At 49.1% G+C, this 141,813-nt stretch overlaps 3 protein-coding genes, 1 long non-coding RNA gene and 1 pseudogene across 14 annotated transcripts; 2 read left to right on the top strand and 3 right to left on the bottom strand.

The window, feature by feature from the left end:
- Window positions 1-44,561: 44,561 nt before the first annotated feature.
- LOC110545053 (cytochrome c, somatic-like) lies at window positions 44,562-45,056 on the bottom strand (annotated as a pseudogene).
- A 6,702-nt stretch (window positions 45,057-51,758) lies between these two features.
- On the top strand, window positions 51,759-71,553 carry Nup50 (nucleoporin 50). 5 transcript variants are annotated; one of them, XM_021630861.2, is made up of 9 exons: window positions 51,759-51,895; window positions 54,307-54,384; window positions 55,284-55,362; window positions 57,288-57,371; window positions 60,259-60,445; window positions 61,554-62,213; window positions 65,167-65,248; window positions 66,869-66,987; window positions 68,219-71,553. In XM_021630861.2, exons 3-9 carry the CDS (start codon window positions 55,294-55,296, stop codon window positions 68,419-68,421), a joined length of 1,404 nt encoding a protein of 467 aa, XP_021486536.1. In that variant the 5' UTR covers window positions 51,759-51,895; window positions 54,307-54,384; window positions 55,284-55,293; the 3' UTR covers window positions 68,422-71,553. The 5 variants fall into 5 exon arrangements, with proteins under 5 accessions (XP_021486536.1, XP_021486534.1, XP_060244882.1 ...); XM_021630862.2 differs by lacking the exons at window positions 51,759-51,895; window positions 54,307-54,384 and adding exons at window positions 51,954-52,050; window positions 52,710-52,811; XM_060388898.1 differs by lacking the exon at window positions 51,759-51,895 and adding an exon at window positions 51,972-52,050.
- Window positions 71,554-72,483: 930 nt separating this feature from the next.
- Kiaa0930 (KIAA0930 ortholog) lies at window positions 72,484-111,293 on the bottom strand. 2 transcript variants are annotated; one of them, XM_021630863.2, is made up of 10 exons: window positions 110,909-111,293; window positions 89,052-89,203; window positions 84,905-85,027; window positions 84,751-84,828; window positions 84,468-84,569; window positions 82,956-83,096; window positions 82,137-82,331; window positions 79,478-79,640; window positions 78,349-78,507; window positions 72,484-78,016 (listed from the first exon to the last, which is right to left on the bottom strand). In XM_021630863.2, exons 1-10 carry the CDS (start codon window positions 111,111-111,113, stop codon window positions 77,976-77,978), a joined length of 1,359 nt encoding a protein of 452 aa, XP_021486538.1. In that variant the 5' UTR covers window positions 111,114-111,293; the 3' UTR covers window positions 72,484-77,975. The 2 variants fall into 2 exon arrangements, with proteins under 2 accessions (XP_021486538.1, XP_060244883.1); XM_060388900.1 differs by lacking the exon at window positions 110,909-111,293 and adding an exon at window positions 89,283-89,436.
- Window positions 111,294-111,406: 113 nt separating this feature from the next.
- On the top strand, window positions 111,407-141,075 carry Upk3a (uroplakin 3A). Of its 6 annotated transcripts, none has more exons than XM_060388902.1 (6): window positions 111,426-112,113; window positions 135,565-135,720; window positions 136,636-136,915; window positions 137,753-137,835; window positions 139,461-139,593; window positions 140,753-141,075. In XM_060388902.1, exons 2-6 carry the CDS (start codon window positions 135,654-135,656, stop codon window positions 140,907-140,909), a joined length of 720 nt encoding a protein of 239 aa, XP_060244885.1. In that variant the 5' UTR covers window positions 111,426-112,113; window positions 135,565-135,653; the 3' UTR covers window positions 140,910-141,075. The 6 variants fall into 6 exon arrangements, 3 of the variants coding, with proteins under 3 accessions (XP_060244885.1, XP_060244884.1, XP_021486546.1); XM_060388901.1 differs by lacking the exon at window positions 111,426-112,113 and adding an exon at window positions 134,621-134,751; XM_021630871.2 differs by lacking the exon at window positions 111,426-112,113 and adding an exon at window positions 134,685-134,842.
- On the bottom strand, window positions 115,159-117,293 carry LOC132655994 (uncharacterized). Its single transcript, XR_009593949.1, has 2 exons — window positions 117,013-117,293; window positions 115,159-116,814 (listed from the first exon to the last, which is right to left on the bottom strand). It is a non-coding gene; the product is annotated as an uncharacterized LOC132655994 (long non-coding RNA).
- Window positions 141,076-141,813: the final 738 nt, after the last annotated feature.

The following is a 141,813-nucleotide window of genomic DNA, read 5'->3' as shown; positions in this document are numbered from 1 at the left end:
CTTTAGAGCATGAAGTGTGTGGCCACTTCTCACAGACTCACAAAGGCCGGAAGGTGAGACCCAAACAAGAGTCGAGGAGTGAGGTTTGAACATGTGCAGTGCTGAGCAGTTTTTAATTGCTAGGTGACTGGCTCGCTTCTCCATTAGCCTCCTCTGAAACCACTCGTAACTCTGGGCTGCAGCATCAGCCCCCAAACCAAACACTTCCTTTTTGATAACTTTCACTGGTTGTGTGTTCTGTCATTGCAATAGAAAAATAGCTAAGACAGGCACACAAGGAAAGAATAAATGAATAAATAAATATATGTTAAAAATAAGAGGTTAAAGTAATTGAGGAAGACACCAACATACATGAATACACATACATGTACACACACACACACACACACACACACACACGAGGAAGGTGTGGATGCAGGGGATTCTTATAGATGGAATTGTATCTTTTAAGATGAACATGAGAATAAGGCTTTAGGGACCAGGGGTGCAACTGTATGTTGTACAGTGCCAGCTTGAGTGCCAAGTTGACAAGGGGTGGACTTGGAATTGCTTATTTTGTCAACTTGACTGGTGTCTGTAAAACTGCTTCCAGAGAGGTTTAACCGAGGAGGGAAGACCCAGCCTAAATCATGGTGTCCAAGAAGGAATGGAAAGCGAAACAGAAGCATCCAACTGAGCACCAGCATTCATCTATCTGTGCTTCCTGGCTGTGGATCCAATGTGAGCAACTGCCCTGCACTCCCTCCACCGTGCCTATTCCACCATGAAGGGCCAATCCCTTGAACCCACGAGCCAAAGAAATCCTCCTTCCCTAAGTTGATTTTGTCTTGTCAGGCACTTGTTCCCACAGTGAGAAAGTAACTAATACAGAGCTAGACCCTTGGAGTTGGAAGAGATTTGCATGGTCACATTGCCCATTCTCTCACTTTATGGTTGAGAAAGGATGGTCTGGAGAACTTGGGATATCCCTTAGGCAATGAGTGGCAGGAGGAATTTGACCTCAGCTCACTCTTTTCTCCATATATAAAGAGCAATGATCTACCGCCACCTTCTGCCCCCAAGACAGACATAATTCTCTTCTTGGCTGAGTTCAAACTTCACTTGAAAAACCTCCACAGAAGTTTCCAAGTAGCCACCACAAACTAGTCAAGATGGATTGCACTCCATCACCTCACTTTCATTCACATGCCACCTCTGGAGGTTGGGACACACAGGGAGCCTGTGTGACTTGGCACATGAGACTTCAGGGGAAAACCAGCCGGGGCAGATTCTGCACCAACGAGCAGGAAGGCTATCTCTGGAATACCAACACCCTCCAGGAACAGGCTTTTACAATATTTAGATTTTTCTATGCATCGTAAGAAAGAGGCTGTTTACAGTAACTAACCCAGAAGCTACTTTTGTGTTTGTCTCATGGGGGAAGCTACACCTGTGAATAAAGTCTACTGTTTGATGTTAACCCCAACCATTGCATTAACTTCATGCTCACGTAGGACACCAGAAGTGGAAAGCCGCGGCCCCCAATGATCCGTCTCTAGAATCTCCATGCTCCCAGGATTTCTCTTTCCTCCCCTAGCAACACATTTCTTCAAAGCTCTACCCTCATTTTTCACTCCTGACAGTTACAGGCTACAGGACAGGATGGTCCCAGAAAAGAAGACTCACCTTGAATGTGGGAGGCACCATCCCAGGGCCTGGGGTCCTGGACTGAGAAAGGGGGGAAGAAGGAAGCCAGCTGAGCATGGCATTTCCCTTGTTGTGGCCCTCTGTGACCTGAGGAGTCCCAGCCACAGTCCCTGCTGTGTAAACTCTTCCTAGCTGTGACGGACTCAACCCTTTCAAACAGTGAGTCAAAATGAAATTCTTCCTTTTGTCAGGTATCTGGTCATAGCAAAGAAAAAAAGTAACTGATATAGGGTATTCATATTAATATAGGCTTGCAAACATCAGCCAAAAAAATCTGTGTGTGTGTGTGTGTGTGTGTGTGTGAGAGAGAGAGAGAGAGAGAGAGAGAGAGAGAGAACTGAATCTAGGGTTTAACATCTGCTAGACAAGTGCTCTACCACTGAGCTACAACTGCAATCCCTAACACCCTTTGAAGGTTCCTAAAATTTTGAGATAGTTTCTCACTAAATTGCTCAGGCCAGCCTTAAACTCCTTCATAGTTCCAGGGCACAGTTATCACAGTGAGGAAGTCAACGCTGCAGGTCCGTGAGGCAGCTGGTCACGTTGCCGCCACAGTCAGAAAACAGAGAGATGAATGCCAGGGTTTGAGTCACTTCATCGTTTTTCTATAGTCCGAGACCCCAGCCCACGGAATGGTGCCACCCTCTGTTAAGGTGGCTCTCCCCACTTCAGTTAACCTGACCAGGTAATGCCTTACTGGCATGCACAGAGGCTAGCCTAGCCTAAATGAACCCTCCTACTTGTATCTGAGGCTGCTCTACCTGGTGGTGACAACTTTAACCATCACAACCATTTCTTCAGGCCCAGACACTGGGCCCTGGGACTCTGGCCTGGGAGTGGAGCTGAGCTTGGGTGTGGCTTCTGGGTTCTTGGCGTTGGAGACTGTAGGCCTGGCCCATGCAGACCTGGGCCCAAACAGTTCCTTCCCACAAGGTGGTCTAACCTGGGCAAGTAGCTTACCCTTCCCAGCTCAGAAGCACATCTGTAGACCTAAGTTATATGGGCCACAGGCTGAAGATGTAGAGAGAGTTAATGAATGGTTAGGTCTGCTTCCCTTTGGGCAAAAGGGGCCACTGAACTCCAGGTTTGATGCTGCACTCACTTCTGGCTGCCCTGAAGGAGAGAGCTGATCCCTGAGATGGAGCAAAGTCAGCTGAAGGCCTGTGTACTTGTCATGGGTTGAGTATTAAGTGTCCCATGTGTGTTGAATGTGTGTTGGATGCATGGCTCCAACCAGTGGCTCTACTGTGGAAGGCGATGGACTCCAGGAGGGGAGTCCTAGCCAGAGCAAGGAGGGCACTGAAGAAAGGCCTTTGACAGTTACACCTACCCTAGTCCTTTCCTCACTCTCTGCTTCCTCTCCTCTGTGAGGTGAATAACCTCCACACACACCCGGCCACCATGATGCCCTGCCGCCATGATGCCCTGTTTCATGACAAGCCCAGAATGGGCAGATGCAAGGGTTGTGCACTGAACCCTCAGAAAAATGAGGAGCAGGAGTATTTGGTCTCGGTGACATCACTGGTGGACTCCAGATTGCCCAGACTTCACAGGCACATGTGAGGACATCGCCATGACTGTGAGAGAGTCCCCACCTGTGTCCCTACCTGCTCTCCCCTGTGTCCAGAGCCACATCTCCAACCTTCCAGGGTCAGATGACAGCCGGGACAGGACCCTGCTCTGGCCCTATGCCCAGCACTCTTCCCACTCCACCAAGAAGAAAAGAAAGTTCTGGAAATTCAGTTCTCCCATCGACACTCATGAATGTCCCAGAAGGCAGTGAGGCTGGAACCTCCTGGGTCACCCCAGGAAACCCAGGCTGCTCAGTGGTGTCCATGCCCTCAGTCCAGAGTCCCCACACAGGCAATGCTGACCTCGGCGATGTTTCCAGTGTATCCTCTCCCTTGCATAGACCCCTGTCAACCTAGCAACCTTCTCCTTCCAAGGACCTAGAAAGCAGAACTCTGTGGTCTGCCAGGGAGGCCCATTTCCATTGGGAACCACAAGGACACATCCTCCTCTCTCTGCAGTCCCCTGTAGCCTGGGAAGCCACCAGGCCAGGGGTCTGTTGAAGAGGGTGTTGTAACAATTCCCTCCCTAGGAGGATTTAAACAATGTCAATCCCCTTCTCGTAAGGTCTCATCGATGAAGAAAGCACAACCCCCACCCAGGTTCGCCCTGGGGAACCAGTGAGCTTATCGGACTGAGAGCAAGGGTGAGAGGCAGCTGGCCCAAAGCAGCCATACTGGCCATCACCCCTCATGTATCACATAACCCTAGCCCTAACCCTAAAGCCATTTCCCTGCTACCCTCTGAAACTACCCTCACCTTGTGGTCCAGGCTCAGTGGACACAGTCTCCTGCGGAGCCACTGGAATCCTGGCAAGCAGAGCTGGAGCCGAACTTAGGTCAAATCCGAGAAGCTGTGTGGCCTTAAGGAAGCTACTTAGCCTCTCCGTGGTCTGGATCTCTGTCGTCTTGGAACACTATCTCTTACGACGCACAGATCTGGCAGGAAGCCAACACTAAAGCGCCATCACATGCCTTGTGGTACTAACTAAACAGCCACTGCAGTCACAACAGTAATCCTACGGTGAAGGTGAAAGGGAGGGGTGTTTTTAAAGTTCAAAGCTATTTATGGAAAGCCAGGTACTATTCAGGCCACCAGTGTCTGCCGGAGAGAGTGGCTTGCCCTTCACAGGGTGATCCATGGCGATTATCAATTTTTGGAAGGAGGCTCAGTTCTCAGACTGCTAAACCACGAGTCTTAATCAGCCACCATGTTCTTCTGTTCTGAATGCATCCCTGGGCATGCAGGGGTGGGGCTGACTGCAAAGGGAAGGAGATAGCAGAGGATCCCTTCAGGCGGAGGATAAAGGGGAACTATATATGGAAAAGGAGGCGAGACAGAACCATTTCATTTGAGAGATGGGAGCCTCGGATCCGTCAACAAAGTCCCTCTTATCCCTTCATCCTGTCACCCACGGTGGCCCAAAACCACTGTGGTCAAAACCACTGTGAAACGCAGTTGGTGCTTCTATCTCCAGCCAGCTACAGCCCCAGAAACAATGTTCATTTGGCACTGGAACTGCAAGGAGAGCCGATGACCTGAGATCCAACTGCACAGAGCCTGTCGCTGACAGGAGCCATGAGCTCTTCCTGAGGACCTGACGTAATAGGGTCTCCGCCTGTGTCATCCCTGTGGTAGTTACTTCTGTCAAGTAAGTTGTCAAGCCGGCGCACACCTGTAATCTCAGCACTCAGGGAGGCAGAGACAGGCAGATCACTGTGAGGCCAGCCTGATCTACAAAGTGAGTCAGGACAGACAAGACTACACAGAGAAATCCTGTCTCAAAAAAAAAAAAAAAAAAAGAATGTCAGTGAGGTGTTGCCTAGATCAAGTTACCCTGGAGATGTGTTTGTGGGAGTGATCTTGATCCCTAAATGAGAGCAGCACCAGGCATGGGCTTAGGTCCTGAATTGCTTAAGAGTAGAAAACATGGCTGAGCATTAAGCACGTGTGCATTCATTCTCTTTGCTTTTGAATGTGAATGTAACTACCTATTTCACATACCGCAGTGATGGATTGTGACCTGGAGTTGCTTGAGCATTTGGTCACAGCAACAGAAATGGAACCAGGGCATGCTGTCATGGGCAGCTCCTGCTTTCTTTCAGGGCTCAGCTGGGAAGGCTTCTCTTCTAGTTCAGGCTTTGAGGGTGGTGAGCTCACATGGTGCACATAGCCGGGCCTGTGTGCTCTAGTCGCTGTGCACTTGGCTGCCGAACTGGCTGGCTTTGTGTGTCAGCTTGACACAAGTTAGAGTCGTTAGATAGGAAGGAGAAAATGCCTCCATGAGATGCAGCCCTAAGGCATTTTCTCAGTTAGTGATCAGTGGGGGAGGGCCCAGCCCATGGTGGGTGGTGCCATCCTTGGGCTGGTGGTCCTGGGTTCTATAAGAAAGCGAGCTGAGCAAACCACAAGGAGCAAGCCAGTAGGCAGCATTCCTCCATGGCCTGTGCATCTGTCCTTTCCTCCAGGTTTCTGCCCTGTTTGAGTTCTGTCCTGACATTGTTTAGTGATGAACAGAGATATGAAAGTATAAGCCAAATAAACCCTTTTCCTCCCCAACTTGCTTTCATGGCGTTTCACCACAGCAATAATGGCCCTAAGACAGTTGCTATATGGCATAGGGAAAGTGCCTCAAACTTTCTGTGACTCCGTTTCTTCGTTGTTATGTGGGGATCATCATAATAGGGTCCTCCATCTCTGGGAGACTGTAAATAGGGTAACTGACAGTGAGTGCTGTGGGGGCGACATCCCCAGCCAGTGTCAGCCTCCCACACCTACTTGTGTCCCCAAAGCTGTTCCCAAACAGGAACACGTTGAGGAAAAGGAACTTCACTTATGGCTACTGAAAGACACAGGGAACATATAAAATGCACAAAAGTGAGGGTAAACTGAGGCATGTGTAGGAAGTTCAACTGTCCCACTGGAGACTCAGATGAGTCTGGAGAAAGCCTCACAGAAACATGTAAGCACAAACTGCTCAATGACAACGACCAACACCAGAAGACAGTATATCTCTCTGGTGTCTGCAGCTCCTCCGTGGAGCCGTTCAGGATCCAGAGCTCAGAGATGCTCTGAATAAACAGGCTCATGGGTGACTGGGCTCTGTGCGGTGAGGGTCTTGATACCTGTAAGGTGCTTTCTCCCTTCCTTGGTTCTGGGTACAGCCTGGGGCATTAGTTAGTGGCAGCAACTGAGCAAAGAGCAGGAACTGCAGGAACTGGGGGGACTGCAGGAGGGAAACTTGAGTGTTGGGCTACAAGGCCTAGCTCTACCAGCCACCATCCAAGTGTGCCCTGGGTGTCCATTACTCCGATGCCCAAAAAAGTGACTGTTACCCAGCCTCCTCCTGGGGAGAAGACTCAGGTGCAGCAAGAATTGGCTCTTAAGGCTGATAGAGTCTTGGTACCTTGTGAGGTCACCTGAGAGGTTGATGTCTGGCAAATGGAATAGGGGACTCTGCTCATGGCTCAACCATCATTGCCATGGTACATATGTTATCTGGTAGTCCTGTGAGGGCAGCTGTGACATACAGCCCTGCTTAGAATGACTAGAAGTCTGGCATGCTCCCCACCTACCCCAAGATACTAGCTCCCACAGCCCCTGTAGAAGTCTTTGAGCATCAGGCTGTGCCATCAATATAATGCAATCTATGCAGGTTTTGCAGAAAGTGAGCATGTGCCTGATGGAGAAGGTTGAGTGCAGTGTTATGGGCAAACCTGGCTCTGCACAGGAATCTGATGAACCACTATAGGAAGATTGTCAGGGGAGAGCCCTACACCTTCATCAAAGCCACCTTACAGGTGTATGCATGGGGGTGAGGGATAGAGACCTTCCCAGCCTATCCCCAGACTGACCTGATGGGATATCTAACCAATCTCAAAGTCCAGTTCATTGTAATGGCAAACTCTCCACCCTCCAGGCAGAGATGGTCTCTGTGGTGGTTTGAAAGAAAATGGCCCCCCATAGGCTCATAGGGAGGAGCACCTGATGGAGATGTGGCCTTGTTGAAGGAAGTATGTCACTGGAGGTGGTCTTTGAGGTCTCAGATGCTCAAGCCAGGCCCACCGTGGCTCACAGTCTCCTCCTGCTGCCTGCAGATCCAGACATAGGACTCACAACTACCTCTCCAGCATTGTATCTCTGCCTGCATGCTACCATGCCTCTTGCAGTGATGATAATAGGCTAAACCTCTTGTTTTCCTTTGTAAGAGTTGCCGAGGTCGTGCTGTCTCTGCACATCAATAAAATCCTAGAACAGTGCCCATGGTTCAAATTCTAGCTGCACTTGGTTACAAAGTGGCTTGATCTCACTGGGCTTCAGTCACTCATGTACAAAGTAAGGTGATGCTGGTGTTCCCCACATGGCATTTTTTTTTCCCTCAGGGTGAAATAATATGAAAATCCTAGAACAGTGCTGGTGCCTGTTAAATACATGGTGCAGCTCTGTGGCTCTGTTATAAGCAATAGCAATGTCGTGATAAAGGAGGAGAATCGATGTGCATGTTATGAACGTTTGGGTTTGGGGGCGGGGGGGCAGTCAGATAGCCGAACACTTCAGATGGAGTATGTACTGTCCTGTATTTTCTAGAACCAATTTCATCTTGCTTAGACGCTTCCATTTTCAGGCCGCGGCAACAGCAAAGCATTTAAATTTCCAATTAAGCTGGTACAGGCTTCCCCGGTTGTGAGCTGTGTGGCTTGACGTAGTTGTCTTGTGTAACAGCTCTTCAGTCCTAAACTGAGGTTTGCTCTCAGGCTGTCCGCTGGTTGAGAGACCCCGTTGTCCTTCCTTGAAGCTCCTGTACCTCAGGCAAGGGGTGGGATGGCCTTGCTGTCCCCAAGCATTCAATCTTCTTCCAGGGACAATCCACTAGGCTTTGTCGCCAAGAGCCAGGCTGTCACCTCCACTGAAGACCTTTGTCCTACTGCCTTTCTGGTGACATCTCCTGGCAGCTAAGGTCTCTCTGACTCCAGGGTCCTGACCACCTACACAGCTACTCAGGCCCTGTGATTCAGACCTGGAGTAGGGTGAGGCCCTTGTACCAACATCTGGATCTCCACTTGTGAGACACGTGGACCGTGCCACCAGGGAAACTGGCATGAAACTGGCAAGATGGAGCGTGTTCAAACTGCAGGGATTTCAAACCTGAGGTTGGCAGGAGTAAGGACCGCTCCCTCCCTGTTCTGAGCCTGCCTGCCCTGGTGGACTTAGGCTGGTAACCCCCAACTCTCAAGGTAGTCACAGGTAGTCTTACACACACACACACACACACACACACACACACACACACACACAGGTAGCTGGCACTTGGATGCAAACAGAGCATCACCAGCATCGCAGCCACAGCCAATAAAATCCATTCACCCCCAAACCCCTCAGCACTCCCCAAAGTTCATATAGTCCTTGTTCACCATGGAATAAAGGACATAAGCCACTCCGCTAATAAACACACATAAGCTATTTCACTAGATATCACCTAAGACGATGTTTCACTGAGAAACTGTTGTTTCTCTGAGCTAAGAGAGCTGTAATGCTAACATCCCCCACTCCTGCACTCCCAGCTGGACCAGGAGCCTGCAGACCCTCCCCGTTCTGGACTCTGATTCATTCTTCCCGGCTGGGTGCGCAGCGGTGCCCCTACACCCCAGGGGTGGAGCGGAACTCAGAACCACATCCACTGTTCCAGAAACATCCCTCCACCCTTACCGTAGAGAATGTCTCCCAGGCCTCTCTGCAAGCCTCTGGATTGTCACACCCTACATACCCCGTGGAGGAGCTGGTCTCTAAACAGACAGCAGGCATTCCTAGCTCTACACTCCGAATCTCAGATCCAACCCTCTGGAAACCAACCCTCTGTGCTGGAAACTGGGTCAGCAGACCCTGTGCTGGGCAGCTCTGTGGGGAGTGGTAGATGAGCCCCAGAGCTTGGATGCCGAGTGGGGAGGGCACCAACATCTGGCTGGCAGTCTGTCCCCGTGTCACTCTGCCTAGCAGCTCTGGTAAGAATCTGAAATGTTTCCTTAACACAAAACAGACCCCCAACACCTCCCTGCCATGTTCCATACTGAAAAGAAATGAAACTGTTGTTTCGAGACAGGGTCTCACCATGTGACTCTAGCCATCCCGGACCTCATTATGTAGACCAGGCTAGCCCCAAACTCACAAGAGATCTGCCTGCTTCTGCCTCCCGAGTGCTGGGGCTGAAGGTGCGCTCAACACCACGCCTGGCTTGAAACTGGGCAATTCCCAATTCCCAGGGATCTGTCGCCTTCACTCTAATGCAAATATAATAAAATTAAATAAACCTTAAAAAAAAAAAAAAAGAGTTGCCGTGGTTGTGGTGCCTATTCATGGCAATAGAACACTAACGAAGACACCAGGGGAACTTCTAGCAGAAACTTGCAGGGAACCCACTCAGCCAGTGGCCAGTGGCCAGTGGAGAGCAGAGCAGAGGTAGAGGATGAAGGCATGCTCCTGCAGAGACACACGGAGAGCAAGCTACTGCAGCTTCCCCGGCTGCTTTGCTCCAGGCTTACAGGGACCTTGGTGTTTGGTATGTGGCCCTTAGAAAAGCCCAGCCTTTCCCCCCTGAAGCTCAGGGGTAAAGGATGAGGCAGCGGGAAAAGGCTCACTGCTCTGCATAGGGGAACTATAGGCAGCTGTAGTTGGTAGAATATGATTTTGTAAACATGGAACGGGGGGGCCCAGACTCTAGTGATGGCCCCTGGCCTCCAGGGTACTGGAGGGCAGGGTACTGGGAGGGGGCTTCCTGGTTAATGGGGGTCTCAGGTATGAGGACTGAGAGGAACCCTGTTGTAGAACTGTTTCCCCATGTTCATAGGTATCTCTGGAGAAAGACCGCTTCACCTGACTGAGAAGGGCAAATTACCCTGATAGGTGCCCATGTCTCCGTGTACAAAGATAACGCTGGCAGAAGCCTGGGCCTCTGGCATCCTGAAGAAGTCACCTGGAGTGCTGTCCCCAGGGAAACTCAGACAAGAAGAGGCGAACACCGAGGAAGACGCACGTGCAGTCCCGGAAGCTGAGGGGAAGGTGGTATTTATAGGACTGAGAAATAAACTGGTTTTTATACCAGAGAAGAAACACACAGATCAGAACGAGCGCCTCTGAAGCAGGCCTACGTATGGCGCTCCAAAAATAACACCAGGAAGCAAAGAGACCCAAATCTCCTTGGAGGAAAACTGGCTCGCACACGTGAAGCAGCCATCGAGGTGGTCCTTTCTTCACGCGGAGGAGATGTGTGCATCGTAAGGTAATTTTAAAGAAGCCACAGCACACACCTTTCTTTAGACCCAGCACTCAGGAGGCAGAGGCAAGTGAATCTCTGTTAGTTCCAGGCCAGCCTGGTCTACATAGCGAGTTTCAGGCCAGCTCATACAACGTAGAGCAACTAGCAAGCAAAGAAGCCTTACTTTTTCACTGCTAAGGTGATGTTTTGGGGGATGTGGGAGTTTCAAGACAGGGCTTTTCTGTGTGGCCCTGGAACTCACTCTGTAGAACAGGCTGGCCTTGAATTCAGAGATCTGCCTGCCTTTGCCTCCCTCATGCTGGGATTAAAGGAGTGTGACACCACCACTGGGCCTGTGAGGTTTTGTTGTTGTTATTTATTTTTTATTTATGGATGTTTGGATTTGGGTGCATGGTGTGTGTGTGTGTGTGTGTGTGTGTGTGTGTGTGTGTGTGTGTGTGTGTTGGGGCTCTGTGACACAATCCTCCAGTTTAGGAATTCCAGGACTCCACTTCTGGCCTCCGGCCCGGGTGAAACAGCAGGTTCCACAGCCCACCTTCCCACCCCACTCGTAAAAGCCTTTTTAAATACCATGCTTTGTGCTCTAAAGACACTGACGTATTTAAACAGAAGATATGAATCATGGCAGCGTTCTATAAGTAGCACCCTGCTGTTGACAGACCGGTCCTACACCCCAGTCTCACTGCCATATCCTGGCTCCGGCACCTGTAGCCTTCAGTGCTGGTTCTTCATTCACTTGGCAGGTCTCAGGACTCTTGTCCCCAAGGATCTGGGGGTGGGCAGTATCCATAGAGGAGCCCTGCACACCCTAGCTGACTCCAGGATGCACATTGTGAGGTTCAAGTTCAGTGAGAGACCATGCCTAAAAACATAAGTAAGGTAGAGAACACTAGCGGAAGACCCCCAGTGATGACCTCCAACTGCACAGGCATACACACATAAACCTCCAGGTGTGAATGCTCTAACGCCAGATGGTGATTCTGCCTGTGTCCCTGCATTTGTCCACCCAAGGAGTTCCCACAGAGCATGAAACCATCTGACTTCCTGGCAACATGGTTCCTGGGATATCCATCTCCATCATGAGTACATTTAGACCATTTCTTTTCTTTTCTCTTATTTTCTTCTGAGACAAGTTTTCTCTGTGCAGCCTCAGCCGTCCTAACTCACTTTGTAGACCAGGTTGGCCTCAAACTCGCAGAGATCAGCCTGTCTCTGCCTCCCCAGGTGCTGGGACTAGAGTTGTGTGCCACGGCACCTGGCTTAGACCTTTTCTTAGTTGCTTCAACACATGCCCACTTGGGCCTAAGGTTCCAGAAGCCTGTGGCTCTGTGAGTTATGGATAGTAGTGAGTAAGCACCTACACACCATTCTCATTGCTAACAGGAGACATCTGTCTGGGAGGATCCAGGACCTCGGAAACCTGAGCGTCAACCACTGAACTCAACCCTCCAGAGAATCATGTGTACAAGAATAGTACAGTCACTGCTGTTGGGATTCACTGCTGTTGGACAGTTATTTCTATTCATCCTGGTAGTGGAGGCAATGGCATAGCAAAGAAACAGCTCCACCCAAGTCCAGCCTGGGGAAGCAAGGACTTTACTGGGACAACTTATAACAACCATGCTGTGGTGGTGCACACCTTTAACCCCAGCCCTCGGGGTGGGGGGTGGGGGTGGGGGGTGGGTAGGAGCAGGCAGATCTCTGAGTTTGAGGCCAGCCTGGTCTACAGAGAAAGTTCCCAAGATGGCCAGGGCTACAAACAAACACAAAGCAACAAAAACACTCCCGGAAGTATGAGTGAGGAGTTACTTGCAGGAGTCGGGAAGCTGGAGCAGCTGGAGCACCATAATGCTCATCTCAGTGTGGAACTCATAAAGCTGCATCCTTGGAGCTCCCTGCCCAGCAGGAAGACAGCTACACGACTGGAGACAGTCCTTGTCACAGGCCTTTACAGTTTCAGGGAGGGGCCTGGCAAGCTTGGTGAGCTTCCATAGTCATTTACATTTCCTGTGAGTTTCAGGAGCATTCTGTTTCCCTCAGGAGAAACCATTTCCACCAGAAGGGACGGTTGCAGGATAGTCTGCTATCCTGTCAATGGATGCCAAGGCCAGGTGAGTTTCTGTGTGGGTACAGGGAGGTAGTGATTTCTCGCTTCCCATACACTGGACAAGACCCAGACAAGAAAGGTCAGGAAAGTGTCATGGCTAGTTTTATATCAGCTTGACACAAGCTAGAGTCACTGGAGAAGAGGGAGCCTCAGTTGAGAAAATGCCTCCATAAGATTAGGCTCTATGCAAGCCTATAGGGCATCTTATTAATTATTGGCGGATGGAGGATGGCTCAGACCATTTTGTGGGTGGTGCCATCCCTGAACTGGTTGCCCTGGGTTCCATAAGAAAGCAGGCTGAGCAATCCATGGGGAACAAGCCAATAAGCTACATCCTTCCATGGCCTCTGCTTCAGCTCCTGCCTCTAGGTTCCTGCCCTGTTTAAGTTCCTGTCTTAACTTCTTCCAGTGAAGAACAGTGACATGGAAGAAAAAGGCAAATAAACCCTTCCCTCCCCAATTTGCTTTGGTGATGGCATTTCATCACAGCAATAGTTACTCAGACTAAGACAGAAAGTCAGCAGATCCTGTCCACTTAGCTGACAGACAAAATTTCTCATTCACCCTGGAATACAGCATCCTGGACTGCCACGGTTTTCCCCCCAGCAACTAGGAATGGAACTGTGGCGGATTTCAAGTAACAGGATATAGCTTACTACTAGCTAACATGTCACCAGAGTGACGGCAGGTTTTGTCACCCTAGCCAGGGGGAACTAGTTAGCCTTACACCATGGAAACCCAAACTAGGACCCACTTGTTAGTGTCTTATATACCAATGTCCTTTTAGATATCATCTTTGAGGGAAACTTAAGACATGGAATGTCCTAAGGCAGTGAATATCAACCTGATACAACCCTTTAATACAGTTCCTCATGTTGTGTGACCCCCAACCATAAAATTATTCAGTTATAACTGTCATTTTGCTATTGTTATGAATCGTAATGTAAATGTCTGATACGCAGGGTATCTGATATGTGACCCCCAAAGGATCACGACCCACAGGTTGAGAACCACTGGCAAACGTACTCAGTGTCTCCAGGCTATATGTTGTCCCTGCATTTTGTCATTCTATACAGAGTCTCTGTGGTACATCTCCCTGTCCCCATGGCGTCCCCCACAGCCCATCCTCCTTCCGGCAGCCCTTCGTTTCATCTTGTTGCTCTGTGTTTTCTGGCAGCCCGTTCTCCTGTCTACTCGGTATCCTAATGCCATCTGCCTGTCCACAGAGTCTCTCTGCCACATCCTCTTCCTCTTGGCAGTGCTATGGCTGCAAGTTCTGAAGCTTTTCTGACCAACATGTCTGTAGCAGGCCCCTCCTCACTGAGCTGCTCTGCCCTGGTGACCTACTTCATTCCTTTTCAGAACTTGTTCTCGTCTGACATCCACCCCTTGAGTTTCTTACGTGGGCATCATCCAACTTCCTGCCCCAAACTCTCCAACACCAGGGTCTACAATGCCTCCTGCATTGTACTTCCTGATTGGTACTTGCTGAGCATATGCTGATGAACAGTGGGTGTCTTTGTGTCACAGATGACAAACCCAGAGCAGTTCAGTGACACATCCAGTCCCGTCCACCGCGACCAGGTGTGTGGCAGGGGAGTCCCTGCGTGGAGGCCCTGAGAGGTCACTGGGTGACGTTGTGAATGTGAAGCCTGGATTGCACTGGAGAGCCCAAGATGTTAGAGGTGGCAAAGCTTTAGGGTATCTGCCAAAGACAGCTGAATAAAATGTGTGGCGCCAGCCCAAAAGAGAGAAGTGTGCTGCAGTCAGTGAAGCCAGAAGAGTAAAGCTGTCTAAGACCTTTGGCATGAAGCTACTGCTGCCTTTCAGTCTTGCTTTGGTCCAATACTTCCTCACTATACTGCAATTCCTTTCTTTTGGAATGGTAAGGTGTATTCTGTGCCGTTTTATGTTGAAAGTATGTAATCACTCTTTGATTTTACAGGATTACTTACAATTAAGAGATTGCTTGAAGTCTCAAAAGAGACATTGGACCATATGTATTATGACGTGGCTGATAGCCAATGGTATCCAGGGAGTGGTATGCGGTAATTTAAATGAGAATGGTCCACACATGTTTGTGTGTTTGAACACTTGGTTCTCAGTCAGTGGAACTGTTTGGGAAGGACTGGGAGGTGTGGCCCTGAGGAGGAGGCGTCACAGGGGGGTGGGCTCTGAAGCATCAAAAGCCCATACCTTTCCCAGAGTGCTCTCCCTGCCTTGGGCTTGTGAATCAAGATGCAAGCTCTCTGCTGTTCCTGCCACCGCTATGCCTTTGCTCTGCCATCCTGGACTCCAGACCTCTGAAATCATAAGCCCAAGTAAATTATTTCCTTTATAATTTATCTTGATGGTAGTGTTTTATTACAACAATAGGAAAGTAACTAAGATGGCTCCTGAGATGAAAATAGTGTTTGTGGAAATGTTTGGTTTGCTCAGTGCCAAGTGGAGTCGGAAACCATCATGTAAATTCTGTTTTGATGGCCAGCTGGCCAGGCTAAAGATTCTGGAGACCTGGGACCCCTGAGCTCATCAGCTCCCCTCCCTGAAAATCTTTAAAAGCTTCCATAGCAAGCGTGCTAATGGGGATGTTAGAGATTTGTTGCTTTTAAATGTTTATTTTTGTTATTTTATTTCAGCCTAGATGTATGTATGCGTACGTGCAGGCATGCACTTATCAGTGTAGTGGCCTTCAAAGTCCAGAAATGGCCATCAGGTCCCTCAGAGTTAGCGTTACAGGTGGTTATAAATTGTCCAATGTGGGTTCTGAGAATTGAACCCAGTCAGTTCCCCTGGAAGAGCAGCAAACACTCTTAACCAGCCCTGGAAGTTATTGCTTTTAATCTACCATAACTGAGGATTACAGGCTTGTGAACTCAGGTCCAGATGAATAGATTAGGGCCTGAAGTTCCCCTTTTAGTTATGGACACAAATCTTAGCGCTTAGTGTTTCTGTGCATATATTTTGAATGTTCAAGGCTCCATTTTTCTAATCTTAAGAATGTTGTAGATGGTTCAGATAGATTCTATAACATCTTTTAAGACTGTCACTCAGCTGACATGAACTGATTGGCCTGCCCTTTGATCACCTTACCCTGATGGGGGAGCAGCCTTACCAGGCCACAGAGGAAGACAATGCAGCCACTCCTGATGAGACCTGCTAGGCTAGGGTCAGAAGGAAGGGGAAGAAGACCTCCCCTATCAGTAGACTTGGGGAGGGGCATGGGTGGAGAAGAGAGAAGGAAGGTGGGATTGGGAAAGGAGGAGGAGGGACGGGTTTATGGGGGCATACAAATGTAATTAATAAAAATTAAAATAAAAATATTTTAAAAAAGACTGTCACTCAGGATTTGTCTCCATCACGAACCCCATGTTTATCTTTCTTTCGTTTGGAAGATGTCATGGCTCTGTCTTTGTGGGGCTCTGCACGGGGACTTGTCGCTTTCTTCTGAAGGTAGAAGAGTGGAGAGGAACCAGCCCTTGGTGATGGGAGGGCTTTCTGCTGGTTTCCAGCTGCCCACAGTGACTAAGAATGATGCGTGAAAATAGCAGCTGAAAATGTCACCGCCCACCTCCCAAACTTTCCAAGAAAGAGAAACACTGGCCCAGGCAATGCGGCCTGTGAGCAAAATGAAACAGCAGCTGCTTGCCTGAGGCTGGAGACAAGGCTTCCATTGAAAGCGATATGGCTCGAGACTGTGCTTGTTTGTCCACTCTTGCGTGGCACTCTTCCTAGGAGATGTGAGCAAACCTCTACTCCCCAAAGCCCAGGCAACACCAAAGTCCAACCTGGTGAATGAATGAATTTTTTAGTGTTACTTACAAGAATATTAGTGTGGAGTTAACTTGCAGGCACAGAAAGGCATTTGAGTGTGCCAAAGCCCACCCCAGCATGGGCCACAGCTCACACAAAGATGGAAACATACTGTATAACCAGCAGGAGACGCAGCAGGTCGGAGTGTCTGTAATTAGTCTGAGCATCTTCCAGACAGCTCAGCCGATGGAGCCCCCTCAGCAGGCCTTACGGCTTATGCAAGCTTGAAGAAGATGGGACCTAGTGAATCTGGTCAGTTTCAGGGAATTCCTGAAGCTTTTGGGTTGTTTATTTTCTGAGTTCAAGGAGCTTCCTTGTAGGATGGAGTGTTTCCCCCTTCCCTTAAAACACCAATTCTCAACCTGTGGGTCACAACCCCTTAATGGCTGCATATTAGATATCTGCACCTCAGATAGTTACATTATGATTCATAATTATCAAAATTACATAAGTATCAAAATTGCAGTTATGAAGTAGCAACAAAATAATTTTATGATTGTGGGTCACCACAACATGAGGAGTGGTATTAAAGGGTCAGAGAACTACCACTGGGGTAGACTGTGAAGACACCATTAGAACAGAAGGATGGACCAAAGGGACACTGGATAAGAGGACAGGTTATGAGGACACCATGGAGACAGGAAGATGGACCACAGAGACACTGTAGGAGGAAGAAACTTTCATGAGAAATGAGGCCTAACCAACTTGTTGTGGAAATGGGTTTTGGCCAGGCAACTAAGTGTGGTGCTCCCCCACTCTTCTGAGGCACAACAGGAAGCAACCCGGGCTGGTGTTTGTCCACCAGACATGCATGTCTGAAGAGAATAGCAGAGGTCATCCCTAAGAAACTCTTCTAGTTGGATTTGAGTGTGCCATCCTTTGAGCTGCTGGTTGTGTCCCAGTCTGAGGACACACGATATTTATGCTCAGGACGAGGGGCCTTGCAGAGCTGGAAGGGAGCTTTCCTAAGACAGAGCAGTCACTCCTGAGGAGTCCCTTCCTGGTGCTGTTTGTCAGGACAGTTGATAATGCAGGACCCCTGCAAAGGTAAGAGGGGCCAGCCTGAGGTCTCCATAGACAGCAGTTAAGTCAGTTGGAAGCCTGGTACTCAGATTCTCTTAATACCAAGAGAGGAGGAGACTCAGCTGAGAGGCTTGCTTTGCAACAAAGAAGGGGGTGGGAGATCAGGTCTTGGTAAATTAGACTCACATGTCCCTTAACAGGGGGGAACCCATTCTGAGGAACACAGAGCCAGGCAGTTGGTATCACAGTGTATACACACACAAACTAAGACAGCTGTGTCAGTGGTGGCGTAGTCTCTGAGGCCTCCGTCACAAGTGATCACTATACAACCCTGGGCATGACTGTGAATGACAGTCATGGACCAGGAATTCGGGGGTGTTCTCTCATCTGGATGAGTCCCCAAGTCCCTGCAAGACTTCTTACACTCAGGGACAGACGAGCCATAGTTTGTCTGAGCTGGGGCCAAATTGAAGACCTGTGAATGGCTCAGCCACAAGGGTGCAAGGTCAATTTTCCAAAAGACTTTCACTTCTTCACTATTTTTCTACCTACTGTCTAGACGTCTTTGTCATCTGTGAATGCAGCACTGTCTGACGACGCGTATTAAAAACATATCCCTGGCCTGCAGCGTGGCTCAGTGACAGAGCCCTGACCTAGCATGTATGAAGCTTTATGAAGCTCTGGTTTTGACCCCCAGTGCTGAAATATGAATCTTGTTAATAAGTTCTTCCTGTGTATGTGTGGATACAAAGGGCAGAGATCAATCTTGGGTGTTGTTCATCAAACCATCTACCTTGCTGTTTTTGAGACAGGGTCTCTCCCTGAACCTAGAGCTTACCAGATAGGCCAGGCTGACTTGGGCCAGTGAGCCGTGAGCTGCCTGACTCTGCTTCCGCAGCACTACATGTCAAAGTGCATGCCACCACACTGGTGTGCAGGCTGGTTTCGTCAACTTGACATGTCATAGACTTGTGGGAAGAGAGTCCCGATGTGAAGGGCTAACCAACTTGTGGAAATAGGTTTTGGCCAGGCAACTAAGGGAACAGTCCGGTGCCCCAGGCCTGTCTCCACGGAGGCAGCAGGGGTGGTTGGAGAGAGACAGAGCTGAGGCACATGCTGGAGACACCTCAGGACAGTGAGTGTTATTCCCTGGGCCGCAGTGTTTATGAAACTGAAGCTAAGTGAGCTGAGACTGTAAAGCCACAGTACTCATGCATGGGAACACAGGCAAAATACAGAATTTCCAGTAAATAATAATCACAGGGAAACATCAAATGGGTTGGTCTGTGTATGTCTCAAATATCCCATGGGATACACATATGCAAAAAAAAAAATTCAGTGTGTGTAAGAAATTCAAATTTAGTGCCAGGCCTACTCTAAAGACAGAGGCAGGCAGATCCCTCAGTTCAAGGCCAGCCTGATCTACGAGAGAGTTCCAGGACAGCCAGGGTTATGGAGAGAAATCCTGTCTCAGAAAAGAAGCAGAAACAGAAACAGAAGACAAAAAGAAACAAAAGAAAGAAGAAGAAAAAGGAGAAGAAATTCAAATTTAACTAAACATCCTCTGTGTATGTGTGTGTGTGCATGTGTGTGTGTGTGTGTGTGTGTGTGTGTGTGTGTGTGCATGTGGTCAGGTACATATGAGTACATGTACATGTGTGTATGTGCATTTAGATGACAGAGGATAACCTCTGCCCATTCTTCATGATGGCAACCATCTTGTTCTTTGAAACTGGCCTGGCATCACTGGTGTAGCTAGGTTGGCTGTCCAGCAAGCACCAAGGGTCCTCCTGTACTGAGATTACAAGCATGAAACTCCATACCTGCCTTTTCCACATGGGTTGTGAAGACTGCATGTCAAATGCTCATGCTTGGAAGGCAAACACTTTCCTGACTGGGCCACCTCCCCAGCCGGCCCTGTGTCTTTTCTAACAGGTCCACCTACTGTGCTGAATAGGACCTGACCGAATAGGACCCTGAAAGGTCCCATCTCTAAATACAGTCACAGTCAGAGGTCAGAGCTTCAGTGTGCATTAAAAAAAAGATTTATTTTAATGTTTATGTGTATACATCCTGGTAGGTACGTGCACATGAATGCAAGTACCCGAGATGGTCAAATTCATATCCCTGAAGATGGAGGTGCAGGAGTTGTGAGCCATCTGATGTGGGTGCTGGGAGCTGACCCTGGTTCTTTCCTCTGCAAGTGTAACAAGTGCTCACTGACTGCTGTGCTATCTCTCCAGCTCTTTCAACATGCCATTGGGGGAGACACAATTCCATCAAAAACACTTAAAATGAGCCGGGTGCAGTGGTGCACACTTATAACCCCAGCACTTGTGGAGGCAGAGACAGGCAGATCTCTGTGAGTTCAAGGCCAGCCTGGTCTACAAAGCAAGTCCAGGAGAGCCAAGGCTTCACAGAGAAACACTGTCTTGAAAAACCAAAAACCAAAAGAGAGAGAGAGAGAGAGAGAGAAAAAAACAACCAACAATACTTTAAATGGCATTTTATGCAATATATATGTTGCTATCTTTTTTTTTTTTTTTTTCAAATGAAAGAGAGTAGCAGGACTTGGTGGCCCATTCCCATCATTCCAGCACTTGGGAGACTTGAGCAGGAGGACTGCCTTGAATTGAAGGCCAACTTGGGTTACACAGTAAGTACCAGGCCTGCCAGGACTACAAAGCAAAATTCTATCTAAAAAAAAAAAAAAAGACAATGGGGCTGGAGTGATAGCTCAGTCATTAAGAGTGCTTGTTGCTCTTTCAAAGGACCAGAACCTACACTGTGGCTCATAAGTGTCTCTAGATTCACTTGCAGGGGGTCGGACACCTTATTCTTGCCTCCACGGGCACCAGGAATGCATGTGGTGTCCGTATACTGTGCAGGCAAAACCCCCATACACATAAAATAAACATAAACAAAACCCACAGCAAGCATATTATCTGTTTTATAAGTCCGCACCTAAGAAGCGCCATTGAAAAGCGGGTTTGACTGGGAAGGTGCCATCAACCCACCGTGGCGAACACAGCGTGGTTGCCAGTTGCTGGATGGCAGCCAACATTATCTCTCACTGTAACTGGATTAGCTCCGTTAAAAGTGTTTTTAAAAATTAATCATAGAAATCTATTTGTACCCAGGGCACTGCAGTCTCATGGGCACAGAATTCTCATATGTTAATATAATCAGTGCCTATTAGACTCTGTGATACTAAGAGGAACAAATAGCCCTTAGATTTCTCCCTCAGATCTTCACACGTTGGCTTCTAGGTACTTTAACTCTCCTCCGAGGACTTCGTCGTCCGCATTAACCTGCATACCTCAGCGGAAAGACTTCTCAGGTTTCTGTTTATTGTGGGGTGTGGTGGGCATGGCCCTCGTAGACATGCAGTCTAAGGCAGTCTCATGGTCTCATTTCCAGCTGAGGAAATGCTCTCAGAGCTAAAGCAACTCCACTGGGGCTTCCACCGGGCCATGCTGGGCTGACACGGAGAATAGGAGTCCGTCCCCACCTCACAGAAATCTCAAGCCTGGTGATGGAGACTGCAACTGGAAAGGATGCCTTGTTTGCCCCTGTTGTGGAGACAATTAAGATGTGGAGATGGCATCCAACTATGATGAAGGTGCGTGACCACAAGAGAACATGTATGCACACATATGTACACACGCGCACACACACAGTATAGTCCTAAATTAATTCGAAGAATATTGAGGGTAGGCCAGACAGACGGCCCACCATTACCAGTGACAGGATTCTCCACTTTAGACAATGCTCAGCTTCTGAGGTAAATCTTGACAACTTGACTGGCTTGAAAGACACCCAGGTTAGTAAGGTGGAGCTCTGGCTTCATCCCTGAGGGCCTTTTTGACCTCATCCCTGGTTTAATCCATCAATGGGTTCAAAATCTGAATGGACCATGGGGAGGTGATGGAACCGTGGAAGGTGGAGGAAGTAGGTCTCTGGGTGGGGTGAGGGGGTCACTGCAAACGGTACACCTCCACCCTAGCCCATCCCCGTGGCTCCTCTTTGCTCCCTGGCTGCCGTAAGGTGAGCAGCCCTGCTCCTCCACACAGTCCCACCTCCACAAAATTCTGCCTCACCTCACGGACAAAGCAACAAAGGGGCCATTCTTTAAAAGCTCTGAAGCAGGGAGCCACAATAAGCCCTTCCTCCTTTTAAACGGCTTTTCTCGGGTATTTGTCACACACGAAGTCTGGCTGACAATTACCTGTACCACTATCCCTGAGTACAGTGTTATTCTTACCAGCGCCACACTGGCAAATCACCCGAGAGTCCATCAACAGGCAGACGGGTAAGGAAATAATGGTGTCTGCACACTGGGATGACGTATGGGTCACAATGCTGAGGGAAATATGACAGGCTCAGAGTCAAGCTGGTATGACTTGGTTCATTAAGTCATACTAGCTATTCTAGAAAACTCCAGCAAATGGAGGTGGCAGAAATGGTAGAAAGCAGCCTAGAAAAGAGGGCCTGAGAGGAGTAGGAGAAGCCAGGAAGTTGGGGTGTCCTGTTGCAGTATGAAGCAGGCTCATAGGCTGGGTCGCCAGCCGAAACTCACCAGGTTGAAAGATGTGAGCGGGGGGCCGTGCACTGCACGCCACACCTCAGCTAAGTAATCCCAAACCAAGAGCCAGCTGCAGCGGCACACACCTGTAATCCCAGCATAGAGCTAAGGCAGGGAGGCCTAGAGTTTGAGGACAGCCTTGGCCACACAGCAAGATGCCGTCTCAAGCAAATACAAGTTTAAAATGGAAGGGCAATAGGAGAGGAAATAGGACAACAGAATGAGGTCTGTGTGTGTGCGCATGTGTGTGAGTGTGTTTTCACTCTCACAGAGGCTGGAGCTACATGCTGGTATCTCGCCCAATCACCCCCCATCCTGTGTGCTAAGTCAGGACTTCTCATGTCAAACCAGAGCCAGCCAGCCATCCTGTCTCCAGCTCCCAGGGGCTGGATTCCAGGTGGCCCACCACCCCTGCCCAGCATTTGTGTGGGTTCTGGGGATCTGAACTCTCATCCTCATGCTTGTGTGGCAAGTACTTTACCTGCGGAGCCACCTGCTCAGCCCAAAGCAATAGCTTTACAAAACAACTGAGTGGAAGTACAAAGAGTGTATTTTAAAGCCGCCTGTTTAGTATCTCTAACTGGATTTTTTTTTTTTTTTTTTTTTTTTTTTTTTAAGGAAGAAAGAATTATCTGAGGATGGGCTTGTGGCTGAGCCTGACAGATGGCAGGTGAGAGGTCTTTCCAGATAAAAGGGGCAGGAGAGATTGTCAGGAACTCAGTGTTCTATATGAAGGGGCTTGTCTGTTAGAATTGGGAAGGGGGCTCTCTGTGGAGATCAGTGAGTTCAGTGCACCCCTGTACTGTGAGAAGTTAGGTGCTGAATGTTTGTGTCACCCCTAAAATTCGTGCTGAGATTATAATCCCCAGTGTAACCACACTTGGGGATTTGGGTCCTTCCAGGGATATTTGTGATTAAATTATATTATATTGGTGGAACGTGGGATTGGTGTCATTTTTAAGAAACCTGGAGGGCAGAATGTCACAGTCTACATGCCAGGAAGAGAGACCTCCCAGGAGCCTGGCCCTGTGACACCTTGACCTTTGATTTTACAGGGAGAGAAATGGAGGTGGAGGGGACTCAAATGGCTTGTTTATGGACCTGAGATTCACATCCAGGGTTTTTCGGCACCCTCCCCAATGTTCTAACATGATGACTCCCCCAGAACCATTTCTGCTCTTACCCAGACTACAGAGGTTTGCCTAGGAGAGGCATTTGAAATCCAAAACCCTTGCCAAGTTGGAAGGTCACAATACCCAAGACAGGGACGCTGTAAAGCTACCCCATCGCAATTGGCCGGAGCACTCTTTCCTAGTCCAAAAGAGTGGAGAGCTTCCTCTTGGAGGAAATCCAAACTGCTCTCCAGCGCCACCTAGTGATCTGGAGGCATGCAGCTAGGTCCTTGGGAAGGACAAACATGGCCAGAGCCAGCTCCAGGGCTTAGCAATAAATAGCCCTGGAAGTGGCAGGGAGAGTGTCCTCAAATATGAGGCTCTACAGAGAGAGATGAGATACAGGCCGTAGGGTTGTGGCCAGGGACAGTAGGTATTTACATGAAAATTGAGCATTTCACTGAGAAGGAAAAAGGTAAGTCCCCGCGTGTATAACAACACTAGTCACAATAGCCAACGATGGAATCTAACCAACGTGAATTCCTGCTAGATGGTAGTAAACATCTGTGGCCATCCATATAAGGGAGTGGTGCTTGGCTTAAACGGGGAGGGGATTATGACAATATCCATATGTATTTCACTTGTATAAAATACGTAGCTCTGAGGTGAGGCTCAGTGGTAGAACATTTGCCTAGCATGGTGAGCCCCTAGGGTCAATTCCTAGCATTGCAAAAAAGTTGTTTTTGTTTTTGTTTTTAACTGACAAGTATAGCTGGTCTTACTTACTTTGTGGGCTCTTTTTTTTCCCCGCCTTCTATCTCCCCAACCCTGGTTTCACCCCCCCCCATCACTAGATAGGAGACAAAGAAGAATAGAGGGGGAATGAGCAATAGAGATCGCTGAATCTGTTTTTTTCTTCTTGTTTCATCTTTGCTTGTAGCTGGTCTTTGCTACTTTGTGGGTTCTTCTTTTTCCCACCTTTTAACCCCCTGGTTTCACTCCTTATCACTAGATAGGAGAGAAAGGAGGATAGAGTGGAGAGAGAGAAAGGGAGATATCTCTGAATCTAAATTTTTCTTGTCTCTTTTTTGATCACTACCACTAACAAGCCACAACCAACCCCCCTGCCCCCACAACAACCAACAATACCCACCATGCCTAGCAGGACTCTAGATTTATATACCCCCTGAATTTTTCCCAGAATTCCAAATGTCATACAATCACAGAAACTACCTGCAGCTGGCAAAACCATGCCCCTGCTAGAGCACGAGGCAAATCATAATCAGCTGCTGCAGACAGCCTGAAGCAATCCTCCATCCCTACACTTGGGATTAAAAAGAAAAACAACAAGATTCTTATAATAACATTTCTGTGTTTTCAAAGAAACCAAGATTTTAGAATCCTCACTACAGACAGTCACATAAATGAGCACTGAGGTTTGCCAAGGTAGAAAGACAGATCAGGAGGCAGTGATTCCAGCAAGTGGGACAAGAGGTGGAGTCAGGGAAGAGGGCTATTGTTTAAACAAACAGTAGGGCTTTTTCTGGCAAAGTGATATCCAGCAAGGAGCCCTGGGCATGAGGGTCAGCTACCACGGAGGCTGCTGAGAACCCCCAAGCTCACCCCACATCTAGATCACACCATGCACTCCATGCCCATGTGGCCTGGGGGTAGCCCTCACCAGAGCCTGCACGCACATTTTCCATTCAGAGTCTCCATAACTGTGAGATAGACAAACTGCTCTTCTTTGTAAGTCAGCCTGCCTCAGGTATTTCAGTACAGTCATGGGTACTGGCTGACCACATACGTAATCCAGAGGCCAGGAACGATCACGCCAGCCTGAGTCTTCTCTGGATGGAAACACGGAACCCAGCCTGGCTGTTGAGAAGCTTATAAACTTGACAAACTGACCCAGACAGCACTGAACAACTTCCTCACTGGCTAAGGGTGTCTGATTTGAACCTTGACAAAAGGGAAATTATGGTAGTGGACTGAAACTGACAAAATGTGCTTAGGCTCATGAGCTCACAGTAATAATTAAAGGAAGGTATATGATCGCCTCTGAGACATGAAAGGGTTTCATAGCGGGTGGTACAAAGCCTGTTGACCATCATCACCATCACCAACAAAGCTGTCGGTGACAACATTCAACTCTGTCACCGGTAAGGAAAGAGGGACAAGGGAGAAGCATCGTTTACCAAACAGCACTGTCAAGTTGACCTCTGGCTCTGTGCTGGATGGCATTCACAGTGTGGTGCACACTGACCCGGCCTGCTGTTCCTCGGGGCATTACAAAAAGTTTGCCGAGAGTCGGGGCTGGATGCCAGCCACACAGACGGCTGTGAGCAGAGATGGGGAAGAGGACTCAGTGATATTTACAAGCCCATTAAGTGCAGAAGTGGTTAAGGGCTGGAGTTCCAGTAAACTGCCTGCCAATTTTCATCCTGCTGGGTTCTGTGCAAGGCTGAGCCCTCCCCTTCTCACCTCCTCCACTCCCTCCCTTCCCAAGCCCTGGACAGACTGCTGCGGTCTTAATGACTCTGGAGAGCTATTATGAGCTGCCAGGTGAAAAAAGAAATTATTATCTTTACGAAGTGGCGCGTGTGATTTTTCACTACTGACGGCGAGAATCATTTTGGTCACTGACTGCATAATCTGTGTGCGTTAAACTTCTCTAAGCATGGATTTACATAATGGAGGAAAATAGCCTCCCAGGACCACTCTGCCCCATGGAGTAAATCCAAGTGCTTAAAAAAAAAAAAAAAAAAAAAGGCTGGGTATGGAGCAAAGCCAATGCCCAGGGCCCCCCTGATTGCTGCCGGGGAGACACAGAATTCAGAGACCGTCTTCACTCATTCTGTGATGACACAGTATAAAGAAATACAAGAGGATGGCCAGCCCAGGAGGCATGAATCTGCCTCTCCTGCCACATCAGACTGGCAGTCTGGGCCCATAAAGGCAGGGACTAGCGGAGCCAACCCTGGCTCTCAATACTTGTTGGTGCAGCCACGAGTTCATGGTTTTCAAGAAAAGCGGTTGGAGTGTCAAACAGTAGGTGGGCTGTTTGACAGTGTTTTAGGATCCACTTGGCTCCTTTCCCTGTCATCTCCCAATTCCCTGGGTGGAAGTCCATCCGCACAGAGCTGCACTCCGCTCCAGGGGCCACCTTGGCCTGCCTTGAGGCAGACACTGGTGGGGTCCCTCACCGGCTTCCCGATCGCGATCACTGAGACATCGGCTCAGGCTATGCAGACAGTCTGAGCAAAGCCAGGCAGAAAGGAAGAAAGATGCCGGCTGCTGGTGTGACTGGAGACAGGACAACACTCGCAGTGTCTCTCCTAATTCTTCTCGGGTTTTCTGCAATGAGCACACAAAATGATATAATCATCATAACAACAACAACAACAACAGTAATAGTAATAACACCAGATTTCAAGAAGCAAATTCTGAGGCTGCAATGACCTCATTTATTCCAGGAGGAAGACTCAGGTTCCGGCACATCAAAAGCAGCTCATATCAAGTGGGAGACAGAGAATGAGCATGGTGGCACGTGCCTTTAATCCCAGCACTCAGGAGGCAAAGGCAGGCAGATAGCTGAGTGCAAGGCCAGACCCATCTACAGAGTGAGTTTTAGGGCAGCCGGGGCTACACAGAGAAACCCTGTGTCAAAAGGGGGGGGGCATGACAGAGCCAGGGCTTTTATCTTTTTTTTCCCTGATATTTATTTATTTTGTGACAATTTCCAGGAGCTGGTTCTCTCTTTCCACCACGCAGGTTCCAGGAATCACTCAGGTCATCATCCATCTTGACCACAAAAACCAAACACCACACATTATTAAAACATGCAACAATGGAGCCTCAGGGAGAGAGTCCAGCAGTGAAGTCTTTGCCTTACAAACATGAGAACATGAGTTAGTTCTACCCTCATAAAACACACACACACACACACACACCAGTCATGTGTAGTGTTTTGTTTTCTTTTTTTTATCCCAGCACTGGGAGGTAGAGTCACAAAGATTCCTGGGGTTCTGGGGCCAGTCAGCCTCACCTACTTGGTGAGTTGCAGGTCAGCAAGACCCTGTCCACTATCTGTGAAACAATACCTGAGGGTGTTCTCTGACCTCCACATGGACTCACACACATGCTCATGGACCCTCACCCATACTTACACCCTTTACAAAAACATGCGTGCACACACACACACACACAAAAAAAAATGTACAGGAGAAAAGACACAGTTAGGAATCAGAGAGTCAGGCTGGAGAGATGGCCAGTGATTAAGAGCACTGTCTGCTCTTCCAGAGGTCCTGAGTTCAATCCTAGTAACCACATGGTGGTTCACAACCATCTATACTGGGGTCTGATGCCCTCTTCTGGTGTGCAGATGTAATGCAGTTAAAGCATTCATATACATAAAAATAAATAAATCTTTAAACAACAACAAAAAGCTGTTAAAAAAAATAATAATCAGAGAGTCTTTGGATCCCTGCCAAGCCACCTGCTGATGTGGACTCTTCTAAGTCCTTACCTGCAAGCAAAATTCGGCCCAGGCTCCAGCATTCATCACCTGTTTCCTTCCCGGCCCAGTCCCTTTTCTTTACATTGGCTGCTGCTACTTGTCCTATCTCCCACTCTGTGCACCCCTGCTTGGATGAACCTGTCTCTCCCAGGTCTAGCTGGGCTCAGAAGCAGCTAAACTGGAGTAGGGACAAAAAGCCTGAAAGGGGAGGGAGATATAAGGGCTGATACATTTGTGGCTTCCTAGGGAGAGCTTGTCTGAAGATGAAGCCAGCGGAATGAAAGCCGAGCAGAGAGATTGAAAGGAGGCCATCCTGGGGTGTCACCAGAGCCTGAGCTCTGAGCTTATCCCACTCATCCTTTGCACACCTTTCAAACTTCCCTTTCTCCCTCATGGGAGTGTGAGAAACACGAGGAGCCATAAGCAGGGGCAGCCAACAAGTGGCTTTCGATCCCAGGGTCCACATGGGACTAAATGTTTGAGTCAACATTTGAAAATCTGGATTTCTTCTCAAACAGTTCCCATGGGAACAATACAGACAATCTGGTGACAGGAATCCTGAGTCCTTCACAGTGCAGTCAGGGACCTGCAAAGAAATGGTCTCCCTCTCTTTCAGCTCCGTCTCCAGCACCATGTCCGTCTACATGCTTCCCACCATGACAAGACAACAATGGACTAAGCCTTTGAAACTGCAAGCCAGTTCCAATTAAATTTTTTCCTTTATAAGAGTCGCCATGGTCACGATGTCTCTTCTCAGCAATAAAACCTTAACCAACACACACACACACACCCCATAGTAACACACACCATAACAGGTCTCCTACACATATATACTCATACACACACACCCATTCATATAGACACACAGACACACACACGCACAGACTCACATCTAGGTAGATTCACATGCACATTCATATACTCAAACACATGTGGACACATACATATACATACACACAAGTACACACACGTATGCACAACCTTCCTAGTTCTACCTGGAGGCCTCCTATGAATCTGTACTGTGCTGTTTTAATATTTAAAACTCCCTCCCCTCTCACCCCATCTCTAAAAAGAGATGACTGCACCATTCAACAGCTGAGTTTCCCTGCCCCTCTGACCCAGGCTTCTTCATGTCCTGCCACAGAGTGGGCTACCCTGGGAAGGACACAGCCTTAGTGAGACTCTCTGAAAGGACACACCGAGAGGGCCACCGCCAGTCACTCTCCAGTCACTCTCCCTGCCGCCCCTTTGTCAGTCTCTCATGGGGAACTGCAACTTAAGTTTCCTTCCCTTAAAATGTGTTAAAATGTAGCTGCTGTGGGTGCTGGCTGGCCACGGACCACAGATGGTGCTTCCAAGCTTTGATGGCATGGTCTAATTCTGTCTCAGTACCCTCAGGCAGGTGCTGGGATGGTCTATGGTGGAAGGAAGAGAACAGTGATGCCTTGGCCCCTTTCCCTTCAAAGGCCACTAGACACTCCACTGACAAACCCCTTCCTCTGGCTTCCCCCCCCCTTCCAGCCCCAGGGAAGAGAACTGGCAACACACCTTGCTTTCCTCAGAAGTGATTAGAGCAAAAGGTACTATCTGGGGGGAAGGTGACGAGGAGGGGAAAGACAGAGTATCTCAGGCTCTTCCCTGGAGACGTAATTAGTCTATCTCGGCAATCGCTCATTTTTAACTCTGTCATAATTTTCGTCAGCAGGTTAAGCTGCTGAGAGAGAAGTAACAGTATTAATTAGTATGCAGATTCATCAAGCCATAAGAGTTGGGAAGACACCGGGTTGGGAGTAAAAGCTGCCTCCCACCCCAGGGTGGTGGGTATGGTGGCTAGATTTGAGGGGAGGTCGGTCTTCGGTCCTCTCAGGCCCCGTGAAAGCAAGGCACACTGGACAGTGCAGGGTCAGCTTCCTCTGAGTCACAGAGATGCCAGCTTGGCCGCAAGTCTTGAGACCTGTTATCAGGAGCACCTTGTCCTGCCTGGCTCTGTTTCTTTCTATCATTGTTAAATGCATACTGATATTTAATTGTCACTGAAATGTTTTTTAAAAATTATTATATTTGTTGAGAGAGAGAGAGAACATCAGGATTGGCTGCAAGCACCTTTACCCACTAAGCCATCTCTCCAGACCTAAAAAAAAACATTCTTGCTGAGAATATAAACTACAGCGTGAAAGCCACAGCCCCCAACCTCCCCACCCCTATCCAGTCTAAAACCAACTCTCCCCTGCCACTTACCTCCAGACAGAGTTTCTCTGTGCAACATTGGATATCCTGGACTCAATTTGTTGTTCAAGCAGGCTGCTTGAACTCACAGAGATCTACCTGCCTCTGCCTCTGAGTGCTGGGATTAATGACATGGCCTGCAATGCCCAGGTCTAAGTTAAGAACAATTCGATGCCTACTTAATTAATTCAATGCCTACTTAAACACCGTTCATGCTTTCAGGGACATACATTTCCTATAGAAGATTCGATTACCAGTCCAGTAAGTGGGAACCTGTATGTGGCAAGTTTCAGACCAGATGGAGGCTATAGGAGAAACAGGAACAAGAGGATAGAGAGTCCCCTTGGAAACAACCTCAGAGCCACCACCGAGGCTCTGGAACCCTTTAGTGGCTTGCCAGGTGTGATGGAGTTGATGGACATGAACTGATTTGCTCACCTACTTGGACTCTCCTAAAAGTTACTATTTTGCCTCCTGGTTTTCAGCAAACCCTTTGTGATCGCCTAGGGCCGTAGTGTCAGCTGGGGAAAAGATAGTCTTTTCCAGCAGGCGGTGTCTTGGGTGATTAGGTATTCAGTATGTGCTAGCTGCACACACTGTCACTGTGAATAAGGCATGGAGTTACCTCCTGTGTGCAGAGGGGAGGGACTGAAGGGTGGAAAGGAAAGAGGGCAGAAGGAACAATAAAGGTCCAGCCCTGATGACCCATGCTTGGGGTGGGGTGGCAAGAGCCTTAGCTAATGAGTAATTACAGTACAGCAGTGAGCAATGGGAGGGTGGAGACAGGTGGATTCCAGGACCTCACTGGCTAGTCAGTCTAGCCAAAAGGGCAAGCTTCAGGTCACCCAGAGATGCTCTGTTTTGCCTTGTTTTTAAATAAGGTGTAGAATGATAGAAGACATTTAATGTTGACCTCTGACCTCAGGTATATACACACACGTATAACATACACATACATACACATACAGGTATGCATGCACATGTGCGTGCACTTGAGGGGGGGCAAAAACTGTGGCTACACATAGAATGGCAGTGGGAAAATTTGTAAAAGACAAAAACTATACTGGAGGTTGCCATAGCTGAGGAAAAGAGGGGCCATGGGCTATTGTCTGATGGATAATAATTTGTGCTAAAAGTCACCAGAAGGTTCTGGAAATGGATAGCGGTAAGGGTAGCATGACACCACGAATGTGCTTAATGCCACTGAGTTGCATACTAAGAACTAGCACTTAAAGATGTCATCAGGACAGAGAGGCCAGCTCTTTCCACAAGACCAATGTCACTCTGAAACTAAAACCAGACAAAGGCAACCCAAGAAAACTACCACCCCGCATCGCCTCTGAATGCTGCGCAGAAGTCCTCAGCAAAATGCTAGCAGACCATCCAGAAACCCATAAGGAGGCATTCACACCGTGACCAAGTGGATTTGTCCTGGAACCCACAGGGATTCTTATCCCGGGGATGGAAATTTGGCTTAGCATCCAAAAACCAATTACGATACGCCACAGTAATAGGATAAAGGGCAAAACCCCACAAGATCACCACAGCAAGAAAAGGCACTTGGTAACTGTAAAAAGCCTTTCACAAAAGCACTTGGCAAATCAGAAGTGGAAGGGAGTGTCCTCAGCTGGAGAGAGATGGTCTCTCAGTGAAAAGCTGCCTGTCCTGCGCCTCACCACAGAAAGCTGAACCCCTTTCAGATCAGGAACAAGACAGGGGTGTCTGGCCCAGACACACCTAAACTCAGCATGTCACTGGAGGATCCAGGCACAGTGCTGAGATGACAAGAGATATGATGCACCTGGACTCCACAGAGGACTCAAGCCTGTGAGCAGAAAACACTAGGAAACTGACAGCTGTGGGGAATAGCAAGCAGATTTAGCAGAGTACCCGGATGCGAGGTTAGAATCAAGTTCAACTGGGTTTCTCCAGTGAGGTTTTGAAACTGGGATAAAGGAGATAATTCTCCTGGCTACCAGAATCGGATACAGCGTTTAGGAAAAGTAAGGAGCTGTACACCAAAAACTATAAGAGATTGTTCACAAAAATTAAAGACCCAAAGCCATGTTGTGTGGTGCATTCCTTTAATCCCAGCATTTAGGAGGCAGAGGCAGGTGGGTCTCTGAGTTTGAGGCCAGCCTGAACTACATACCAAATTCCAGACCAGCTAGTACTATATAATAAAATGCTGTCTCAAAAAAAAAAAAAAGCCAGAAAAGAATGAAAAGAGAAAAGTGAAAAACAAACAAACAAAAACCCAAACAAATGAAGAGTTATCCATGTTGGAAATTTTATTGTTTCAATGACAATAATCCCCGGTTACTTTTTGGGTTTTTTTTTTTTTTTTGGTGGGGTTCGGGGAGAAGAGGGAGCTTTTGTTGAAACTGACAAGCTGATCCTAAAATTTGTAAGAAAACATGAAAAAGAACAAACTCAGGGGACCTCATTTCCTGATTCCAAATTGTAGTGTAAACTCCAGTACCAAGACAGTGTGGTCTCAGCTATGAATAAACATCCGGAGAATAGAGCTGATTGTCAAGAAGCAAAGCTTCATGGGCGTGACCAGTGATTTCGCAAAGGATGCAAAGATTATGCAGCAGAAAGAGAAAAGTCTTTCTGACAATTGGTGTTGGACTAAATATTCACAAACAAAAAGAATGATGATGGAGCAAGAGATGGCTCCGTTCAGAAAGCGCCGCCTAATAAACAGGAAGGCCTCAGTTTGGATCCCCAACACCCCCACAAAAAGCCAGGATTGATGGTACTTATCTGTAATTCCCGGCCTCGCCAATCAGCTAGCCTCCGGCCTCCGCAAGCATGTACACACATGCACATATCCAAATAAGCATGTTCACAGGTATATGCTCCCAGAATGATCGTTTCTATTCGTTGATTGATTTTTTACTGATCGATTGAAACAAGGTCTCTCTAGTCAGCCCTGACTATCCTGAGGTCACCAAGAACAACAGTGGGCCTGGCAGAAGGAACTCAGCCCCAGGGCTGAGGCTGTGAGTGACGGGAATGAGTGAAAGTGACTGGACTACTGCTCCATGGGAGAGTTCGAGGAATGGAGAGGATGATTAGTGAGTGGCTGCTGCATTATTAAATGTGATTTGGGGTGTCTAAAGTTCAGCTGAGTGGTTCTCCTCCTTGTCTCCCTTGGAGATCTCCCACGAAGCTCAGACAGTACCAGGTGATGAAGCACCCACAATGGCTTTACTCACGTGTGCCTGATGCCTCGGTCGGATGGGTGGGACTGCTTGCTTATGTGACCCGTTCTCCCTTCTCTCCTTCTTCCTCTCCCCCAACTCCACTCTCCCCTTTCCGCCTCTCCCTCTTATGGATGAATAATATTTTCTTTTCATGTGGTATCTCCATCAGGGTAGCTGGACCTCTTGCAGGGGATATCAGGGCTCCCCAAATGCACAGACACGCCCCTTTTAAGACTTAGACAGAATACTGTATAAATAAACAAACAAATAAATAAATAAAATATTTTTTAAAACCCACTAGACTGGAAGCCATGGTGTATATGCAGAGGACCTGGTACAGACTGTTGCAGGCCCTACACACGCTGTCTCAGTCTCTGTGAATTCATAGAACCTCTGATCGTGCTAATTTAGAGGGCCTTGTTTTCTTGGTGTCCTCTGTTCCCTTCTGTGGGGTTCTCTGAGGCCTGAGGGGAGGGATTTGATGGAGACATCCCACTTAAGGCTGAGTGTTCCAAGCTCTCTTATTGTCTGCAAAACACTGGCTACGGGTCTCTGTATTTGTTCCCATCATCTGCACGAAAAAGCTTCTCTGATGATGGCGAAGCAAGGCACTAATCTACACTGAGTGTAGCAGAATGCCATTACGAATACAAGAACGGTAGTATTTGGTTTTACCCTAGGTCCCTGGGTCTCTGGTTTCTGGTTATCCACCTAGTGTCGGGTATGGGTTCCATCTCGTGGAGTGGGCCTTAAGTCAAATCAGATATTGGTTGGTTATTTCCACAAGTTCTGTGCCACCACTGCCCTGGCGTATCTTGCAGGCAGGACACCATCATAGAACAAAGGGTCTGTGGCTGGGCTTGGTGCTTATGCTTCTCTTTTGGTAGCATGTAAGTACCTTTCTGTTACCATAGACAGTGGAATGTAGGGGTGAAAGCTCCCTGTAGGTACCAGCTCCACGTCTCCATGTCCAATGAGCTGTGTAGGGCATCGAGGAAGAAGCTGTCTTTAAAAGTTACTGTGTTATAAAAGCCTTTACCCTACCTAGAAAATAAACAATACGTTGTCATAAACTGTGTGTGTGCTTGTGGGAAGCTGGGAGATGGCCCCCGTGTGTAAGTACGCTTGTTCTATGAGCACGAGGAAGGACCTGATTTGGAATTCTCAGAACCCCTGTAAAAATACAGATGTGATCACAAAAGCATGAAGCCTCAGCCGTGGAGTGTGGAGAAAGGAAGATCCCAAGAGTTTGATGAACACCAGCCTTGTGGGTTAAAAAAAAATGGTAAGTTTCCAGTTCAGTCAGGGACGGACCCTGTCTCAGAGTAATAAGGTAAAGAGCCGTAGCTATATGGTATCTCACTCTGGCCGACCAGATACACGCACAGATTACAGATGTGTGTGCTCTTCGGGAACATTATGTTTCTAAGTTCTGATGGCACTCTACCTTTGGTTCACTAAACAAAAATCTTGGGGTTAGAACACCATCATCAGAGGGTTTAGCAGGTCAAAATTTCAGGATATATACATAGGAGGCTTTTTAAAAAATGTTTTTATGTGTTTGCCTATGTGTATGCATGTGTACCACAAACATGAAATGCCTGTAGAGGCCAGAAAAGAATACTGGATCCCCCCTGGAACTGGGGTTACAGCCGGTTGTCAGTCTTCTCGTGGGTGCTGAGAACTGAAGCCACATGCTCTGGATGAATAGCCCGCACTGACCCTCTGTACACCAATGTACATTTCAATGTACACCAATGAAATGCCTATGTATAAATGGGCTTAATAAAACCATGAGTTCTCATCCACAGTTGACATTCCATGACCACAGACTTCCTGCCTTAGTTTTGGTATAAATCCACCTCCAGGCAGAACCCTAAAAATGATGATAAAATGAAAGGTCATCAGTGGGTCCTATAATGATGTGAGTGACGTTCAAGGGCAGAAGCACTTAGGAGAGGTAATAATGCAGGTGGCAGTTACGTGTGTCAGATCTGGCACGTGTGGCCTTTCAGGTAGATGACAAAACGGCCTCCTAGAGTATCTTCCCTTGTCGCTCTCCTTAGGCTTCTTGAAGTACTGCACAACTGTCCTACGCTTGGTCCCTGGGACCAAACTAAGATGCTTCCTGCCCTTCAAGATAAAGGAAACTGCATTATTCAAGATGTACTCTAGAATTCTAAAATAATGAAACACGTACGGCTTGCAGAGAAGAGCAAGGAGTTTCTATAAATGTGAGAGCCAAGAGTGTGGGGCCACTTCCTGTGTTAGTCATTTTTCTGCTGCTGTGGTAAAACATGATGACCAAAGCAACTTACAGACGGGAGAGTTAATTTGTGGACTTACAGGTCCAGAGGGATGAGAATCCATCACTATCACGGTAGGAAAGTGTGGGCATGGCAGCGGGAGCGGCAAGCTGAGAGCTCACATCTTAAATCTCGAGCAGGAAGCAGGGCCAACTAGGAACAGCCTGTGGCTTCTAAAACCCCAAAGCCAGTGATCTACTTCAGGCAAGGCTGTACCTCCTAAGCCAGTCCAAATAGCACCAATAACAGGAGACTTAAGCATTCAAACGCCTGAGTCTCTGGAGGACATCTCATTCGAACTGCCAAAATCCAACCAAGACACCCAGGCAGTGCTACAGTAGCAAATGTTTAACAAGTGGCTCTCTCAATAAAGTCCAGGTTTGTGATGCCTGCCAATGACTGGGGTGTGAACACTCCCATGATTACGGATTCAAGCTGAGAGCTTGAGGTAGTTGAGTGGAGAGTGGAAGAGAGGAGCACACAGCTAGTTCTGCCATGAGGGCACACTCTGGTCTTAGCAGGGGCGTGGGACAAGGATGTGACGTGTAATTATGTAAGCTTAAACCAAAGTAAACACATCTTATCCTCACTGAAGGACTGCTGTGCGGACTAAAGGAATGGTGATCATAGGAAACAAAGAGGAAAGAATAAGAGCTGAACTGGCAGTGTCTATCTGGGCAACTGTCCAGGAAGAGGGTGCCCTACCTCGGGACACAAGCTGCAACCCTCAGAGATATGGCCCACGCATCACAGCGGCTGCACGAGATTAGAAATAGAACTCTACTGACACAGTGAGATTCCCTGCTCGCCAGGCATCTTTCTGAGCAGAACTGGCTTTCTCCTGAAGAGTTATTGTCTGTCCGGGGGGGGGGGGGGGGGGGAGGGGAGGCCAGGCTCTACTAACCAACAGTTCACTGAACAGGCTGTTTCTCATTTACTTTTATCTGACAACTGTCATTCACAAACATATTCTCATCTACTCTTTTGTCATGCTGTGGGTGCTTTGGTGGCAGAACACTCCAGGCTTCTCTGTATTTTGAGACTATGTGGGCTCTGGGCAGCTCCTCCCTCTGCTTCCAGACCCCATGAAAATCAGCCGATACCTGGAGGGGTTAGCAAAGACCGGCTGCCCGGTCAGCCTTCTGTGCTTCCAAACAGGTGTTCTTTCCTCCCCCATCAGCTTTGGGGACTGTTCTAAGGTGGTGGGTCTGACACAAGGCGCCTTTGAGAATACCTTTCCGCACCAAAGATTTTTGTATGTCCTAGCCGAGTTCAAATGACACCCTGTATGGTTTTCTCAGTGTAGAAAGAACTGCTTCCATAAAGTCAGCTGCACAACCTCCATTCCTCCACTGAGCAAGTGAGGAAAAGAAAACTGCCATGGTGTGCACTCTTCTTTCAGCCCCTGGATATTTTCTGCGAATAGCCATGAAGAGCAGAGGAGGGGCTGAGGAAGCCTAGCAACGGGACCTACCCTCAAAGTTAAAGTCCAGACATTGGGTGACCTTTGCCCTCTCAACACTTACCTGCCTGAGACTGGACTCTGCTCTGTGTCAGTGCTGCCACCTGCCATAGGCATTAGTGCTTGCTGGGAGCCAGAGGGCAGGTTAATTAGCCTCAGCACCACACATTCAGGTGACTTCAACCATGCAGACACCAGGAGGGGCAGACAGACTGATAGCTGGGGATTGAAAGCATAGCAGCTTTAGAAAAGACCATCATTGGATCAGCAGTAGAGAACAGCTTTGCCAGCGTCCTCACCGCCAGCTCTGCTGGTGGAGACTGCTGTGCGTATGAAGGTCTTGGACTGGAAGGCAAAGATAAGAAGGCATCGTAATTCTGGGACCCTAAAAGACAGCGTATAAGAACCCATTTTTAAACACCCTGGCACACTCAGCAATCACACAGCCCTCTTTCTTAAAATCCTAGGTCCTGACAAAGGTGATACGTAGCAGTAAATGACCCCCAAAGTGAAGGAATCACATCTTAGGCTGGGAGTAGCATTTGTCTGTGGGTATAAACATAAGTATCAGGAAGGCAGCTTGACATAATGAAATTTAGCTAAACAACAGTTGTAAGACCTAAGTCTTACAACTAAGACCTCCTCAGCTCTGAGGTTTGGCCTAGGTTTACAACCAACAATTCATTCACTGAGCAGGCTGTTTCTTGTTTACTTTTAGCTGACAACTGTCATTCACAAACATATAGAAATTAGTAATGCCCTGAGGGGAGAGCTACCTCTCTGCTTCTTTCCCCACCCACTAGAGATACAGTTGTTAGGAAACTGGACCCTCCCCCTAGGGAAGGACACCTGGTCATGGTCAATGGTCTGGGAACTTTCTTATAGCCAATCAATTCAAAATGTAGCATCTTGACCAATAGATGCTTTCCAGGCAGGAATTGCCCCTGCTTTGAGCATGCTGGGATGGACCAGAATCTATATATCACCCAACTAACCTGGGCGCAGCGTGCTCAGCTCCCACCGCTTCGGCGGTGGGGCTGTGTGGGCCCAAGCTGCAGCTTGTAATTTACAATAAAAAGACCCTCATGTGTTTTGCAACAGAGTCGATTCCTGTAGATCTTTTGGGGGCTCTCGAACTGGGTATAACAACCACACACTGCCACACACCACATTTTCTCTTTCTGGGTTCTCATATTTATATCCTCAGAGTCCTAGACCACGCCCCTCTCCATGCTGCTGTGCTGCATGAGGTGAAAGAATCAGACTAACTTTGTAACCTATGTTTCTTTTAATTGCCTTATAACTTATATTTGCAAGTTTTAGGCCCGTGTTAATTAAAGCCTCTTAGTGCTTCTCCAGAGAACCGAGGAATGTAAAAGTTCCTGACATTAGCCATCTGTGAGGGCAGAGATAAGGAAGAGAACAAGCAGAGATCTCTACTAAATGGAGAAAAAATCACCGGCTGGCGCCGGTGAGATGGGCTTTGTTTGGAAACTGGGCCAAATGGCCCCAATCCTTCTCCTGACCTTTGATCCAAAGCCTGTAACCCCCACTCCTCAGAACAGACATGGGATGAGTTAATCACCCCCCCACATTTAACTGTGGATGGCAGGAAATTCCAAACTGACTTGAAGATCAGATATTTACAACAGGGCTGACTGGACCTAAGGGTGACCAGAACTAACCAATTATTTTAAAAGTTAGACACTTCATCCAATCCTAACTTGCCAAGATTCCCGCCTTGTGTCTTTTAAAAACCTAAGCTCTTTGTCTCCCGGTGCCACTCCTAGCTGACCAGCAGGGGTGACCCCATTGTACAATGGTTAAAAAGAGTCTCTTGCGTTTTTGCATCGATGGATGATTAGTTTCCTGGGTTCTCTTCATACCTTCTTATATTTAGGCTCTTGCTGGGCCTAACAGAGGCAGGCATGGAGCTGTTACCAGCTGTGAAAGGCCGCACACCCTGCATGAGGCGATTATCAGCTGTGGACAAACTAAAGCCCAACTGAAATGCAACACTTGGGATTATTAAAAAGAAACATATTTACATAACATAAACTGACTTTACAAAGAAACCAAGACTTTCATTACACCTGTCTCTGCCACGTCTTTCACCAACACCAGGGTTACAGACATGCACAGCTTTTATGTGAGTGCTGGGAATTAGAACTCAGGTCTTCAAGCTTATGGGGCAAACACTCTATTGACTGAGCTATCGCCTCGCCACAGTCCTCGAAGACACGTAGAGAACGTTTTGTACTCTGTTTGACCTTCAACCATGTCATGGATGTATAAAATAACGTTCCGATTATTCACACTTTCCCATCCATCCCTCTGCTCTATAAGTCCTTCCCATAGGCATGTCTTTTATGGTCTAGTTAACCGGGATCACTCTGTGCTTAGAACTCTTACAGCCAGGTGGGCGCCTCGGCGAGTACAAACCTGAAGACAATTACTACCGACCCCCAGAACCCACCAGCAGCCAATAGGTCAGCAGGGAGGCCCGTGAGCCCCACCCTAACCCATAATTGACTGCTGATAGGCCCAGTCTTGTGCAAGCCCACACAGGCTGCCTCAGCTTCTGTGAAACGTGTTCAACAGACAGCATTCAACCGCTCTCTTCTTATTCTCCAGCTCTTACATTCTATCTCTCGTAGTGCGTATTTTTTTTAAACTCTATTTTATTTATGTTTCTTATGCCTCTTCCTCCCTTCTCCACCCCAGTTCCTTCCAATACTCCAGCACGAGGTAGGAGAGATAGAAGGTGAGTGGGAAGAGGGGCCGTAGCTCTCTTTGGCTGTTTCCTGCTGTTTAGGGATGTAGTTCCTTGGGGCAAGTCCAGTCTTTGTTTCAGGATATCTTCAACAACTTCTTCTTTTTCTTCCTCTCCTTCTTCTTCCTTCTCTTTCTTGCCAAACTGCATCAATAGCAACCAGGAGCAGCAGAGGGGAGCAGCAGCCTTCTTTCTTGAAGCCTTCCTTCACCCCCCCCCCCCCCCCGTCCTCCCTCTGGGCTCTTGAATTTATTCTCTCTCGGAGTCCTCAGTATTAAACTATCTGCAGCTGGCAAAGAGCCCCTCTCAGAGCCCTCATGAGGCAAAAGTTTGCTGCTGTGGACAATCTGAATCAGCCCTACATGCCACATCTGGGACTAAAACAAAAACACACTTACATAACATAACTGAGTTTTTAAAGACACCAAAACTTTCCACTACAGTCTGCCCTGCCTCAGAGATCCACGTCTTAGTGGGGGTGGTACAAGAAGCATCCTGCTTAGAGCTGAGCACTCAGTCATCACTCCTTCTCAGCACCTTGAGCCATGGGTCTCTGCATTCACCATCATTCATTAGAAAAAAAAAAAATCTTAGACTAGGAGTAGCATTTGTCTGTGGGTATAAACATAAGTATCAGGAAGGCAGCTTGACATCATGAAATTTAGCTAAGCAACAGTTGTGTGTTTACTCCTCGGGCCTAAGACCTCCTCAGCTCTGAGGTTTGGCCTGGGTTTACAACACGAGGCATGGATTCCTTCTTGTGGACTGTGTCTCAGATTAAGAGTGGGGCTACCCCCACAACAGTCACCCACTATTGCAGTAGTGGAACATCTTGCCTGGCAACTTGGTGTTGTGGTTTGTGGAGCTCACCTCTGGGTAAAGCCCCTCCCTACCCCCAAGCCTGTATAACGCCTTCTGGTACCGTGAAAGCTAGCTAGCCGTGTAATATGCTTTTATCTAGATAAAGCTAAAATCATTTCTGAAATCTAGACACAGCTTTCTGAACTAGTAATAAAATCTATAAGGAAACCTACAGGAGACCTCAGACTATACCCCTACCTGCTCTTTCCCCTTCCTCACATCTAGCAAGCTGACCTGTTAGAAATCTCTGCATTGAGTTGTGTTATTTCCTTAGCCTAAAATGTCATTCTGCCCCCATGTTTCCAACAAACAAACTCATGAATGCTTCAAAGGCCATATTCACAGGCCTACATATTTACTCACTGACTTATTCACAGCTTGGGAAACCTTGGCAATGATTCAGACAGAGAATAGTGGCAGGGGCAAATGTGACAGCACAGGTGGTGAGAAAGAACTGCTCTTGTATTAGAGTTGGCAGAAACAGAACCAACAGGGGTGCTAGCAGCCTTGTGTAGCCTAGTAGCTAGGGTGTCAGAAAGCAAGGTGTGGAAACGAGTAGCACTATTATCTATTAACTCCAGTGACTAGCAAATTTTTTTTGCTTCCTGTCCCTACAAGCTATGCTCTGCTGGCCTAGAGGTCTTGTGACACAGGTAAGATGCTTGGATGCTTCTACTAGGGAGCAATGATCCCATTAAACCAGCAGCTAAGGGTGCTCAGTCATTTTAGGTCCTGTATGGCTCTGAATAAATGGGCTAGGAAGGGAATTACTGTGCTGTCTGGGTGACAGATGCTCACTTTAAAGAAAAACTGGAGGCAAGGAGGAGTGTCTGGATACAGACGATCACTCAGCACACTCACAGGATAACCATGCCTTGTGACTTTCTTCAGCAATGAACCAAAAACAATCCAGCTGAGGCAGAAGAATCAATGGCTAAGACTTGTTAGGAGTAAAGGTCCAGGTCATTCCATTAGGTGAAGACCCACCACCAGATGGAATAAGCATCAGGAGAAGACAGTTGTAATGATTATATAACATTATAAAAACAAGGACTGTAGCTGTCAAGAATGTTTCTTTTTTTCCTTTTTTTTAAGAGAGATATTTCAAGGGACTGACTCATGAGGTTAGGAAAGCTGGAAGTTCAAAGTCTCCAGGGTAGGTTAGCAGGCTGGAAAGAAGGGAGCAGCTGACATTGCAGATGGGGTCTGAAGGTAGTCAGCCAGAGAAATGCCTTTTCCAGAGGAGGAGGCCAGGTGTTTTGGGGGGAAGAAAGCTTCCTCAGATTGGATGAAACCCATTATCAGCTTTTTCTGAGTCTATTGTCTTAAATGTTAATAAGAAATACTCTTTTAAGAAATACCTTCACAACAATATCTAGATTAGTATTTAAGCAAAATACCTAGGTATCATTATCTAAATTAGCATTAATTAACATGTGGCTGGATTGTGGACCTGTGTGGCTTGGACAAAGAGTGAATGATACGTTTACTGATTAGATGTAGTGACCTGATAGTTTGTTCCCCAAGCATCTGGAAGTGTGGAGAGGTCTTTACTCAAGATGGAAAGACTGTGGCAGCAGTCCCGGGTGGAGATGAAGGTGGAGGCTTTGAATTTCTAGCCTCTTAAAATTCCAACCCTAAGACCCCATAAAGGGAGAGCTGGCTCAAGCTATAGAAAAAGGTCTGTCTTTTTCTGTGGGCCGTTTGTAAGGGACTCACTCCATTCTTAAGTTAAGGTAAATCCTTCCTGTCCTGTATCAAAGTAGCCATCATCAGAAGCTGAGGTAGATTAACGAGGAGGGAGAGAAGCTGCAGCAGAGGTGGCGAGGGTGTTCATGGGCTGGGTTCTGAAGGGGAAGCCCAGCCTGCAGCCAAGAGGTTGCATCAGGAAAGTGGAGTGGTTTCCAGTGACAAGATGAAAATGACACTAAATCAGGACTGTTTGGGACGCTGGTGGAATCCACACCTGTGCTATGTTGGCCTGATGTTTTCTCATGTCTGGTTTATGAACAAGAACAAGCATGTGCTACTGCTGTGAACAGCACAGCCTCCATGGTCCTTTTTCTGGGATCTCATTCTAGCCCCACTGTCTCTTTTAAAGTGAGATGAGTAATTCTATTCTTCTGAACCTCTGTTTCTTCATCTGTGAAAACAGAATAACATTGCTCCCTCCTTCCTGGAGCTGTGAGAACTGAGTGCTATGGTTTAGTCCAGAGTCCACCCTCCATATGCCAGCTCTGGTCATGGCTGGCTCCACCACTCCCCTCTCACTTCATCAGTCTTAAGATTCACTCTTAAATCTATCGCCAGTCCAAAGCAGTGTCCAGAAGGAATAACAGCATGTTCCAAGTTGAGATGAGCAGAGCAGTGGAATAGTGGCATTAAGGAAAGAAATATGGCAGCTCTCATGTTCCTGGGAACCCTCTCTCTTAGGGAAATGCCTCTGCCTCAGCATGGGCCCTGGTTTTCAACCCCTCCCACCTTCTCAAGAACTGACCTTTAGTGCATCTCACTTTTCTTTGTCTTCAACCTCTCCTTTCAGGAGTGTCCAGTCGTCTGACATTGTGAAATACTGTCATCTACAGTGTTCACACCCAAAACTCATGAATTCTGGGACGAAAGACATGGCTCAGAAGTTAAGACTACTTCTGGGGCAGGGGAAGTTCATCAGTCAAGGCAAATATGGGAACACTCCTCTTGTCACATGTGCCTGTTCATTAGGAACCAACTGTGTGCCCCAGAGCCAGGCACTACACAAAGCGAAAAGAGGAGGAGCTGAGCCTTGGACGGGTGGGCACAATCTTACGGCTCTCTAGAGAAAGAGAGCTGATAGCATGAATATGGAGTAAGATGAGAGTTATTAAATTAGCTTACACAATGTGGTCTGAGTAGTCCAAGAACAGCTGTGTCACACTGCAAAGGCCAAGAACCTGGTAGCTGCTCAGGCCAAAAGGTTGGGTACCTACCTCAGTAGCCCTATATTGGTACTGAAGGCCTGGAGGATTCCTGGAGAGCTGCTGGCCTTCCATCCATACTGGAAGCCGGAAGAAGCTGGTCCTAAAATCAGCTAACAAATCAGAAGCAGCACCAGAGCAGATTAACTTGGCACTGAGCTTGAAAGCCAAGCAGGCAAATGAGAAAGGCTTTCCTTCTTCCATGTCTTTTTTATCTGGGTGCTAGCAGAAGGTCCCTCCCATATTCAGGGTAGATCTCCCTGCATCAATTAAGACAGTGAAAATAATCCTGAAGTGGAAGTGTCTGGTTTCTTTGGAAACTCAGTTTTGTCATGTGAATGTGTTTGTTTGTTTGTTTGTTTGTCTGTCTGTTTTGGTTTCAAGTGTGGGGTGTGGGAATGTTCTTCCCTGGCCCTGCCCAAGGAAAACAGTGATGTTTGTCAGGAGGAAACTACCTCCTTTTGTGTGAGGGACGTGGTTTTTGCTAGATGGACAACTCTGTGGACTCTGAAAAGGGATAAATGCAAGCCCACAGACAGTGAGACAGTGCTTTTTATTATTATTATTATTATTAAACACCCTTATTTGATATCTTACACAAACCACCTTCAATGCCTTTCAGTGATAAAAGGCAGCATCCTTGACATACAGAATTCTAATTAAAACAGCATCATCCAGAACAGAGAGTTGCTTCCTGTAACAGACCAGTGAGCACAAATTGAAACACAGGTGAGTCTTCTTGTTTCTGAGACAATGATATGTTTTCCCAGCGTTTAAACATACTCATGTGCCCAGTTATATAAATCTAAGTACAAAACCATTTAATAGGTTTGAGGTGACACCCCTATCTTTGTGGAAAGTAGAACATTACTACTTAAGTTCATTTTTATCTTGAGAATGGGAGAGCAGTGATAGTATAGATGCAACTGGACTATTATTTTTAAAAAGATCATATCCTCTTTATTACAAGTCAGTTTTACTTAAATCGGGACTGTCCAACAAAAATATTGTTAGCCATTCATGATCTGAATTTTGATGTACAAATTAAATTACGGTACACATTAAAAGCCATGAGACTTTGTTTTGTAATAAATAAGGCAGTGGAATTACTCATTGGTAGCCTTTTTAAGATCAGCAATTAGGTCTGCCCTTTCTCCCTTCTTCTTAATTCCAGCGAAGATTGTTTTTTTGTTCCAAGGATGTACTTTTTGGGATTCTCCAAATACTCCATCAGGGTATCCTCTCCCCAGATGATACCTTTGTTCTTGTTGGTATCTGTGTAGGAGAATCCGGCAGCCTGACCTGTTTTCCCGCCCAAAAGACCATGGAGATTGGGTCCAGTCTTATGCTTGCCTCCGTTTTCCACAGTGTGGCCCTGGGCACACTTCTGAACAAAAATCTTCTTGCCTTTCTCAACATCACCCATTTTTTAATTCGCTCTGGGCTGGTCAACACCTCAAATGTTACCTCCCGAAGACCAATGTCCCGCTCTTTCAAGACAATGATTTTTAACGATTCTCTTTGCTGGTTTTCACAGAGAGAAATGTTCCAGAGTACTTTTCCTTCTTCTTGGACAGAGTTGTGCTGCTTTGGCGGACTCGAGCTGTTTGGGCAGTGTTGTAAATTGAAAAGGTATGGCCTAATAAATGTTTATTATTAGGTTATAATTATCCTGGTGGTATTATCTAACCTGCTATCAATCAGATAAAGACACAGACACCTATTGAATTTTATAAAGTAGCCTTTACCTGGGGCATTTTATTTGTTAACCCTCTAAACTAACTTTACCTCCCAGCCCCAATCTCAAGCTACCTCCCATCCATGGTCCCAAAATACTTACTAATGTTCTCCATCTCCCCCATCCACGCCGATCAAGCCATGTAACCCTTGGCCCTGGTTGGTTTCCTTCTCCTCACCTTTTTCTGTCTTCGTGGTTCCTCCACCCACTCCCCTGTGGAACCTCAAACTCCATCTCCCTTTCTTCTGCCAAATTCCAAGCTTCAGCATTTTTTATTAAACCAACCAGATTTAAATTAGGTGGAGCAAGGTTTACACAACAAGGACAGGTATATGTGAGAATGTGCTCTTCTGAGCAGGGACAAAAACTTGGGGGCCGGTAATTAACATTAAAATACATAGCACCAGGCCAACCTGCAACAAGTGGAGATTTGCTGCTCCTTGCCGAGTAGTAACACTGCTGTTGCTGTTGCTTGCTGTTTGCTGCTGCTGCTGCTGTGGTTTGATGCTTTGCTACTCAATTGGACTGCTGGTATCCTGACAACTGGGATTGGAATATCTCCAAAGAACCCAAGGACTCTAATCAGCAGGGAGTAGCAGGGAGGTCTACAGCCCCTTTCCCTACTAATCTCCTACCTAAGATCAAGAGATTGAAAAGGAGGTAGAGGCATTTAAGAACTTTAAGTAGGAGAGATGGCTCAGAGGTTAAGAACCCTGGCTGTTCTTCCAAGGTTCCTAGGTTCAATTCCCAATCACCACACAGTGGTTCATAACCATCTATAGTGAGATCTGGTGCTCTCTTCTGGTGCACAGGCACACATGCAGGCAGAATGCTGTATATTTAATAAATAAATAAACCTTTAAGTAAAAAAGGTGTTTAAGAAATCTAAACCTCAGATCTAAACCTCAGATGCTAAGTACAGGGCACTCAGGATAGAGTGCAGGGAATCATATGAAAGAAGGGGGAGTTAGTAAGACCTGGAGAGGACAGGAGCTCCACAAGGACCAAATATATCTGGGCACAGGGGTCTTTTCTGAGACTGATTCTCCAACCAAGGACCATGTATGGATATAACCTAGAACCCCTGCTCGGATGGAGCCCATGGCAGCTCAGTAACCATCCAAATGGGTGACCCTAGTAAGGAGAACAGGGACTGTCTCTGACAGTGGCTGGCTCTTTGACCTCCCCACCTCTGAGGGAGGAGCAGTCTTGCTATGCCACAGAGGAGGACATTGCAGCCAGTCCTGAAGAGACCTGATAAGATAAGGTTAGATGGAAGGGGAGGAGGAACTCCCCTATCAGTGGACTTAAGAGAGGGGCAGGAAGGAGATGAGGGAGGGAGAAGGGTGGCATTGGGAGGGAATGGGGGAAGGAGCTACAGCTGGGAAACAAAGTAAATAAACTGTAATTAATATAAAAAATAAAAATTTAATTAAAAAAAATAAAGAAATCTAAACCTACACAATCTCACACAGATATGCCCACAGGTGAACATGATGTAGATGAGCCTTCATTTAGACTTTTTCCCCAGGGTATCATATGTTGTATCAAGTTCACAAACAATTGCATCATTTGCTTAAGATTTATTTAATTATCCTGTATATAGTGTTCTGCCAACATGTACACCTACACATCAGAAGAGGGTCCCAGATCTCATTACAAATGGTTGTGAGCCACCATGTGGTTGTTGGGAATTGAACTCAGGACCTCTGGAAGAGCTGCCAGTGCTCTTAACATCTGAGCCATCTCTCCAGCCCAAACACATTACATTAAAACCGTATGTTTCATGCTAGTCCCCAAAGACTCATGTTTATTTCATAATGTAGAATGTAGTCCAGCTTTTTATAAGTCTTCAAAGCAGAGCTAGAGTGATGTATCAATGGTCAAGAGCGCTGCGTGCTCTATCAGAGGACCTGGGTGCAATCCCAGCACCCACATAGCAGCTCACAATCATCTGTAACTCAGGTTGCAGAGGATCTGCTACCTTCTTCTGGCTTTCAATGGTACCAGGCACATTCATGGTATACAGACATACATGCAGACAAAAAATATACATAATTTTTTCAAGTATTTTTAAAGTAATAATATGGGAGTGGAGATATATATACTGGTTAAATCACTGGCTAATTTTCCAGAGGACTAGCGTTTGGGATCCATATGGTATCTCACAACAGTCTGTAATTTGAGTTCCAGAAGCTCTGATACACTTGTCTGGCTTGTGAGTGCACTGCATGCAGGTGGTTCACAGACACACGCTCAGACACACATAAAATAAGTATTTCTTAAAGCCCCCAGAGTCTTTACAAATCCCAATACCTTAAAAGTCCAAAGTCTCTTTAAAAGTGCGCTCCTATAAAAGTCGAAACTAAGTTATATACTCAGGGCCATAGCATATAAGCAATCACACTAAGGCCAAAAAAATAAAAATCCAGCTGAGAAACACAAAATATTTCAGTTCCTATGACCACCATCTGCAGCCTTGAATGTAAGGTTCTGATCTCCCAAGGGCTTAGGTAGCAAAGTCTCTAGAGGAATGATTAGTCATGTCTTATAACTTAAATATGGTAATATAGATTTATGATACATAACCACTGACATATCAACAGATACTACATTTCATGATAAAGAAATGGAAGAAAACACAATATCTGCTTAATGTATGCATAAACATGTTAAAAATGTTCATACCAGGTACAAACCTCTTTTCTGTACCTGGCCATTTGGCCTCAGCTGGTATTTACAACCACCTTCCTGTACTTCCTCCATCCTCAGTAAGCACTTCAGTGAGTCTTGGTTCTTTACCTGCAGTTGGTAGACCCATATCTTCATTCCTGAAGGATCTGAGTAATTTATCATTCTGCCTGGGTTCCGTGGTGGTAGTTTCCCACTGACTTTAATCACAGGACATGAAGCCCAAAGAGATGCCCTGAAGGATCCGCTGCACTCCAGACATACTCCACCTCGCCTCTACTGTGAAGCAGCTAGAACTGCTGAGGCTCAGCTGCCAGAGACTAGGGGATCCCAGGTCCCCTTTCTTCTAGACTGTACACAGGATCTACAACCACAGAACAATGCAAACATACTTAACCAGCACAGACCCACTAATTGTTCTTTGGGGAGACTTCATGTAAATATATTAAAGTCATTAAATTAAGCCATGTTTATAAGGAATAGAAGGTTTTGCTTAATAGATCATTAGAGATAGCCAAAGACAGAAAGTATGGTTTAAAAAAATATGAAAAGCCTGGTGGTGGTGGTGCATGCCTTTAATCCCAGCACTTGGAAGGCAGAGGCAGGTAGAGCTCTGTGAGTTCAAGGCCAGCCTGGGTCTACAGTGAGTTCCAGAACAGCCAAGGCTACATAGAGAAACCATGTCTCGAAAAACAAACCAAAACAACAACAAAAATATGGGAACAGAATAAGCCAATTCATGTTAAAAATCAGTATATGCTAGCTTCCTTGAACTGGAAATGTGTATTATACTTTGTCCTTAGTGTGCCAAGTGTGCTTTTAGATGCATAATGTTTCTTTTTCAGATGAGACTGTTGGCAGAAACAAACAAGATATGGGCAAGGAAATTTTATCTATATGAGAGTAAATGAAACAAACTTGAGACCACGAGTGCTGTCAACATGACAGAGCCCTGGGCATATCTGTAAGAATATTTCTAGATTGGCTTGAGGTGAGAAGACCCTCTCATGGGGTCAGTGCCTGTATTAGTTACTTTTCTGTTGCTGTGATAGAACACCCTGGCCAAAAGCAACTTCTAGAAGCTGGGGAGATGGATTATCAGGTAAGAGTCCTTAATGGTCTATGCAGAGAATCAGAGGTCAGTTCCCAGCACCCATATGGTGGCTCACAACGATCTAGAATTCCAGTTCCAGAGGACAAACATTCTCATCTAAAGTCCACATGTGGTTGCACATGTATCCAACTCAGGCACACACATTTTTTTTAAGGAAGAGTTTATTTGGGTTTATGGTTGCAGAGGAATGGAGTTGATTATGGCAGTGAGTCATGACAGCAGGCAGGCATGGCAGCAGGAACTGATGAGTGATTACACTCAACCATAAGCAGGAAGCAGAGTGAGTGAGCTAGAAGTAGGGTATAGTTATTTACTATCAAAGCCTACCCCAAATATCATACTTCCTCCAGCAAGATCATGTATCTTAAGCCTCCCTCAAACACCACCACCAACTGGGGATCTGGTGCTCAAATGCCTATGGGGGACATTTCTTATTGAAACCACCACAGCAGCTTTTCACTGGCTGGAGTCCTAGAACAAAGAGGAGAAGCATGCAGAGCACCAGCATTCATCTCCCCATATTTCCTTATTACAGATGCAATGTGACCCAGCTTCCTCACACTCCTGCCATGATGCTCTGTATCCACTCAAACTGCAAGCCAAAAGAACCCCCTTCGCTCTGAAGATTTGTCAAGTAGATCACAGCAACAAGAAAAGTCCTTGATACCTGAGACTGAAGATTTTTTTCATGTTCTCCCAAATACTGAGGCCAGATTCGATAAATTTAGAAGGTAGGTGTATCAGGACACACTTCTGATGGATGAGGTAAGGTAAGCTTTAAGCCAGGGGCCCCGGTGTCCTGAAAACCCCAGCAGAGACAAAGAAAATGAGAAGGCACACGCTGTTCTGGTAAACCATCCTTTTCGCAGACATAGTCACCCGGTATCAGGATTTCAAGAAGCCAAAAGGTAAGGGGGTAAAAAGGTGCTGATAGAACAAATCCTTATCCAGGGAAGTGGTCCAGAGAAACATTGAAACCCATCAATTGTAGGTGTTGGATGCAGGAATGGAGCCATCCATGGACCAGAAAGCAAAACTGTTGGGAGCAGTGTAGCAGAAGGAACTGAGGTGGGGTGAGACAAGGAGAGTTTCAAGGCCCCAATGTTATAATAATAATTAATATGCCACTCAACATATTTGGCATAAAGGTTTATTGTGGCGGGGGCGGGGGAAGAGAAGGGGTGCATTCCATGATAGAGTGAGTGAATGAGTGTGTAAGAGAGCTAGAGAGGATGGTGGGGTCCTCTTATCAGTCACACACCTGACAGGTGGGGGGGCAGCAGTGGCAGGTGGTGACGTCAGAGGTTACTAGGGCCCTCAAAGGCAGGCTGGTGGGAACACCTGTATACTCACAGTGACTTTAGTTGGAAGTCACCATGACCTAACTTGTTTCTGATACTTAAATTATTTCTGGACTATTTAGATTACAAAAAAACAAAAAAAAAAAAAACAAAAAAAACGATGTTAATGACATAGTTGAAATGTGTAGAGAATGACAAGAAAAAAAATCTGCACATGTTCAACACAATTTTTCAGAATATATGTAATTTGCAGTCAGTTGAATCCAGAACCCATGTATACACTAAGTGCAATCTATTTTTTTCTCTTTCTTTCTCTCCGGTGGGTTTGGGAACTAAACTACGTGCTAGGCCATGACAGCTAGTCTCCTCATGCAGTTCTCATCAAAGCATTGAGGGATGAAACACCCTGAAATTAAGACACCAGATTTCTCTTTGGAACACTTGTTCTCCTCTCCCAAAAGTTAGGAACTATTGCTCTAGAAATGTTTATTTTTCTGAAAAGTTTCTAGGTGGTTCAGGGTGGGTCTAATGACCATCGCGTCTTCTGGCTAACTTTCTCTTTAAACCTTAATCAGGGGAACGAGCCCAACTGGCATCCCTTTGTAGTAAAATGCACAGCTAAAAGCAGAAAAAAACACAATGCAGGGCGCAGGTGTTCGTCCCAAGCTAAGAATCCCTCGGGGGACTTCACGTCCTGTGGGCCCCAACTGGTCGTGCAGCTTCGGGCAAATTTACTTCACCCCCACAGCTCCCAAGGAGGGGAGAAAAAACAAACAAAACAAAACAAAAACTGTGGCTGCCTACCACGCGACAGCAGTTTGATGCAGGGGACCTACAGCGGGAAGGGCCACCACCAAACTTGCAAGCAGCGGGCTGAGATTCCCCACCCCAAGCCCCAGCTCCCCAAGGGTCAGCCGCGGGAGGATCACGTTGTACGCGCCTCGTCTCTCCCCAGCTTCACGGCCTGCCTCCTCGGCCGCCCACCACACCCCGAGAGGCCTCCACCAAAGTCTGACCGACCGACCGACAGCGCCTCCCGCAAGCGCCCTAGTAGCGATCGGTGCGCGAACCCGGACGCCGGCTGGACACGTGACCAACGTGCTTAGCCCGCGCCGGCTCCACGGCCACCGCCTGCGCTCCCTACGCGCACGCGCGAGGCCCGACGCTCCGCCCAGCGACCGTTTCCAGGGAGGGCGTGCGCATGCGCCGCGCGACCCCCGGCGGTCCTTCGGAAGTGGCGCCGGCGGCCGAGTCTCCGACGCGCTTGCGCAGTAGCTGGACGCGGGCGTTTCTTGCCTCCCTTTTTTAATTTTTTTATTTTATTTTTTTCCGGATTGGTTCTGAGGGGTATATTCGAGTTATAAGATGGCGGCTCAGAGCGCTCTCTTCACCGTTCAGTAGCGGCTCCGGGCTAGGCGGATGTTTCTCTCCCTCCGTGCTGGACTCAGACACTCAAAGGCCTTGAAGGCGCTCGGCGCACCGGAAGCTCCCCGCGGCCGCGACCGCCGCCTGGGCCTCCCCTGCTCCCCGCGGCGCCCGGAACTCAGCGCGATCGGCCGCGGCCGCCCAGGAGGTGAGGGCCGGGCAGGCCGGGAGGGCGGGGCGCCGGCGGCCTTGGCGACGCGGCCGGCTGTTTGTGAAGCCGGGCGGGTTCCTGCGCTGTGAACCGCGGCGTCCAGCCTGGCCGGAGGAAGGCTCGGCGGGGCGCGGGCCTCGGCCCGGGCGGAGGTAGGCGGCGGCGGCGGCCGGCGGCAGGGTTGCCCTGGGCCACCCCCGCCTTCCATCCTCACACGCCGTCCCCTGGACTGGCCCCGGGGCGCTCACCGCGTTCCCAGGCCGTTGGTCACCCGGGTTCGCCCCCAGACAGTCTTGAGGTTTGGGCTCCCGGGGCGTTACAGTGACCGATCGGTCGAGGCTAGCCGAAGCAGTGTTTTCCTATGAAGTTCATCCTTAAGAGCAGGGATGGACCCGGTGCACACGCTTGCAGGGAGCGGCCGTTCGGGAAGAGTGAATTTTTTCCTACTAACTACGTCTCTTCGTATCTAGAAAGCATTTCGTGGTGCCATTTTACCCAGCAACGCAGACGTTTGGGAAACTCTTCCGGGCCGCGGGTGTAATTCATTTGTTTCGGGGATTCATTTTCCCCGCTAACATATTAGTTAAAGGGCTTTCCTGCCACGTACGAGAAGACCCTGGGTCGTCCTAACCCCAACACCCCAAAAGGAAAAGAAAACAGAAATAGTCTTAATAACCACCATAAATAGCTGGCAAATGAGTCCCCGGGGCCAGGCCTTGTTCCAGATACTTCGCAGAGATTTCTTTTCAAAGGAGAAAAATTAACTGTTTAGAATGTGGAAAACTTAGGTATTTGGTGCTTTTTTGTTAAGGCGGGGTTTTGCTGTGTGTGTCTTCTGTGATGCCTTGAACTTGTGTGGCTTAGCCTGGCCTGAAACTCTCCTGACTCAGCCTCCCCCATTGCCATCACCCAGGTTGGTGAAATGTGTTTTAAACGTCTAGCCTATAGTTCGAGTTAACTTTGTTTACTAACGCTACAACTTTTGAGTTTTGGAGTGAAAATAGTATTTTATGCCATTTGTTTTTAACCAAACTTGTTTCTTTACTATTTAGGAAGCGTTTCCTCTGTTGTAGGCACTATCCTAAGCTATGCTTAGTTTTCATAGGACCCCCTCCCTCCCACAGATGAAGGAGTCCAGCCTCTCTCAGCTTGCCCTGAAAGCCAGTATTTTGTATTTTCTCAAATATGTAATATCTTCAGATCACTGATTCAACAGCGGATTATCTGAGACAGGCAGGTTTGGGACATTTAGAGTCAGTTACCAGTTAACAAAGTTAAACTTCCTACCTTCTGGTTTATCCGAGTAAGTGTGAAGTGGCTGCAGCCTCGTTGCTTTGTTTTATTATGGCAGTTACTTTTTAGTTTAGAAGTTAAAATTTCCCTTAGTGCCGCACATTGCGTTTTCCACCACCCCTTTTGTCTGTATTTATACAGTAAATATAGTGGATCCATTGCTTGCTTCTTCTGCCCTCCGGTGGTGATGTTAGGTAAGGATTAGAAAAATTTCCTGGTGGATCCAGAGGTCTTACCTGTGAACACTTCTATAAAGAATGGTGTTTCTGATAAAATTAACTTTGCATTGTTGGGGGGAGGGGAGAAGGTTCCCAGTTACTGGTATTTATTTAAAGTGCATGCTGTATATTTTAGGGTCTTCAATTTAAAAATCATTCATTCTGTAATTTGAGAAAAAGTACCCGTAAGAGAAATGTAAAAGATTGGAGCTTTGAAAGCTAGCGCCCCTGCACATCAGGTCTCTGAGGGCTTTGGAATTCCCTGATTTGACACTCTGCAGTGGTTAATCTGCTGTAGAGCATTAAGTGATGGACAACTTATGTCTAGTGACTGTACTGGGATGCCTGCGATAGTGGTTTGCTGTGCTGAGGGCAAATGAATGGAGATAGTATCAGGAAGGAGTCCCACCTGCCAGCCTGGGCAAGTACCCCTGCAGTTCCAGTGGCTCTGAAGAAACCAAAACAATGTTGGAACAAAGCCCTCAGTAAGAGCTGGTGTGGGTTAATTCTTTTCCTTTTGTTTGTTGTTCCTTTTCATTTTGAGGGAGAGGAGAGAAAGGAAAAAACAAAACAAAACAAAAAACAGTGTCTGTGGAGGCCAGAAGAGAGCACTGGGTCCCGTGTAGCTGGAGTTATAGGCACATGAAGTGCCTGACATGATGCTGGGAACTGGTCTTCTGCAAGATTAATATGTGCTCTTAATTGCTGAGCTATCTCTCCAGCCCTGATGTTACTGTTTCTAAAAACAGGGTTTCTCTGTGTAGCCCTGACTGTCCTGTAACTCAACCAGCCTGGCCTCGAACTCAGAGATCCACTTCCCTCTGTGTCCTGAGTGTTGGGATTAAAGGTGTGTGCCACTATGCCTGGCTATTACTAGTATTGTTATTATTATTAAAGACTTGCCATCTGGTTGGTGTGTGCCCGCTTGCCTGTGGAACCCAGAAGAGTTAGATACCCCTGAAGTTGGAGTTGCAGGTACTTGTGAGCTGCTGTTGGGTACTGAGAATCAAACACTTGCCTTCTTCTAAAGCAGTGCACTCTCACCTGCCAGACCCTCTCTTCAGCCTTGAGGCTGTGTTTTTTGAAGCATTTTATATTCTCACATACTAACATATCCCGAGATCCTGCATATTGTCTTAGCTTTGCACAATATGTAATTCAAGGCAATTAAATGTTAATTGGGAGACATTTCTATTAATTGTAGCCTTAAGAAAACAACTCATGTTGCAAAAGTATTTCCACTGCATTATTAAAATCATTACCCAAGAAGAAATTTATAAATCATCTTTACATTTTAAATGTTAAAAAAATGTTTATGGCAAGAATATTTGCATCGACTTAAGGACTTTACTGTATATACATACAATATACAACTTGAATACTGTAGATTTTGAAAATCAGTAGTTGTTGTATTTAATTTTCCAAATAGAGTTGGCTTTCTGTTGAGAAAGAATGGTAGTGTTCCTCAGGAGTCTCTTCCTGCCTCTCCAAAGAGTCCTGCATTGCATGTGACACTGGAGCCCACAGCCCACTGTAAAGTTTCAATGATGCAGTTTTCACTAGCATCAGGAGCATGCTTACCAGATCTTAGGCTAGGATTTTTTAAATTACTTGTAATAAAAATTTTTAATTAAAAAAGTAAAATTAGCTTCTCTGAACTTCATGTTTTCCTCAATTTCCTACTGTGTTTCTATCCCTTGGAGCCGGGCCCACAAAGTCTGATTTGCTTAAAACTGGTTAATTGCTTTTTCCTACACTTCCCTATTTTGTGATTTTATTACAAAATAAATGAAGACTGCAACAAAAAATGTTATTTGTAAGAGCTATCTTGGTGCAGAAAAGCGAACATCTTGTTTTTGTTTTCTCTAATCTAGGTTCACAAAAATGGCCAAAAGAATTGCTGAGAAGGAATTAACGGATAGGAATTGGGATCAAGAAGACGAAGCTGAAGAGGTACAGAGCAGTTTCCTTAGTGATTTCTTGCTATTTTCTTTAGGCTTGAGTTGCTTTCCTTGCGAAGAATATGGTAGAACTAAAAAATCTTCAAGAAAACACAACAGGAGAAGTGATGGTTTCTCGTGAGCTGTGTGTATACTGTAGAAACTTGTTCTTCATTTGGGAATGTGCTTTTCTACTAGTGTATGTTCGCGCTGAGTCTGTACAGCACGATTCACACCCGGCATTCTCTTCTGTGCTTTGAGTGCTTTAGTCAGGATTAGAAGGCAAGTTAAGGGAGCTAGTCAGCTGCAGTTCTCACTTATTATTCTGATCTCTCCATTGCTTCTTATGCCCCGCTGTTTGCTGTTCTTATGCTAGATCTGCGCCCCAGCAGTCCCACTGACTTAATAGAATTTACATCAGTGTAGTTTCTTTGCCAGCAAAAGTAAAGTTGTCTTCTATGAGGAAATCTTTGCATATTTACTTCTCTGGAGCTAGTTGATACTCCTAGGCCAGTTCAAGCAAATCTGCAGCAAAGGAAACTCCTGGTCTATAGCACACAGCTAGGTGGAAAGGAAAGAAGAAATTGGGAATAAAGTGTTCTGCAGCTTTATTCGTAGGCTGGTGTCTTTCTTTTTGGTATTGATATATACATTGGTGTTTAGGGAAACCAAACCACCCTTTAAAATGTTTTTTAAAGGGTCTTTAACTTAACTGACTAGGTTTTTAATTGAGGCATGCGTGTGGGTGTGGATGTGTTGATGTGTTGGTGTCAAGCACAGTTCTGGAATGGAATAAGATCTTGACTACCATATAAAGTGTCAGGAGTGAAAGAACTCAGACAGGTTCAACTGAAACAAGTGTGGAAGTTAATTACATTAGTTGGAACAAGCGTAGCCAGATGGTCCTTGTTGTGGGGCTGAGGGTCTTTTTAATGTTAACATGGTCTGAAATGCCTGTAGATAAGATGGGCTCACTTTGTAGTCTGGGCTGGCTGTGAATTGTGTGTCAGTCCTGCTGCCTCAGCCTTCTCAGGACAAGGGCCGTGGGTGGGAGCTGGCACACCTGGCTGGTGAGAATTTGTACAGAAAATACTTAGTTCTAGCCCACAGGTAAGTACACAGATGATGGGAAACCAAAGCCCTTCAGCAAATGGTGATTGTGAACAGCATACTCAGTACACTGTAGACAAGCACCGGTGACAGGGTCATTTGTGTCCTAGGTATCTGGCCTTATGGGCAAGGTGGGCAGAACTGCTCTTCAGAACAGTGAGCCAAGGCTATAGCTCAGGCGTAGCATATACAGGATCCTGTTCTACAAAAGGAAAATGTGGACACTATCCTATCCGTAGCAAATTATAATTTTTTTTTGAAAACTGTGGTAGTAAGAGTCAGACGTCTGGTTTCAGAATGGGCTTCACCAGTCATGAGCCAAGGCATCTGTCAGCTTTTGGATGACAGCTCTTACATCTTGTTGACATTGGAAATCTTACTGTGTTTTCTTCTTATTATATCTGAGGAAGCCAGCCATAAGTATTTTTTGAAGCAAGATTTAGTTGTGTTTATAATTTTAGAAATCACATATTTCTATCTCTGGCTTGGAACTTAGACGCTGGATTTGTAGATTTCTGGAAATTTTGTGACTTGCCTCATTTAGGTTTTTTGTTGTTTCTTTTTACTTTTGGTTTTCCAAAACAGGGTTTCTCTGTGTAGCTGTAGCTGTCCTGGAATTCAATTCAGTGAACCACTTGCCTCTGCCTCCCAAGGACTGGGATCAAAGGTGTGCTCTATAACTACCTAATGTGTGTTAGTAATGTGTTAACAGTCAACTCTTTCAAGAGCATCACATATCAGATAAGTTTGTCTATTCTGATGTTTGTGTTTAGTGTTTAATATTCTTTGGCCCCACCTTTCTGCTTTCTAATTTGTCCATTTTTGCAGGTGGGAACATTCTCAGTGGCCAGCGAAGAAGTCTTGAAGAATAGAGCCATAAAAAAGGCAAAGCGTAGAAACATTGGATTTGAAGTGAGTGCTTCCTGCAGCTTTGGGGTCTTGCTAACATTTCCCAGTCGCAGAGTACTTACACAGCAAATGCTCTCCCCGTTCACATTTTTTTAATATGTGTATGTATAGCTGGGGGATGCTTGTGTACCTGTTATGCACACTTGGAGGTCAGGGCAACTGCATGAGTCAGTTCTCTCCAGCATCAGGTCCCTGGGCATCAAGTTCAGGTCATCAGGCTTGGTGACAAGAGAGGCGCGTTTACCTTCACATTACAAAAGTGAACTTGGTTTGCTTGGGTTATATGCACTGTGTAACTCAAAGCAGACAGACAAATGTATAGCCACAGGTTCTTAGGAGGCTCTGTGTAACCTGCATGCATTTAGAGTGCACTGACTAGTTCACATCCACATCTGCCTTAGAGGAATGCTTCCTATGCAATCTTGAGTTACATGGAACCATGCTGCCAAGGACAGTGGTTGCTGGGAATTGAACTCAGGACCTCTGGAAGAACAGCCAGTTTTCTTAACCTCTGAGCCATCTCTCCAGCCCTGGTGGTGGTTTTTCAAGACAGGGTTTCTCTGTGTGGTTTGGTTGTCCTGGAACTCTGTGGACCATGCTGTCCTTGAACTCAGATCCACCTGCCTATTTCAGGATTTTGTTTTGTTTTGTTTTTAAGATTTAATTTGTATTTCTGTACATGTGCCACACAAGAGGCCAGAAGTTACAGGCAGTTGTGAGCCACTTGGTATGGGTGATAGGAATCATGCTGGGGTCCTCTGGAAGAGCAGTCAGTGTTTTTAACCACTTAGTCATCTTTCCAGCCCCTATTTTAGATTTTGATTAATCAGAAAATTAGGCTTAGGGGCTAGGAGGTTGTTGCTCATTTGGCAGAGTGCATGACTAGAGTGAAGCTGTGGGTATAGTGGCACATTCCTATAAACCCAGAGTTCAGGAGGTGGAGGCAGAAGGCTCCGAAGTTCAGTGCCATGGACATGCCAAAGTGCGAAGCCAGCCTCTGATAAATGATATTCTTTTAAATAAACAAAAGCATCCGAATTGAAGATGCATTTAAGAATTTTCATTCCTTATTTTTATAATGTACGAATGGTCAGTAAACATTTGAAGATCTGTAGGCATGATTAAAACTGTTTTGGAAAAATGTAACAATAAGGTTAACTGGGCTGTCTTAGTTGGGGTTTCTATTGCTACACCATGAGGTATAAGAACTCACAAGAGGATTTATTTCAGCTTACAGTTGTAGTCCATCGTGAAGGGAAGGAAAGGCAGGCAGGAGCTCTGGCAGTAACTGAAGCAAAGGGCATAGAGGAATGCTGCCTACTCTCTTGATCCTCAGCATGCTTCTTAGACAATGAAGGACCACCTGCCCAATGTGGTGCTGCCCACAGTTAGGCCCTTCCACATGGGTCATTAATCAGGAAAATCAACCCTAGGCTTGCCTCCAGGAGGCAGTTTCTCAATTGGGGTTCCTCTTTCCAGGTGACTCTAGCTTGTGTCAGATTGACAAAACCAACCAAGATATGGGCTGTCCAGGAAATGAAGAGGGTGTATCATAAGTCATTTGTGTATGTTTGTGAGAGATGGTGATTATAGTTCCCTTTTGGGGGTACTCTAGTTTGGTATTGGCGTAACTGGTACATTAGAAAGAAGTACTCATGCATATTGTAGACTTGTCATGTTTGTGCTGGTTTTAATGCAGACTTCCAGCTCCAAAAGTGCTCGAATCGGTATACATGTTTCCACTAAAGCTTATGCTACAAAAATTACTTTGTGTGTGTCTGTGTGTGTTTGCTTGTTTGCTAGCACTCGTGTGTGTATGAATGATATGCACAAGTGCTCCTGTGTGTGAAAGCCTGAAGCTGACGTCAGGAGTCTTTCTTGACCTCTATCCACATTGTTGAGGCTAGGTATTCTTGCTGAACCTGGAGTCCCACGATCCAAATTTCATTCCTCCTGAAGGCAAGGCAAGCACTTTATCTACTGAGCGAGTCCTTAACCCTGAAGTATTTAATGTAATAAAGAACTGAGAAGAATGCAAACATTAGAACTAAGTTGACGTGGTTGGATCTTCCTGTGTGGCTGTTTAGATAGAATAGGTTGCATTCCAGTGAAAGTGCTGGAGCATTATTAGCCTAACTCCCTCAAAAGATGAAAAGTTTCGCTGCTTTGGTGTGTCTGTATCTCTGTGTGGGCATGTTCCTGTGCCGCATGGAGGCCAGAGGATAGTAGCTGGTGTCCTGCTCTCATCACTGTCGACCTTATTCCCTTTAGACAGGTTTTCCCTGGTTGGATTGCTTCACTGGTAAAAAGGCTAGAATCTGCAGTGTGGTCTCCTGGGATTTCTATAGGATGAGAACAGTTTAGAAACCCCAAAGTTTTAAGAAGTTAGAAAACATTATTGTTTTGTTTTGTTTTTTGAGACAGTATCTCTGACTGGCCTGGAACTCCCTTTGTAGACAAAACTGGCCTGCTTCCCAAGTCCTTGCCTCCCAAAGGCTTGTGCTACCATGCCCGACTAAGTATTTTTAATTAATCTAATTTCGTGTTTCTAAAGTTTCTTTAGGGGATTGTTCTCTGAAAAGGTGCATGAGGTTTAGTTGTTTTGGGAATATTTTCAGTTATTCTGAAACTTGGCAGGTGCATGAATTTGCTCTATTTGTATTGGGACCATCTTTCCTGGCTTTTTGAGGAAGACAGCTGTGCCACAGCTGTCCTTAGAAGTACCATCTTTCCCTCTTTCCTGCCTGGGCTGGCTAATTGCTAATAGCACCTTTTGTGTACAGTGCTGACAATGCCTGAGTACTGCTGGTTCTGAGATGCTGTTATCTTTACTTGCTTATTTGAGGATAGGCGGTCTGCTTGCCTAAAGTGTGCCTTCTTTGTGTTTCAGTCTGATAGTGGAGGTGCCTTTAAAGGTTTCAGAGGTTTGGTTATGCCTTCTGGAAGTGGACCATTTTCTGGATTTGGTAGTAGCTCTGGAGGGAAGCCTCTGGAAGGACTGACAAATGGAAACAGCACAGCCGGCACCACGCCCTTCTCTAGTGCAAAGACAGCAGTGGAGCCTAAAGCATCCTTTGGTGAGTAGCCATCGCTCTCTGGCCCCTCTGAAATAAATGCTGAAAGAGAACTCTGCTACCAGCTTGGGTTTTTGTTTGTTTTGTTTTGTTTTTTCTATTTGACATGGTCTTGCTGTATAGCCTAGGGTGGCCTTGAACTTAATCCTCCTCTTCCAGCCTTCTGAATGCTGGGATTGTAAGTGTGTGCTACCAGACCCAGCTGCTGAGGTGTCACTATCACTGTGTCCTCAGATGTAGTATTGAAAGGATGAGACTTGGGAGATGCGTGGAGTGAGTGGATCAACTTAGCACACCTCTGCACCTGCACACAGCAGTTGTGTTCTCTCTAGGTACCAGCTATGTGACTTCAGGGTCAAGAGCCTAACATCCAGGCCCTGGAATTATAGGCTCAAAAGTTTGTCTTTCTGTGCACCTGCCACCATGGTGGCCATTGGAAACTGGGGTGGCATTGTCTTCAATGAGTTCCTCTGGTTTGAACAGGAATTGCTGAATGCCTAATCCTGTTCTGGATGAATTAGTTAGGAACTTTGGGGATTCACATAGAGTAAGCTCATGAGCTGAATCCTCGAGATGGTCCTGAGTTAGATTTTGCCTGGGACATATTTTGCTAATTTTTCTCAAAGTATATATTGTATGGTATTTGTTCGTTTGAGATAGTTCTCACATAGCTGCAGGAGCTCAGGCTGGTCTCTAGCTGTGTATCAAGGGATGATGACTTTGAACTCCTGATCTTCCTGCTTCTAGCTTCATATGTCAGATCGAGTCAAACACCACCCCACTGGCCTGTCTAGTCTTTTCTAAACAGAGTATACTTGGTGCATTTGCTCGATATCCATTTCCTTGGCATTAGTTGATGAACACAAGCTTGTTGAGAAGTAACAGGAGAAGCACAGCGTGGTGGTACTGGTACAAAAATCAAGTTGTAGCTGAGCCTGGTGGCATACATCTGTTGTCCCAGCTCAGGAAACAAACAGAATGGCAAGTTCCAGCTTGGCTGGGACTATGTAGTAAGACCCTGTTGAACACAGTAAAAACAAGTAAATGAATCAACCCCTCGATGGTTTAATCATTTCAGCTTTTAAAGTGTTTGAATATTAACTTCTTACAGGTTCTTTTGCTGTGAATGGCCCTGCTACCTTGGTGGACAAAAAGATTTCCAGTCCCAAATGTAATAGCAGCAATCAGCAGCCCTCCCCTGGCCCTGCTTCCAGTACTGCCTGCACTGGGAATGCCTATCACAAGCAGTTGGCTGGTTTGAACTGCTCTGTTCGGGACTGGATAGTGAAGCATGTGAATACAAACCCACTCTGTGACCTGACGCCCATTTTTAAAGACTACGAGAGATACTTGGCAACGATCGAGAAGCAGCTTGAGAACGGAGGCGGCAGCAGTTCTGAGAGCCAGACTGACAGGCCGACGATTGGCGTGCAGCCTCCTTCCCTTTTTGGTTCAACAAAAGTACAGCAAGAGTTACCGTTTTCGTTTCATGGCAGCAAAGTGGAGGACACATCTGAAAAGGTGGAGTTTACAGCAGAAAAGAAATCGGATGCAGCACAAGGAGCAACAAGTGCCTCGTTTAATTTTGGCAAGAAAATTGAGAGCTCAGTTTTAGGCTCATTAAGCTCTGGCTCCCTAACTGGGTTTTCATTCTCCACTGGAAACTCTAGTTTATTTGGTAAAGATGCTGCCCAGAGTAAAGCATCCCCTTCACTGTTTTCTGCTAAAACATCAGAAAGTCAAGCAGGAGGCAGCAGCAGTGAATGCAAAGGTAAATACAGAGCCACTGTTTCACATCCACACAGGTTTAATGAGAACAGCACGGGTGCTCCGTTTCCAGTGTGTGTCAGAGTTGCTTAGTCCTTATCCTTAAAATAGAATGCAGGACCCGTTTTTATAGGGTGTTAAAAAAACTCACAAATGCTGAATGGGCTGGTTCTGTGGGAGAGAACTGGTATGGTGTGCACAGACAACATAGCCTCTGTGCACGAGATGGAGCTCCAACTGCACAGAGAAGGTGCGCTAAAGACAGGCTGGAGTAGAGGCTGAAGTTTTAGCACAGTAACTGAAAAGCACTGGGCATGTGGTGTTGCATATAGAAGAAACAAATTTAAAACTTTGGAAAAATTGAATTTTAGCTAGGTGCTGTGGAGCGTGCCTGTAATCCCAGTACTCAGAGAGGCAGGGGGATCCTTGTAAGTTTGGAGCCAGCCTGGTCCACAAAGCGAGTCTAGGATTTCCAAGGCTACACAGAGAAACCTTGTCTCAAAAAAAAAAATTTAAAATAAATAAATAAATAAATAAAAATTGAATTTTGCTTAAAAGATAGTATTTAGGAATTTAGCAATAAATTAGATGCTTCAGCATTAATGTTGGGTCCAGACTTGGTACAAAGGAGGGTCATTCATCCCCAGAGGAAGGCCCTGCTGTTGTGAGTTACACTCAGCGTCCTTGGGCTGTGTCAGGTCTTGGCAGTGGCACACTTGCCAGAGGTATTGGTATCCTCAGTGCTCGTATGCTCTGTATAACAGATCAGGACCAGTTCTACTCAGTAAAACTTTGTAAAATGATGGTCCATGCACTCTTCAGTGTGGTGGCCCCTCAGGCACACCTGGGCAATTGCTAGTGATGCTGAGGAATTAGGTTTCTACTTTGGGGGAAAAGGGTTGTTGTTTTTTTTATTTTTCTCTATGTAGTTCTGGCTGTCCTAGAACTTGCTGTGTAGACCAGACTGCCCTTGAACTCACAGGTCTTCCAGCTTCTGCTTTCCAAGTGCTAGGATTAAAGGCATATGCTACACAGCCACCAAGTTTCTAATTTTTGATATTTAAAGTTAAGTGTTCCTATGTGTAAATGACTACCATCCACTAGAAAATGTTTGTAAGAGAAAAAAACAAAAACCAAAAAAAAAACCCTGAATGAATTGTCTGAGGCCACAGCAAAGTTAAAACTAGGGAAACAATCCCATGAAGCCTGGACCCCTGTGAACATCGGAAAGGGCAGTTGGCAGTGAAAGAGATACAGAGTAGGGGACATCAGGAGCTAAATAGCCGGTGGGCTGATGTCCAAAATATAAAAACCCACGGCTGTTAAGAGCTCTTCTTGCTCTTCCAGAGAACCCAAGTTTGGCTTCTAGCTCCAGGGGATCCAACTCCCTCTTTTGACTTCTACAGGCCCCTGCATAGATACATGTGCACATATACTCTCACATACATGTAAGTAATAAATACAAAGATTTCTTGTTTAAATCCCAAAATATAAGGAACTTAATACAAGAAAACAAATAGTAAAAGTGGTGAGGAGGACATGATAGGATAGGCCTTTGCAATAAGAGCAGATATACAGTGTTCCCCTCAGGTGTGGATGTGCTCTTGCTTCCAGAAGGCTGCAGTGTCTGCTGAGGTACCTGAACCTTGGCTTGAGCCAAATATGGAGTTTTGGTCTCAGCCCTTTGGCTTCCTTTGTCTCTGGAGTAGCCTCTAACACCGAGTCCTTAAGGATGCATGTTAATGTGCTATTTCCCACTGGTACAGGACTTTGTGTGTTTGCCAATGCACCACTGTGCTACCATATCAAGCCAGGCACCACTGCTCTTCTGTCTGAACTTCTCTTCACCATAGGCTCAGGCCGTCAGGGTCTGTGGTCCAATAAAGGACCCCTTTAATTTCTATTGCTCTTCTGCCTCTAAATAAGAGGGAAGTGTCTCCTGAATTTATAGGCAGCTGTATCACGCCCTAGTCCTGCAGACCATACCATTAGATCCTGTTGCCATCTTGTGTTTACCACAACTTAATCAGAAAGACTTGGAAGTTGTTGAAACAGCAAGTACCTGGCCTTCCTGGAGCTCCTTCTCCAGTCCTGGGCACCTGAGTTAAGTAATCTTGCTAGGAGATCATAGTGCCTCATGTTGGACCTTAGTCCAGTCTTGATCCAAGTCCTTAGTGTTGCTTTTAGTCTGGAGGCTTAAACATCTGCCTTTCTCTTTGAGAGGGTCCTTCCTGTTAGTGTGTCAGCAGTGTCTCTGGTCCTCCCTGTGGCTGAGGCTTTGCTGAAAGAATGTGCCTTTCCTGCCGCTCCCGTCGAGCTATGTCCTATAATTCCAGGTCAGACCCTTGGGCCCTTAGACAGTTTGGACAAAGCTTTGAAGCAATTTCTCTGACAAGCTTTACCTTTAAAAAAATTTATTTTTGCCCTTTTGGCCATTGTTGATGCTGGTAATCCCTGGGCACAATGTGGCTCTGGGCACAGAACATTGGTGGAGATGGTGTTGGGTGCCCCCTTCCACCTGAGTCTGTATAATTTTGTACTTACATTTTTTGGTGAATGTCATTAACAAGGATGGCTTTCGTTGTAGGGTTTCCTACAAGTTAGAAGTTATTTTAGAACAGAGAAAAGTGTTGCCGTTAAATATTAATAGGTTGGTCAAGATGGCTCAGCATGTACAAATGCTTGCCTCTAGGCCTGACAATCTTAAGTTTGATGCCAGGAACCCAAAATCTTACAAGTTATCCTCTGATCTCCACTCAGTATACATGTGTGTATGTACAAAGTACATGCACACTAACTAACTAACTAACTAAATAAGATTTCACAAAATCCAGCTGGCTCCTCTTCCCTTGAAACAGTAAGGTGTTCACAGATACTTACGTGGAGTGATCCAGGTTGATATTCAGGATGGTGGGGAGGGACCAAGCGTTTGCTGACTCTGAATTGTTTCTGTGCAGATGGCGATGAAGAAGAGAATGATGAGCCACCCAAGGTGGTAGTGACTGAAGTGAAGGAGGAGGATGCTTTCTACTCCAAAAAGTGAGTGGTTCTGTGGGGGTCTTGCAGGCCTCACTCTAACTAAGCGGACTGAGCTGCAACAGGGAAGAATGATTGGCCTGTTTGGTTGGTTAGTTTTTGGGTTTTCGAGACAGGGTTTCTCTCTGTAGCCCTGGCTGTCCTGGAACTTACCCTGGCACCAGGCTTTCCTCAGATCTGCCTGCCCCTGCCTCCCAAGTATTAGGATTAAAGGTGTGTGCCACGACTGCCCTGCTTGACCTGTTTATGTTTAAAACCAATTTTAAAGATTCACTAGGTACATCTTAGCTCCTCTATGACTTGAGCTGCTTATCTCCCTGTAAGTACTTTAGAAATAGACTTCCTTATCTCATCTCTCAACCTTTTTTCCTCCCTTCTCCCACAGAAAGTCACCTAGTTACTGATCTTAGCCTTGGCTCTGCTTCTGCTGTCAGCATAGAGGTGTCTGTGGTCCCTAGAATGGGGTGGGCCTTTGTGCATTTGCCCATAGCCAAAGTAAGGCACAGGGTCCTGACATGGCCTGTTTGGGTGTATGAGCCTGTCTCTCCTCTGGTGTTTTGCATCAAGAGCTACCTCTTGTGAAGAAGGCTGGAAGGAAAATTTAAATTCTGTTGTTAGGAATTAAATAAGATTATCTTGTACTGAGATATTTACTGGGAAACATTTGTCCTATTTGAGAAGCTTCCAGTGGTGTTTTTATAAGGTGAAGACATTAGAGTGTTTTCCCCTGCATGGGCCATAGAGTTCTTGTTTATTTCAAGAGCTTTTTAGGCAGAAACAGTTTTCATAATACGAGTGACACATGGGAACGATCCTGACTTTCTAATCGTTTTATGTGTTGTTGGGGTGTGCAGGGGTCTGCTTCATCAGAGTGAGTCAAAGGAGCAAATAGTAATTTTGTTGATTGTTTTTGTTTTGAGTCGGGGTCTGATTGTGCAGCCCTGGCTGACTTAACTTTATGTATAACCCTGGTTGGCCTTAAACTCATAGACCCACCTGCCTCCACCTCTGGGGTGCTGGCAGGATTTTCTTAATAACCTAAGGATCTGCATGTAACACACAGGCTTGGAAAACAGTGTACTACTTTATCCATAGTCACAGTCTAGTCCAGATTTATCTCTGTATCTTAAAGGATCAAAAATTGAAGGCCTTAAGAGGATTTGAAAAAACTTAAAAGTAAGGGCGGAAGCAGGGTGGGAGAGATGCAAGCCGACTGCTGAGTCTGTACCCATCCTTAGAGAGTTAGTCTGCTGTGCCACTCAGGATAGGGCACATGAGAGGGGACAGTGGGAAGTGGGTCAGCTGAGATGTTTTCTGACTGAGGAAAAATGGTCTGGGGCATTATAAAGGGTGTGTAAGGGAATTGAATTGTCACTCACCAACAAAGTGCTTGCCTAGCATGCCTAAGATTCCATGCCCAGCACTACAAAGAAAGGTGGGCCAGGGAGATAAATTCTAAAATATCTAACTAGATTATCTAAGTCTTTATTCTTTTACCCAGATATCATCAATCTGGCAAAGAAGGGTTTATCCTTATCCGCTGCAGTTACCGCACAGGAGGGGAACAGTAGTCAGCAAACTCACTTGTTGAATGCCTACTCATCGCTGTTGTTTTCCCCACAGGTGCAAACTATTTTACAAGAAAGACAATGAATTTAAAGAGAAGGGTGTGGGGACCCTGCATTTAAAACCCACAGCAAGTCAGAAGACACAGCTCTTGGTGCGGGCAGACACCAATCTAGGTGGGTGCCCTGTGTGGAGCTTTGTCTTGACACTGCAGTTCTTTGCATTTTAAAGATCAATAATAGGGGTTTATTTGTTTTATGAAAAAGAGATCGTGAAGCCAGATTCATTTTGGTTACTAATATGGACTTGGTTTTGAATATCAGGAACATGATGTAGGTCTATTGTTAAAAGCTTTAGTGGAGAAGTACCACAAAAAGTTTCACTTATGTTGGAGTGTGTCAAAGGAGTGGCATGCGCGTGGACTGGTTTGGTGAGCAGAAAGGAGAAGTTACAGGTTTCGGTTTAGTCTTTTAGTGGGGAAGGCTGGTACATGGAGGCTCGAGGATGTCAGGTCTCCTTCCTTAGCTGGTCTCTACCTTTATTTTTGGAACAAGCTCTGTCTAAACCTGAAGCTCATTGGTCAGCTGGGCTGGCTGGCCAGTGAATTTCAGGGATCCACCTGTTTGTGCCACAGCCCCCATTCCTGCCCTTCCTCACTTCTCCAGGCTGGGATCACAGGAATGTGCCGCTCTCCCCAGCTTTTCACATGGTTTCTGAGTATTTGAACTCAGGCCCTTGTGCTTGCCTGCTTATTAATGAGGCTATCTTCCCAGCCCTCGGGAATGCTTTTTATAGAGCAAGAATACCACATTACTCTCCAGTCCACCCCACTCCAGTTGACCCTTGGAACAGTCCGTTAAAAGAGGAGCTCTGACAGCAGTGGACCTATGACATGTCAGTACTGCGAGGCTCTGCCAGCCACCCCTGAAATATTCCTGGGGTTCTCTTTCCTGTGAATCACTGGCTAACTATGACAGTATCACCCTCATGTCACTCTTGGCTGGTGAGCAGTGTTGGTGAGAAACACTGTTTCTTTCCTCATCCTTAAGTCCCATGAAATGGTGAAGATCTGGATCCAAGTGTTACCATCAAGTCCTCTTTACATGCAGTTACCAGGGTTGTAAGCAGGTGAAGCTCTGGACAAAAGCTCCTGCCTCAGATTTCAGAGTGTGCCGGAGAAACAGGAAGCACCGCTGCTCCCTTGGTGCCTGTCAACCCCCACCTCCCCTACAGTTTGTCACACTCTGCCCACAAGAAATGAAAGCTTTTGTGGCTATGACTTTGAATACATGAAGAAACTGTTTCAGGGTTGAGTCTTAGCCTCTTATGAATCCTACAGTTTTGATATGTATTTTATATATTTATTTTTGTATGTTTTGATAAATATTTTTCTTTGTTTACTCAAAGGCAACATACTGCTGAATGTTCTGATTCCACCCAATATGCCATGCACCCGAACAGGGAAAAACAATGTCCTCATCGTCTGTGTTCCCAACCCCCCACTCGATGAGAAGCAGCCCACCGTCCCGGTCACCATGCTGATTCGGGTGAAGACTAGTGAGGATGCGGATGAATTGCACAAGATTTTACTGCAGAAAAAGGACGCCTGAGCACTGAGGCTGACCAAGGAATGTTGCCACATTGCTGCTTCCCCGCTGCCCCCTAAACTTAGTCACATTCTTTCCTCTTCTTACTGTGACATTCTGAGAACTTCTAGGTAACTTGAAACTTTTGTGAGGAAGATTAAGGCCAATAAATCCTTTCGGTGTGTCGAAGCTCTTCTCCCTTCCTGAGAACTAAGCAAAATACATTGGAGTGAAAAGTTTGGGAAGATTTTTTTTAATGTTCATTCACTGAGTAAACTAACCTAAGTGATTCTTACTGGACTGCATCAGGGTATCAGTTAGCTCTCCAAAGGCTCCCTCAGACAGCTGTGGGCTCTGCTCTTCTGCCTGCCAAGGGGGACCTGTGGCGTTATCCCACAGCGCTCCAGAAGACACCCGTCTGCTCCCCTCCTTTGGGCTTGTCTGACCCGTGGTAGCACTTCTGCCAAACACTACGCCACCACACTGTGACCAAGCTTGCCCTGTTTCCTTCTGAGCTGAACTGTGGGTACTGGGTGTCTGTCTGTCATCAGCCTGTTCTTCGCAGGTGCTGGCCTTTGACCTGGGGCTGTTTGATCCAGGAACTGCCTTTTCATGGAAAAGGACATGAGTGGCTCGTGGGGAGCTGGCGCTTTAGAGACTGGGTTTTGTAGTTTTTGCTCATGAGGTGCTCTTACTTGTTTACCTCCCTCAGTTAACATGGGAGGGGGCTGTCAGGAATAATGGATTTTAAAAGCACAAATTTGCTAATGTTTTTATATCGTTTATACCATAAACAAGCCTTTATTTTAAAATGAAAAAGTGAAACCATGCTGAAAAAAAAAAATGTGTGCTCATGGCCGTTTGTTCCCTGGTGAGCCCTGGCGGGCACAGCCTGAATGAAGACTTCTTAGGAGCCATGTGCTCATGGGAAGCAAGAGTACAAGCATGGAAAACTGGTTGGGCCTATAGCTTCATACGGCAGCATGTTATTTGGCATCTGAAAAACCCATTTTTATTTTTTTTAAGGATGAGGTGGTATTGAGTATGTCCATTTGGAAGAAAGCCGTGGTTCTGCACGGGCCATTCATGTCACTTCAGAGCTGTGAGGTTACTGATACCATTCTCTGAAGACCAGACACTTGAGTTAAATGCAAGATTTGATGACAAGCTGGTCATGGTTCATGCCTGTAATCCCAGTGCTGGAAAAGCTGAGGCAGGAAGATTGTATGAGTTCACAACAGCCTGAGGTACATAGTAAAACACCATCTCCCCTCCTTCCCTCCACCAAAAAAGATAGAGTTCCAGTTTTCATTCCTTATAAAACCATTGACCACTAGGACCAGATCTTATCTGAAGGCTCAGGGACAGTGCCCAGGAGTGCGTACTTGAGTGCTCAGATAGTAACACACGTGTCTGACCTGGGCAAACAGTCACAAAAACTGGGTGGTGCACAGTTGCTTTCTTAAAACTAATGCCAGAGGTGGGGAAGAAACCTGGTTAACATTTTCATATGCCGTCTGTCTTACTATGTAGCCCGGCTAGCCTTGAACTCAGATCCACCTGCCTCTGCCTCCTGAGCCCTGTGCTAGTCGAGTAGTCTTAAGGCGGGATGGTAGGGTTTATTAATGGGTGTCACAATGATCTGGTGAGCATTTTGGCATGTATCTATAGATGTGTGCTTTTGCTTGTGCTCTGGACCTGAGGTGCTGTGCATCTATTTGCCTTTCAACATTGAGAATTGGTTTCTAGCAAGCAAGTTGCTGCTTCTGTTACCACTGGCCCTGCCCTGTTCACGTTGGGTTTGCCCAGCTTTCCAAAGATGAAATGAGGGAATGCATTTCAGAACAGTACCACGGAGCCACATGCCCATGAGGTTGGCCAGGGACAGACTCCTGTGCGCTTTCAGGAACTTCTCCATGGTGGCAGTGCTCCGTGAGCATCTGCCCATGCCTTGAATATTTACCAAATGAATAAAAGCAAAAAAGGTCATTACTGGATTGCCTTTTAAGCTCCCCAGCCAGTTTTAATTGTAAATTAGTGGGTGTGGTTTTCTCTTTCCTAACATTCCCAGCAAAGTTTGCTGCTAAGACTATCACTTTTGGAAGGAAGAATTACAGGGGAGATGTGGTGTGACCATAACTCAGTATGTCTTGTCTTTGTGCTTTAGGAGCTGTCTCAGTGCTCTGCATTTAACACAGTGTGGAGTCACTGAAGTTTGTGAGTCACAGGAAGGCCTCTTGAGGGCTCTCTGTTCTCCCTCACTGTGTTAGTAGCTGGTTCCAACCCATGGCTTAGACTTCATTTATGTTTTAATATGTTAGAAGCTTGCCTGTTGTATGTTTAATGTGAACTGAGGTGTTTATCTCCAGTTTGAAAATCTAAAGCCGAGTCTTATACTTGCCTGAAGGAAGTGTGTGTTCTCTGTGGTCAGGGTGCATCTAGACATGCTAAGCCTGGGCCTTCCCACACTGTAGCTCACGCTTTCACACATTCCCAGCAAGCGAAGTCTCAGCCCCGCGCTGGCCTCGCACTGTATGGGCTGTGACTGTCCGCAACAAGTCTGACTTTTGGGCTGATTTTCTGTTTAAGCATTTCAGTTCTAAATCCTATTTTTACATGCTGTGTGCCAAAAAAATAATACCTGCTGTGGCGTAAAGGGGCAGGCCTACTTTGCGGTCAGGGTTCCCCCCACCCCACAGCCTTCTCTGTCTTTTGAAGGTTATGGGGTCTGTTCTGGCCAGACTGCTCACTATGTTGTTACTATTTCTAAGGAGGAAAAGCAGCCCCTTGACGCTACAGAGCACCTACTCAGACCAAGTGTCATTCTGGAAGTAGGACTTTAAAGAAATGACCTGTTGTAGGTGAAATGGGAGTTCCTCAGGGCATCTTCTGGCCCCATGCTCTGTACACGGCCACCGTGTGTTTTTCCAGAAGCAATCAGACTGAGAACTGTCCTTTAACAGATTTGTAAAGGGGTGTAAGACTTCTTAGCGATCACACAGAATAATCTGCTTTTACCTTGAACAGGAAATTGTTTTCTAAAGCTAAAATACTTGAATTGTCAGGCAGTATAATCTCAGTGTGTGTTAGATTTGAATGAGCCTTTGAGGAAGTGTAACAATCCATGAAATGTGAATAAATGGGAAGTTAAAACCAGCATTTGACACTGTCTTGTTCCTGTGATATTCTTGGCAGATCCATGGGAAAAGAAGCACACAGAAGTAGTGTGCAGAAACGTCTCAAGTAGGAGTTGACCAAGGGAAGGTCAACTAGCGACTCCGGGATGAGCCCCTTGCAACCTGGCCTAGGGCTGCCTGTGTTGTATTACAGTAGGGGCAGTCAGTCCTCCAACCCTGACAGTCTAGAGTGGGGGAGGAGAAGTAAGTTACTCACGCTAAGTTTTAGTCCATTTAGTGATGCATTGGAGTTGTGCTCAGATTCTGAAGTTTCCTAAGGAACATTGCATTATTTTAATTATAAAGTGTTTCCAGGTTAGGAAAAAAAAATAATGAAAGGCTTGTCCCCAGGGTTCTGAACTGGGTTTTGTGAATGACAGGTGCTTCCTAAAGTGCCTGAGCCATTAATGAGTCTGGCTGATCTGGTGTGGGCTCCCATTGCCAGATCCTACAAATTTTCTAGAACTGACAGCTTTTGGAGCCCCCACTCTAAGCCCACTGAACCAGAACCTCAGGTCAAGGTCTCAGTTTTGTTTGATAATAGTTCTGTACAGTCATACTTCTACTAGCCATTGTATGTGAACGGGTGACCTGGCACATGCCTGTCCTTGGTCGACCAACTCTGGCTGGCAAGCACCCTCCCTGTTCCTCCCAGGTATAGCCATGAAATAAATACCCTTTAGCTCAGCCTAGGAGTGACAGCCAGTGTTCCCAGGAAACATGCTAGCCTCTGTACATGACTTTGTCTAACCTCATTTTCACTAAACATGAAGGGATGTATTGGATTTACCTTTCCTTTGAAAAGCCCAGGCCCTGGGTTTTGTGACAAGCTGGGGTACTATGGCTTGCTGAGGGACCAGACCCACTTGGCCTTTCCAGTATGCCCATTGAATCACTCTGGTTTCTCGAATTGGCTTAGGTCTTTTGAGTAAAATTGTTTATTCAGAATATAATCAAGGTTCACTAGAAACAATGGTTATTTCAAACTGAGCAACCTAATTGCTTTATTAAAGTCAGATTCCAAAATGAAAGCCATCCACATAGAGGAGAATAGTTTTGATAGCCTGTTGGCTTACATGAGGCTGTAGGAGGCAAGTGAGTGACACTGTTAAGAACAGGAACCGTTCTTTTATCGCCCATTCCTGGAAGCAAGCTTTCCCTTCCCTAGGTTTTCCAGTGCTTTGTTACTTTAACAAGCATAAAATCCGATGTCTCCAATTGACATGGGTATATACAGTGAGCTACAGGGATTGCATTATTTTACATTTCTCTCTTCTACAAACAATCTGGAAGGTTTTCCTTTCCAGGGAGCATTTTCTTCCAGGCCGACAGCAATGTATGAGTCAGAATAAAAGACCTGAGAGCAGAACTGCCTTCCCAAAGCAGCTGGGAAGCTGGAATGCCGGCCCTGCAGCCAGCCTCCAGGGCAGAGACTTTGGGCCACTTGAAAGAGCTAGCCAGGGGTTGACAGGGATGGCAAAGAGGCATGGCTTACCTGCTAAGCTGCTGCCTCCTTCCCACCACCTTGTAGTTAAAGGGACCAGTTCAGAAAAAACACTCCTGGGATGTCTAGGGTAGTAACTGGTTCCTTACGGTGTCCTCTCAAGACTCTTTCTCTGCTCTTCCACTGCAGTCCTAACTCCAGTGTCTACAGTATATTAGACCCTCTTTCTTGTGACATAAATAAGTCATTTGGCATGTTTTAGAAACCCTACGCATGAAAGGTGGCTGTGATGTGTTCAACCTGTGATGGTTGCAGGCCCTGAAAAAGCCAGGCCAGCCAGAACCCCTGAGCCCACTCAGCAGCCCAGAGGTGCTCAGTCACAGAGGTGCTGTGCGACAGGGAAGGTCAGATGCCTGCTGGGATCTTTCCTCACTCCCACTTAGTGCCCAACTTTGATTCCAGCCATCTTCCCACGACTGTGAAGGTTTTTAGGGGATTCTCTCAGAAAAGCTTTTGGGAGATTTCAGTCTAAAACACTGCCAGGGTGTATTTTCATGGGAGGACAGAACCAGCCCAAAAGGCATCATGTGATCAGCTTTGGAAACGCCCACACCTCTGGCCAGGATGGTCACTAGCCCCCTCCTAGGGTCTCCACAGGCCAGCAGCCAGCAGGACAGCCCTCCCATTGGATGGCTGCTATCATCGGGTACCATTTCAGAATGGTATCTTGTGGCAAAACTTGCAACAAAGTCAAGTTCATTCCTATCCTGAAACATATATCATTAAAAGAAACAGGTACAGATCTGGGGCACTTCGAAGAAAACTCATTTTAAATGTCTGTAAAATGCAAAGCAATGTCTCAAACATGAAACCATAAAGCAAAGTCACTAGCCACCACAAAGCCTGCCTTGAGTGGCTTTCTGTTGGATGTGGGTGTTCATGGGAAAGCCAATCACAATTCACCATACCAACACTGAATGTATGTGTGCTACCATGTCTTTGTTCTTCGTTGAAATGTTTTTTTGTAGAAATCACAAGTTTTGAAGTAGCCACTCAAAATATATATATATTTATATATATATTTATAAATATATATATATATATATTTTTTTTTTTGTAGGTGTAATTCTCATACACTAATTTTGGAAGAAGTTTGCTATTTGGATCTACAAAGTAAGGGGCTGAGGCAAAAGAAGTTAAGAAAGAGCTGAGGGATACAACCCAAATAAGAGCACAAAGCCCTGGGTTCCACCCCCCACCCCATCCCCAGCACAGCATAAAACTGGGCACGGTTGGTGGAAGCCTGTAATCCCAGCACATGGAAGTGGAGGCAGGCTCATTAGTCATCTGTTACATAGTAAGTTTGACGGAAACCTAGGCTACAACAGACCCTTGTCTCAAAAACAAACGGACCAAAAAAACCCCTATTGACAGCTCATGGCCCAAAGTTACCTTGGCAATGGAAAACTTAACACAAACTGTCAGCACACCATGGCTTCCTGCACTTGTGGGGATCTACCTGCTGCGGAACTCAGATCCCCACCCCAGCCACAAGCTGTCAAGTCACATAATGTGTGAGGAGTTCCGACGGTGGCCCGTGGCCACTTGTCTCAGGCTCAGAGAAAGGCCTGGAGGTTCATGTCAGTCTCTAATCAGTGAAGGCCTACCGGTACCGCCACTCTCAGAAGGACAGGCAGCACTCTGGCTACCTCCCTGGAAGGGCCATTGCTGATGCCCCAAAAGGTTAGTTATGTCTTTTCACCTGGCCTGCGGGCCCCAGGCCCATCCAGATGATGCATCACCTGCCATTCGAGGGTCAGCGACCTCTGTGAAGCATGTGAGCCCATGGCACCTGCACATTTGCATCCCTCAGAGCCCTCAGTCCTTTCAGGTGTTATATTTATTCTTCAGGGTGACTATGTCCACAGGGACAGACCTACAGAGGTGAATGAGCCTGAACAGAGAGAAGCCATTGTGATGTCAATGGATTTTGAAGTGAGAGATGACAGCCAACCTGAAAAATGGACAGGACCTAAATCAGCAACACTAAATATACATCCAAAGTTTGGGCCAAAAACTTAAAACCACTTAGTGACAATGTCAAAAATAAATATATTTATTGACTAGACCAGCTACACAGGGCCTGGGATTTCTTTTAATGAAAATGCTTTTATTTTTTTTTTTTGAGACAGGGTCTCATTATGTAGCCCCTAGCTGTTCTGGAGCTCATTCTGCAGACTAGGCTGGCCTCAAACTCACAGAGACCCACCTGCTTCTGCCTCCCAAGTGCTGGGATAAAAAGCATGTGCCACCACACCTGGCTTATTATTATTAATTATTATTTCTTTTTTGCCTATGTTTTAAATAACAAATCTTTGGTGGTGTGGATAGCTTGGGCTGCCAATGTGGGTAGCCAGGATTCCAGCAAGATCCCAGGAGGCAATTCGGACACTACCTGAAGAAACAGGGATGCCTCCTACATCCTGGACACAAAGCAAACAACACTTTCCTCTCAGTGTCCTAAAGACTGACACCTAGGTTTCCTCAAAACACAACTGGACTTGAATTCCAGGTGCTATTTGTCACCCTGTGTTGTATGCGGGCAGGCATGCTACCAGAAACATTAAAGATGGCCTCAGAAGCCAGTCAACCCCAGGAGGATTCTGGGCGCTTTTGTCACTTGTCACTTTGAGACAGGGTCTCACTACGTAGCCTAGGCTGACCAGGAACTCTGTCCTCAGGGCTGAGACTGCACACATGTGCCACCGTGTCTGATATCAGCTACTTGAAAAGGTAAACATCACAATTCTAGCCCAGTGCCCAAGGGCATCAGAACATGTTTGGAACTCCAAAGTGCCCTTTGGAGAAAGGGGAATATGACCAAATATCTGTATACTAGGGGACAGCGTGTGGTTCAGACCATAGACTAGGGCTCAGATCAAGCTTGCCTCCTGCCACTCTTCCTCATGGTTCAATTTTGAGGTCACTCAGTCTCTATGGGGTGCTTTCCTCCTCGACAAAGAGAATGATGGTACCTAAGAATTGGAAATTGCGCTCGCAGCCATCAATCTGTTCTGTGTGCCACAGAAGCCCTACATACACAGAGCCAAGTTCCAAGGTACAGACTGTACCTACAGCTTGGGAAGTGCTCGTACTCAGTTACCGCAGCTTAGCAGAACCAGCCTTGCCCAGCAAAGACAGCATGGCTGAGCTCTGGGGGAAGGATCCCCAGAAAAGAGAAGCCATGGAATTGCTATGGGTCTAGCCTGCCTCAGTCATCCACAGAAGACACACTCAGCTCTATTTCCCCTCCAAGATAATCAAGTCCAGAGTGTTCAGACCCCAGAATGGCCAGATCCTGAAGTGGCAGGTTCTGTGACCTCCCTAGAAACAACTGTGGGGACAGCATTCACACCCTGCAAAAGAAATGGCTATCCTAGACTACAGGGTCACATCCTAGATTAGAACAGAGGCCCGGGCTCCAGCAGAATACCAGTGTCTAAGCTTACGCACTATTTGTTCCTTTGGAAGGAGTTATTTCAGAGAAGGTAGGAGAGCGAGCTTCCTCGCCACCTAACACCCACTCCTAAGACTCAACCCGAGCTATGCAGAACGACAGGTGAGCAAACCCTGACCCAGCCATGCACTTGAACCCTGGAGACTTCAGTGAGGTAGGTGGTATCAGCCCCATTTTACAGGTGGGCAAACTGAGGCAGAATGAAATGCAATAGCTCGCTTTTTAATAACAACATACAAAGTCTAGAGAAAGCCCCAAAGTAGTCCCCACTCCCAGAGACCAAGGAATGGAGCCAGACAGAAGCCATGCCCCTGAGCCTGCTCTCCAGCCCAGAGGGCCTGAGCCCTACATATACTGCTGAGTTCTCCAGAATCTGGGGCACTAAACCCAGCAGCAACAGGAGGCCCAGCTTCCAGTTTATTCCAGGTGGGTGGAGGAAGCCGTAGCTAGAGCACATTGCCAGGGTGAGGCTTGGGCTGGTGACCCACATAGCCCCTTGCACCCACCGAGAACAGCGCGGGCTCATGGGCAGCCCACTCTGGTCCTCTCTGCCTAAGAAGCCAGGCTGAAGACCAGATCAGCTTGCTGACCAATGCACAGGACAGAGGCGACAGCACCACCCTCGCTCTGAGCTCCAGCCCCAGGGTGGTTCTGCCTACAACTTTCCCGGGAGGATTCCACCCTGGTCCCCCTCAGACACCCCTCAGCAGAAATACCCTCCCACCTTCCTTCAGAACCGAATCCTGCCTCCCTCCAGCCGAGACTGACGCGCAGGTCGTCTCGGGGTCGGAGGTGTGGGTGTTGGCGGTGTTCTTTGGATGGAAGCAAAGGCCATTCTTGGGGATGGGGGCCTGTCTGCCCAGCTGGAGGCTAAGACCCATCCCGGAGCTGGGCACGGGGCGAGGTATTCCCAGCCGGCAAACAGCTCATGCTCTCTGACTCCCAGCTGGGACCCATTGCGATAAGTAGTAACTCTGGGGAACAAGTTGGGACTGAAGTTCGTCAGTACTGCATTACAGAACCTCCAACTGGCTTTGTGTAGGATGTGTGGACAGCGGCCTGGCACAGAGCCCCAGCAGGGGAACGGGAGCCGAGGTCAGGAGGTCTAAGAACATTCTGGAAGCTGGCAGCCCTTCACGCTCTCTATGACCTCTTGGTGTCTCTGGCCCTCTTTGGGAGCAGAAGGCTCTCCAGAGATGGGCCAAGGGGGCCAAGCGCGGGCACAGGGTGGGAGCAGAGCCAGCAAGGGAGGAGGACGAGGCACTTCAGTTTGGGCTGGTGTTCATGGAGTCGGCCCTGGCCCCGGGAGTCGAGCGGCCCTGCCTGGCTGTAGCTCCGGTGCTGGCTTGTCACAGAAGACCCCGGTGGCGGTGACAGGTAGGCACTTGGCAGCATTCCCAGGGCCAGGCAGGGCCAGGTCTCCGTGCAGGCCCCACGCACACTAGGTCATCAGGATGGGTTTCTGCCGTACTTCCAGGATGTCTAGGGTGACAGGAGGGAGCAAGCAGGGTGGGGACACTCTTGGGAGGGAGCCACAGCTGCCCCCACACACCCACCATTTCTGATCGGGCCTCATAGGCTGCAGAGGTCATCACCACCCTGCCCTCCCATGCTAGCAACAAATAAGCACAGAGAGAAAGGCCAAGAGGAACAAGACCCCCATAGAGAGAGACTCTAGAAGCAACACCCAAACGTGATCAAAGAGGGGCCAGTGAGGACAACAGGGACACATGTGGTGGGAAGCCACTGGCCATGGAAAGGACATCCCGCCGAAGCCCAAGCAGGAGGCTCTGCAGGGCTCTGCCCCCACATACCTGTTAAGATCCGATGCAGTGGCAAGGTGACATAGGTCAAGTGTGCATAGAGAAGGAAGTTTCCATCAGCTCTATTCAGCTTCAGCCAGGACCCGACCAGGGACCGTCCTGTGCCGGACAGGGATCGAGACCGCAGGTTGGTAGCATTGTGCAGGTCGGCTGGAGAGGAGAAAGTCAGGTCAGTGAGCCGGTGTGGGAGCCTGGGGGAGAGGCGACAAGACACCAGCAACTCTAGACTGATGCCATTCACAAATGTTCCCTACCAAGTCCCAAACACCCCAGAGCCCTGCCTCCAGGCCTTCACACCCTCCTGTCCACCTCTACCTGGGCCTGGGCCTGGAAAGCACTCAGGGTTCACCCCAATGAAGTCTCCCCTCCTCCATCCACTCAACACACACACACACACACACACACACACACACACACACACACACGCACACACACCAGAACTGGCTGGCATGGTACCAGCTCGTGCTAAGGACGATGAGCAATGTTGGATGTTCCTCCCAGAAACTCCCAACTCATTCCTGAGGGTCACCCCTCTTCCCTGAACCCCACTTTCCACAGGATTGATGGAGTGGCCAGTTTGCCTACCAACCCCCAGTTTCCCTGGTCCAAGACTGAGGAGCCTAGTCCTACTGGCAGTGACGCTGACCCTGAGAAGGTTGTGTGCGCAGAGCAGATGAGTAGGTAGAACCAAGGGTTCCAGGGACCTCTGGGCAGACACCAGAAGGTCACTGGCAGGGCACAGGAAGGATCTGATTCAGGGTGACTCATAGGAGACCAGGAGACAGAGAAACGTTAAGATTTACCCAGGACAGAAGGTTTCCTGAATGAGGAAAGCTGGCCCAGGAAGCGGAAGAGGAAGAGCAGAGCCTCTGAACATGAGGTGGCTGGACAGCCTGAAAATAGGGCTCTTGGAGGCGGACCCCTGGGCCATCTATGCAGAGCTTTACCCCAGCCCTGGGGTCAGCACTCCACACCCGACTGCCTCTCTAAGTGCCACTGGGTTGATCAATGTGAGGACAACCAACTGCATGGATTGTGGGGGAGTGACCACACAGACCGGTGAACGCAGCCAGAGCAGGGGCTGTTAGTCTACAGGAGCACCAGGGGAGGGACCAGTCACCTCCACCATCGTCCTCTCGGAAGAACTCCTCGCTGTCGTTGGCCGAGTGCGACTTCTTCATCTCTGCGATGCGGTTCCGAGGCACCTTCCTCTTGAGGGACGGGGAGAAGAAGGCCGGCCGGTTGTTCCGCTCCGGGGTGGGCGGGGTGCTAAAGGAGGTCACCTGGGAACAAGGAGTGCAAGTCACAAGGGTAGCAGGAGCAGACCCTGCCGTGAGGCCCCAAAGCCACTCGGATCCTGCCTACAAAGATGGCCCGAGCAGGGGCTGTGGTCAGAGCTGCCGGCCTGAGGGCCAGCTGTCCTGGCCGGGCGGACGCTGGGCGCTGGAGGCCAGCCGCACACCCAGCAACTAGTCCTGCCTAAGGAGGGAGCAGAGCTACCACCAAAACTGACAGGGGGCCCCTCTTCCACATCTCAGCATAGAAGAGGCGCTGCTCAAATGCCAGGTGATGGGCTGCTGGTGTGGGTTACACACAGCCACACTGTACCAAACCACACCCCAACACAGCAGCTCACGATGCCCGTCTGACATATAAGCAGATAGGACAGACAAAGGGCAACCCTGATCTGCCTAAAGCCACGGGGGCCTACACCCCACGTCACCCTTGGGCCCTTCCCTCTAGTGCCCAGCCCCTTTTACAAGTGTTTAGGCTAAGTAGTTCTCTGCCCGTCTCTTCTCCTCCCTTCCAAACACATTCAGTCCCAGCCACCAACATTCTCCACACTCACTTAGGGGTGAGGTGGGCACAGACTGGCACAAGACATAGGTTCCCTGCCCTCAAGGAGCTCACAGTCTGCTGGGGGGGACAGACTCAAGTGACAACCACAGACTGCATGCTGGTCGCTGAGACAGAGAAACGGAAGCACAGGACATGGAAGCACAGTGGAAGGAGGGACAGACAGCCTGCGAAATCAGAGTAGGCTTCCTGGAGGAGGTTGCCGCTTGAGCTGGGTCTTGAAGGACGAGTAGGAGTTCGCCAGGTGAAGAAGGGGGGGAAGGGCGTTCCAGGCATAGGGAACTTGGCCCATCCCCTCCCTCCTCCCCACGCAAACAAGAATCGGAGCAGCAGATGAGCTGGGACCGAGACTTCGGGGCCCCATCGGCCTCCTCGTCACAGCTCCGACATCCACCAAAGTCCCGGCGGCTGCTGGGCTCCAGACGGTCCTCCCTCAAGCCAGGGAAGTTTTTCAAAAGATAAAAAAACAAATACCAGAAACCACAATAGACACAGTCTGCATTTCTTGTACACTGGTTACAAGTGACCCCCGAGGACAAGAAGACAAGCAACAGTTGTGTACATGGGCAGTGGGCTTGGATCCTGGGTGACCTCAAGACCCCTCCCCCAGGGCTCTGCACCTCCCTGCTATGAAGGACATGGCTAGAGGCCATCTCATCCCTCCTGGCCGCTCCGACTTGATGGAAGGGAAGAACTGAGGCGTGGGTGAGTTTAGTGACTCATAGTGGGCACTCAGCAAACAGCACCCAGCGCTGTCCAGCCTGGGTCACATCTGCACACCTGTGCACACGCACTTTCCAGCATCAAAAGTGCGACGCAGAACTGGGCAGGACCGGGCTGTCTGTCACCCGGGAGCTCAGAATCCAAGCTACCTTCAGTCCCAAAACAAGAGGGGCCCCCGCCTGAAGTGCCCGACACTTTACAAAAACCCAGCACTTCTTGGTTTCGTTCGGCTTATAAAACACACTAAGTGTAGACGATGCCAAAAGAAAGAAAAAGGCGGCACCCAGGAGCTGACGAAAGCAACAGCTGGTCAGGCACTTCCTCTCAGCAGCAAAGAGGAACCACTTGATTTCTCTTGGCTGCCACCTGATTGGGACACCTCACATGGCTAAGCGTGAGCGGTGCCCCTGGCACCCCCACACCTCAGGAAGCAGGTCCACGCCCCACTTCTCAAAGAGAAACAGAAGCTTAGAGAGGAAGGAGACTTGTTCAAGGTCGCCTGAACAGCAGAGCCCGGGATGCAGCCCGGGTCTCTCCGACAAGGGCTGACTGATTCACTCACTATAGTAGTCCCGTGCGCAGAGCCTTTCTCACACCTGAGCCAGGGGTCTCTACATGGCCGTGGATCTCAGCTCCCCACTAGGGGCTGAGTGAGCTCAGAGGAAGCAAAGCCTGAGGTGCCTGTTGAGCCCTCAGAGCCGTGGCAGGGGTAGAATCCCCCCACCTGCCCTCAGGGTGCTAACAGATGGAATACTCTAAACAAATGAGCAGGCCCAGAGCGAGCCTTGAGCTTTACGGCTGTCCTTGTGGGACAACAGAGGTGGGGAGAAGCGGGGTGGGCAGCTCTTCCTGGTCCCTAGCTGGCTCACTGTAGAAACACTTATGTGCCACAGCTACCCAGCAGGTCTATGCAGACAGGCACCAGGCCTGGGTCCTAGTCAATTTCTTCTGTTCGTGACCCCTAGGATCTGACCTCGGAGCAGCAGCAGCAGCTCAGGAGAGCAGAATTAGCTGTGGCTTGGGTATAAACCTGCTGGTGACCTCAAGCCAGGCACCTCCCCATCTCTGAGCCTCAGCCTCCAAATCAGCAGTGGGGATCAGCCGGGTGAGAGCTCCCTCACCGGGGCTTTGGAGAGAGGGAGCCACAGGAAGTAAATCCAAGGGTCAGGAGGCCCCTCCCCCAGCCATGCAGCCCTTACCCGCTCGTGCATGGGCGAAGCTGGGCTTGAGTCTTCTTCGGTCCCACAGGGGGAGGTGTCGCCAGTGGACACGCGGCTGACTGCCATCTCTGCATGTCCCTTGCCCTGGGGCCCCTTCATGCGCACGAACTCCATATTGTTGTACTTGTAGAAGCCAAATGACATCTTCTGGGCCATGCGAGCGGCCACACTCACCTATGGTAGGTGGGACATGGCCTCCGTCAGCACAGTGGGGCTGGCTTCACAGGCCCTCTCTCTCAGGACACAGCAGCCGGTATTGCCATCTCTGAGGCCATCTTGAGGGAGTGTGAGCCACAGGGAACCCAGTGAGCCAAAAAAGTAGTCTAGTAGGGTATGTGTTCCAGATCCCCTGGCCAAGGCTGTTCTCATTGCCCTAACCACCCATAGTACTAGCCAGGACCTTAAGCTCAGGGCTGCTACTCCACCTCAGGGCAGACAGCACCAGCTGTAGGACGGTGGCCTGTGCATCTGTGCTCCTTTTGCTGCTGATTGGTCAGGGGTGAGTTTGGGGAGTGCCACCAGTACTAGGCCACAGACAGCAAGGGGGTGGTGGCAAAGGAGAGCCAAGGTACCACTGGCTGGCACCTTACCAGGGCCATGAGAGGAAGGAGGAAGTCCCAGGTGGACTGGGATGAAAAAGAAAGAAAACATAAGGGAGAGTAAGGGCCCCCAGGAGTGGCCAGAGCAGCAGCAGGAGTCCTGATGTTGGGTGGTCTCAGCAAGGCAGGCCTGGGGTCGGGGGCACGTGTGGGCAGACAAAGGGCCAGGACGCATGCAGCCAGGCAGCCCCGCACTCACGCGGTTGTCATACACCTTCTTGAGCGCCTCGTAGCGGATGGAGCCCTGAAAGATGACACCCTGGAACGTGTTGGTTTTGTCGCTGGCCACCAGCTCGACACAGACCATCTCTCCTTCCCCCACAGTCATGTCACTGAATACCTGGGGGCGGGGGCGAAGAGACGGCAACGTCACACAGGAGGGCCGCCACCCAATCCATATCCTGACCTGGATGCTCCAAGGGCTACTGACATCACCGAGTATGGTGCAAACCATAATCCCAGCACCAGACAGACTGAGGTAGGAGGCCAGGTCAGCCTGGGGTAGACAAGGACAGTGCGTCTCAAGACAGGGAGGTAGGGGAAGAAATGAGGAGAATCGGGGAGGAGAAAGGAAGGAAGAGAAAGAACAAAGAGAGAGGGAGAAGCCATTTACAGGCGAGGACACTGAGAAGAGGCCAAACTGCCTGTCCACAGCCACCCACTGTCCACCACCCCACCTTCAGTCCTTGTCAAGGTAGGAACAGCCTCCTGGCAGGGCTGTGCAGCAGCAGGAGCTGGGACTGGAGGAAGAGACCCTGCCCCACACTGAGCCACTGGCAAGATCTGGCTTCCTAATGCAGTTCAGGCTACAAGGACTATGGGGACACTTGGGGACCTCCTTCATTGCAGACCAGTCCAGCCTGCCCTGCCTGGGCTTGTCTGTCCAAGACTAATGTGGCGTATGGGACTGCCTTCCTGGGATAACAGCACCTGGATGCAGTGTGGCCACATCCTGCCGCCTACCTAAGCTGCTGTGGTCCCCATATCTGACATCAGGTGTGAGCCTCCAGGTGAGAGGAAACTCGGGGGCAGACACACGTGCAGTGTGGACCCACAGGTGGTCGCGTCATCTTCCTGAGCCTCAGGGACTTTCCAGACATGATCCGAGCCCTCCAGGGCCCTGAAAGCCATGCCTACATTCATGGCACCTCCAAGAATCATGGCTGTTTCTAGGCAAGCACTGGGACCACTAACACACACACACACACTTACACACACACACACACACACACACACGCCACATTCCACCATCAGCCTTGTCAGAGGAGCCAAACAGGAAGTCCTCCTGGCAGGCATCACTGGGTTAATGTGTCTGGAACACCTTTTCCCAATCTTGACTCCGTCCTCTCTGACACCCTGGGCAGGGTGGAGGCAGCCATTCACAGAGCAGCAAATGATGAGGCCTTCTGCTCAGGCAGCACTTCCTGTAAGCATCCGTGACACACATTCCCGCTCACAAGTCCTTAGGTCACCAACCCGGACAGCTAAGTAGGCCACAGGGTCATGACACTCGCTTTACAGAGGAGTAAACCTTACAGCAGGGAGAAGGCGCTTGCCTCAGTCATGCACTGTGAAGAGGGGAGCCCCACTGGCTGTCATCCAGAGTCTTCCTGCTCCTGCTGCCTACGTCTCCCGGGAGGCTTTGAAGGTCCGAAGCCAGGCCCCCTCCAAAAGGAGAGGAAGGGGAGAGTGGCCGACGTTGAGCACTCACCTCCTCGAAGCTGTCAATCATGAAGAAGATGTTGGGGTAGCTCATCTTGGATTCCTCCCCTTTGCTGTCCATGGGGTGTTTGCTGGGGGAGGCAAACACTTGCTGAAAGAAGACAGATGGGAAAGGGCTGAGAAACCAGCCTGGGTGGAAGCCCAGAGCTGCTACAGATACGGGCCAGGGGCCCATGCTGCTCCACCAGTCCAAAGCTAAGGATGTGCTCCACAGGAGTCTTGGGGGGAGCTGAGTGCATGCATAGGACAGCTAGCGGAAGGTAGGGGCTCACCTGGGATTTCTTCCTATGGATGTGGATGTCACCCCCATCGGCACGCGTGCACACAGCACAGGTGACCATGTAGTCCAGCTAGAAGAAAATGCAGTCAGTAGGTGGGGGTGCCATCCCCCAGAACCATGAGCAGCCCTCATCACCCACTCTGTACCTTCTGCAGGATGAGGTTCAGGCAAACGCTCTCTTCCCAGTCGATGTCAGGATCTCCCAGGCCCGGAAGCTTCTTGGAGTCCCTCCGGTACACTTCCACCTCCACTTCAGGCTCAGCCTCAGCCTGTGGCACAGGACACAGGGGACTCAGGGGACTCCTGGGGCTGTCTACTCCCTGGCTGCTGCACTGGGCAAGCGGTAATACACAAAGACCCCCATCCTTCGTACCCATCTCCTCTCCCTTGCAGCCCCAACTTTCTGGTCTGTGCAATAGAAAAAGCATTTTCCTCTCAAAGTTGTGATAATGAAGGCCTCGTATTCCCCAAGTTCCCAATCACAGTCCCATCGATCGGGCTCACAGTGGGCAGCAGAGGCCAGCCTACATGTTTTACAAACTATTAACCTTTTATCTGCAAGGAAGGCACCATTAATCCCACTGTAACTGATGAGGATCAAACAGGCCACACACTCATCAAAGAGACACCAGGGCCCCCATCTGCCCCTACTCCAGGCAGGAGAGGCATTAAGAAATCAGAAGCAAGCTTTTCAAGTAGCCTGTGGTGGTAGGGGTACTAAGCCCCAGGTCCTTGTGAGGCCCAAGAGGGCTCCTGCAGGCAAGAGACACCTCCTGCTGGGCAGGTCCAGTGCCACCTGCAGGGACACCAGCGTGTGTGCCCCAAGGCAGAGCTGGGATCCACCCAGAGGTGCCTCGGTGTAACAGGATATACCACAGGAGTGGGTCTCCTACCTCCCATTGTTTGTGTGGCTGTGGAAGTCACCCAAACTCTGAGTTGGGAGCCACCCTGCTGCCTGTCTCAGTCATTGCTTGATCTCAGTCCATTGCTCTGCCTGGTTGCTCCGTGCTTAGCACTCATCTTGTTTACTTCCCTGCAGGAGAGCCCACAAAGGCAGGTGCTCAGCTGCTACTGGCTCAACTGGGGGGTGAGGGTTACCTACAGAACACAGCACTCCTGTGGTGGACCAATGGGAAAGTGGAATGGCTAGCTCCATGCGCCACCAAAATGTGCAGGGAACTGCTCGGACCCCCCACTCACAGGAGGCCAGGGAGGCAGTGTGTACGCTCAGAAACAGCACCCAGCAAGCAGACTGACAAATCAACAGGCTCCCAGACGAAGGACGGAGAAATGTGCTGCAGCTCTGCGTGTCAGCTCAGGACAGGGACAACCCACCTGAGCAGCAGAAGTCCAACTGAGGCCAGGGAGGGAGAGAGCTGCTGGAGGCCAAGGACCCTCGAGCTGGGTCTCTGGGCCTGAAGGCTGGTGACCCCAGAAGGCCATCAACCTGGACACCTTTGCATGTACATGATGGTCAAGAAAAGCTACCAGCTGGATTTGGTGGCACACAGCTTTCATCCTAGGACTCAGGAGGCAGAGGCAGGGAGATCACTGTGAGTTTGAGACCAGCCTGGTCTACAGAGAGTTCCTGGGACCAGAGAAGGACCCTCACCGCTCCTCAGCTCTGGTTTTCTAAGTGGACTTGGGGTAATCTGTATCCTAGGGCTGCTGAGAGTGTCAACAGGAAATGACAAACAGCTGCCAGTGCCCACACATTGCCAAGGACAAAATGGGCTGCTGAGAATAAGGACTGTTTTGTCCAGGGGTGGCTTGAGAGGATGGAACAGAGAATCCAGGGCACACTGGGGAAATCAGGTCTGGATCCTCAAGGTGATCCTGCAGCAGGGTGTGGGAACTCCAGCACTCCGTGCCCACCCACACTGCAGCTCTGGCTCTGCCCACCCACCCTTTTCGGCTAGGCAGGGAGCCTAGTTGGTTGTCATGACAACCAGTACCAGCAGGATGGGAATGGGTGGGAGGTGGTGCAGGGCTTGCCGCAGAATACTCCTAATGCGCAGGCGCTGGAGTCCACATCTCAGCAGCCCGGGGCTCTTGTTTCTTAGTGGGTTGGGGTTCCCAGATGTATCTCCAAGCCTGTCCCTTTCAGGCCACACTGTATAGACTGCTGGGCTGGAAAAGGTGTCCTTGCCTGACCGTTGGCCTGACCCTCCAAGCCCTACACCAGATACCATGCAGTCAGCCCTCCCTGGAACCCATGCAGAGGTGCAGGAGGGACAACCAAGCACAAACAGGATGTGGGGCTGGGGGAGACGAGGGGTCCCCACTTCCTAATGCCTGTGCAGCAAGTCTGTGGTTATTCTCAGCTTCACCCCACAGAAGCTTGGTGACTTTCCTTTCTCCCTGCGTGTATCAGGTGCTCTGCCTGGCCCTGTGTCACAAACTGTTACACCCTGGGTCAACAGGGCCAGGCATCTCTCCAACATATGCCCTACCACCCTGTATGCAGATGCCACCTCTTTTGCGGACCCCCACCACAGGACGCTGTCCGCCTGCCCACGGAGGGCTTCCCAAAGACAGCGGCCAGCCTGAATCTTTTCTGGGTGATCTGTGCTGGGAAAAGAGCCATTTCCACGTGGTTCATTGTTACTCGCCAGCACTCCTGTTAGAGTCAGGCTGGCTCCACTGACTTCAATACCCACTAAATCTTCCAGAGTGTCTCAACACAGCCCCGGAAACCCTTCTGCTATAGACTTCTGCTATATATCTTGGATCTAGGGCTGTGTCTCCCAAGGAGTACTCTCGCCTTACTCTCGCTGTTGTTTTGTTGTTTTAAATATAGGTACTCTATCTGCATGTGCAGCTGAAGGCCAGAAGAGGGCATCCCATCTCTTTATAGATGTTTGTGAGCCACCATGTGGTTGCTGGGACTTGAACTCAGAACCTCTGGAAGAGCAGCCTGCTCTTAACCACTCAGCGATCTCACCAGCCCCCCTGCCTTACTCTCTTCTACCCAAATGTCATCATCTACCTCTCCCACTTTCCTCTCCACCTGGCCACTCCACAGTACAGACAGGCCTGGCACCACATCCGGATCTCTCTCAGGACTGCCATGCAGGGTCCACACTAAAGACAGTGCCTCACATGTGCCTATCCTTCTGGGCCTGACAGGCTAGAGTCTCTGAAGCCAGAGGTAGAGTCCACAGTCCTGCTGCTCCAAGGGCCTTCACCCTGAGGTAAGCCTTGGGTGAAAGCAGTGTCCATACCCAGGGTGTACAGGCACTGGTTCACCCGTACACAGAGGTTCCCTAGCCCCTGTCCCTTCCTGCCAAGGGCACATCTGGTCACATCAGCCCCAAACATCCCGGCCTCACATGTATCCAATGGGAGGCTCAGCCCTTACAGACTACCTGTTCCCAGTCTCCAAAATGTCTGGGGTCCAGCCACAGCCATAATACTCATCAAGGGGAGAACGCTGGACTGGAACAGCATAAGACAGGAAGGGTTGCAGGTGTAGGACTGAGGAGCCCAGGGCTGGCCTCCCAACTGAGACGGTCGCCGCCTCACTGGTGCCACGAGCAAGAGCTGCCAGATGGACCTACCAATCACGTCTCAGCTTTAGCTCTTCCACAGAGCATCTCCTGCCTACCCACCTGTCTGTTACTCCTGGGCCCTCGTCCAGTCCGCAGCATCGCTCACTTCTCCAGGTCTTACATACACTCCCTCTGGCTCTTTTAACTCTCTGGCCAGTGGTCTATGGGCTCCTGCTGGCCCCTCCAATGACAGCCAGGCAAGGAAGCCTTGAAAGACCTCCTTTGCAGCAAGCACTCAGGTGTGGCCACTCACAGCGAATGTATTATCTAGAGGTGCAGGTGTGAGACAGGAAAGGGCTCCCAACATCATGTGTGTGAGCCATGACTGAGAAACCTCGGCACCTGAGTGATAGGGCGCTTGGAGGCAGACAGACTCTAAGTCCCGGACAGGACTCACAGACTGACCACCATCTGTCCTTAAAGACAAAGTATTCCCATGTTTAACATGTGGGCTGCTTAAACATTTCTATGAACCACTAAAAATTCTGAAAAAGAGTAAAGCTCTATACCTCCATTTACTCACTCACTGTCAGAGGCTGTCACGTCAGCTGAACCCCAAGCCTCAGTTTCCTCAACGCTACAATTACTGCCTTTCGGGGTCACAGCAAAAACCACTCATTGAGGCACAAGTAGGCCACCGGTGACTGTCTCCTGGGTTCCTCAAGCACGCTGGGCACTCAGCAGGAGGGAAGGAGACCCCATAGGATGTTCAGGTGTGGTGGTGTGGGATCTGGGCACCCACCTTCCTCCCGTCGACGCTGCTCTCATTGCCCGGGTAGGCTCGCTTCCTGCGCACATAGAAGAGCATGTCGTCCTGCCTGGGGGCCAGTTTCTCCATGAAGTAGGTGGAAAACATCCAGGTCCAGAAGACGATGCGGTCATCCTTGAAGCACCCTGCAGGAGGAGGCCAGAGGAGTGAGAAGGGACCCTCCTGGCCCTGGCTCTGACCTTGGCCAAGCCTGCTCCTCCCCACCTGCATTTCTGCCCAGAGATCTGACAAGGTTGGGGTGCTCTGCCCCTTCTCTCTTGGTGCCGCCCACCCCCACCCACAGGCATCAGAGAGGCTGGGGATGCCTCCCCGGAGGTCTGGGACTCCACCCAGCGGCAGCCCGAGAGCCTGAGAGCCCGGACTCCCCACTGCCGAGCTGACTGCAGCCAGTGAATGAATCAGCGGCTTCTGAGGAGGGAGAAAATCTAGGAGCCTTGAGGACGTCACTGGCTGGCTGGCTGGCTAGGCTGCAAGGAGAAAGGCTTTGCTGGGGAAATCTTCACCGCAGACATCCCTGGCCCTCCCCCTCAGGCTGCGGCAATCCCAAGGAGAACCCGACTTAAAGGGATAGCAAGCCCATCTGGGCCGCAGCGAGGGAGGCCCTGAGAGGATGCAGGATGGATTCCCATTTGATTACTTCAGACTTTGTTATTACAAATGGCATTTCTAATGGTGATAAATGTGAAATAATTTCCTGTACATGAAAGAAGAAGAAGAAGAAGAAGAAGAAGAAGAAGAAGAAGAAGAAGAAGAAGAAGAAGAAGAAGAAGAAGAAGAAGAAGAAGAAGAATCCCCACTAGTTTTGGTTAGAAAAATCTGGGTTTCCTCTTCAGCTCTGCCATTTTGTCATGTGACAGAGGGACAGGTGGCAAAGCTCCGGAGCCACAGGCTCCTTTCTGCTACATCAAGATAAATGGCTCCAGCTGGAACGGCCTGGGCCTGCCAGAGCAGGTCAACAAAACATGGGCTTCCTCTCTGTCTCTGTCTCTCCCTCCCTCCCTCCCCCCTCCCTTTTTCTCTCCACCCTCTCAAAATGGTTCTCAACCTGTGGGTCTCACCTCCTTTGGGGGGGTCAAATGACCCTTTCACAGGGGTCACCTAAGACCACTGGAAAACAGAGATATTTACATTACGATTCATAATAGTAGCAAAATTACAGTTATAAGGTAGCACCAAAAATACTTTTATGGTTGGGGTCACCACAACAGGAGAGACAGTATTAAAGGATCTCAGCGTTAGGAAGGTTGAGAACCACTGCTCTAGACAAATCAACAAACTGTCACCCTGTGTTACACAACTCCTGGGTTTCCTTCTTTCCCCATTTCCCCTGAACCACAGAAACCTAGTCCTAGTACCTTGCTTCTAAAGAGAAAGTCTACCTTGCATGACACACTCCACTACCCTCAGAGGCAGCCAGTGGCCGGACCAGGGGCTGATGGCTAGCAGAAGGCACCAGCCACAGCACAGAGCTATCAGAGGGCAAAGGCTGCCTCTGACAGCAATGTGTGGCCCACCCACCCCTGCCTGGCCCAACATATGAGCAGTGGGAGGGGTCAGGGTCAGCACACCTTGCCAGTCTCTAGAGGAGGTTTTTTTGTTTGGGGGTGTGGGCCCAAGCTCACAGGCGCAGGCTGGGAACATCACTGGTATTGGAGATTCCTGCCTCCCGTTTGCACCAGGCAATGTCCAATGTGAGATGAGGCAGGACAAGCAGGGGCCTGGAACTTAGTCCTCCCCATGTCAAAACCATGCACAAGTGTCAGTCACAGAGGAAAGCACTGCCCTTCCCGAAAAGGGCTCTTGTGCTCTTTAAGACAAGTCAGCTGTGGGACTAGGGTACAACTCAGCTGAGCACTAAGGTCAGGGGTCCCACAAAAGATCACCTGGCAGTGGCTTCTAGGGCATCCAGGCAATTAAAAATATGAACTAAACAGCGATAATGACCTTCACCACAAACCAGTTAGGCAAAGAACTGTTCAGACTGTTAACAGTGAACCCTCAATGTCACTCAAATGCCCCCACCTCATTTCACAGAGAGGCTAAAGGATGTGCCCACATTCCCAGACCTGGAGACTGACCTGCCAAATGGCCACACTGGAAAACCTGTGCTCAACAACTTGCTGAAGAGGATGCTGAGTGTGCAGCTGCTGGCGGGTCCAGGGCACAAGAAGCAGAAGCTGGAAAGGCCCTTACTCAGGGAAGGGGCTGGCAGGGGCCAGGCAGGTCCCACCCCTTTCCATATTTCACATACTGCAACAGTCACGGCTCTCAGAGGACTGGGGTTCAATTGCTAGACCCACCAGAGTCAGTTAACAATCACCTGTTACTGCAGCTCCCAGGGACACAACGGCCCCTTCTGGTCTCTGTGGGCATCTGCCCATGCACACACACACACACACACACACACACACACACACACACACACAACTGCAACCTAACCTTTAAACCTAACCTTCCTGATATGGGGGTCCCTAGATCTCTTTTTCTGTTCCTCTTCACAGTGTGGTCACATTGAATAAAAATGTCCTTTTTCTCCTTTTCGGCACTATTTGTCTTTTTCTTAACATTTATTTACTTATTTGTGTGCATGTATATGAGCATGTGTGCATCATGCTGTGGTGTACTTGTGGAAATCAGAGATAATCTGTGGGAGTCTGCTCTTTTCTTTCACCATGTGGACTTTGGGGGTGGCGGTGGGGCAAACTCAGGCCATGAGACTTCAGCAGCAAGTGCTCTGAGCCACTAAGCCATCTCGCTGCCCTGCTTGTCTCTTTAATCGGGAATCCTCCTATCTCAGCCTCTCAAGGGCTGGGATTAGAGGTGTGAGCCAGCACGGCTGGCCTAAGCGGTATTTTTATTTTATTCTATGTGCATAGTTGTTTCACCTGCATGTATGCCTGGGTGCCACATGTGTGCCTGGCATCCAGAAAAGCCAGAGAAGACAGCAGATCCCCTGGGAACAGAGTTATGGCCGGCTGTGAGCCATTGCATGGGTTCTAGGACTTGGACTTGGGTCCTCTGCAAGAGCTGCCAGGGTACTTGAACCATCTCTCCAGTCTCCTGAATGGTTATTTTCAAAGGGACAAACTTGTCTTCTTAAAAACGTCAGATGCGTATAAAGCTGTCATGACTCAAATAGAGAATGAGGTCTGCATCCAGAGAGAGGCCACATGTGTTCATGGGGGGTTTCCTAAGAGCCCCAAAGTGTTAAACTAGGAAAGTAGACACAACACAGCCGAGCTGGCCAGTGACTTACACCACAGAGGGATCGGAATGATCACAGGTCAGGCTCTCAAGACTAAATTCTGTGTGATTAAATTCATACAGTGTTTCAGAAAAAAAAGGAAAAAATAAAGCCATAAAAAGCAGATGAAGGGGCCGGAGAGAAGGCTCAGAGGTTAAGAGCACCAGCTGCTCTTCCAGAGGTCCTGAGTTCAATTTCCAGCAACCACATGGTGGCTCACAACCGTCTCTAATGAGATCTGTTGCCTTCTTCTGACATGCAGGTGTATATGCAAACACAGCATTGTATACATAATAACCAAAAAAATCTTAAAAAAAAAAAAAGCCAGGTGTGATAGTACACACCTGTAACCTCAGAACTCGAAAGTTCAAGGTCTTCTGGCCTATAAGACCTCACCTCACCTCAAAACAAAATAAATAAATAAATAAATAAATAAACAAACAAACAGCAGAGAGGTGACTGTCTTAAAAATAAAGAGCAAAGACAGGCATGGTGACACTCACCTTTAATCCCAGCACTCAGGGAGGCAGAGGCAGGAGGAGCTCTGTGAGTTCGAGGCCATCTGGGTCTACAGAGTGAGTCCAAGACAGCCAAAGCTGCACAGAGAAACCCTGTCTCAAAAAACCAAAATAAATAAATAGATGGATAAGTAAGTAATTAAGCATGTAAGTAAGTTAATAGCGAGCAATAGTTGGCTCAACAGCTAAAAGCACGGGCTGCTCTTGCAGAGGACCTGGAATCCGTTCTCAGCGCCCACACAGCAGCTCACAACCATCTGAAACTCCATTCCGGGAGATCCAGTGCCCGCCACGGGGATCTGGCCTCCTTGGGCACTACATACATATGGTGCATTTACATGCAGGCAGGACATTCATACAGGTAAAACAAAAATAAGTAAGCCTTTAAAAAAAACAAACAAAAGACGGAGGCAAAACGAAAAGAGTAACAAGAACGAACACTAGGTTCTGTGTTGCTAAGAAGGACAAATAATCTGACAGCTTTCAGAAGGTGCAGAGGATTCTGCAACTACTGGCATTTGCCAATAAGGTAAATTACAGCATGTGTACTAAACCAAGTGTCTGTTGACTGTTTGATTATCAATTTACTTGAAGTTCTGGGACTCAAACCCAGGGCCTCACTTGTGCTAAGCAAGCGTTCTATCCTTAAGCCACGCCCAGTCACACAGCCTTGTAAGGGCTGTGAGGACCACATACAGACACAGGAGCGTGAATCATCCAGTCCTGGGTAAAAGGGCAAAACTTAGTTGTCGTCACACTGACTGCACCCCAGACCACAGGGAAACAGGAGAAGCAGAGAAGGAATGGTGAGAGCAGCTGACTTTCACGGGCTGCTGGCCAGCCTCCTTGCCTGCCTTCCTTTCCCACAAACTATCTTTTGCCATAAATCTATGGATTGGTGTCACAGGCCTAGAGAGCATGAAGGAGGGACAGACCCCTCTTCACAGAGAAGGAAAGACAGACACGGAGATGTTTTCCATGCCCAGAGGCTGGGCAGGGCATATCTGACACAGAACCTCTAACACAGAGCAATGCAGGCCCTGACATCCTACAACATGGATCCTGGTCCCAACTGCTCCCTACCCAGACTTTGTCTGTAACCTCCCACCTTCCCAGAACCATGGTAAGGTCAACACTCCTTGAGAGGCTGTGATACTCCATCTACATGGGGCAAGTGAGGAACTTGGATGCAGCTGTTCAGTGTGCCTCTCTGGCCAGCTGGGATGAAGTCACTAGATCACAGCCTCCCAGCATCCTTTGGTGCTGTGGTACAGTAACTGTGTCAGTGGACACAGTTATTTATTGGCCTTCTGGTTCTTTCTCCCAAAGGTAAGCCCTTCTCCCTTCTTTATGCCAAGCCTGTCCAGTAAGAAATCCCCTGGGTCAAAGCCTGGGAGCTGCCAGTCTAACATAGACCTTTCTACTCTCCAGAATCCTACTTGTCCCTGTCCTCCAACCACTACCCGGCTGGCAGGGCTTCAGGTTTCAGTGAGTTCAATGAGCCCAAGCCTCAGGATGGATGACACAGCCTGAAGCTGAGCCACTCACTTGGACAGTACCACGGACAGTTCCCGGCCGCCGGGCTCCTCCCTCTCGTGCTGGGGTCCTGAGGGGCAGCAGTGAGTCAGTCAGTTTTCCTTGCTCCTGGGGAACTGCAGGGGCAAACTGTGAGCAAGAAACTCACCGCCGATTCACAACCTGGCTTTAGGATGACTTCTGTCTAAGGCATTTTATTTAATGAATAGCTCACTCATAATATCAGAAGCTTTCATGCCCATCCATAGAAAACAGTCCCTGGGTTCTCCTGACTCTCCGACCTTCAAGGGAATTCAGAGATCTGTCTGTGATGCTGTGGGTACCAGCATTCCGTCAGATAGCTCTGCTGTTTACTGTCTGAGGACTGAAAAACAAAAGTGGAGTGTCTGTCGCCTTGTTCGCTCCCAGCTGGAAATCTGTCAGGTGACGGTTCTCACCACTTCGCAACGTCTGCCATTCATCATGAAGGAAGCGATGTGATGTGGGGACAGTGAGCAACCGGCTCACTAAGCACAACCCATAAATAATTAGGTAAAAACTGCCTGTAGTTGAGGGAGGAAATGGAGGTAATAACCTGCTGTTATGAAGGACGGAGGAGCAAACTTGCTTAGAAAAGATTAATTACGCAAAAATAAAATTTAGCTAAAAGGAGTGTGTCTCTGCCAGGCGGTTTAGAGAAGACGGTCCTGGCTGACAACACTAATTAAGTCCTGTGCGTCTTATCTAGAAGGGCATAATTCTGCCAGGTAGGCAGGACAATCCTGGTAACTGCCCAGGAAAAGCAGCTCTGCTCTGTCTCAGGATAATTATGGCAATATTTCTACACCGCAAATTTCCCCCCGCTGTCCAGACAGCCAAACCCTGGAGTGTCTGTCTCTATAGAGCACGTGTAACTGCTCAAAGTGTAACTTGGGGCCATGAACCTACATAGGCAGGGATTTCTGTTCGGGGCCAGCTCCCTTTTGTGTATTAGCCAGAACAGGCCCTGTGCTATTATTACAGAGGTTCCTCCTTTATTAATCTCTGAGTGCTTCTCGCTGGGCAGGCATAACAACACCATAACAGTTGGCTCCAAATAGGGCTGTAGACCAGATGCCTTTCCTGCCAAGTGACTTCTGAAGGCACACAGGGGTGAGCACCAGGCCTGGCTCTCCCCGAACCCTCCCTCGTGTTCTCTGCCTCTGTGGCAGCAGGTTCTCCCCCTCGCTATGCATCTCAATGGTGAAGCGGCTGACGGTACCAGCAGCCCCACAGTTCTAAGCTGAGAAGGGTCATGACAGTGTGTGCCTCCCACTCTGCCGTTTACAAAGCAATGTCACCTACCGCCCCTTCAGAACCCCTTGTCAACCTTAAGAGGAAAACCTCAGCATAGTGTGACAGCAGTCATTCATTCATATACATATATATGCATATATGAATATATACTGGGATGGGAGAATAAAAAACAGAGTCTCTCTGCGGAGAGAGTGCTGGGGATCAAACTTAGGGCTCCATGCAGACTTTTTTTTTTTTTTTTTTTTGACACAAGGCCTTGGAAACTGGGGGTATGATGGTAGACTGGAGAGCTGAAACTCAAACCCAGACCCTCAACAGAACTTTCCTTTTCAGAGACAGAGACAGGATTCTTCTAGCACAGCAGCCCTCGACCCTCTTAAGGCTGAGATCCTTTAATACAGTTCCTCATGCTGTGGTGACCCCCCACCACAAAATTATTTTTGTTGCTATTACCTAACTGTAATTTTGCTACGGTTATGAACTGTAAAGCAAACGCCTATTTTCTGATGGCCTCAAGTGACCTCGTTCCATCCCAGAAGGGTTGTGACCCACAGATTGAGAACCACTGTTCTAGCTGCTAACTCACGAACCTAAGGAGTCCCGGAGATCATGTGGGGAACAGCTGACTCCTGCTACCCTCCGAGCTCTCAAGGACAGCTCTGCCCTCCCTGTTACTGTGTGAGCGACCACAGCGGCCACTGAGCCCCATGGTGCTTCAGGTAACATGCAGAAACACTCAGGTGGGATGCTTCGTGTGCCAGGGTCTGTGGATCCACTTCTCTGCAGAGGGCCGATTCTATAGACTCCAGATATTTTCCGCAGAGATGATGGATGTTGCCTCAAACACTTACTGCAAACCCAGGGGACAGGCTACCTTATGAGGCTTTTCGTGTGCCGTCCATCTCAGTGTGGAGCTGGGGAAGCCTCTGTCAAACCGGGTAACATAGCCTCGGTCCACGCTCCTGCCTGCTGCCTGTTTGGGTAAATGGCTCAGCCTCTCAGTTTCCCCATCAACAGGATTCAGAGAAGAATGGCTTCTCCTGCACTTGCCATGGAGAGGACCACAGGAGATGAGCAAGCTATGGAGCAGGCACCTCATAAATCCTCTAGGTCACAACTGCCATGTTGCTGTATCAGGGACTCGGCACACCCCCACAAGAGCGACTATCGGCCCACAGGTAACCCCAGCTTCTCACAGATTAACAGGCCCACAAAAATTGCACATTCTTTTTATAAGCTGGACAACTGACTCCAAGGCAACACACCTGGGCCCACACGCTCAGTAAAACCACAATCTCACTCACAGGGATCAACATGAAAATCTGAAATGCACACTCGGTATGGTGGCCAGTAGCCTTAATCCCAGCACACAGGCAGGAGGATGAGAAGTTCAAGGTCATCTGAGGCTATGAGATGAATTCAGGACCAATGGACACCGTATAAAACCCTGACTCAAAACAACAACAAATCTTAATTGTGGTACTAAACAGGATCCAGAAAGTCCACTACGAACACATTATTGGCTAGGCAGGATTTAATTAGCAGTGCAAGAATAATCTAATAGTAGGATTATCAGTGTATTCACATCCATTTATAGCTCAAGAGAGAAATGAAACATGATCATAGATGCTGGGAGACCAATCAAGTTCAACTTCCATTCCTGATTTTAAGAAGTAGTGTCCTTGGGTCTGGAGAGATGGCTCAGCAGTTAAGAGCAGCTGTTGCTCTTGAAGGTTCAGTTCCCAGCACCCATCTGACAGCTTTCACCTGCCTGTTGGAACTAGGAGATACAGTGCTCTCTTCTGGCCTCCACTAGCATTTGCACTCACATGCACGTAGCCACACACAAGACACAGACATACACATAATTAAAAATAATAAAAATGAATCTTTTAAAGTGCGTAAGGTAGAGAACAATTGATAAAGATACTTAATATCAATCTCTGGTCCCCACATGAATATACACCCATCCACACCCACACATGCACATACTCACTTACACACAACTGCAAGCCCCACTCTGGCAACATTCTCTACCTCATGCGTTATCACTGTCAAACAGAATGGATAATTTACCTTTGCATTTGTTTACTTACAAAACACAGCTTTTGCCCCAAAAAGAGTTAGCAATTTATTCTGAGGCTGAGACACACGCTTCGACAAAGTCACACTGCCAGACTTTCAGTTCCTCGAAGCCCTCAGTCTTGCCTGTCTTTGGTCACTTTGTTTATTGCTATGCAGTCAATCCCTACAATATGTATGTAGAAGTAATAAACACTTATAAATTGAACAGTATGGCACACACTCAGTGGAAGCCTGGGAGGATGGCAAAGAGTTTCCATACTAATGTGAGGACCGAATTCATCCCCGTGTAATTTCCCAGGCTGCTGTGTCCTAAAGAGGCAGAGTTAGGTGGATTCCTGGAGCAAGTAGACTAGGACCTGGACTGAATAAAAGCGGGGAGAAGAGAAAGCTGGCTAAGAGTCAGAGCTCATCTCTCCCAGCTACCTCGCACTTTTGCCAGCTCTTTCTGCCATGATGAACTATAATTCCTCTTAAGCCAGAAACTCAAACTCCTAAACTGCTTTTTTTTTTTTTTTCTGGTATTTTTGTCACAGCAACAAGAAAAGTAGTAATACAGAAGGCTTGCCTTGTCTCTTTTTAAATTTGAGGGGGAGTGTGCCACAGCCCATGTGTGAAGGCCAGAGGACACTTTCTTTAAAAAAGACTTATTTACTTATGCATTTTATGTATGTGAGAGTTTTGTCTACATGTACATCTGTATCAGAAGAGGGTATCAGAGTCCATTATAGACAGTTGTGAGCTGCCATGTGGATAATGGGAATTGAACCCAGGTCTTCTGAAGGCCAGTCAGTACCTTTAACTGCTGAGCCATCTCTTTAGCCCCATCAGAGGACAACTTTTGAGAGCCAGTTCCACCATGTGGGTTCTGGGGAGCAAACTCAGGTTGTCAGGCTAGGTAGCAAACACTCTTATCCTCCGAGTCATCTTGATGGCCCTTAAAAACTGATTTTTGGCAGAGGGTGATCGAACCCTGGGCCTTGTGAGTGCTGAGCCAAGTACTCTACCACTAAGCTATGCCTTTTGTTAAGAATCATCTTATATATTTTCAATTTTATATCTTAGGTTGATCTACTGAAAAAAGAAAAAAAAAAACCAAATAGCTGGACATGGTTTCCACATATGATTCCAACACTCAGGAGACTGAGGCAGGAGGACTGAGAGAATCTGGAGGCCTGCCTTGACTATGCAGTAAGACCCCTAACAAAAAAACAGACAAAAGGAACCAAAACAGGGGTTCTGGAGATGGCTTAGTCAGTAAAGTGCTTGAAACAAAAGCCAGATGACCCCATAGAACCAACATAAAAAGCCAGGTGTGGCAGTGTGGCTGTGCGACCCCAGACCAGGGAGGTGAGACAAGCTAATTCCCAGGGCTTGCTGGCCAGTCTGGGATTCAGTGAGAGACCCTGTCTCAAAAAACTAAAGTGGAGGATAACTGAGGAAGATTCCCAGCATCAACCTTAGGCCTACACACACACACACACACACACCAAAAATAAAAAGGGATCAAGACATTTCTAGCAACTACAGCCAGTAAATGCCAGAATTTAATACAACTTAATTATTAGAAAATTGCTTACATCAGGAGAAAGAGCCAGAACACAGAAACAGAAAACACACACACACTTATGAGAACAGGGTATCTTGTTTTTTGTTTTGTTTGTTTATTTGTAATGCCTAGGAAGACGGAAATAAAATATCCAAACGTCCATGGTTCCTGTGGAGCAGTAGAGTTGTGGCTCTTTCCTGCTTCCCTGTTCTTTGTCACATGTTTCTAAACAAATTAAGGCTTCCTAAATTCCAGGCACCATGCTAAACTTCCCTCCCACGTCACAAATCCATCAGGAGGTTTTGTTGTTGTTTTTACAGGCAGGGATGCTGGGAGAGGCTGCACAGGTACACAGTTAGTTAACCACAGCTAGATTGTGAACCCACCCCTGCACGTGTGGAGCATCCCAAGGCTGCTGGCAGATGGTGCTCATAGCCAGGCAGGGGGCAAGGGCTGGATGGGCAGGGCGTGCAGCGTGATCTAGCTGTCAGCAGCAATCCAGTGAGGGGAGTTCAGTGGAAACTAAGCTAAGCAGGCAAGGAGGGAGTAGAGGTGACTGGAGCAGAACTCAAGACCACTGCAGGGAAGCCTGGGCTAAGGGAGAACAGGGAAAGCCCAATAGCGAGGAACTGGGGCTGGAGGGCCAACCTCACTGGCACTCTGGCTGGTGGTTGACGGCTGGTGTTCAAGGATAAACCTCTGCTGAACAGTCTGGCAAGGGGTGGAGGCATGGAGATGGTGTCTCCCTGCTGTGGTATGTGCATGTTAGTGCCTGGCCTAGGCTCAACCCTGGGCTGCATGGACAAGGTCCTCCCAAGAGTGTACCTGCTGGGTTCTGGATGCCTCCCAACAGCAGAGGCCATGAGGTCAACTCTGTTTGACAAGAGTCCAAGAGTGGCCCTTGGTCCCTCTGGGCAGGATGAATAGGCTTCTGTGGCCTCAATAGGCCTTTGATCATCTTGTGCCTGGGTGCTGAGGGCCCTCCTTCCCTGGGGCACAAAGCACAAAGAAGCTGTCCTAGGAAGCCAGGCTGCCCTGATGAGGCCCTGGATGAAGAACTGGTCAGTTGGGTCTCATGTGAGCACTCCCAAGCGGAGTGAGGGTGTGGATGACGCAGAAGGCCAAATCAGGATGAGCTGGTCCAGTATCTTCTTCAGGAAGTCCAGGCTCCCTCACCACACTCTCCAGACAGCACCCACAAATCTGCCCTTCAGCCTTGACCCAGTTCCCTGACCGAATACCTCCACAGGGGCCACACCTGTCCTCAGCCCCTGGGGTCCATCTGCACACTCACCCCCAACTCCAGGCTGCCTTTGACAGCGTGCCTTTCCAGAAAGGCTAAGTGCTATGTGCACCCTGGGGCTGGATCCCCTTTGAGTGCCCACTCTGATCTGATCTTCATTCACACGATGGGAAACTGAGGCTCAAGGCCTGAGTCAAGCCTGCCACTGCTGCTCTATAGCAGGATCAAACCGCTGGACACATAAATCTGCCTGCAAGACCACAGCCTTTCTCACTTCCTATCTGTGAGGTTCCTTGCACCTTGCTGGACAGAGGTCATCGGAGGCAGCCAGCAAATGTAATGCTAAACACAGGAATATATGGCGGATACTCAAAGACACGGGACAGCAAATTTACACACACCCCCCAAACCACCATCAGCAAGAACACAAGGACATTATTCAGAACCCACTTCCCAGTTAGGAAACCAGGTGCTAACGCCCAGGCTGCCTAGCAAGGTCATGGTAGATGGTAGGAAGGACTCTGCAGCCTGGCCAGTGCGGGGGAGTGTGTGGGCTTCCTCTGAGGCGGCCTGCAGAATTCCAGTTCCCACAATGCTCTCCTTTCTGTTTCCTCTGCAGCAGCAATGCCACAAAATCACCCACATGACCAGCACGGCGCAGCACCTGCTACATCACCACCCACAGGCTGCCTCCAGACCACTGCGGTGTTCCCTGGCGCATCTCAGCAAACTGAGAGGTCTCCAGACACGAACCTCCACCACCACTGGGGTGACTTTTGCTTCATGCGGAAAACTAGCCCCACCACACTTCACAGGGTGCCCTGAGCCCAACGGGAGCTTCGAGCCAGCAACCCCAGCACCTCCACCTCCCTAGGCTGGAGGTTATCTTATTGCAGACCCCTCACTATTCCCCTCTGGCTTTCACTCAGGCACCACAGGACAGGAGACGAATCACAGAACCTCAGAAGCCCAGAGTTCACCCTCTCCTACCAGAACAGCCAATCCCTGTCCAGTGCAGAGGCCAGGAGCCAGGCTAGGAACTAGGGCCTCACCTTTCATTTATTTCTCCACCCTACTGTGTGTGCAAGGCTCTGGCCAGGAGCCAGGCACCCTAGCTCCATCCATGTAGCTGCATCTTGCCTACACTGCACCCAGCACCAGCTTGCTGCAAGCTCTGCAAACCCAAATGCCTAAGCTTTTCCCATGTACTCAGACAAAGGACACAAAACACGATCCAGAGCACCCACAGACCTGGGCTGACCCCAAGGGCTATCCAGCTCCAGGTCTTTCCCTAACTTCCCTCCCTCTGAGAAGAAAACAATCCCAAACCCACCTTTCCCACTGCCAGGTGGTCCTTCTTGGGGGATCCTCAGCCCTCCCTCACTCCACACCAAGCCACTTCCTCCTCCTGGAATGACCCACCTCATCACCATTTCTCTTTCAGAGCCCTCCTCTGCTCTCACTTCTGCAGCTACCCAGGCTCTGAAAACCAGGGGCTGGGCCACCCAGGAAAGAACAGGGCATCAAAGGCCGCTCTACTACAGATGTGTCCAAGTATGAGAATGAACAGACCACTGCTCCAAATCCAGCAGAGGTAGGTCCCTGCCTACCGGTGCTACAGGAACCCAAGCAACTGCCTCCATCCCCCTAAGACTCACTCGCTCCGTGTGCCGACAGGGGCGACACTCCCTATGGTAGAGGTCAAGGAGAGTTCTGTACTGCTCAGAGCTCCCCAGTGAGCATGAGAACTCTCCCTGGAGCTCATGAGGCTCCCCTGACACAGCCTTTGGAGGGGGGTGACCTCAGCTGAGCACAGCTGCAGCACCAGCTGAGGCTGATTCATCCTACCAGGTTCCCCGCGGGGACAGGACTCCCAGGAGAACTTGGGGAGAGGGGGCAGAAATACTCTGGAATCCCAGCCCCACCTCCCTGGCTGGCAGGATCAGGATCTCCTGAGTCAGCAGCCAGAGCAGCCAACCAACCGTGGCTCTGCCTGAGGCTCCAAGTGTGGAGTTCCAGCTCTCACGGGATGCTAAGACAGCAGGGACTTAGATCCAGGGGACAGAGGGTAGAAACGTGCCTCTTATTTGTCTTCATGTCTGTTGTCCCTGAACCTGAGCACACACATCGTACTGCTACAGCAGTAGCCCTGCTGGCCAACAGTGCTTTCCACAGGCGGTGAGGTTTTTTAACAGTCCTTAAGAGCATAACAGCCAGGCTGCGGTGGTGGTGGTGATGATGATGGGTACATGCCTTAATCCCAGCACTCAGGAGACAGAGGCAGGTGGTCTCTGAGTTTGAGGCCAGCCTCGTCTACACAGAGAAACCCTATCTCAGAAAAACAAACAAAAAAATGGACTGGGGGGAAGCACAGGTGCAAACAGATGTACCAGAACCTCCTCTGGCAGTTGTGGCCCGCTCTTCATTCCCATAAGAGAAAACCAAGAGTTGACTGGGAAGGCACTATCCCCAGTCCCCACTGGGCATCTCTGAGATGCCCTGAGGCTCTGGTCTGCCCTTCATTCCCTGAAGGTAGGCAGCCGTAGCCCTTCCCTCCCTGAACCAAAGAAATCTCTTTTCCCACTGTGGCTGACACCCCACTCAAAGGCCAGTTCCCCAAGACCTGACCCCCCTTCTCTACTCAGGAGGCCTCTTCACCAGTTAACACCCAGTACAGTCCCATCCCTCCTCACTCTGAGTTCCTGTGGTGGTGAGGCGGGGCACTGTTCACTGAGCTAGCACAAGGAAGGGGCACAGTGGAGCTGACATGGTACTGGAAGGGGCACGGGAAGGTGTGGGGAAGAGCCTGGTGGCAGGAATCTATCCCTCAAGAAGGGAAGGAGGGAGAGGAGGTCATTCCTACAGTGTCAGGAAAAGGCTACGGAAGGGCCTTGAGCTGAGGCTGTCCTACAGATGGAGACAAGAAGACAATTCCAGGCAGGAGAGCAGAGTGAAGGAGTCTCAGGAACCCCCTGAGTCGTGAGGACAAGTAGGGATCATGAAGGGTCTTGAGCCTTCTGCTCTGTAGGCATCAAGAAGTCACTAAAGGTGAAAGCAGCTGAGAGGTGGCTGCTAAGGGCCAGGCCGATGGAGGCAGGAAGGAGGTGGCTCAGCAACACCACAGAGGCTGGAATTGCTGAGCGAACATGGGGCAAAGAAGGCAGGCCACCTCTGGGCTTCTGGCCTGGGAGTACAGAGAGTGTTGTGAGAACTCGCCCTAGGGAAGAGAAACAAATGTCTACCCCTTCTCATAAGGCCCCAACACAAACCCAAGGACGATTCTCCCAAAGTCCAGCTTGGGAAACCAATGAGTCTATTGGGCTTACTTACAAAGACAGCATAGGTAACCCCAACGTAACCTCACCACTGAGAAGCCTCACCCCAGCACAGCCGACCTCTCTGTAGCTGTTCAGATGGAATCCCCTCAGCTACTGACCCACTCTGTACTCCAGCACTTTCCAAGACCCAAAGGCCACTTTACTGATATCAGTTCATATCTTTACCCAACTACCTTTCCTATTTATTATGTGCTTAGCTTGTTTGTTTGAGACTGGGTCTCATTCTGTAGCCCAGGTTGGCCTTACACTTGCAGCAATCCTTCTGCCTCAGCCTCTCAACTGTTGAGATTATAGGTGTGAGCCACACACAGCACAACTATCCAACTTAGGGTGAAATACACAGCTTGAGGCCTTCATCTTGAGGAAGACTCTGAGTCACATGAAATATACACTTTTTTTTTTCTTTTCTTATGTTACTCTTCTTCAATACTAGGATCTGAAGCAATATTCCTAAGATGGGAGAAGATTGTTCGTTGCCAGCATTGGTAGTGAGCCCTGGATGTCTGGGGATGTCAGGGGAGGTCCCACAATGGCATGGACAGGACAGTGGAAAGAAACCACAGGTGTGAAAAACTCTCAATCCTCCTGGCCAGGCCCCCTCCCTCTTCCAGTGAGCTCCCCATTCCTAGAGGCAGGGAAGAACACAGTTCAGCTCTGGATCCTTGGCTCAGCAGCCATGAGCTACACAAGTCAGATGGCAGCAACAGCCACACATGCAGATGTGCACTGGAGGGCAGGGTTATGGCTCAGCGGGTATAGTGTTTGCCTGGCATTCACACCCTGGCAACACACAGAAACAATCCAGAGTGGGAGGTCACAGCTGTAATCCTAGTCCTTCAGAGGTAGAGAATGGTCACAACTTCAAAATCATCCTCAGCTACGTAAAGAGTTTGAGATGAGCCTGGGTTGCTGTCTAGACATTATGATCCTGTCTAGAAAAACGAATGAACAAAACGACATTGGCTGGACGGAGGAACTGCAGAAGATGAGACTCCCACAGGCACAAGGGTCTCTTGTGGCTGCTCTTGCAAAGGTACCCATGAAGCAATGCTTTAGGAAGATCTAGACGACACAAGCCCAGCCCCAAACCGCCTCAGTCATAACGTCTGTGCCATCAACTAGAGGAACAGCACCACCACAGAGAGGACAGTGCACAGGTGAGAACCCTCAGTAGGGGCTAGGCTTTCCCACAGTCTATAGGTAATCCCAGCAGGTGAGGGACGACAGCTTTGGGCTCTCCTCTCATCCCAAGTGTGGAAAGTTTTGTCTACGTTCAAAGTCCACCCAAACACCAGGGATTCCGGTAGTAACAGCTTAGAAAAAAATCGAAAGGCTAGGTGTCTCTGGGAACAGGAAATATGAGTAGTGCTATTCCTGCTACAGTTTTCCAGGTTCCAAATATATATATAATTGTTGAGACTGGGTCTCATAAGTAGCCTAGGCTAGACTGAAACTTGTTGTGTAGGCTGGACTAGCCTCATTCAAAGTGATTCTCCTGCCTCCAGGGTCCTGGGATTAGTAGCATTATAGTTGCATACCTCTGCATCCAGCAAATTTGCTTTATCTTAAAAAAAAAAAAAAAAAAAAAAAGCTATTTTATTTGTTTATGTGTTTGTTTGTTTATAGATAGGATATCACTATGTAGCCGTGGTTGGTCTCGAACTCTGCCTCTGCCTCCTGAGTGCTAAGTTTAAAGGTGTGCTCCACCATGCCCAGCAAATTAGTTTTAATTGGCTACATTGATTGTTGACTTGGAGGATGCTTTTAACATGTGTCCTATGTGGGTCTTCGCTTCAGTGGCCTTGTGGCTTGCTAATACTCGGGAGTCTTCCCAACTCGATGAAGGAGACAGGGAAGCTCTCAGTCAGAAGACAGAGGGTAGGAAATGACTCAGCCAAGACACAGAGAGGGCGATGCAATATTCTTACCCATTCCCAGTGATGCCGAGGAGGCTGGCTACAGATGGCCCCGCAGCATGGACCACAGCCCAAGGCCCAGAGCCCGCAGGTACCCCTGAAGGGCATGGGGTTTCCACCTCATGAGAGCCTCAGGGTTGCTCCAGTTGTAGGAACTACCAGAACCACAGGCCTTAAAATAGGCCCAGGAACCAAAAACAGAGTTCCTACCTCACTTCCTCCCACCATACTGGCCCACAACCAGCTAACTGCCATTGGGTTGAAGGGTCACTGTCATTCCAAGAAAGACCTTTCCCAGTGACTGCCAGCCTGAGCTTCAGAATAAGAAGCGGTCACTTTAGAGGCTTTTCCCTCAGCTCACTAGCCCACTCCCATTCTTGGGATCACTTTCCCTTTCTTACCAACTCTATTTCTAGAGTCTGAAAAAAATCCTACGGGCAGATGTCCCAACAGCCGTCCTTACCCCAGGTGGCGACTCAGCCTGCACTGGCTCCACCAGAGCTTCATTGAGTCCATGTGTGGCACAGCTCGTTTCTTACCTGCTGCTTTTTAAATTTATCCCCATGTCCTCAAAGAGCCTGTCTACTTTTCTTTTTTTTTTTTTTTTTTTACAGTCAGGACATACACGTGGCGCTTGGCCAGAGCTCCACAGTCCTCCCTTCCAGCCTCACCTCCCACAGAATCTCCAGCCACAGCTGTATCTGCCTAGAAAAAATGCCAGAGGGTCAGCTGGGGTGCGCAAGGTTCATCCCAATTCAAAAGGTGGTCCTAGGGGCCTGACACACAGTCGGGAACAGGGCTCACTAGAGGCAGCATTCCTTCCCTCCTTCATCCTTCTTGAACCTTCTCCAGGTTGCCTCTCACTGGCCTCAGCTGGAGTTGGCCAGGCCTCCCAGCTTTGTGACGTGAGCAGAGCCCATCCTCTCTGAAGCACACCTTCCTCGCTTTGTGAAATGGTGAGGTGGCAGGGCTTCCCTTACAGGAGCCAAGCCACAACAAGTGCTACAGGTGCAAGGGCATCTGGCCTATGACACCCTGTGTGCAGAGCTCTATGAGGCAGCACCTGCCCAGGCCCAAAGCCATGCCTACACAACTCCCAGAGGCCAGTCTTGGAAAGTACTGGATTCTCAGACACTCAGCCTAAACCACTGCTCCAGCCTCAACTCTCACAGCCCCCTCCAAACTGCCCGGCACCTGCTTCTCCAACCAGTACCTCCCAATCTCACGTCTGCCCAGAGGTCAATGCCATTCAAAAGCCCCTCCCCTGGGTGGCCCAGTTGAAGCTAGCTCTTGTCTCTGTGACCCTTTCCTTGGCCCAACCTCAGTCAAGCAGCCATGAGCCTCAACATGGCAGAGCTGCTGCAATCCTAAGGACAAGGGTGGGTGGGCCTCTGCTCCGTGCAGAGCCTGAACTCAGATACATCCTGCCTCTTTCTGCCTTTGGGGTTGAGGGCACAATAATACCCCTCCAAACCTGTGTTCCAGGCACTGCCATGAGGCCTACCTCTTAGGCGCATTTCAAAGATAAATGGAAGGAGTAACCACAAATCATTCGTTCTGCAGCACTGTGGGCAGGGGAGGACCCCCTCCACCACTTACTAAACAGTGAAACCCAACATCCAGGTGTGAGGCCTCCAAAAATACTCAGCCAAGACAGAGACAAAGGCAAGCAGCAAGGTGCTGCCATGCAGGGCCCCGAAGAAGCCTTAGGGGAAGCTGTATGCTTCTAAATGGCTGTATCATATGCGTGGGCACTGACCCTCCTGGCCCACCCCAGCTTGGGGTGACCAGAGCTCCTTGGAAACTACGGAGCCATAAGCAGTTTCCTATGGAAACATCAAAATCTTGCTGCCCGGGCAGACACAACCTTGGCTGCTTCCAGCAGGGCTTTTACTCAACCTAGCAATTACCTGTGCACCTCCCTCCCCTGAGAGACAGTGTCCTGCAAGAAAGCAAGGACCAGCCTCAAGCCCTGGCATACAGCAAGTGCTCAAAAAGTGTTTCTACTACAGAGGCCGTCACAGGAGAGAGTATGAAATCAGGTTTGTAGCTACAAAGTGCCTTTCGTGGGAGCCAAGTGACCATCCTTATGCGGATAGGGCCAGCAGCATCACGTTATGTCATGAACAGACACCGACTGTGACAGGACAGCAGCCTTCCCAAGGGCTTCCTGGCCACCTTCAGAACAACCTCAGGAGGAAAACAACAGCCTAAGAGGCCACAGCATAGCTGTGAGTAACAAGCTTTACCTAAACACCTACATTCATTGATAACGGGCTGTGGTATAACTCAGCCATAAAGTATGTGCTTGGCACGCATGAGGCTCTAGGTTCAATTCCCAACACCGATAAACTTATTCACAGACCCAACAGGTTGTCAGCTGGAGAGTGAGGGCGACAAGATGGAATCCAAAGGACAAAACAGAGACATAAAAGCAAAGCAGAACCAAACCGCAATGCTGTCCCGCAGGCTGAGAGGATAAACTGACTGCACACCAGGTGTAGAGTGCTCTGATGGGGGATGGGGGGTTCTGAGTTCCTCCGTTCTGGGTGTGTGGGCCAACCATCAGGCTGGCTGGGGTGGGTAACACCCACTACCAGCTTGACAGGATCTAGACTCACTTAAGAGACAGGTCCCCTGGGGATTAATCTAGAGTGGGTTAATACACATGGGGAGATCCACCCTGAGAATACACAGCACCATTTCATGGAGTGGGATTCCGTGCTGTATAAGAAGACACAAGCTGGGTGCCAGCATCTCTCTCTCTCTCTCCTCTGTTTCCTGGTGCAGCTGCCACACAACCAGTGGCCTCAAGCACTGACTGCCATGATGAATTCTATCCTCGGATTCTGAGCCAAAACAAACCATTCCTCCCCTAAGTTGCTTCTGTTAGGTATTTTTTGTCACAGCAACTCAAAAAGACCCTAACCCAACTGGGACGTTAAGTCCCTATCAGGCTTGCCCCTTCCTCCCTGAACATCAGACTTCCCATGTGAAAAGAGCAGGTTCTTCTAAGAACCTCCACTCATCTGGGCCATCCACACCCTTCCCACGCCAGCAGGGAGATCTTCATTTGCTCCCCACAAGTTTACTGAGCACGTGTTCCGTATGTGTCCCAGTGTTAGGCACCAACGTAAGGAACTGGGCAATGCCCTCGTGGCTCTTGATTGCTAGCCGGAGGGACAGCCACACAGCTCATTACAACACCACAGTGTACCGGCCGTCTAGGACGAAGGGGACAGGGCTATGTGACGGGGTGTGGAGGATGGCTTCCAGGCAACAGAAGGGAACTGAGACTCAGAGGAGAACTTGCAGCTCGTGAGGGACAAGTGAGCAGACCAGCTTCCTGTGCAGAGTGAACAGCAGCACACGCAGACATCTGGAACATTAAAACACCTGAGTCTAGGAACTAGGTAATGGACGGAGCCTGGCATGTGAGGAAGGACTCAAGGCTGGGAGAAGTGCTGAGGTCACTGTACGTGCTAACGGGCCCAGCAGGCCCAGCTGGGGATGTGGGGAAGCTCTAGGGTCACACCAGCCAGCGGTTAGCCAGCTGTGCCACTTCCTCATTGGGCTGCCCCTAAACAAGGCTCCTCACGGGTGACAGATTATATTCCTGCTTGGCAAAAGTGATACTGTGTCAGGGTTGAGCTGACGGAGCATGCGCAGAGCATCTGGCATGGAGTGAGTTCCCAGGAAAGGTTGGGTACTGGGATTACTGCTCTTAGGGAATGACCCCGCAGGCTGTCTAGGGGTAGGGACTGGAACAGGAATGACGACGGGTGCTCTCAGGTCGAGGATAACAAAGGTGTGTGCAGAGGGGAGTGTGAAGGGGCTACCTGGAGCTTGCTGAGGGGCTTTTGCAAAAAGAGACGGTCCTCTAGACCCTCCCCAACTCAGACACTCTGTGCCAGGTGACAGCTGGTCCTGACAGGCGGGCACACAGTAGGTGCTCACACACACTTACTGAGCCCATTAATAAGGACACCGCAATTCAACTACAAACCATCCTCTCTGGACACCTTCGGAGAACCACTGACAGCTATGGTCTCATCCACATTCCCACCTCATAGGACACCCCCGGGTGGCCCCACCTGCCAGACAGGAGAACCCCACTCAAGGTGAGCTGTGCTAGACCCTGCTGCCCGAGGCTAAGCAGGCCTCCTTCAAAAAAGAATTGAAATTCACCTCCAATCCTCACCAAGCCTCCAGGGCGTGGCCTACGAAGGGACCCTGAATGGCAGGCGTCACCCTCTCCCTGCTACTCTGTGGCCTTAGCAGGGTGCACTTCCACTTTGGAGCACTGACAGAATCAAGGAGGCTGTCACTTCCCTCAAAAAAGAACCCAAGCCTAGACTGGGAGATAGGGGTGAGGGGACACTGACAACATGGAATGAAGTCATTCCTTGCATGACGAAGGGAGGGGTCTTTTTACAGAGAAAAAAACGACAAACCGGAGACTACAGGGGAGAGGGCTCCTGCCACGTGGGTCTGGGCAAATGCATCAGCAATGCATTACCTCACATTCAAGAAGACCCCACCCACACCTCCAGTCCTAGGCCCTTTCAAACAATGAGATACCCCTACCCCACCCAGCAGATGAATGACTCCTTAGACCAGAATCACACCCGGAGAGGCTGCAGAGAAGCCCTGATACCAAGTAGGTGGGGTCAAGGGGCAGGGGCCCAACAGGTCCCTGGCAAAGCTAATGGACAAGAGGGCCTCTGGGTGCAGAAAGACAAAGGCTGTGGCAATCAGGAGACATAGTCCTCCATATGGGCTGGGGATGTGGTCAGGGCACACTGCCTTGCGCTCTGGACCAAATGCCTCCCGAAATCTCACGCCCACACTCCCTGCAGCAGCAGTGGGGCCCCCAGATCTTCCAGGAGAAGGAACAAGAGTTGCAGAACCACGAAGAGGAAGAGCCGGGACAGACAACCTGACGGCCAGAAGGAGACAGAAACGCACAAGACTCGGGGTTCTGTGGGTACCGAAAAGAGACGGAGACGTGGGTCCCTAGAGACAGAGCCCAGGGCCGTGTGGACGCACAGAGGGCAAGGAGCACAGTGGGGACGCGCGGAGGTGGACACGCGCGGACACTGGAGCGCGCGCCCGGCGCCGTCACTCACCCAGGCCGCAGACCTCGCGGCGCAGGCTAAGGCGACCGCGCTCCTCGGCTATGGCTCGCAGCATGTGCTGCAACGAGCGCTCCTCCGCCTCGGCGCCGTCCGCGGGCTCCCGGGAGGCGGCCGGTTGCGCGGACGGCCCAGCCCGGAGCCCCGCGGGCGCGGGCGCCGAGGCACAGGCCCGGCCCGGCGGCCGTGCGGAGGCCATGCCGGGCCCCGGCTCATCGCCCGCGCCGCGCCCGCGGGGGCCCCCGGCACGCCCCGCCGCCCGCGCCCCGCCGCCGCCCGCCGCGAGCACCAGTGAAGCCACAATCCGCTTTTGTGCGCGTCGCCGCCGCCGCCGCCAACCTCGGAGCACAGCCGAACACTGCGATCCTCTGCTCCGCCACCGCCCGCGCGCGCCTGCCACCGCCCAGGCCCCGCCCCCGACACGGGCCCACCCCTAAACCCGCCCTTTCCCCGCCTCCGGCACGCAAGGTCCCCGCCTTGCACTCACGAAACCCCGCCCCTATCCCCAGCTCGGGCTGTGTCGTCCCTGAACCCGCCCCCTCTCCTGGCCCCGCCTACTTCCTTGCGGCCAGCTTCGGCCAACTTCGAACGCCCACCGCGGCCTCGCTGCAACCTGTCGCGTGATGTTCTTGCCATGCCATTCCCACACCTTCCTTGGCCTCCTGACCTTTTCTGCTGCCCGTGTTCCCCCACCCTGAGCCCACCTCTCCCCGACCCCACCCTGTCCACCCCCACCGAACCTCCCTCCAGTAGAGTGACGCCTCTGTGCCGCCCCCTCTCCGCCGCACCGATTTTGCGCTTTGTCACCGCCCTGTGCACTCCCTCCTGCCTCCACCGCATCAGCTCTATCTACTTCTTTCTTCCCGAACCTTCCACCTAGGTTCTCCTGAAAACTTGCTTCACAGAACTCGGCAAGAAGTTACCACCTCCGAAAGATGGTCTCCTGGGAGCCACGATGCGGAATGGGAAGCCTCAGTTTCTTCCGCTGTATGCTGGGGGGAGGAGGTTGAAGAGTTGCTCCCTGTCTTAGCTCCTGCGCTGACCAGGTATTTAGAGGCCAGAGGTGGATGAGGTCAGCTTGCATGTGATCCTGATGAAGGCCAGAGGCCAGCTGGGCATCCATCCCTGAGCTAAGAGAGGAAGATCCAAGGAGCAGCCTCCAGAGAACGCCTCACCTGTGGTCCTTTCCCAAGACTGGGGTAGGTGGCCATGTACTCTGGTCCTAGCTGGTGTCAGCTTCTGCAGTCATACTAAGCCTAAGGCTCTGTCTGCCCCTACTCTTCCTGTCTTGAATAGCCCTCTCCCCAGCCTCCTAATCGTCTTCTCTCCTTTGGGTCCCAGTGTCCTCAAATACCTTTTCCTCAAAACCAACCACACCTTGCCTGGCTCCCCGGCTCTGTTTTTCTGCTCAGGGCCTTGACCTCCTGACATCACACTGCATAGCTGCAGAAGGATTCAAAGCCTCACCGGGGACCTAACCACCCTGCCACCTCTCCCTTGAACTTCCAGTCCTCAGCACGGGGAGAAAGCAAACACCTGTTGTTTAAGCCATCAGCCCATGGCGTTTTGCCACGGCAGCTCAAACTGACTAAGACACTATGTGTTCTTCAGGCCTGTTTGCTGACAGCGGTCTTCCCAGCTCCCAGCAAACGCAGGCTGTGTGATGGAGAATGGGGGGGAGAGGCCTGCTTAAGGAAGATGGCCGTGGTATGGTAAGGTGGGTTGAGGTGTGGAAGACACTCCAGAGCAGGAACCTGCAGCTCCAACTGCTCAGGCCTCACCTGGAGATTTGTACCCGCTGTCCCCTGGCACCTTGGGTGTAGGACCTGAGTCTGACTCACTCAATGGTCCTAGACCAGTGGGTCTCAGGCTTCCTAATGCTTCAGCCCTTTAAGTTTCTCATGTTGTCCTGATCCCCCCCATAAAAATGTTTTGTTGCTACTTCATAATTGTAATTTTGCTACTATTATGGATCATAATGTAAATATCTGTGTTTTCCCAATGGTCTTAGGCGATCCCTGTGAAAGGGCGCTGTCCTAGAGTCAGACACAGAAGGGACTTTGTCAAAAAGGTGTGCATCAAAGGAATTAATGGCCTTTGTCTTCGTCTTCTCTCCCCTGGGCCTGTTAATGAGGACACAGCAGGAAGGTTGGGGTGACCAGCTGTGAGCCTGGAGAGCTGAAGTTTGGCTGGTGAGAATGAGGGACTCAGAAGCTGGCAACTGTACCTTTCTTTGCTTCCAAGGAAACCACATCACTGCCTACACATCCCCACTGGCAGGCTCTTGCCTGCCGTCCTTAGGCTCCAACACCATAATCACCTTTAGGGCTCACTTCTCTGGGGAGCCTTCTGAGGAGTTTGGCCAAAGCACTGTGTCCTTGGCCACTTCAAACCCCTGTGCCTCAACCCCACACAACTGCCTTCAGGGGACCAGTACCAAATCAATTTGTTCCATTTTCCCTGGCATCCATTCCAGGACAGGCGCCAGAATGTATTTGTTGAATAAATACATGAACATCACTTGGGCTTTCTCCTTTCTCAAAGGTAATGCTCACTGCCCACGTGGGGACTCCTCTGGACAGCAGGTGTGGGATTTTTCCACTGGATCAGTGAGCCACACTTTTTTCACACTTACTCAGTCTGGGTGCTGACCCCTGAGTCCATGTTAAGTAAATCAAGTGTGTCACTTCACGTCTTTAAAGCGGGAGAGCTAGCTGGCTGGCTGGTGCACACCTGTGATCCCAGCACTCAAGATAGATAGGAGGGTTGATGGCCGGTGAGGTGGCTCAGCAGGTTGATGTGGCTGTCACCAGGCCTGACCACCTGGGTTTGATATTTGGGACCAACATGATAGGCGAAGAGAACAGCTCCACATGTGTGCTGTGGTGTACATGCCCACACATATGAATGTATACAAAATAAAAGGACTGGAGGATTGTGAGTTCAAGGCCAGCCTAAAAAAAAAAGACTCAACAATGGTAAACAGTGGGGCTCAGCCGAACTCCTAACTTCTAACTCTATAACACAACAAACATGTTTAGCTGTGCTTAATATTAGTTTGTTGTGGCAAAAAATTTAGAAAGCTTGTTGTAAATACCTGAGTCTGCCTTTGTCCAGAAGAGCGGTCTGGTTTGTTTTTCTATTGTTCTGCCCTCTACTTACAGAACGCACTGGAGAACCCAGGGCCTCAAACATGCTGGCAAGTGTGTTTCCCCCACACAGGATCTTGCTAAGTAGCCTAAACTGGCCTTGATCTTGGAATCCTCTTGCCTGCTCTAGGATTACAGACATGCACAAACCCACATAAATAAAGCCTTTAACAAATAACAATAATAATACTTTCTCTCCAGAGTCCCCTGTATTATCTTGCTTTGTTTCTTGAGACAGTGTTTCTCTGTGTAGCCTTGGCTGTCCTAGATTTTACTCTGTAGACCAGGCTGGCCTTGAACTCACAGATTTGTCTCTGCTGGAGATGAAGTTGTGTGCCACCAACCACCCCTGGCTAGAGAGACTTTTCCAAAGCCCATATCAAAATCCTTCCCTTTTTAGCAGGTGGGGCCAGATGCCCGGAGCCCCCTGCCCTTTCCCTCCTGTTATTTCAGTATGTCCGTCTCCACAATCCCTCTGGTTGTGAACTCTCAGTGTTATTTCCTCCTTCTGGAAACTTCCTTACCATCAAGTTCAGGCACCATTTTCCAGGGAAGTGTTCAGAATCTGTGACCCATTTCCATGTCTTGTCTTCCCTCATCCCTAAGAGCCTGTTGGTGCCCAGAACCCCTATGTCCTTCCAAGCCACCACTTATTTAGGGGAAGAAATGAACTAGTGGGAGGACAGGGAGACAGGGAAGGTAGTTCTTGGGAGTGACTGCTGGGGCTCTGAGGAACTGACTCACAGTGGGCCCTCCATAAATGCATGTTGAGTCAGCAGAAGGTAAGTGAACCCGGGCAGGATTGTAGAGGACAGGGTCCCCCTATTCACAGATAAGCACTAGGGAAACCAGGAATGCTGAACACTCAGGTTTGTCTCTTCAACAGAAGGAGTGTGTGTGTGTGTGTGTGTGTGTGTGTGTGTGTGTGTGTAAACTTTTTTTTCCACCCAGAAGGCTGGCATGGATGTTTTTGGGAATTGAACTCAGGACCTTTGGGAGAGCAGACAGTGCTCTTAACCCCTGAGCCATCTCTCCAGCGCCAGAACCCATTCTTATAGGAGATGTCACATGTACTTTGTAGCTTGGTGACAAAGATTTGATGTAGCCATACCTTAAGCTTTATTGTTATAATTGCAAGCAGGAAACTTTTTTCCCCAAAGTTGTACCATCCTTAAATTTGCTTACAATAAATAGCTTGGGGTCAGACTCAGACATTTGAACCAATGCCAGCTATCTAAGTTGTGTTAAACTAGATTTCCTTCTTGCCTCACTCTAATCCATACTCTGTTAGCCATGCATGCGCAGGGATGCCCACACTGGATGAGGCCAGAGCCACTGTGGCAACATTGTGGAAAGCCCTGCTGACTGTTGGCTGTCAATGACAGCAGGGATGGTCACCAGAGGGACAGGCTAGCAGCGATATATTGTTCCAGCAGGCATAGGAGGCACACTCATGGGGATGCCCCAAATCACAGCGCAGGGTCCCTCCCAGGACATCTGGCTCCATGGCTGCTGTGGACCATGGCTGTACCTGGTGGGACAGGAGTCTGAAAGAACACATTTACCTTTACAAGCTAAAGTAGACTTTAGCTAAAGGAGCTCTTAGCCTTCTTAAAGTTCCCTTAGGAGCCACCAGGGAACAGCTAGAGGGGCCAGGACCAGAAAAGGAGAGTGGCTGTGCAACAAAAATAAAACAAACGATCCAGGGATTTGGATTCAAGTCTTAACTCAGCCCATCATGCTTCGTGACTGCCAGCCCCTTCCCTGCCACGGACCTCAGTTTCCCCATGAGTCAAGGAAGTACGCATTGTCGGGGTGCTCCTTCCTTCTGGACACTGACAGCCAGGAGGAAGAGGGAAGTGGCACCCCCAGTTCTGCTGACTCCCCCGCCAAGAGCGCAGCTCAGCCTCTCAGAGCCTCAGCTCCTTCTTTTGCAAGAACGGGGTGGAAATGACAGCTCACAGGGCTGCCCGTGTGCAGGCTGCATGGGAGGATGTCTCACAGCCCCTGCACACCGAGGCTCTGGTCCCTGTATTCTCTTCAAGACCCAGATCAGAGAAATAACTGTCTTACTGTGTCCTCCTTCGCTGCTGCCCACCTCCTCCTGGCAGGTTTGTGAGGGCTGGATGTTGGTGACATTGAGGGGCATCCCCCTGGCCCCTGCAGCAGCAGATCGGAACTCCACAGGCTCCCATGCTTATTGTAAGATAAAGAAGTGCATAGGAGAGGCCAGAGGGCAGAGTGCTGAGGCAAGGCGTGTATGTGGGCAGAGCTCTGTGTCACTGGAGTCTGAGAAGGAAGACTTCCTGGAGGAGGTGGCCCTCCACAACTTCCAGTTGTGCTGGTGGCCTCAGCATTCCTGAAGAACAGTCTATTGCTCTCTGGCCAATAGGAGACTTTTCCAAGGCCTGGCCAGACTTGGATCCATTAGCCAAGCCCGCCCTAGGCTTGGGGAGCAGAGATGAGACCTGATTTCACAAGTCAGATTCTGCGGGTGTCAGTGACTCACCCGCTGTTTCCAGGGCAAGCTGGAGACTAATTAAACTCAGGCTTTGAACCCAGCCCTCCTCTTCTCATTCCTCACAAACCCGGTCACACCTGAGGAGCCTGCGCAGAGGAAGGCTTGTGGCCCGGTGGGCGGGGACAGAGTCATGCCTTCCCTAGGATCCTGAAAGAAGGCCAACCACTGTGAACTTCCCTTCTCAACTCAAAACCAAGTGTCCTCGGAAGGCCTCAGAAGTTCTGCTAGGCCTGGTCACACAAAAAAAAAAAAACCTGTCACGACTAGGTTTGTCGATTACCCACGTTCCCTCCCAGACAGAGGGGGAAGGGAGAGACCTTAACCCAAGTGTCCAACCACCTGTAGCCCCTAATTCTTCCTAAGTGCACAGAGCTCAGGGTGTTGGGGGAGGGGCTAGAGGCTATAGGTGGGGAGGGGGCTCTACTTACTCAGCTGTGGGAGAGTCATGCGCAGCCTTTTGCCAGGAAGCACCCACAGTCCTGTCTGCGACCTTTCACCTATGCTTTGTGAGTAAGCCCAATAAACTCACTGGCGCCGCAGAGCTAACTTTGGTGGAACCGTTGGGAGAGGAGGAGGAGGAGAAAGGGGGAAGGGGAGAGAAAGAGGGGGAAGAGGAGGGAGAGGAGAGAAGGAGGGGGAAGGGAGAGTTGGAGATGGAGGAGGAGGGGAGAAGAGGACAGGAGTTGGGGAGAAAGAAGGGGGAAGGGGGAGGAGGGGGGGAAGGAGGAGATGTTGGTTACATCTCCCTCTGGAAAGAAATTTTAATAACTGCTTTGATGACTGAGAGTCCCAGGCGAGGGAGTGGCCGTCCAGAGCAGGGTGCCTGCTAAGCTTCCGTCTCCAGCCCTGCCTCCACACTGCCCCCTTCTGTCCATCTGCCGCAGCAGCAGCCTGGGACACAGTCATAAAGCCCAGCTCTACCAGAGTGGAAAACCTTGTGGTCTCTTCTGTGTAGTAAGAGCCTGTGGGCATATCTGACTCTCGGGCCCAATCAACAGGGCGCCTTCTGGGCACTGGTCTTCCTCCCTAGAGGAGGCAGCGTCAGTCTCGGGCTAGGACTGAGAAAGAGCTGTAGCTAAGCAGGCGCAGTCCACCCAGCGGTGGGTGAGGAGGTTTGCTCGGGACAAATGCTCTTTACTTTGGTCTGTTCCGTTTACGTTGAACAGTTGTAGGTCGCTTAACCACACAGACACCCTCTGAGAACCGTGTCGTTAGCTGTTGAGATGCTCGCGTGTGCACAAGTGAACCTAGGTGGTAAATCACTCCAGAAACTGGAGCTAAACATCTTTTGGTGTGTGTGTGTGTGTGTGTGTGTGTAGCCATGGCTGTCCTGGAACTCACTCTATAGACCAGGCTGGCCTTGAACTCAGAGACCTGTCTGCCTCTGCCTCTGCCTCTGCCTCTGCCTCTGCCTCTGCCTCTGCCTCTGCCTCTGCCTCTGCCTCTGCCTCTGCCTCTGCCTCTGCCTCTGCCTCCCGGAGAGTACTGGGATCACAGTTCAAACTGCCCACTGCCCAGCTTCGAGGTAAGCATCTTAAATGATGAGGCTGCCGTTGGCGCATCACAGGGAATGGCGCACAGTCAATTCTTTTTTTGTTGTTCAGCTTTGGCGGTTTAATTTGTGAGACAAGGTCTCATGTAACCCAGGCTGGCCTCTAACTCCCTATGTAGCTAGAGATGACCATGAACCTCTGATCCTCATGTATCTACCCCCCAAGTGCTGGGATTAGAAAGGCATGTCACCTCCCTAGCCCATAGCTAATGGATTAGGGATTTGTTTTGTTTTGTTTTTTTGTTTTTTATAAAAGTGACAGAGCTCCTCACTAGGGAAAGGAACAGCGTGTCACCAAACAGCTTGGGGTGACAGTGTCCACATTCGGGATGAATTGATTTCCAGGGGATATAGTTGAGTGGTAGAGTCTTACCTAGCATGCACAAGGCCCTGCTTTCAATCCCCTGCACCTTATAAACCAGGCACCCCAGCACCCAGAAGGTAGAGGCAGGAGAGATGACTCGGCTGTTAAAGGTTCTTCCATCATGAAGACCAGAGTTTGGATCCTAGCAACCACAGGCCAAGCTGCCTCAAAGGAATAGGTGCATGTGGAGGACATCAGACTCCCCCCTTCTGGCCTTCATGCAAGCACGCACACACACACACACAAATGCACAGGCACGAACATACATTCACACACAAGACAAGCACGCACACACGCACACACACTAAACAAACAGAAAATGTAGGATCGAGACTATGAAAAGAATTCTTACAGGAACTGGAGAGATGGCTCATAGGTTAAGGGCACTGATTGTTTTTCCAGAGGACCCGGGTTCAATTCCCAGCACCCACATGATAGCTCACGACTGTAACTTCAGCCTCAGGAGATCCGACACCCTCATACAGACATACATGCAGGAAAAACAATAATCCACATTGAGGAGAAGAAGAAGAAGAATTAGAATTAGAAGAAGAAGAAGAAGAAGAAAAGAAGAAGAAGAACTCATACAGGCAGAAAATAGCAAGAGAAACAAGCCATCATCGACCTGCAAGCAGCTCAGGGGGAACCATAATTGACCTGGAAGCATCTCAGCAATAGTGCTCGCGTCCTGCGTGACACTCTCAGTTCCATCCACAGCACCACGACAAAAAGTCTTTTCATGGCAGATCGGCACCAACCGGGCCCCGAGGAGAGAAAGAAATGACAAGCATTCGGGAAGAAACAGCATCCTTGGGCAGGGAGTGAGCCGTGTGCGTGACACATTGCTACGCCCACTTCACAGTGTTCAGGAGTCAGGCTGAGCGTGACGAGCGTGGGTGGGCATGTCGTGAGATCTCTGGGGCTTCGACAAAATACCGGAGAAAACAGCTTTAAAGGAGGAAAGGTCTGTTTGGGCTCATGGTTTCCGAGGTCACATCCCACACTCGCAGCTCTGTGGCTTTGGGGCTGAGGCAGAATAGTCTGGTGGTAAGCGTGTACGGCACAGGAGGTAGGGCCTAGCTGAGGGTACGGGTCCTTGTGAGTGCTCCCAGTGTTGAGTCCTCACATCATCCAAGGACCATCTGTGAACACTGCTATACTGGGAGCCAAGCCTTCAAAACACAGGTCCCGATGTATTGGGGGAGCACAGGGCTGAACTGAGATTCTCACCCGTGGCGGGTGGGATGTAAGTGCTCCCCACTTGAAGAACGACTCAGGGTTTTTTTGTTTTTGTTATTTTTTTAATTAATTTATTTTCATTTCATGTGTATTAGTGATTTGCTTGTTATATGTCTGTGTGGTGGTATACGCTGCAAATATATGTCTGTGTGAGGGTGTTGACTTTCCTAGAGCAGGAGTTACAGACAGTTGTGAGCTGCCATGTAGGTGTTGAGAATTGAACCTGGGTCCTCTGGAAGAGCAGCCAGTGCTCTTAACCTCTGAACCATGTCTCCAGCCCCCTTGTTATTGTTTGTTTGTTTGTTTGTTTGTTTGTTTTGTGCTTTTGAGATGTAGCCCTGTGTGTATCCCTGGCTATTCTGGAACTCAGTATGTAGAGCAGGCTGGCCTTCAACTCTCAGAGATCTGCCTGCCTCTGCCTCCTCAGTGCTAGGGTTAAAGGTGGGCATCGCAGAGACCAGACTACACCTTAGTTTCTTAAAAAGCTAAACACAAGCTGTGTATGGTGGCTGGCACACGCCTTTAATCCCTCAGCACTCGGGAGGCAGAGGCAGAGGCAGGTGGATATCTGTGAGTTCAAGACCAGCCTGGTCTACAAAGCCAGTTTCAGGACAGCTGAGGCTACACAGAGAAACCCTGTCTTGAAAAACAAAACAACAACAACAATAAAACAACTAAACGCATGCCTGCCCCATGGCGCACCCATTCTGCTCATACCAAGACAGTAGAAATGTGCACAGTAGTGTTACTTGTAAAGGAGAAAAGTGTCCCTCCCTTGAAAGGCAAATGGATGAACTAACTGCAGCCATGTCACCTTACAATGCAATTCTACCTGGCCATAAGAAAGAACAAGCTGTTGATTTCATGTGACTATTGATATCATGTGACAAAATAGTTAGCTATTTGTAATCACTGCGCTGAGTGAAGGAAGCCAGGCCCAGAAGCCTTCTCCTTCCCTTTTGTAATCTATGTACCAGAAGTGCAATCTAACCTACGAGGACAGAAGCAGACGTAAGGTTGGCAGGGTGGAACGAGGTGGGACAAATGAGGGGGAGATGAAGAGGGATGACAGTCCAGCATTGTGGTTATGCACTAATCCCAGCACTCAGAGTCCGAGGCAGGAGGATTGTCATGAGTTTGAGGCCAGCCTGAGTTACATAGTAAGCCCAAACATGACACAGACACACACACACACACACACACACACACACACACACAAAGATGACACTAGATTACAAAAGGGAAGGAGAAAGCTTTTGGAGTGATTAATTGACCATGTCTTTGCTGATGTGTTCATAGCATATGTACATATGTCTCTTGAAATTAAGCAAATTGTACACAGATGCACGCCTTTTAATCCTAGACCTTCAAAAGCAGAGGTCCGTCAATCTCTGAGTTCAAGGCCAGCCTGGTCTAGAGTTCCAGGACAGCCAGAGCTACACAGAGAAACTCTGTCTTGAGAAACCAAAAATAATAAATAATAAATAAATAAATAAAATAAAACTCAGCAAATTATATGGTTTATTATCGCCATTTATACCTTGAAATGTGTGCAGTGTGAAAATGTAAATTAGTTGCCAGCCTGGAGGCTGTCTCATTACATTCAGGCGGCTATAACAAAATGCTACAGATCGGGTGGCTTATAAATAATAAAAATTTTAAGGGCTAGCAAGGTGGCTCAGTGGATAGAGGCACTTCCTACCAAGCCTGATGACCTGAGTTCAAATCCCGTGGACCCACAGGTTAAAAGGACAGAACCAACGATTCACATTGTCCTTAGACCTACCCACCCACGAAATGGTGCATTTGCCTATCTTTGTGTATGTGGGTGGAGATCAGAAGGGGACAGCAGGTGTCCTTCTGTATTACTCACCATTTTATTCCCTTGAGACAGGGTCTCCCTGTGAGCCTGGAGCCAGGCTGGCCTCCAGCAAAAGCCAGTAATCCTCTTGTCTCTTCAGCTCTGAGGATACAGATTAGAATGGTCTATGCCTGCCTTTTTACGAGGGTGCCAGGGATTTGAACTCAAAATGTCACGCATGCTTCGGCCAAAAGTGTTTCTACCCGCTGAGCCATCTCTGGGAGGACTTCAAGTGTGTGTGTGTCTGTGTGTGTCTGTCTGTCTGTGTGTGATAGGGTTTCTAAGCTGTCCTGGGATTCACGCTGTAGACCAGGCTGGCCTCGGTCTCACAGAGACCCGCCTGCCTCTGTCTTCCAAGTGCTGGGATTAAAGGCGTGTGCCGTCACGCCCTGCCCTGGACTTCACTTTTAAAAAAATTTCTGTGTACAATTTTAAATTATGTGTCCGTGTGTGTGTCACTTGTGGGGTATGTGCGCATGAGGGCAGGTGCCCAAGGAAAACAGAGGCATCAGATCCCTGGAGCTGAAGATGCTTGTGGGCCACCTGGCATGGGTGCTGGGAGCCAAACGCAGGTGCTATGCAAGAGCAGTACACGCCCTTAACCACAGAGCCATCTCTCCATGACTTTAGGTTTTTTCTTAAAACTATGCTTTTGAGTTTGTCTGGGGAGGAAAGGCTGGCTTACAGCAGTTTTGAGGCCCAGGTTAGTGATAACATACACCAGTTTCTCGACACACACACGCACACCCAACTTGTCAAATGTTATATGTTAAATTGATGTCATGGCACAAGCCTTTAGTCTGATTGTGAAACGGAGGCAAGGTCCTCGTAAGGTCATTCTTGACTGCAAGGCCAGCCTTAGCTACATAAGACCCTGTCTTAAAAACTAGTTAACACCTAGGCATGGTGGTATACACCTTTAATGCCAGCTCTCTGTTGGAAGAGGCAGGAGGATCCCTGAGTTTGAGGCCAGCTGGTCAACATAGCTAGTTGAAGGACAGCTTATAATAGATACCTTGTCTCTTGGGCTTCATCTTGCGTTCATTTTAATTGTGGGTTGCAGCATCCTGAGCTAGACAAAATGGAGCCTAGGAGCTGAGCTCTCGCATGCATGTGTTTGTAGCTGTCTTCTGACTGGATGTGGAAGCAATCTAACCAGCTGCTTCGAGCTCCTGCCGCCTTGACTTGTACCTTGAACTGTGAACCCAAGTAAACCCTTCCTTCCTTAAGTTGCTTATGTCAGGGCATTTTTAGCGCAGCAGCAAGAAAGAAGCTTAAGACAGTGATAAACTGCTTCCCTCTGTCGCAAAACTTTTTTTTTTCTGGTTCTCATAGAACTTGGGTGGACCGCTACGTCACACAGACGCCCCCTCCGGGTCCGCATGTCCCGCGAGCGCCGCCAGGGGGCGCTTGAAACCAGCCCTGCTGGGGCCGCAGGGACACTCTGGGCAGGGAATTCCCGCTCAAGCCCTTCCTAGCAAGCTTCCCGCACCCTGTACTCTTAAGCTTCTCAGCCCGCCTTAGCACAAGCAATTCCTTCTGCCAGGAACACTGACTTTCCTAGAGGAATTCTGCCTCCGGGGAGTCTTTTGCCTATCTTTGTGTATCTGGGCCTTGTTTCGGCAGCCTAAGCTGCACTGTCCATTCATTGCTATCTTCTCAAGGACAGTGAACAGTGATTCACAGGCTGGAAACAAGGCTGCTCACTCACCATCCCGGAATGATCCTCAGGAGCATACCTCTGAGAGCCTGAGCCTTTTGCAACACTCTGATCTCTCCTGGTGGAGCCGTGCCTGTCTGCCCTTGGTCATGCTCCCTTAGGGCTGACTCCTGCAGAGCCTGGAAAAGGAATCCTCTAGGCTTGCTCTGAAAGTGACGTTGGTGTCAGGCCTTGGCCTTGCTTAGACTATTTCCAGATGGTCCTCACTCCTACCGAGGCTCTGCCTGCTGGAATGTCCACTCCAGAAACAGGTCCTGTGTGTGTCAGCAGTAACGGGCGCTGCTCGAAGATGGACATCTGCAGTGCTTACGCTGGAAGGCTTCCTGTCATTCTTGAAACAGTTCATCTCTCACGGTCGGGGTTGAATGTGCTAGCACACTCAGCCCTGGGTCTATGCTGCGCCTGCGGCTCACACAAGCACAGCGCTGCTGGTGCCAAGACAGGGGTGACACTATGGATTCAAATCCCAGCTTCAGCTCTCCATACTCTCCATAGCTGTGTGACAAGGAAATGGCAAAACCTTTCTGTGCCAGGGCTACCTCTGGGATTCCCAGGGTTCATGATTTAGGTAAAGGTTAGATGTAGGCCCAAGCTGTAACAGGCATGAGGCCTGGGCCTTATATATATATACATATACACGAGTGAGTATATGTACTGACTGCAGGTTCCTGTGGTGGCATCAGATTCTCTTGGATCTGGAGTTAATGGGAGTTGTGAATCCCCAGACTAAGGTACTGGGAACCAAACTTGGATCCTTTGATCTTAACCTCATCTTAACCTCTGAGTTATCTTTCCAGGACCCAAATTCTGTGAGTGACCCCAACTTCATGAGTTGAAGCCCTAGCCCCAGTGTGACTGTTATTGGTGGATGAGAACCCTGGTAAAATCATTGAGGTTAGGGGAGACTATTAAGATGGGGTGCTCAGATCAGTGCCCTTGAATGGCACAGGTGACTTCGGTTTTGAGTGTCCCACCCTGTCCCAAGTATACCATATAGGACAAGGAGGTGTGTGGTGTATACTTACAATCCCAGCTGCTGAGGGAGATGAAAAAGCAGAGTGGAAGTTTCAGGGCCTGTCTGGGCTATAGAGTGAGTTCAGGGCTAGCCTGGGCAACTTAGTGAGACCCTGCCTTAGAATAAAAAGTAAGAAGAGGAGCCATTCGTGGTAGCGCACACCTTTAATCCCAGCACTCGAGATGAAGAGGCAGGCCAATCTCTGAGTTTGAGGCCAGCGCCTGGTCTACAAAGTGAGTTCCAGGATAGCCAGAGCTACACAGAGAAACCCTGTCTTGAAGGAAAAAAAAAAAAAGAGGTTTGGGGATGAAGTTGGGGTAGATGGCTTGCTCATCACCCCAGCAGCAGGATAGTCTGGAGTCTGAGTCTACCCTGGGCTACTTAGTGAAGTCCAGGCTAGTTTGGGCTACTACAGAGCCACCCGCACCTTGTCTCAAAAACAACATGCTAGAGAGTTGGCTCAGTTGTTAAGAGCCCTTGTTGTTACAAAGGACCTGGGTTCGATTCCCAGCACCCACATGATGGCTCACCACCTCCTCAAGCACCAGCACGTGTGGTAAACAGAAACATATGAAGGTAAAACACGCATACACATAAAATAATGCAAATAAATCTAAAAAAAAAAAAAAAAAGTAGGACCAGATGTGGTGGAACAGGCCTTTAATGTCAGCACCCAGGAGGCAGAGGCAAGTGACCTTTGGATTCACATCCACCCTGGTCTACATATTGAGTTCTGGGTCAAGACTACACAGTGAGACCCTGTCTCAGAAAATAAATAAATAAATACAATACAATACAATACAATACAGTTTCTATAAAGTAGAAATTTAGAAAGGGTTCTTAAAGCCAGGCCTCCCCCAGCTAAGAACTACCATTTGCCGGTGTTTTATTTCTGTTTCAGTTTCCTGCTAGCTACTGTAACCAACATTATAGGGTTAGTGGTTTAAAATAACACAACCTGATCCTCTCCCCTCTGCAGGTCAGAAGCCTGAATCTGCTCAGTAGGTGAAGGCTGGGCCTTGAGGAGTTTCTGGGGAAGATCGTGTCTGGGGCTTGAGTGTGAACTCCACCAAACCTGCCCAGTCTTCCCCGTGTACCCCGTGTCCTAGGGGCCGGGTCATGAGGATCTGAGGACTGGGGGAAAGGAGGGCTTTGTTCAGCCTTTCAGAATGTTTTTCTTTTGTTTATTTTCCAAGACAAGGTTTCTCTGGGTAGCCCTGGCTGTCCTGGAACTTGCTCTGTACACCAGGTTGCCCTTGATCTCAGAGATCCACCTTCTGCCTCCTGAGTGAGCCACCGGAATTCTTCTTTTCTGGAGCTGCAGCTTACTCTCCCTCCCCACAGTCTGGCCACAGTCCTGCTCGGTTTGTGGCCTGCTTACTCGGCTCTGTGCCTCCAGCACGGTCTCCAGGCTGGACCCAGAGCTCCTATGCTTGTGAGCTAAGCATCATTGCTGTCTCCTTTTGGGGAACTCCACAAGCAAAACCCCCACCCCCACAGCCCAACCTTCACTTCCCACTTGACATCCCCGACTCGACTCCCATCACCCAGTCTCCCTTGAGAGTCCCTCAGTTCCTCCCCCCATGGTCCCCATTTTCCCTGCTCTCACTTTCCTGGGTTCTTCTGTGGCCACACTTCCTGGAGGTTCTGTGAAGAGTGTCTGTTCTGGGGTGAGAGAGATGGCTCAGCAGGTCAAGGTGTCTGCTGCCAAGCCTGATTATTGGGGTTCAGTCCCTAGGACCCACATAATGGAGGGCGAGAACTGACTCTCAGAAATTGTCCTCTCACCTACACACTTGAACTGTGGCGTGTGCGCGCCCACATATATGTACATGATTAATAAGAAATTTAGGGTAAACACTAAAAAACAGAGTTCTCGCTGGGCGGTGGTGGTGCATGCCTTTAGTCCCAGTGCTTGGGAGGCAGAGGCAGGTGGATCTCTGCAAGTTCAAGGCGAGCCTGGCTTACAGAGTGAGTCCAGGACAGACAGGACTGTTACACAGGGAAACTCTGTTTGGAAAAACCAGGAAGGAAAGAAAGAGAGAGAGAAAGGAAGGAAGGAAGGAAGGAAGGAAGGAAGGAAAGAAAGAAAGAAAGAAAGAAAGAAAGAAAGAAAGAAAGAAAGAAAGAAAGAAGGAAAGAAAGAAGGAAAGGAACAAAAGATAGAGTTCCTGACTGCCCTTTTGCTCTGCCTACCACGGGCATCCTCCATTTACTAGACCCCTGTCATAGGCAAACCCACCCACACAGGAATGTCATGTTACCAGTCCTAACCTTTTGTGGTTGCTCCAAGCGCCTGGACGTGAGACCTGAAGCGGCTCCAGAAGCCAGCAGCAGCTCAGGGCCGACCTTTGTGACTGGCCAGTCTCTCCCCTAGGTGACAGGGCACCAGATGCCTGGTCCAGATGGGACACACTTCATAAAAAAAGCACAAAGCTGAAAACGACCCAGAGCTGAATGAGGGGCCATTCAGGCTGAGTCACACCACCCTCAGGGACCTCGCCTGCCATGACACTGAAGGTGATAAGCCCACATGATATCCTATGGGCCCATTCCTCCCCTGCTGTGGTTTTACACACCATGTCACTGGAAGCGATACAGGACACTTCCAGTAACTGTGTCCTGAGGGCTGGGTCTCTTCCAGTGACTAAATAACAGTCTGCCTCGCACACAGAATGGGCACTTCCTATGCACTAGTTCAGCAGTCTTTTTGTTATGTTTTGTTTACTAAAATTATTCTTTGAGGGGCTGGAGAGAATGTGCAGAAGTTAAGAGTACCTGTTGCTCCTGCCAAGATCCTGGGTTCCGTTCCCCCACTGAATCACGTGGTGGTTTATATCATTTATAACTCCCGCTCCAGGGGATCCGATGGCTTTTTTTTTTTTACTTCCATGGGCACATATATTTTATATTTGCATATATTTCATATGCAAATCTATTTAATATATTTTATATATTAATAAATTTAATAATTTATTTATTTATTAAATTTAATAATTTAATATATTTAATATATCACATATATTTAATATATTATATATGTGTGCACATATATGCGAAAGACCAATAAGACAAAAAGTGCCCAAACAAAGCAAAATTACACACACAAAAAAATCTTTACAAAAATACCGCTGTGCTCATGTTATATTGGCCACCTACACCTGGGCATGAGGTCTACCCCGAAGTGTGGATAATAGACCTGGTGATACTCTACTGAAGAAAATGAATTTTCCCTTTGCCAGACTATCAGTTACACATAGCTTTCCGGTTAGGAGTGAGACCCTGTGTCCATCTCCCCACCTCAGTGCTGGGACCACATCCTCCTTGAACCTGTGGCGGGGGGAGGGGAGGGGGCATGTGTGCTTCCACAGCCTCTGTGAGTTCATGTGTGTATTAGTTGCATTCACTCTTTTGGTTCTGACCCACTAAGGTTGGCCCAGAATAAGGGGCCTGGGGGGCCCTGGTGATGAGATGAATAGGAGAGAGGGTGACAAGAGAAAGGGCAGGAAAAGGCTTCAGGCCCTCAGGCTTCCAGACCTTGCAGATAACAACAGCCATGTCTGATGCAGGCTTCATTCCAGTCACTGAAAAACCAGTTTTGCCCTGCTAACTCAGAAAAGCTGGCCTTTCTGCCATGCACTAGCCAAGCCCATATATCCCACAGGGCGCAGGGTCACTCTCACAAGCCCCTGTCTCTGCCCTCGAGGAGTTCTTGCTCTTGAATGTGAAAGGCCTACTGCTGGCAAGATAGTTATCCTCTACAGGAGCTGCTAGGGACAGTGAAGCCCACTCTAGATGCCACTCACAGCTGATAGCTGAACTTGGGTCCTCTGCAAGAGATGTACATGTTTTTAAGTGCTAAGATGCCAGGGAATTTGTGGGTGTATTTTGAAGGCTGAGCCCAAGAGAGAGATGAGATTCTTTTTAATTTATCTCTTTATTATTTATATAGAAGAGGGCGCCAGATCTCATTATAGATGGTTGTGAGCCACCATGTGGTTGCTGGAAATTGAACTCAGGACTTCTGAAAGATCAGTCGGTGCTCTTAACCTCTTAGCCACCTCTCCAGATGGAGAGATGAGATTCTTTAGCACCACATGGAGACACTCAGATCAGGGGCAAGACGTGTGACCATCAGACTTTGTGATTCTTCCCATGGGTCATAAGAAACAAACCGTTGTCGTCCATTTTCCACATGAGGTACAGTTAGAGCTCAGCAGAGAATCAAGACATGAGGGAGGCACTAGGCCCCTGTCGTCCGTGGCTGGCTCCCACGGGTCTAGGTGTTCTTTGTTCATCCGTGGGTTCAAAACCAAAGGCAGTGGACTCTGTAACTGAACGCTTCATGAGAAAAAGAGAATTTAGAGCTTTGTGTGCTGAACCAATAGGGTGGGGACTCTGGGGAGGGGATAATGGGAGACACTGGAAAGACTGTACCTCCCTGAAGAGCTTATCCAGTGAGGAGAGGAGTTCAAGGGGGAATGGAAATGCGTTAGGAATATACCCACAGAGCAGCTCACAACTGCCTGTAACTCCAAGGGCTCTGACATCCTCACACCAATTCACATTAAATAATTTAAAAAAAAGAATACAAAGGCCGGTTTCCTTTCACATGGGCCCACCAGCCATCTTTGCCTTTTTGATTTCCCTACTCTGGGTTTCCAGTACACTTATTATGAAGTGAGGATCCTTGTTTCTCACAGTGTCTTTCTTTCACCAGTGTCCTAGAGCGATGGAATCCTACAGCCTCCGTGTCACCAGGGCCAGAGACACTGAAAGCCAGCATTGCTGTCAGCCTCCCTAGCTTGTAAAACCCACAAGGCAGGTCTATCTGGCTCTTGGGGAAACAATCCAGGGGCAAAGATTTTCAGTCTGCAAACTACCCACCGTGAACTCAAATGAAGCCTGCACTGGGCTGGGCTGGGCTGGGCTGAACCTTTTCCAGCATGGAACTTCCTGCTCCCTCCCATGCTGGTCCTGGGGCCAGGGTTCAGGAAGCTGGTGGGCTGCATCCTGGAATGTAACTCAGGTTGAGAATGGAATGAAGCTCAGCAATTTGGGAGTCTCTGGATTAAAACGGAAAATTAGGCTGGACTTCTGATCCTCCTGGGCCGGCCGCCGCCTACCAGATTTACATCCTGCTGCTGATTAAGCATGCTGTCAGGAGTTCAAGGTTATCCTTCACAATGGACAGACTCTGAGGCTAGTCTGCTCTCTGAAACCTGGGGAAACCCCCCAAAAAGAAGTCAGGACAGTGTACACCTTTAACCCCTGGACTCAGGAGGCAGAGTTCAAGGGCAGCCTGGTCTACAGAGTGAGTTCCAGGAGGGTCAAGGCTTCATAGTGAGACTGTCTCAAAACACACACACACACACACACACACACACACACAAAAACAAAACCAAGATATGATTATTTTACAGAAAGGTTTTGCAATGTTTGGCCTGCCGGGGCTACAGCAGGGTCATGGGCCGTAATGGAGGCTGGTTCTTCTTTCTGTCTCCTGTTGCACACGGGCATTGAGTCCCATTTCACTAGGGCTCTTCTCCTCATTAGTCCCCCTTTTTTGAGGTCAGCACTGGTGACCCCCGTGTGAACTTGCTGACATCATTCCCCCTGGATCCCCCAGCCAAACTCCAAAGCCAGAAGCAGGCTTTGAAGAGGAGGCCTGATTACAGACCCGAGGAGATTTCGCTTTGTTTGTTTTGCTGAGCATGCTTGGGCCTTTGCGGATTATTATTTAGACACTTCTCCGCCCCTCAAGCTCTCTCCTTATTTGGGCAAAGGGGCAGCCTAGAAGATGTTCTGTTTGTTTTTCTCATAGGAAACAGCGGGGCCTGGGGAAAACAAGGGGTTGCAGGCCGGCTCTCTCTCACCACCGAGCTCAACTCTGAGGACCCCACCCCCCACCCCCAAGAGCCCAGGTGCACAAACAATCACAGAGCCGGAAATGTCAGCCCCTAAAAAATTCTTGCAGGAAACCCCATCCCTGCTCTGGAGCGCAGGGTAAGTTGTCCATCCTGCGGGTCAGAGCTCAGGGGTATCCATCCCCGCCCCATTCACAGAGGGGAGCTGAGCCCCAGTTAGTGGAAAACACAATCTTTTTTTTTTTTTCTGGGTGTGTGCTCTGCCACCGAGCTACCCTCCCAGCCCTCCCCACTCCCCACCCCCCACCCCCCATTTTGACATTGAAAACGTCAAGTCTGCAGGAATGCCGCAGAAACGGCAGTGTGTAAACTCCATTTACAACTGTTGATACACCGTCTCGCTTCCTTTATGCTCTCTCCCATCTGGTCTGACTCTTCACCCTTGTTCCTCAGCATGTGTTGCCTTTCACATCACCACATCTAAAAATGGAACTTCCTAAAAAAACAAAGAGAAATCATTTTTTCCATGCTAGGCGAGCTGGCGCACACCTTTGATCCCGGCCCCTCAGGAGGCAGAAGCGGGTGGATCTCTCTTGAGTTCACTAGCCTGGTTCACATCACAAGTTCTAGGCTATCGGGAGTTACATGGTGAGACCTTCACATTTATTTCTTTATTTGGAGTAGAAAGTGCCGCGGTGTTGTGGGAGGCCGCTCTCCCCTTTGACTGTTACCAGATTTGAGGACGCATCCTGTGGCCCCAACAAGTTAGATTCAATCACCTGTCATTCATAAGGCATTTAACACTGTCAAATTAATACTGAAAAGCAGAAAATGACATTTATTCGACATGACCGCAGTAGGGAGATGGAAAAAGAGATTCGGTGGCCCCAGGTTCTTCTTAGGGGTCCTGGAGTAAGGTGAGGATTTAAGTAGAGACCAAAGCTGCGCAGATCTAAGCAGTCTAGGTCAAAGTGTGGTCCCACAAAATGACCCATCTTGTCTCTTCTATAAGGTAGGCTAGTAAGTTATGAACGCCTGTCCTAGAGAGAAGTATCCCCTCTGGTCAGCCCAGGCTAAGGCTTTCTCTTCTCCCAGCATGAGATTCCTGGGGGGCATTCCAGTCTCTTGGGGTCCATTGTTCCAGTAGTCCTACAGTCAAAGCAAAGGACAAAGCCTCAGTTTAGGTTATCTGTACTGTCTGGCGGTGGTGGTGGCAGGTGGATTTCTGAGACCAGCCTGGTCTACACAGCGAGTTTCAGAACAGCCAGGACTACACAGAGAAACCCTGTCTTGAAAACCAAGACAAAATAAATTAACAAATAAAAGAAGAAGACCTGCCTCCCTGGCAGGCCCATGAAGATAGCAGGAGTCAGACTCTGGGTTGCCAGGCTTAGCAGCAAGCACCTCGAACCACTGCTCAAGCCACCTCACTGGCCCAGAAATTTAACTTCTCTACACCATTGCTGTCTGATATGCATTATATGCTAATAATTTCCCTTGTTACAGCGATTACGATAGTGTGCACTAGGCATTGCTCTGTGTGTGCATCTGTGTGGCACTGGAGGTAGAACCAGGGCCTGATCTGTCCTCCCAAGTACTGGGACTACAGGCATGTGGCCCTGTGCCTGTTCAGGTCACTTGATTTCAGAAGAGCGGACTGGAAGTTGGCTTGGGGTCTAGGTGCTGCACAGTCTCAGCCCTCTACAGCCAGCCTCAGGTCTCGGCCTCCGTTTTTGTTGTTTGTCCTTTGTCTTTCTGGACACTGACACTTCCAAAGCAGTGTGGCCTGTTGTTTGGTAGACATGCCCTCAGTCTGAATCTGTTTGCTTTCTGCCTAGTAGACCCAGGTTAAACTTTGGGGACAGGACACTGCATAGGTGCTTTTGAGCGCTTGCTGCTGTGCGTCCAGGAAGCTCATGCTGTCTGTGTGTCGGGTGATGCCCACAGCCAGGTCACAGTGTTAAGCTCTCTACATCTCAGTACAGAATCAGTAATGACTCACAGGCTTGTATTTTATCAAGTGGGCTAAATGTAAAATATCACCGCCTTTGTTTATTTTGTGCTCAAAGTTCCCCAGATTAGGTGATGGGCGCCTCTTCAAGCCGGTCTAGACTGGCTCCTTTGACATGTGTTTACCATTCTTTAGTGGATTTCAAAATTCTAGCTCCTCCTGCCTTGCCCTTCTTAGCCTGGAAATAGCCCCTCTCCAAGGGGCCAGGGGACCTTTGCCAGGAAGTGGATTTTAGAATGTAAGCATTTTATCTTTGCTCTTTGCAGGGGTGGGGGGGTCGGACGGTAGGGATGGTAAAGCAACTAGGCTCTTTACGTGGCCAGAAAAAGTAAAAACAAAACAAATTCCACAGCATTTTACTTATTTTGTGGTGTGTGTGTGTAAGCATTTGCATGTGTGTTTCCATGTGCAGGCCAGAAGTCAATATCAGTGTCTTCCTTTTTGGAGAGAGTTTCTCACTGACTCACCTTTCTCCTTGGGGCTCATCTTGACAAGACTAGCTGGTTGGAAAATCCCAGGGATCCTTTTGTTTCCGCCTTCCCAGCCCTGGTATTCTAGGTGTGCCACTGTGCCTGGCTTTTTACATGGGTGCTAGGGATTTGAACTCTGGTCCTCATGCTTACAATATGAGCACTTTACCAACTGGCCCATCTTCCTTGTCCTATTTTGCTCCCCCCCCACACACGCACACACACAGCACCAACTTACCAGTAAGCTCCTGGCTTCTATCTCTGGGCTCATGTTCTTAGAGTTTTCTCCAAGAAGGGTCTGAGATGGCTGGTTGCGAATTCACCCAGCTCCAGTTTTCACACAAATGATCATATTATCCATTCTACACTTTATTAATTTACTGGTTCCCTACCCATGCGTGCTGATCCCTATGTCATATGTATAAAATTGATTTAAGGTGCATTTGGAGATATTCATAGATTCCTGATACTGGAAGGAACTGGTGAATATAGGTGAGGACCCCATCATTTTTCTTTTCTTTTTTAAAAGTTTTAACATTTATCTGCTACTCTTTTTTAATAATTTATTTAATTTTATTTTATGTGCATTAGTGTGAAGGTGTCAGACCCCTTGGAATTGTCATTACAGACAGCTGTGAGCTGCCATGTGGGTGCTGGGAATTGAACCCAGGTCCTTTGAAAGAACAGGCAGTGCTCTTTACCACTGAGCCTTCTCTCCAGCCCCTTATCTGCCACTCTTAAAGACTTACTTTTTGACTGGATTCAGATTTAGAAATAGAAGCTCTCAGTGAGGACAGCCTACGTCTCTTGGCGATCTGTTCCTGGCATTTTTCTTTGGCTTCCTTCATTCTCTTGCCCCAAAAGTTTAGCACATTCTGCAGCCGCCTCCTTGTTTTCCTTAGCGCGTTGTTTCTTCAGCGCACTACGTCGGCATTTGTGTTGCGGGACACTTGGAGTGGCGAGAGATGCTGAATCTTGGGTACTTTGGTCCTGGGTTTCATACCCTCCTTGTCTAAGGGCTTCCTGACAGCATGTTAGCAGGCTTCGTCTTCTTTAGAGAGATCAGGAGTTGGCAGATTTTGCTGGTTGCCCTGACAGCAGAAGCACTGTAGCACGTATGTATCAGTCCAAAAATATCCCCCTCTCTCTCTCACAGTAACAAGCTGAGAACGCTCAGATTGGCATCTTTCCACAAGGTATCTGTGAGCACGCTTTGAGATTCCTCTCTCCCATTGTCCTTGGTCTACAAAGACTGCCCCCTCCTCAACAGCAGGAGTGCTCTGCTGTGGATCAAGACACATGCTTCACGGGAGAACCTTGATTGTTGTTCCCACCACTGACTGGGGCCCATAACCCTTCCACTCTTCACCCAGAGCACACCCAGGGCCTCAGCCCTATGACCAAGGCCCTGTGTTTCCCACAGAACCAGTGAAGTTTGCATTTATGATCCACATGAGTTCTGACAGCAGCGGCTGGGTAGATGTTCAGCTTCATCTTAAAGGAGCCATCAGCTGAGGAGGTGCCAAGGAAAAGAGCAGGGTTTCTTCAGTTCCCCAGGCCCCTTCAGTTCTGCTGAGGAGACCCAGGGTCCCTTACTTGGCCTAGGCAAGCACCTACCACTGAGCTGCCCTCCAGCTTCCATCATCATTGTCTGTCACCTCTCAGGAAGAGATTCCTCCCCTTCTCTCCCTCCCTGGGCCTCAGTTTTGCAAGGTATGAATAGGAAGAGTCATCATCCAGGACTTCATTTTTCTGTGACTGTTCATTTTACCAGTATCTGGCACATAGTATGGGCTCATCTCTATTTTACCGTATAGAAACTAGGGAATTAAAAGTTGGGTTGGTGCAGACAGCACTGTGAAAGCGTCAGCTCAGCTTCAGCACGCAGTAGGAGCTTTGCAGAAAGCTGGAAGGACCAGAGCTGTGGTTGATGGTCCCTAGCGCAGGTGTGGGAGGAGCCCAGGGAGGGGCTGTATACAAATATAAAACGGAGAGGCTTCGGATTGGTCCACTAGAGAGGAGAGGGGCGTTCCCGTTGCTGCTGGCCGGGGCTGCAAGGGACAGCCAGGTACATGCTGGAGCGTGTTGCGGAGGCTCATCTTGGGCGATGCTCCTGCTCTGGGCCCTGCTGGCCCTCGGATGCCTGCGGTGTGGCTGGAGTAAGCCGGGGGGCGGGGGGTGAAATCACGGGGTCGCGTCCAGGGAGGCTAGAGAGGAGCTGAGACACGGAGTGGCACTGGGAACAGGAATAGGCGACCGCACTAGGGACACAGATGGTAACAGCTTGTAGTCATAGAAAAAGCCAACCTTTATGTGTTTTTGCTAATGGGAATCTCAGCGCCCACCCATGGGCTGGCCTAAACCCCACCACACAGGGGCTGCAGAGAGCAGACCCAGCCCTGTGGTGAGCCTTGGACGCGGAGGGGCAAGTCCCGGGAGTGGGAGGGATGGCCTACATCCTGGGATTGGTTTGTTCATCCTTGCGGCTGAGGTAGGTGTGGAGTGAAGGGGAGGCCTGCAGGGGTTGAAGCTGAGAGTAGACAAGGAAACACCCTGAACTTCTTTCTGGACCTCGCTGTCTTTCCTGAGTAGAGGGTTCAAGTGAAGAGAGTGGGCTGACAGGGGAAGGGCCTGTGGGGCAGAGAGACCTTGCAGAGACAGATTGAGGGCAGCAGCTGCCTGACTGGGGTGGGGTACAAATGTGCCTGGCCGGAATGACCAGCAAGGTGGGCACAGGGGCACCGATTATCTCTGAGAGACGTTCATGAGATGGCCGATCGGGATGGCGTACCCCAGTGCTCCACACGCAGCGACTGCGCAGTTACCCCTGAGCCCAGGGAGGTGCCCAGAGGTCAGCCCCTACCCTTGTTACCTTCACCAGCTGTGAACCTCCAGCCCCAACTGGCCAGTGTGACCTTTGCCACCAACAACCCCACCCTCACCACTGTGGCCTTGGAGAAGCCTCTCTGCATGTTTGATAGCTCAGAGCCACTCAACGGCACCTACGAGGTTTATCTCTATGTCATGGTCGACTCTGGTAAGGAGCCCACTTCCCTCCAAAAGGGTCCTTGACAGTCCCCGGAGGGCGGGAGGGATGGGATGTTGCATGCCTGAGAACGTCTAGGACCCCCTTGCTCATCGCTGCTCTCAAACGCCCTGACACCACCGTGGCTGTGGCCTCAGACTTGCCCTTGCCCTGGCATCCAGGTTGGAAGGGGGAGACACACCAATTTCTGAGCATCCGCCTGCACCTGCTACCTTGTCCACTTTATAGCCAGTGTCTGCAAGCAGCCTTCAGGGTGTTCTGGTAGAAGAGGGGGTCACGACCAGGGTGGCGGTCCCTCTCTGGGGCTTTCACAGCTACATTCTGTTCTCCTCGGCCTTTAAGCCCAGGTCCTTTCAGGGTTCTCCCTAGGATTGCTCCCCCAGACCTAGCCCACAGCCCTTCAGTGCAGGCTTCTGGGTTTAGGGACCTAGTGCCAAGTAACAGCCTCCTGACGTTTCCAGCATTCCGTCCTGTCAGGCAGGCCTTTACTGCTGTCTACATGCGCCCAATCTGTGGACACCCTGTGGGCCTCTCTGGGCCAGAGATGTCAAATGGTTAGTCCAGGCTCCCACAGATAGAAAAGAAGAAACCCACTATGGGCCCAGCCCCATCCACCTCAGCATTTCCCTACACCTTCCCATTTTGTAAGGGAAAGACTCTAGCTACAGGTGGCATAGGTCTGCTGAGATGGGGTTACAGAAACCCTGCAAAACAGAGTGAGTGAGAGACGAGCCCAGCACCTCTCAGTGAGGTCCTCCTGGGCCAGCCAGCCCCTTACCCCTGCGCTCGCATGTGCCAACCATCCTACTGTCCAGCACCAACCTGGGTAGATTTGAGCTCAGGGGTGTTTGGTGGGTGACTGAGTGGTGGCCACTGAGGTCATAACTCCCCCCATCCTCTCTGCAGCCACCTCCAGGAACGTGTCTGTCCAAGACAGCGCTGGGATTCCACTGAGCACCACCTTCCGGCAAACCCAGGGTGGTAGGTCAGGCCCCTATAAGGCTGCGGCCTTTGACCTGACCCCCTGTGGTGACTTGCCCAGCCTGGATGCTGTTGGAGATATGACCCAGGCCTCAGAGATCCTGAACGCATACCTAGTCAGGGTGGGCAACAATGGGACCTGTCTTTGGGACCCCAACTTCCAGGGCCTCTGCAACCCACCCCTGATGGCAGCCACTGAGTACAGGTGGGTGTAAGCAGGCTTGGGAGGACAGAAGACCCGAAGAGGGGACAAAATGGGGGAGCCCACGCTTCTCAGAGCTTTGACTCAGGGACCAGGTATCAGGTGGGGTGCGCTTCCTGGTTTGCAGCAGGTCCCTGAAGGCCCAACAGGGCTCTGCCTGGCACCTTGCTCTGCAAACACAGTTTGAAGTCCATCTTTTCTTCCCTTCTCTCTTTTTCTGAGCATGTGCCCTTTCACTGAACTGCAGTCCCAGATCCCTATGGGGGGGGTCTTAATTTTAAGGGTCACTAAAGTACAGGATGTGAATGAGTTGATCCTCAGACTATCCATTGTCCATTGTCTAAACTGGGGATTTAAGTGAGCTGTAGGTCTTTTTGTCTCTTTCAGTCTTCCCTTTTGATGAGCAGCCCTTGTCTGGGGATTCTTGCACCTAAAACATATCCCCGATCCAAGGAAACTGGGGCTGGTGATGGATGCTATCAGACTGGTATTCTAATTCTCTTTGTGACCCCAAGAACCAGAGCCACCAGGAGGGTGTGAGGATGGACACCCAGCAGGGATGCTACAGGTGCATAAAAGTAAAAATGGGGGTGTTCCCCCATTAGAGAAATGCTGAGCAGCAGCCCCCACTGTGAAGGCTTCCTAAAGCAGCTGCAGCCAAGCTGGAGAAGGACCTGGGTGTATGTGGCCAGGTCCAGCACTCTTCTGTTGTCCTGACCTCACCCAGTGGCTGTCTCCCGGAAGTCTTCCTGTGTGCCCTCTGTGGTCTTCCTCCCTCCTGTTTCCTGTGGCTGGATATACAGGTTAGATGAAGTCATTCTTTTCTCTGTCTTCTTCCAGGTTCAAATACGTCCTGGTCAACATGTCCACTGGCCTGGTGCAGGACCAGACACTATGGTCAGATCCCATCCGTACCAACCAGCGTAAGTGCACGCTGGGAGGTGGTGGCAATTGGTGGATTTGGTCCTCGGACTGTCCAGGCAAATGTCCAAACTGGAATTTAAGTGAACTGTAGATCTTATTGTCAGTTCTGGAATACTCCTTAAGAAACCCCACAACTGAAAGGTCAGGGGTTGAGCAAGAGGGGAGCTAGTTGTCCTTGGGACAGATCTCCCCCACACACCAAGCAACTAACCACTGTTTACTACAGTACCCCTCGAGATAGTTTAATCTGAACCATTCTTCTCTCTTCCATGCTTGAGATGGAGCCAGGGTGGGTATAACAAAGTCAAGGACACCTGTCTAGATTCAGAGCCAAATGTCCCTGGATCCTCACAACAGCAGGCAACCATGGCCACACAGGAGGGCCTGAGGACTAAGTGGAGGGACTCAGGAAGAGACTTCTCTTTCCTTACTCAGAGTCCATTGTACCCCTGAGGCAGGCGGCAGGGCCTAGGAGGCTGCCCAGCACCTGAGGTCCTGCTTGCACCCCATCTGATTCCACCAGGGTTTTCAGTAGGGAACGCAGGGTCACACAGACTTAAGTCCAGGAAGGGAACACCCGTGCTTTGCAAAGACACACCAGGGGATCATGACCGTTTGGGGTCCCGGCACAGAAACTTTCTGCCTTCCCTTCAGCCCCGGGAGGACTGTCTGGACCACACGGGGCAGGCAGGGACTCCAGAAAGTTGCCTGTGCTCACACACTAGTGAGGGACATGGAGGATTGTGAGGTGTCTTGGTAGGTGGGTGAGTGTGTGAATGTAGATGGCTGGGGGTAGGACTCAATTGTTTGTGAATCCGGGTATGTGGCATGTGTCTGTGGTTTGTGTGTCGTGAGCGGGGTATGTGGTGTGTGGCACACATCTGTGAGTGTGAAATGAAATGTGGGATATTTGCTATATGTTATATTGGGTATACGTGGCATGTCTGCGTTGCTGGGTGACCCCACCCATGCTCCCTCCCTGCCACACTTCCTGTGACATTCCAGTTTATTTTGATATCACTAAAACAGCCTTGAGATTCTTGGAGCTGAGTTCTGGCTCTCAGCCTGGCCTTTGTCCCTCACACAGCAGACACCTCCACCTCCTTGCCTGGCTAGCCTGGTGGAATCCCTCCAGGAACCTTAGTGGCAGCAGTAGGCCCAGTGCTCCTGGAGCCTGTCCTAAGGGTCAGCCTTTGGGGACAGTGTGCGTCCAGGACTATCTAGACCTGGGATACCAGAGCAAAGTATGAACTCAGAGTCAGCTCTCCAGGGATCTGTGTAGACACTGCCACAAATCACTTGCTCACTGTAGGACCTGTCAGTTTTTCACTAGGGTGACAATAGCCAGAAAGATAGCCACATCCCCTCTGAGCCCTTTGCTCAACTTTATTTTGTTTAGCATATGTATGCCATCTGTGTCACCAGAAGTCTTGAATGAGTATATAACTAACCTTATGCAAAAAGAGTAAGAAACCAGAAACACACAGACTTCAGAAAGGGATGAGAAGCAGACAGGCCTCAAGTACCTAGGTGACCCTGGATCCCAGGCAGCCCAGGGCAGGGGGACACCTTGCCTGTCCCTGGGGCATTTTTCTGGTGAGTAATGGGATGTGGTCCTCTGCAGCCATCCCCTACTCGGCCATTGACACATGGCCGGGCCGGCGGAGCGGAGGCATGATTGTCATCACTTCCATTCTGGGCTCCCTACCCTTCTTCCTGCTCGTGGGTTTCGCCGGAGCCATCATCCTCAGCTTTGTGTGAGTACTGCCAGCTGGGAGAGCTGGATGACACCCTCCCCAGGAAAGACTCGGGCTCTGGGTTTAATCCGCAAACCCCACCGCTTTAGCTGTGATGCCTTAGCAAGGTGTCCCGGTTCTCAGCTTCTCCATCTGGCAAAAGGAAGCAATAGTAATATCCACTACAGAGTGATAAAGGTCACCTGGAATTTGCTCTGTGAAGCTCTTTAACTCACCCATTGGCCGTTCGGGTTGGGAAACTGAGATCTGGTAATGGGGAGGATGTTTCAAGATCAATGCCTGGGCCTAGAATCCGGGTCTCTGACTGCAGTAGCCTCGGAGCAGGGCATGAATCAACACTCTCTCTTCCCACCAACACTCAACGAGCCTAGAGTCTGTTCGATGGGGAATCCAGAAGCAACAGGAAAGGGCCTGGAGCAGCAGCAGGCTGGCTTCCTGGAGGAGGGTTCAGCAAGAGCAAGCTCATTGCACAGCAGTGGATCCCAGCCCCATGCAGAGTGCTACTCATCCCAGCTGTAGTGAGCTGAGCTGAGGGAACTCAGAGGGGCTCTGGAGACAGACAAGGATCCTAGGGAGGTGGGGAAGCGGGCAGGGAAGCTTGTTCGTGTAGGTGAGATTAACTGGGTACCCAGAAACTAGCCAGCCTGGAGTGGGCTGGGGGAAGGGCACTGAAGTCCAGATGTCCCTGACATTGAAGTTAATGAAGTGGCTATGATAAATGGCAGCAGCCAACAAGAATTGCTGTCTGGATGGCAGCTGGACCGTGACTATGTCTTCCCCTCCCTTTCCATTTCATCCCATGTGTCTCTCTGTCCATGATCCTCTTTCAGGATCTGAGTATCTGTCCCTTCCTCCAGGAAGCCTTCCACCTAGACTTCTCCATTCTGTGTGATCACTGTTGACTATGATTTGTCTCCCTGATGATCAGGGCACTTTGAGGACCTGGCACAATGACCCCCAATTCTCCAGCTCACAGACGTGACGTGAAAGCACGTACATGAGTTCAAGAAGGATAACCCTTCCCTTATTCCCGAGGCCTAGCAGACAACCAGGGCTCCAAAAACACTGGCTTGTTGAGATCACGTCCTCGAAGGCAGTGTAATGTTTGAGCGACTGGAGGTTTGCTCTGCTCCCCTAATCCTGGCTCTCTCTTGGTCAGGGACATGGGCAGCTCGGATGGAGAGACAACACACGACTCACAGATCACCCAGGAGGCTCCCAAGACCCTGGGGGCCTCTGAGCCTTCCTACTCATCTGTGAACCGGGGTCCACCCCTGGACAGAGCTGAGGTGTTCTCCAGTAAGCTGCAAGACTGAAGCAAGCCAAGCCCCAGCCCGAAGACCATGGCCTTCTCTTGGCCTGGCCCTGAGGTTGGCAATGATGGCGTTTATGCTCTGACTAGACCAGAGGTGAAACAAAGCATGTTGGTCCTGCTTCACGAAAATGCTAAATAAAACCTTAAGTGACGTTGTCTAGAGTGAAAGCACAAACAGGTCGAGGGTGTGTGAATAACATGCCATCAAGGGGTTGGATACTGGGCCTTAGGGGGAGGGGATCCTGCTTTAAAAACTATGGTGGTGAGAGCTGCCTGAGGACATGTGAGTTACTCATCCCTGAGCCCAGGTCTTAGTCTCCCCATCTGTTAGATGGGCTGCTAGATCTGGGCTGTTACAGCGCTAGCCTGACCTACCTTCCTAAAGCCACTTTTCCTGAGGGCCTCTTCATGGCTCTGTTCTGTGCTTTCTGGAAAATAATGATGGAGAATGACCTCTGCTTTGGGTTTAGAATGAGTGAGTTTATTAAGCAGATAGCAAGCCCAAGTAAAAGGCTGAATAGCAAGAGGGAGGTATGTAGGTAGAGATACTGGACGGATGGCTAGATAGATAGATAGATAGATAGATAGATGAATAGAGAGATGATGAATGGAGAGATAGGTGATATGTGGGTAGACAGATGATAAATAACAAACAGATAGATGATATATAGGTAAATAGATAGGTTGATGGATAGATAGATAGATGGTAGATGAATAGAGAGGTTGATGACATCATCAAACCAGGCACTCAAACTACCTAGCAGAAAATGACTAGGGAAGCCCCTTAAGCAGCAAGCTTGAGTTTCCCATGGAGAGCCCAGGGCAGAGTGGTGGACCCATTCAGGTGAGGCTTCTAAGGAAAGAACAAATACCAAGAATACAGAGAGAAATGATGTCACCAAGTT

This window comes from Meriones unguiculatus, chromosome 8 (assembly GCF_030254825.1).
Source record: "Meriones unguiculatus strain TT.TT164.6M chromosome 8, Bangor_MerUng_6.1, whole genome shotgun sequence".
Classification (NCBI taxonomy): domain Eukaryota; kingdom Metazoa; phylum Chordata; class Mammalia; order Rodentia; family Muridae; genus Meriones; species Meriones unguiculatus.
This window is presented reverse-complemented; position numbering and strand designations above follow the sequence as displayed.

Coding starts and splice junctions, on each gene's coding strand:
- Upk3a (XM_021630871.2), top strand. CDS start 134,791: ATGCTCCTGCTCTGGGCCCTGCTGGCCCTCGGATGCCTGCGGTGTGGC. Junction 135,721..136,635: donor CTATGTCATGGTCGACTCTG/GTAAGGAGCCCA, acceptor TCCTCTCTGCAG/CCACCTCCAGGAACGTGTCT. Junction 139,594..140,752: donor GCCATCATCCTCAGCTTTGT/GTGAGTACTGCC, acceptor TCTCTTGGTCAG/GGACATGGGCAGCTCGGATG.
- Kiaa0930 (XM_021630863.2), bottom strand. CDS start 111,113: ATGGCCTCCGCACGGCCGCCGGGCCGGGCCTGTGCCTCGGCGCCCGCG. Junction 84,570..84,750: donor TCCATAGGAAGAAATCCCAG/GTGAGCCCCTAC, acceptor GTCTTCTTTCAG/CAAGTGTTTGCCTCCCCCAG. Junction 78,017..78,348: donor ACTGCATCGGATCTTAACAG/GTATGTGGGGGC, acceptor CTGTCACCCTAG/ACATCCTGGAAGTACGGCAG.
- Nup50 (XM_021630861.2), top strand. CDS start 55,294: ATGGCCAAAAGAATTGCTGAGAAGGAATTAACGGATAGGAATTGGGAT. Junction 60,446..61,553: donor GGAGCCTAAAGCATCCTTTG/GTGAGTAGCCAT, acceptor AACTTCTTACAG/GTTCTTTTGCTGTGAATGGC. Junction 62,214..65,166: donor CAGCAGCAGTGAATGCAAAG/GTAAATACAGAG, acceptor GTTTCTGTGCAG/ATGGCGATGAAGAAGAGAAT.